The 121,896-nt window shown below is 39.7% G+C and overlaps 1 protein-coding gene, 1 long non-coding RNA gene and 2 pseudogenes across 6 annotated transcripts in view; 2 read left to right on the top strand and 2 right to left on the bottom strand.

Annotated features, from left to right (window-relative positions):
* Nucleotides 1-7,970: 7,970 nt before the first annotated feature.
* Nucleotides 7,971-11,329, bottom strand: LOC109250557 (40S ribosomal protein S2-like; annotated as a pseudogene).
* Nucleotides 11,330-11,920: 591 nt separating this feature from the next.
* LOC128778888 (tigger transposable element-derived protein 1-like) lies at nt 11,921-15,050 on the bottom strand (annotated as a pseudogene).
* Nucleotides 15,051-23,274: 8,224 nt separating this feature from the next.
* LOC128778854 (uncharacterized) lies at nt 23,275-59,381 on the top strand. Its single transcript, XR_008424661.1, has 4 exons — nt 23,275-23,449; nt 51,175-51,318; nt 57,652-57,690; nt 58,876-59,381. It is a non-coding gene; the product is annotated as an uncharacterized LOC128778854 (long non-coding RNA).
* A 50,575-nt stretch (nt 59,382-109,956) lies between these two features.
* RABGAP1L (RAB GTPase activating protein 1 like) overlaps nt 109,957-121,896 on the top strand; it is a 753,664-nt gene continuing 741,724 nt past the window's right edge. For 2 of the 5 annotated variants that reach the window (XM_053909255.1, XM_053909254.1), the window contains exon 1: nt 109,959-110,156. The gene's annotated coding sequence lies outside the window, so the exon portion shown is untranslated. Of the gene's footprint in view, nt 110,157-121,896 lie in introns of all 5 variants that reach the window. The other 3 variants (XM_053909257.1, XM_053909256.1, XM_019425340.2) reach the window with 2 other exon arrangements.

Below are 121,896 nucleotides of genomic sequence, written 5' to 3'. Positions count from 1 at the left end.
TAGTAGGAACCTTTGTTCTAATGTCACAGAAACTACCTTTTGACAGGTAGAAATATGATGTATGATATTAGATGTGTACCCAGAGCCATAGAAGTATAATCAGCTTTCAGCTCAAGGCGGGACGAGGATGAGGAGGACAAGGAATGGGAAACGGTAGGGTGTATGGATAGAGTTTAGATTAACTAAAAACCCTGGTTAAAGTACAGCTAGGACCTGAGACCTCTCCAGTGTAAATCATTTATGTAGGGAGAGGGAATGACATCCTCAAACACAAACGCATGCACAAAATAGAAAGCACTAGAGCTGAGTCACCTGGATTTTCTGAACAGCTTTAGGTAAAGAGTGGGAGTCCGACTGAGTCCTCTTCATCCTCCACACCCTAACCCTCCCTCATATGTGGATTCTCCATAACCTACTCCCTCCCCCAGGTGACACTCCTATTACCACTGTTCATTAAGATTATAATGAAAATAAATAGAAACAGAGGAAGATATTCCAAGCGATTACACTAAGGGAATATTAGGAAACAATAGTGTCTCACCTACCCTTCACCTTTAGAGTCCAGTCCCAAACTGAACCAAATCAGCGTCTGCAAACTAGACCTGAAGGATTGCCTTAGATTCGGGGTAACAATCCAAAGTAATCATGGCAGATGTAGCCCAAGTCATTTCTGGGGTTTCTGGAGCTAGTTTCCTGTAGACTTGATCCCAAAAGCCAAATAAATCAATGTTTCTGAGTCCTCCTGAAATTGCTTCTGAACCTGTTAGCAAGCCCTCTTGCTCAACTATAGTTAGACCAAAACAGTTAAAACCACATACAAAGAAGCTTAACTCATGCTCTAACTAAAACCCAGTATGCTCATTTCTTGAGGCATTAATGAAGGCATTTTGCAATGACCCAGAACATCCCAATCACCTGACCAGAAAAGCCCTGATAGCAGTGGAATGCCCAGAAGACCACACCCTACATAGCCCCTCATATCCCTTCCCTGCCCATGATCCTGGGCTGAACACATACCGATCTCCACCCATGACCACATGCTCTCTGCCTGCTCTCTTGCACGTTACCCCCCCCCCCCCAACCCAAACCTCTCTCTATAAAACTCTAGATGTCCATCTTGCTAGAGGAGAAGTTGGTTGTCAAGATTTGAGCCCGCCACATCTCCAGGCTGCCCACATCCAAAATAAATTTCTTCCTTCCTTTTTTCCAAACTCTCATCTCTTTAGTTACTGGCTTCTCTTGTGATGAGTTTCTCTAAGTTTGCTCAGCACTATTGTTGGCAAACCCAGCCAGGAGCTGTGCTTTCAATTTGTCCAGACCCCTCGGGATTCTCTGGGATGGAACAGTTGGCCCTGAAGTGCACCACGGCTCACCCATTTGTTTCCAGAGTTAGCAGCTATGAAAGATCTTTTAATAACAAACTGGCCTGCCTGCCTTTCATGAAGGCCTCCAGCCCAACACTGAGCATCTCTGAACTTCAGCTGACCTTTTGAGACTTAGTCCAAGGTTACAGTAAACAGAACACCTGTATGAAAGAGACATCAGACATCTTTCAGCCAAGAGGCCCATTCTAGGCACTGCTTTAAACGGTGTTAAGAGAAAGCAGCTCCACTTGGAAAAAATTACTGAAATTTTGGTGGATTTCATTATCATACTAGTTTCCTAAGGCTACTGTAACAAATACCACAGACTGGGTGGCTTAAACAACAGAAATATTCTCATGATTCTGAAGGCTAGAAGTCTAAGATCAAGGTGTTGGCAGTTTTGATCTCCTCCAAGGATTCTCTCCTTGGCTTGCAAAGGGCCGTCTTATCCCACTGTCTTCACATTGTGTTCATTCTGTGTCTATGTGTATCACAATCTCTTCTTATAAGGACACCAGGCATATTTGATTAAGGCCTACCTCAATGCTCTCATTTTTCTTTAATTACCTCTTTTTATAGGCTCTATCCCCAAATATAGTCACATTCTAAGGCTTAGAACTGTATCATATTAATTTTAGGGTAAGGGACACAATTCAGCCCATAACACTAATAAATGCTCACTTTAAGAATATCATATTTATTGGGGCGCCTGGGTGGCTCAGTCAGTTGAGCAACCCACTCTTGATTTCAGCTCAGGTTGTGATCTTATGGCTGTGAGATCGAGCCCTGCGTCGGACTCTGTGCTGGGTGGATCCTGCTTAAGATTCTCTCTCCCTTTGCCCTCACCCTGCTCTCTCAACCTCTCTCTCTCTCTCTCAAAAAAATAAAAAGAAAAAGAAGAATATCATACTTATTAATAAAAGGTACTCTTATGTAGGTACAATTTTAAATTTATTCAGTTAAACCTGAAGCTTTTATTCTTATGTTTATTTATTTTGAGAGAGACAGAGAGATGCAAGTGGGGGAGAGGCAGAGAGAGAGAGAGAGAGACAGAGAGAGAGAATCCCAAGCAGGATCCACACTGTCAGGGCAAAGCCTGATTCAGGGCTCAATCTCACGAACCATGAGACCATGACCTGAGCCAAAATCAAGAGTAAGACATTCAACCAACTGAGCCACCCAGGTGCCCCAAACCTAGCTTTTCTAATTAATCTTTGCATCATAAAATATCAGTGGTTTTGGGTATAAATTAGCAATAACAAATAGGGTACTGAAATTAAAAAAAAAACTGATTACCAAAATTATCTGAGTCACATCACAATAGAAGTTATCAGAAAACAGATACTAGAACTTGAATAGACTCAAGATTAATATGAAAGGATTTGTATAGCTAATGATTCGATCCTCATTTAGAACTCTGTCTAAATAAGCAATTATAGATATATTGAGGTCAAATGCATTTTTTAATCATATGATATCCTCTAGCACAAATGTATGTTCAATGTTCACTATATCTTGGGTAATATTAGGTTTGTCATATCATGACCAACTAGTTAAGAAAAAGTTGGACATTCGTGTGTGAATCATTCTAGAAACCAGAATTTGAACGGTATGGGTTTTTTTTTTTTTTTTTTTTTAGTTTATTTATTTATTTTGAAAGAGAGAGAGAGAGAGAACAGGGAAGGGCAGAGAGAGAGAGAGAGGGAGAGAGAGGATTCCAAGCAGGCTCCAAGCTGTCAGTGCGGAGCCCAACGAGGGGCTCAAACCCACAAACAGTGAGATCATGACTCGAGCTGAAATCAGGAGTTGGATACTGAACCAGCTGAGCCACCCAGTCACCCCTGAGAGATATGTTTTAAACAAGATGGAGAGGACACTTTCTTTTACTCCATGCTTTACTTTCCTTGGGGGAATGTTTAGAGTTCTTCATGATGTTCTAAGAGGTTAGGGATTAAAGATGAGCTTGGGGAGACTGACTGGCTCAGTCAGTGGAGCATGGGACTGTTGATCTCGGGGTTGTGAGTTCAAGCCCCAGGTTGAATATAGAGATTACTTAAAAATAAAATAAGTGGGGCACCTGGGTGGCTCAGTCAGTTAAACTTCTGACTTCATGAGTTTGAGCCCCACGTTCAGCTCTGTGCTAATAGCTCAGAGCCTGGAACCTGCTTCAGATTCTGTGTCTGTCTCTGCCCCTCCCCCGCTTGTGCTCTATCTTTCTCTCAAAAAACAAATAAGCATTAAAAAAAATAAGTAAGAAAGTGCTCTCCCACTTGGGACAGATCATGAGTCAGACAGATCATCTTCCTAGATGTCCCTATGGTAGACTCTTCATTGAAGATGAATATTCAGCTACATGGTACTCCATGAGTTTGTTCCCCTTTTGTTATCCTCTAGGTTTGAATAAAATCTTATGTGAATGTTCTAGTGTTTTCTCAGCTGTGCCACTTTCTATCAATAGGAGAGTTCTCTTGTCATCTGTAGACCAGTCATTCTCATGCAGGCCAATGTAGCATTGGTAATGCGAAATACCTACAGTTCCCCCAGAGGAAAAGCAAATCTCAGGGGATAAGAGTCAGTTTTTCTCCACCTGGGTATTTGTCTTCTGTTGTCAATCTCAGACAGCTAGGAAGACTAGTACAAACCCTTGCTGTACCACTTATTGGCTGTGTGAGTTTATACAAGTTAGGCTTAGAAAGCTTCAATTTCCCTCCCCGTATATACATTAAGGATTGTAAAATGCATCTAACATGGCTTTTATGGTTATTAGAAAGAGGAAATACATATAAAGCCTCTAATACAATGCCTGACATCTACCAGACACTCAATGAGCGAGAGTTACTAAAATTATCATAGGTAGTATGTGTTGCATTAGGCTGGTGATTTTCAGTTTTGTGGTGAACGTTTAAAAACTGTATTATATCTTTAGCTCTGACCCTAGAGATTCTGATTGGAGGTATTAGTTTGGGGCCAGAGATCTTTAATTTTTTTGAATTTTATAGGTGATCCTATCCTATTGCCTGAGGTAAGAACCAGTGATATAGATCAAAGGTCAACAAACTTTTTTGGTAAGTGGCCAGATAATAAATATTTTAGGCTTTGCAGGCCATACAGTCTCTATCACAATTTCTCAACTTTGCTGTTGTAGAAGGAAAGCGGCCACAGAAAAAATGTAAATGAGCATGACTGTCTTCCAATAAAACTTTATGTACAAAAACAGACAAAAAGAGATGGTGGGCTGGATTTGGCCCCCAGATTGTTATTTGCCAACCCTGTCTTATATGAAGAGAGATTTTATTTGCCAAAGTCAGGGAAAGTATTTTATCATTATTATGTTTAACAGTAGCATGAAAAACCTTACATGTAATGACGAATGTTTGGTGTTAAACACAATTAACTAAACAGACAGAGCTCCTGCCATCCAAGGAATTAGTTTCTGAAACAACAACAACACAGACATGATGTTTATAAGTATCCTGTATGACTAATTGTCATATAAACAGATGACTGTACGAGACTAAATGTGAAACTGAGTTCAGAGGTGGGCAGATTTTCCCAATGCTCTTGACTTACAAATATCAGATAAAATAAAAGGAGCATTCAGTAACCAATGGAAAGAGGAGAACAATACCCCAATCTAGCTCTCTAAAGAGGAGAACAATACCCCAATCCTGCCTCTATAAGCAGGAGGCAATAAGGGAGCATCTTTTAGATCTTTAGAGCACCTGGCTGGCTCAGTTGGTAGAGCATACGACTCTTGATCTTGGGGTCCTGAGTTTGAACCCTACGTTGGGCAGAGATATTATTTGGGGAAAAAAGAAAAAAGAAGGGTCCTTTAAATGAAACTTCATGGCTCTCTACATAGCCAAATTTGCCTTTTCGCAATTGTAATTTCTTCATCAAACACATTATTGTCAGATTTATCCTCTGAGGTAAAGGGCTACATTATAGTTGCAGTTTAATGAAACAAGTGACTATTTCATTTATTTAACCTGGAACAACAACAACAAAAAAGTTTCACTTTCTCAATAGGAATGGTAAAATAGAAGAAAAACCAGTGGACCAACTGTGTGTGTGTGTGTGTGTGTGTGTGTGTGTGTGTGTGTGTACGTATATATGGGTATGTTTAAATCGAGTGATGGGTAATTTAGTAACCTTCTGCCTACATTTGTAGAAATGATGCAATCATAGTTGGGGAGGGCAAGATTCTCCTACATCTCCTTGTATTTCTGAAAGATGGACATACATAATGAGTTATTTATAATTTTATGGCTGCCCAGTTCTTACGCTCCCCTCCTTACACTATTTGGGACTTTTCCACTTGGGAATGTTGGTGGGTGGCAGGACCTCTTCTCCAGATACTTGCCTTCTGCCCTTCCACATCCCCACCTGCTCCACCCCTACAGTAATCCTAGGATGAGGGAAAGTGACCTAAGCCTGGTAGACTGGATGGTGTTACTTGGGACTTTGAATCCGGGCTGAGTTATGAAGAATAAGCAGCATTCACCCCGCTCGCATGTGTAATATCCAGAGTCTGGTGGCCCAGTGGCAGCTATCTCTGGAGTGGTATTCAGTATTCACTGGCAATGGCAGTGGGTACCCTAACCAGGCCATTTCAGGACTGACTTTAACTGTGATTCTGGCTATCTAGCTTCCCTCAACTTCCTTCCTTACCATCAAAACTGTGATCCAAAGTTCCTCCAGAAAATTCCTTTTTCTGAGATGGCTTAACATATAAAGGAAAGTTACAGAAATCAAGGGATTGCAGAAATAATCTATTTTCAGGGTGCCTGGGTTAGTCAGTTAAGTGTGTGACTCTGGATTTTGGCTCAGGTCATGATCTCACAGTTTGGGGGTTCAAGCCCCAAATCGGGCTCTGTGCTGACAGCATTGGAGCCTGCTTGGGATTCTCTTTCTCCCTCTCTCTCTGTCCCTCCCCTGCTCACACACATGCTCTCTCTCTCTCTTTCCAAATAAATAAATAAAAATTAAAAAAAAAGAAATAATCCCTTTTCCCATTTGTCATATAGTTTCCCTTTACTCAGTTTAATTGAAGTTATTCATGTTTGGGGTTTTTTGTTTTGGGTTTTTTTTTTTTCTTGCCCTGATTTTTATGACTCTAGTCATTAGAGTTTCAAAACTTAAGAGTACATCTGTACCCATTTCACTTAAACTTAAGTGAAGGTGTCCTAAATTCAATGTTCCTTTCTGTTACTCAGTTCATTGATTATACCCAAATAATAAGCACTCCTCTCAAGATTTTGATTTGTTTTTTTTTTACTCATTCTGCCAAGAATGTTTGCTGCCTGCATTAAAAACTGATATTGTGCACATTTCTCGAGGGGAAACTCTCCATATAAGTCTCTCATGGCTAAAAATTTTTATGAATGCAAACTACTTTTAATTTTTTTCTTGAATTTCTTTTGCTAACAAGAATCTTCCTAATCAAGCATTTCATTTGGGGCAATCAAAGCCCTCTTTGCTAAATTACATGGAAAAAGGATTCTTTTTTTTTTAATTTTTGCAAAAATATTTCAATGAGCACAATTGAAGTGTTCATTTGTGGCTCTTTTCTGCAGAGACTTATAACCTTGTTTCTGCAACATCTAATCAAGCCCCAGATGTTCTCTACTAATGATATAAAAATCACAGAATGAAATTAATTTGCACCCACTTTATCACAATCACAATAAATATCTGATAACTGGTTATGTCCCAGTCACTGTGCTGTGGTAATACAGCAGTGAACATGACAGAATCTATTCCTTCAGAGCTTATAGTTTAGCAGGGAAGATAGAATACTTATAAATAATTAAGCAACCGCAAGTGTGAAGGCCAAAGTACATGGCATGTTTAACGGTGAAAAATTGACTGAGTCTAAGATGAACAGAGGCTTCCTCAATAAAATGACATTGAAGCTGAAAGCTACAAGAGGAGTAGAAATGAGCTAGGCAAAGAGAGAGAGAGCAAAATGTTTCAGGCAGAGGGGCTACCTGGCTGGCTCAGTCAGTGGAGCATGTGACTCTTGATCTTGGGATCATGAGTTCTAGCCCTATGCTGGGCATAGAGTTTACTTTAAAAAAAAAACAAAACAAAACAAAAAACCCAAGACACAGGGTGCCTGGGTAGCTCAGCCGGTTAAGTGTCTGACTTCAGGTCAGGTCGTGATGTCACTATTCGTGAGTTTGAGCCCCGAGTGGGCTCTGTGCTGACAGCTTGAAGCCTGCTTCAGATTCTGTGTCTCCCTTTCTCTCTGCCCCTCCCCTACTTGTGCTCTGTCTTTCCTCTCTCAAAAATAAATAAACATTAAAAACAAAAAACCTTATAGTATTTTAAATTTGAAACTCCAGATAACGACAAAGATATTAGTGTGAGTGCTTTTCCAAAATTTGTTTAAATCACCAAAACTCTTCCTATTAGACCATCCACTAACTTCCTGTCTATTGCTATAGATGAATCGCTAATTCAAAATCACAGGCATATAATTCCGTGAAGAATGTTTACTGGGTCTGCTTTACTCCCCCTGCCTTCTCTCTCTCTCTCTCTCTCTTTCCATACAGGTTTTGATTCACTTTATTTTTCTCATATAAAACTCTGTGGTAGCCACAGTTAGAGCCTGGTGTGGGTCTCTAAGATGTCAGTAAATTCCTGATAGGGAAACTTGGTGAACACAGTCTCTTTCCAAAGGTGAGGGGTGAGACAGCTGAAGGTCTTGGAAATGACATCAACAGTTGCAACAGGTGGCAGTGCAGCCCCTGGCCAAGGTGTAGGAGTCATCAGTACCGGCCGTCATCAGTAGCTTCTTGGGCACAGGGGCTGGGATGATGTCTCTGGGGCAACGATATGGTGCACCTGTGCAGAGATAATAGCAGCCAGTCATCTTGTGAGGGACAGTGTGGGGCTGGCTGATATTGCTTCCCCTCTAGTAGCTTCAGAGCACAGAGATGATGGATAGTTTGGCCAGGATCATGGCCCCACTGGATGGCAGTGGCTACTCCTTGGAGCACTAAACACCCAGACTGACCTGTCCATTGTAATCTCTGATGGCAACAAATGCCTGGAACCTGGTCCACTGGCCAGGATGAGTCTGCTTTTGTACAGGCACAGTCTTCAAAATTTCATCAATGATGAGGGGAAAAAAATGATCTCAGATTCCGTGATGGGCAAGGAGAAGAGATAGACCTACTCCAGGGACTTGATTTTCCTGTACTTGACTAGGCAGTCCAGCATGGTGACAGGGATCTACTTTTCTTTCTTTTTTTCCTTTCTATAATTTATTTATTTTTTATAATTTGCATCCAAGTTAGTTAGCACATGGTGCAACAATGATTTCAGGAGTAGATTCCTTAATGCCCCTTACCCATTTAGCCCACCCCCCCCCCACAACCCCTCCATTAACCCTCTGTTTGTTCTCCATATTTAAGAGTCTCTTATGTTTTGTCCCCATCCTTGTTTTTATATTATGCTTCTCTTCCCTTATGTTCATCTGTTTTGTATCTGAAAGTCCTCATATGAGTGAAGTCATGTGATATTTGTCTTAGTCTCTGACTAACTTCGCTTAGCATAATACCCTCTAGTTCCATCCATGTAGCTGCAAATGGCAAGATTTAATTATTTTTGATTGCTGAGTAATACTCCATTGTATATATACCACATCTTCTTTATCCATTCATCCATTGATGGATATTTGGGCTCTTTCCATACTTTGGCTATTGTTGATAGTGCTGCTATAAACTTTGGGGTGCATGTGTCCCTTCAAAACAGCATACCTGTATCCCTTGGATAAATACCTAGTAGTGCAATTGCTGGGTCATAGGGTAGTTCTATTTTTAACTCTTTGAGGAACCTCCATACTGTTTTCCAGAGTGGCTGCACCAGTTTGCCTTCCCACCAGTAGTGCAAAAGAGATCCTCTTTCTCTGCATCCTTGCCAACATCTGTTGTTGCCTGAGTTGTTAATGTTAGCTATTCTGACAGACGTGAGGTGATATCTCATTGTGGTTTTGATTTGTATTTCCCTGATGCTGAGTGATGTTGAGCATTTTTTTTTATGTGTCATTTGGCCATCTGGATGTCTTCTTTGGAGAAATGTCTATTCATGTCTTTTGCACATTTCTTCACTCAATTATTTGTTTTTGGGTGTTGAGTTTGATAAGTTCTTTATAGATTTTTGGATACTAACCCTTTACCTGATATGTCATTTTTAAATATCTTCTCCCATTCTGTTGGTTGCCTTTTAGTTTTGCTGATTGTTTCCTTCACTGTGCAGAAGCTTTTTATTTTGATGAGGTCCCAATAGTTCATTTTTGCTTTTGTTTCCCTTGCCTCTGGACACGTGTTGAATAAGAAGTTGCTGCAGCCAAGGTCAAAGAGGTTTTTGCCTGCTTTCTCCTCAAGGATTTTGATGGCTTCCTGTCTTACATTTAGGTCTTTCATCCATTTTGATTTTTTTTTTGTGTGTGTATGGTGTAAGAAAGTGGTCCAGGTTCATTTTTCTGCATGTTGCTGTCCAGTTTTCCCAGCACCATTTGCTAAAGAGACCGTCTTTATTCCATCGGATATTCTTTCCTGCTTCATCAAAGATGAGTTGGCCATATGTTTGTGGGTCCATTTCTGTATTCTCTATTCTATTCCATTCCACTCATTCCATGAGTGTCTGTTTTTGTTCCAGTATCATCCTGTCTTAATGATTACAGCTTTGTAATACATTCTTAACCGACTGAGCCACTCAGGTGCCCCTGTAATACATTCTGAAGTCCAGAATTGTGATGCCTCCAGTTTGGGTTTTCTTTTTTAGGATTGCTTTGGCTATTCAGGTTCTTTTGTGGTTCCATACAAATTTCAGGATTGTTTGTTCTAGCTCTGTGAAGAATGCTGGTGTTATTTTGAGAGGTATTGCGTTGAATATATATATTGCTTTGGGTAGTGTTGACATTTTAACAATATTTGTTCTTCCTATCTATGACCATGGAATGTTTTTCCTTTTGTCTTCTTCAATTTCTTTCATAAGCTTTCTAGAGTTTTCAGTGTATAGATTTTTCACCTCTTTGCCTTGACTTATTCCTAGGTATTTTATGGGTTTTGGTACAATTGTAAATGGGATTGATTCCTTGATTTCTCTTTCTGTTGCTTCATTATTGGTGTATAGGAATGCAACTGATTTCTGTGCATTGACTTTATATCCTGTGACTTTGCTGAATTCATGGATCAGTTCTAGCAGTTTTTGGTGGAATCTTTTGGGTTTTCCATATAGAGTATCATGTCATCTGTGAAGAGTGAAAGTTTGACCTCCTCCTGGACAATTTGGATGCCTTTTATTTCTTTGTGTTGTCTGATGGCTGAGGCTAAGACTTCCAATATTATGTTGAATAACAGTGGCAAGAGTGGACATCCGACAGGGATCCACTCCTTGTCTTTGACCTTACTTCCTGGAGCTCCTGGCCTCTGACAAAGCTGCCTGGCCTTCCATTCTAGGGCCCTCCCACAGCACCTCCGTCAGCCGCCATTTGCTGTTTTCTCAGAGAAGTTTCGTACTCTTTCTTAAATGGCTAATATTGTGGTATGATTGTTGCTGTGTACCCAGGCAAGCATTTTATACAGTCATACCTCAGAGATATTGCAGGTTCAGTTCTAGATCACCACAATAAAGCAAATATCATAATAAAGTGAGTCAAATGAATTTTTTGGTTTCCCAATGCATTAACATTGTGCAATGGCATTATGTCTTTTTCTAAAAATGTAAATACCTTAACTAAAAAAAAATAGTACCTTACAAGAAGCAATCTCCAGTACAATTAACACTTTCTTGCTTGTGAGCGGGCAAGTGTGCCTCCCGATGGGGATGAGACCAAGGCTGTCTTATCTCTAGGCTGTCTCAGCTTAATGGCAGAGCCTGGCCAAGGTTGGAGGCCTGGGACCAATCCTTCATCCCACCTCAGGAACGGGGTTGGGGGATTTCCTGCCTGTCATGACCGTCTCTGGATTTTAAGTGTGTTAACAGTGTCCTCAATTGTCTCCCATATTGATGACGTGAATGAAACCTTTTAAAATGATGGGGTGCCTGGGTGGCTCAGTCAGTTAAATGTCTGACATTGGCTCAGGTCATGATCTCATGGTTTGGGAGTTTAAGCCCCCTATCAGGGTCTACACTGACACCTTACAGCCTGGAGCCTGCTTCAGATTCTGTGTCTCCCTCCCTCTCTCCGTCCCTCCCCTGCTTGTGCTCTCTCTCTCTCTCTCTCTCTCTCTCTCAAGAAGTAAATAAATAAACACTGAAAAAAATTTTAAATGTTAATATTGGGGTGCCTGGGTGACTCAGTCAGTTGAGCATCTGACTCTTGATTTTGGATCAAGTCCTGATCCCAAAGTTGTGGGATTGAGCCCCACACTGGGCTTCATGCTGAGTGTGGAAATGCTTATGATTCTCTCTCTCTCTCCTGCCACCCCTCTGCCCCACTCCCCCGCTCACACACACTCTCTCTCATTCTCTCAAAAAAAAAAATGTTAATATTAAGTAAATAAATAAATCTTAGCCTAAAAATACTTTATTGCTTAAAAATGCTAACCATCATCTGAGCTTTCAGAGAGTCATAATCTTTTTACTGGTGGTGGGTCTCACCTCATGCTGATGGCCGCTAACTGATCAGGGTGGTGGCTGCTGAAGGCTGGGGCAGCAGTGGTGATTTCTTCAAATAAGACAACAATAAAGATTGCTGCATTGATTGACTCTTCCTTTCATGAAAAATTTCCCTGTAGCATGTGATGCAGTTTGATAGCATAAAATTTCTTTTAAAATTGGGTCATTCGATCCTGTCAAACCCTGCTGTCGTTTTATCAACTAAGTTTATGTCATTCTAAATCCTTTGTTGTCATTTCAACAATCTTCATGGCATCTTCACCAGGAGTAGATTCCAACTCAAGAAACCACTTTCTTTGTTCATCTGTAAGAAGCAAATTCTCATCAGTTCAAGTTTTATCATGAGATTCCAGCAATTTAGTCCCATCTTCAGACTCCACTTCTCATTCTAGTTCTCTTGCTATTTTCACCACATCTGCAGTTATTTCCTCCACTGAAGTCTTGAATCCTTCAAAGTCATCCATGAGGATTATAATCAGCTACTTCCAAACTTCTATTAACATTGATATTTTGACCTCTTCCCATGAATCACAAATGTTCTTTTTTTTTTCTTTTAAGTTTATTCATTTTGAGCGAGAGATAGAGAGAGACAGAGAGAGAGAGACAGAGCATGTGAGCAGGGGAGGAGCAGAGAGAGAGAGAGAATCCCAAGCAGGCTCCACACTGCCAGTGCAAAGCCTGATTCGGGGCTTGAACCCATGAACCGTGAGATCATGACCTGAGCCAAAATCAAGAGTCAAATGCTTAACTGACCGAGCCACACAGGTGCCCCTGAATCACAAATATTTTTTTTAATTTTTTTTTTTACATTTTCTTATTTTTGAGAAACAGAGTGAGACAAAGCGTGAATGGGGGAGGGACAGAGAGAGAAGGAAACACAGAATATGAAGCAGTCTCCAGGCTCTGAGAAAGCAGTCAGCACAGAGCCTGATGCAGGGCTCAAACCCACAAACTGTGAGATCATGACCTGAGCTGAAGTCGGACACTCAACTGACTGAGCCACCCAGGCGTCCCAAATCACAAATATTCTTAATGGCCTCTAGAATGGTGAATCTTTTCCAGAAGATTTTCAACTGACTTTGCCCAGATTCATCAGAGGAATCACTACCCATGGAAGCTCTAGCTTTGTGAAATGTATTTCTTAAGTAAGAAGATTTGAAAGTTGAAATTATTCTTTGATCCATGAGCTACAGGGTGGATATTGTATTAGAAGTCATGAAAACAACATTAATCTTCATTAAAGCTCAATGGCGTCTTCAAATGAGCAGTAATATTTTGAAAGAAATCTGTTTTACTGAACAGTAGTTCTCAACAGTGGGCTTAAAATATTCAGTAAACCATGCTGTAAGCAGATGTGCGGGCATCCAGGTTTTATTATTCCATTTCTAAAGCACAGGCAAAGTAGATCTCACACAATTCTTAAGGGCTGTAGGATTTTCAGAATGTTAAATGAGCATTGGCTTCAAGTTAAAGTCACCAGCTGCATTAGCACTAACAAGAGTCAGCCTGTCCTTTGAAGTTTGAAGCCAGACATTGACTTGTCCTCCATGGCATTTTCTTAGAATATAAGAATTTCTTTTTTTTTTTTTTTAATGTTTATTTATTTGTGAGAGAGTGCAAGTGGAGGAGGGGCAGACAGAGGGGACAGAAGATCCCAAGCAGGCTCCGTGCTGACAGCAGCATGCCCGATGTGGGGCTCGAACTCACGAACCTTGAGATCATGACCTGAGCCGAAGCTGGATGCTCAACTGACTGAGCCACCCAGGTGTCCCAAGGATTTCTTAGAATATAAGAATATAAATGTATTTTCTTAGAATCATTCTCTTGTGTATTGTGGCACCTTCATTAATCATCATAGGAAGATCTTCTGCAGAACTTGCTGCAGCTTCTACATTAGCACCTGCTGCTTCGCCTGCTGCAATTAGGAGATGGCTTCTTTCCTTAAGCCTCATGAATCTCTGCTGGCTTCAATCTTTTCTTTTCCAGGTTTCTCACTTCTCTCAGCCTTCATAGAACTGGAGAGACGTAGTGCTTTTCTCTGGATTAGGCTTTGACTTAAGGGAATGTTGTGGCTGGTTTCATCTTCTAGCCAGACCCCTAAAACTTTCTCCATATCAGCAATAGGCTGTTTTGCTTTCTTACCGTTTTTGTGTTCACTACAGTAACGCTTTTGATTTCCTTCAAGAACTTTTCCTTTGCATTCACAACTTGGCTAACTGTTTGGCTCATGTGGCCTGGCTTTTAGCCTGTCTGGGCTTTCAACATGCCTTCCTCACTAAACTTAATCATTTCTAGCTTTTGACTTAAAGTGAGAGACATGTGACTCTTTCTTTCACTTGGACACTTGCCGTTGTAGGGTTATTAATTGGACTAATTTCAATATTGTTGTGTCTCAGAGAAGAGGGAGGCCTGAGGGGGTAAAGAGAGATGGGGGTGGGGCAGGTGGCTGGTGAAGTAGTTAGAATACACACAATATTTATTGATTAGGTTGGCAGTCTTAGAGGGGCGTGGTTCATGGCACCCCAAAACAATTATTATAGTAACATCAAAGATCTCAGATCACCTTAACAAATATAACAATAATGAAAAAGTTTGAAATATTTCAAGAATTATCAAAACATGATACAGAGACATGAAGAGAACAAATACTGTTGGGAAAATGTCACCAATAGACTGGTTCGATGTCGAGTGGCCACAATTTGTATAAAACCCCTCAATTTGTATAAAACACAATATGCGTGAAGTTCAATAAAACGAAGCACAAGACAATGAGGTGTATTTATATGTGTGAAGCACCTCATAATTTCTTTGATAAGATGCAGAAACTTCCATGGCATTTTATCCATTCAGACTTTTTGACCTCAGGTAACCTTGATATTGATAAGGTTACTCAGAGGCCCAGTGACGCTTATGTTTTTAAGTAGCTTGGAAAAAAGCTGCTAAGCCAGGCTGTTGGAGATGCAAAAATGAAACCCAGACCGGCAGGGGCAGGGGGCGACAACCACCACCACTATCAATTACTGTAGCAGTAAAACATTCCTCATGTCTAGACATTGTGTTGAAAGTTTTATGTTTGTTATGTCGAGTCTTTACAATCCTAGAAGATTGGTATTATTAGCAGTATCTTGCAAAATAAGGCACTGACGTTTCTAAAGGTGAAGCAACTCACCCCAAATAAAACAGACTAAATAGCAGAGCTAAGATTTGAAACCAGTTCTGTTCATTCCAATGTACTCACTCTACATTATGACAGTGCTGACTCTCTTGGCCATCCCCAAGCGGACTGAAGATTTGTCTCAGTTAATAAGATAAAAAGCTAGTCCTGAGCCTGTTTGCCCTCAGATGCATTTCTTGCCTTCTCTGATCTTCTATTATAGGCAGGACTGGCCTTCTTGTGTCAGCTGGCTTCCTTGTGTGTGTGGCTAATAGGAGGAGTTTAGGGAGCACCAAGAAAACGAAGCCAGGTCATTTCTCACCAAACCCCCTTCCACCTGTTTTGTGTGGCATCTTGGGCATCAGCCATTTCCTTCCTTCTTTCAGCTGCAGCCAAGCAGGCTTTCACCAGTTAGGTCTTTCCTCCCTTTCTCCCTTTAGCCTAGTGGCATCCTACCGTGGGTAATCTAAAGCAAGAGTCTTGGGTATGGAAATAGGTAGATGCGTTTGTTCCTCTTGGCTCTGTCACCGTGGCCACCACTAACTGGACCAGGGGAGTGGCTCTAACTCGAGAACAGCCCACTATCGGCTAGAGGGCTCCCTGTGAAGGAAACAGGAGCAAGAGTTTTGCCATCGGGTCCTTAGCAACAACCTGTCTGGTGTTTCAACTATAGATTTTAGGGGGTCAGTTAGTTGGTAGGAGCAAAGGCAGAAAGCAAAAGTTGTTCTGAGTTGTTCTGAGAGAAGTTGTTCAGCAAAGTTATTCTGAGAGAAACAAAGACAGAGAGAAAATACATTATGTCAATTGCAGAAGACTCAGGAAAGATCAGCAAGCTCTTGTTATCGGGGTGGAGGGATGCTTTATCTGTGCTGGACCCTGAAGAAACTTCTGGAAGAAACTGCCTTCCAGTTTCTATACTGTAGAACCAGGATACCGGTGTACTATCCAGTTCAGCTATACTCAGGTTCCCATCATTCCTGTGTGACCCAGTCGGTGACTATGTCACTTCCTGCTTTCCTGGTTGGCTGAAACTTGTGGCTGAGATTTTTGCTTCTGCTCTCTTTTTAAAAATTTCCCTGGGTATCTTTCCAATAAACCGTTCACTTCCTGACATAACCTGGGTGTGTTTATATTTTTGTACAACCAATTTAACCACCTAAAACAGTTTTATATTTCTTCATGTTTATATTTATAGATCATGTTTATATTTCTTCCATCTTATCTACATTGCAAGTCCATAAGCTAGGCAGGGCAGAGATTTTTATCACTTAAAAAAAAAAATTCAAGCTGCAGATTAGCTAAATAGTTTGCCCAAGATCACTGGGCTAAGTGACAGAACCAGGCATTCTTATCCAAAGATGCCATGTTCCCTGTGAAAACACAAGCACACACCATCACCAATGATTTGTTTAGCAGGAAAATAGATGTTCAGACATACTAGACATCAGACGTTCACTATTGGGTATCCACGTGTCCTTCGACTTACATGGACAACTTACATCACTAGGCATCTTTATGATGATATCTCTCCTATTTGTAGAAGAAAGATCAAGTTGAGTCATAATAGGGAAATATTCTGCAATCAAAAACCAGATGAGCCCATTTATTTTTTCAGAAACATTTACTGGGAACCTACTCTGTGGTAAAAATTTGCTAAATGCAGGGCATACAGAGATGTACAAAACAAAACAAAACAAAACAAAACCACACACACACAAAACAAAAAACAAACAAACAAAAAAACCATCCCTGTGGGAATCTCCAGCCCAAAGGGAAAGAGATACAAATAGCAATAAATAACAATGCAGCACAAAGGCAACAAGCCCAGGCAAAGCACAGTCCAGGTCAGATGAAGGTTTGATGAATTCTGTGGGGTGGGTGACAGAGAAGACTTTCTGAAAAATGTAACAATCTCCCAGAGTTTAGAAAGTTGAACTGGAATATCAGTATTTAATGGTAAAAGGGAAAGGACACTACAAAGGGATTACAAAGGATAGTCAGAATGGAAAAAGAGAATGAGGAGAGGTGATGGCCCAAACGTGAAGGGCGATGGTTTCAAGAAAGGATAGATGAACACCATAAAAGACCCCAGAAGTATCTGTTAAGTCACATATTACCAGTAACAGGCTCAATGGGCCTGGCAAGTAGGAAGTTCTTGGCAACTTTATCCAGGGCAATTTCCCAGGGAGGGTGGGGTGGCAATTAAGCCAGATTTCAGTGGGATCCAGAGTAAAAGGGAGGTAAAATAATAGAGGTATCAAATGTTTCAAGGGTCCCAGAGATGGGGTGCCTGGGTGGCTCAGCGGAGTTAAGCGTCTGACTCTTGATTTCAGCTCAAGTCACGATCTCATAGTTGTGGCACTGAGCCCCGTGTCAGGCTCTGTGCTGACAGCATGCTTGGGATCCCCTTTCTCCCTCCCCCTTTCTCTCTCAATAAACAAACAAACAAACAAACAAACTTAAGGGGGGGGGGAAACGAATCCCAGAGATGAACGAAATCGCGTCAGACTTTTCTAAAGTTAAAGGAGGGTTAGAGAACATAAATGACATGGGGACTGAATGGAATTCGGGAGAAGAATATCTAAAAAAACTAACCTAAATCAGAGAATCTTTGATTACTATAATTTTCTGGTATGCTTTCTGTTTAGTAGATACAGGAATATAATTGGCCTATTTTCTCTTCCCTCTTCCCCATTTTCAAATTAGTACACATGTACTATGTGGACCACTTCCTACGTCCTTCTTAATGCACGCTATGGAGAGTTTAATTCCTACCCACAAGTGTGACCAGTGACCATTTGACACGTGGTTAGGTATAGAAAGAGTGGACTCCGAATTCAGACCGTCTTGATCTGAATCCTGTCTCCACTTTGTATCTACATGGTCTCCTACAAAGTAGTTAATCCTTTGTTTGTAATACCTGCTTTACAGCACAGTGGGGATCTTTGACTGAGTTACAACATGTAAAATGCTTAGAACACTTAGAACAGTGCCTGGCACATACAAAGTCACGTACATGATAGCTGCTATTATTAGTAGTATTAACTGTGGAAATAATAGAACAGAATGTTTGAGATTGGATTTATGCTGGAAAATCCAGGACTTGTGGAGTGTGTGTGTGTGTGTGTGTGTGTGTGTGTGAATGATAGATGCCCCATTCAAACTAGTTTTACTAAAAGGGTAAATGTATTGGCTCATGTTAAGTGTGTTAGATTGTTCATGCAGGGAGAGATTTGTCCTCGCTGCATCTCTAGGGACTATCTGCCCCTCATTGTCTGAAGGAAGCATTCTCTTCTGTAGCAGAAAGGGGAGAGAGGATGAGGCTGCTGTCCCAGGGCTACATTCTTACAATACACAATGCAAAGGAAGAGAGGCTCCCCACTCGCACCTACATCCTCAGCACAACGTTCAGGGAAGTCCAGGAGAGGAAGGGATTGGCCCAATCCATGGCATGTGCCCACACTTGTGGTGGGGAAAATGGGGGCCTTAATTAATAACTCCAAGACCACATGGAACCAGAAGTAGTGGCTAAATAGACTAATCTATGCTATAGTACCTTTTAAAATCACGTGCTCACCACACTTTGCCTTTTAGGTAAGCTGTACTAAAACTCATTTTTATTCATTTATTTTAATTTTTTATCTTTATTTATTTATTTTATTTAAAGTTTTTTTAAAATTTTATTTATTTATTTTGAAAGAGACAGAGACAGTGTGAGTAGGGAAGGGCAGAGAAGGAGAGAATCCCAAGCAGGCTCCGCACTGTCAGTACAGAGTCTGATGCAGGCCTCGAACTCAGGTGAGATGATGGCCTGAGCCGAATTAAGAGTCCTACGCTTAACTGACTGAGCCACTCAGGTGCCCCTAACATTTATTTATTTTTGAGAGGGAGAGAGAAGGGGCGTGAGCAGGGCTAGGGGCAGAGAGAGAGAGGGAAACACAGAATCTGAAGCAGGCTCCAGGTCCCAAGCCACCAGTGCGCCCACAAACTGTAAGAGCGTGACCTGAGCAGAAGTCGGACGCCCAACCGACTGAGCCATCCAGATGCCCCTAAAACTCATTTTTAGACAATTCGATAAATGACAACAATAAAAGTAACACTTGCAACTAATACTAGCTGATTGCTTACTATGCGTCAGGCTTTGTTCTAAATGTACTGACATTTAATTCTTACAAAGGACATACAGATAGTTATTGTCATCATCACCATCACTGTCATTATCTCCACTTTACAAATGAGGAAATGGAGGAAAGGGAAAGGTTACGTTGCTTGTCCTGAGGTCATTCAAGAAAAAGTGCTAGAGCTGGGAACTGAGTCCTGATAGTTGGCTCCAGAACCTGGCTGGCAGGCTGTGCCACCAAAGAGGAGGAGGGAAAAAACAGCCTGGTGTGGTCTGATATGAGAAAACGTATTTCCAAATATACTTAGTGGAGATTTTGGAATCAAACCAAAAGATCCATTTGGTTTTGAACTTTTATAAGATGTTGAAGACTCAGAAATGTTTGTTGAAGGCTGGAGTAGCTTTTTAAAAAATTCCATCAGTGTTTTAAATCATCCAAAGAATATATTGGATACAATGTATTTCAATCTCCTAGGAGAATGTCCACAAAAACAAAAAACAAAAACAAAAACAAAAACACACGTTTTGCACATTCTTGGGTATCAACTGAGAGCCCATTTGTATCACAAACAACTTCATCTACTGAAGGCTTGAAGACAATCTCTTTGTAGAGCTAGCTAAGAGAAAGCATTGAGTAGACTTTTTGTTAAGTTAGAAGCTTTGGTTTGTAAGGAGATCATGGAGCATTTCTGGAGATTCTCTGGCACCTCTGGACACCTTTCTTCCCTCAGGGTTTTGGGATTCTTCCTGTATTCCTTTCTTCTTCACAGTTGCTGCCACCCATGTGTGTTTTTCCTCACAAAGCTATCTTAGAAACTACAGGACGCCTGGGTAGCTCAGTCGGTTAAGTGTCCAGCTTTGGCTCAGGTCATGATCTCACGGTTTGTGGGTTTGAGCCCCGCGTCGGGCTCTGTGCTGACAGCTCAGAGCCTGGAGCCTGCTTGGGATTCTGTGTCTCCCTGTCTCTCTGCCCTTCCCCCACTCATGCTCTGTCTCTGTCTCTGTCTCTGTCTCTCTCTCTCTCTCAAAAATACTAATAATAAAAAAAAGAAAAGAAACTGCCTCTTCAGCTTTCTCTAGCCATCTTTAATGACCTCAGGAATGGAAGGCCGGAGGCCCCCCCCCCCTTTTTTTTTTTAAGGAATTACTGTTAATTGCTAAGAGGAAACAAACTTGTGACTAAAAAAAAACTGACCAAAAAAATGGAGAAGTAACAAATGTTCACAAAATGTCAACAAGTTCTTTAAGTTATTCCTCAGATTTTACCAAAATGAGTCTGTAGACTGGGGTTAAACTCATTTTATCAGAGTCCTACCTGGAACTTGCTTTTTACATAATCATTATTTATTGAGCACTTACATTCTGGGCACTGCTTAAAGTATTTTATGTATATTAGTTCTTCATGACATCCTTATGAGATAACTTATAACTTATCATCTTATTTCATATAAGGAAATGTAGGCACAGACTGGTTGGTTACTTGCTCAAAGTGACTTATTAAATAAGAGTCATTCAAACTGAGGTTGCCTGGCTCTAAAGTCTACTTTTTTTTTTTTTTTTATGTTTTTAATGTTTATTTTTGAGAGACAGAGAGACAGAGCACAAGCAGAGGAGGGGCAGAGAGAGAGGGAGACACAGAATCCAAAGCAGGCTCCAGGTTCTGAGCTGTCAGCCCAGAGCCCAATACGGGGCTCAAACCCATGCACCATGAGATCGTGACCTGAGCCGAAGCTGGACACTTAACCGAATGAGCCACCCAGGTGCCCTTGAAGTCCATTTTCTTGATCATTGCATTGTGTGGGTCCTCTGGTGTAGCACAAATCAGGACAGATAGTTTGATAAGCAGAAGAGTAAAACAGTCCAGGGGACTAAGTAGAAATACAGTTTAGAGTGCTCTGGTAGGCCCTCTTTGTCAGAATACTTGACAGGATCAGAAGTGCCCAGTGACTGGTCCCCTGCTGTCTTTATAAATTGTATTTTCTCAATTATCCAAAGATGATGAATTTCTGTCCTAAAAGACGATTTACACCTACCAAACAAGGACACTAATGTAACAGCCATAATGTCAAGTGATGTATGTTCCTTTCCAGTGGCTGGAAACTCTCACCTCCTGTCTGGGACTCACTTTTCCTGGTATCCGGGAAACTGGCAAACCAGAAAGTTTATTAGTAAGAGTAGAATTGTGGCAAGAGAAGTAAAAAATTGGAGGGATAATATTTCTTTAGGCTCAGGACATAGCCAATTGAAAGATTTTTTTTTGTCTCCCATGTCGGAGGATACAACCTGATGGCTCTTTTTCCCAGATCTGATATCTTCTCCACAGGTCAGGGGTTCAATGGGCATGTCTAATATTTGTCTTGGTAGCTTTTTGGATGTCTGAAAACAAAAATCTTATCCACCGTCATGCATTAGAAGGGGAATTCTCATTCAGTTCTGACTCCGTGCTCTTCTGAGGATCCCACCATCTGGTTTAAAAGGGAGATGACAGCAGACCACAGTCAAGGTCAGCCATCAGACAAACATTTATTGTGCTTCTTGTAAGTGCTTCACTCTCTCTTGCTAAATGTGTATCAAGAACAGTCCTTGCCCTCACTGTGTAGGTAAGAACAACAAACAGGAAAATCCGTGATGCAAACAAAGTCTAGGTGCCCAGATGCCCAAAAGGTCAAAAGAGAGAAAGATGACTCAAAGCTGGTATAGTCAGGGAAGGCTTTAAAATTATTCAAAAAATTTAAGAATGGGTTAAATGTAGGTTGGTTGAGAGAAGGGATAGGACATCTCAGTGGCATAAAGATCATGAAGGTGGGGTAACTTTCAAGGAGAATGATGTCACTGAATAGAGAGTTACTGCAGACTAGGTAGAGGGGAGCCTGATGATCTCAGACCTTCAAAGGCAGCGACAGAGCTTGGGTGTGATGAGTGTGGTATACAGGGTAAGTGTTCAAGGAGGCCAGCCAGGTGGCTACTGTGGTAATCTGCATCTGAGATGCTGAGGGATCAAACCTGAGGCAGGTGGGAATGGACAGGAGGAACTGACCTTAGGAGGTATTATTAGGCCTTTATTTTCAGATGGAGTGAAATAGAAGGATGGGTTAAAAATAACTCTCAGAATTCTCCTGTGTCCACTGATATTTATGTTTAACCAGTTTTTCTTCCCACATTCCCTTCACTTTCTTTGAACTCTCTTCCTCCAACCGCATGTAAAACTATGAGGAGTAACATAAGATCAAATATTTCTGATAAACTCTTTTTGGCCAGTTTGTCAATGTTTATCTCAATGGGAAAAGAATTTCAAGAATCAAGGCTGCCTTCTTTGGAACATTAAGCATGTGCTTTTCCCCCTTTTTTCTTCTGTTTCTTTGTTTCTTTCTTCTTCCCTTTTTGATAGGATGTGTAGGTATCCAAAAGAAAAACGTTTCATTTCCTTAGTCTACAGCAGAATTATTGACTACTACCTTCTTTTGTCAGTTACACGTTTACTTGAAGATCTCTTGAGTTTCATATAGACCTCCGCACACTGTGTGATTCTTCTGCAAACACTAATAAAAATAACCTGAAGTTAATACTCCACCTTTCATTCAGAAGGATCCCAACATTCTTTACAATGTGTACTGATGTTATTATTTTAATGTAGGCACACTACATTTCCTTAGTGCCTTTCATCTGAGGATCATAAGGAGCACAGCACACATTAATTAATTCTTACAACAACCTTCTGAACTATAATTTGTATGTGTCGCTGGTAGATGAATCACCTGAAGGACCAGCAAAACACAGCCTTTGCAGGGAAGCCTTTGTAGGCTTGGCACAACTTATGTGTAAACAACCCAGTCAAATAGTTCAGAACGGGACAGGCAGCACCATTTTTTTCTTTAACTAAAACCACCAATGGAGTTTCACTAAGAGAATAATTATCCAAATAATGACTTATCTAGGTTTCCACAAGCAACACTGGGACCTTTGCAACAAACAGTACCAGAAAAAAGAAGGAAGTATAGTCTATTAATAGCTACCCCCTCAATCTTGTTGTCACTCCCAGGACAAGTGCTTCAGCAACAAAGCAGTTCTTGTCATTAATTGAAGCTTTGATTTAGTATCAACGCAGAGAAAGTGTGCCACCGGCTGACTCATCAACACTTTGCTTCCTACCTAGATTTCCCTAGAGTGTCTTTTCTTCAGGTATGTAGCAGGCCAAGGCCTATTTAACTAAAGAGAGATTAAGTGTTCATTATTGTCATGTGGGATACTTTTTAGAATAAAACAAAAACAAAAATAGAATTTATAGGGGCGCCTGGGTGACTCAGTTGGTTAAGCATCTGACTTCAGCTCAGGTCATGATCTCATGGTTTGTGAGTTCGAGCCCCAAGCCAGGCTCTATGCTGATGGCTCGGAATCTGGAGGCTGCTTCGAATTCTGTGTCTCCCTCTCTCTGCCACCCCCCGCTTGCACTCTGTCTCTCTCTCTCTCAAAAATAAATAGATGTTAAAAAAAATAGAATTTATAATGGAAAATATTCACAAGATAATGGACTCTTTCTTTTCTAGATTGACTTACCAAATAATCGAGGATATATATACCAACAAATGCGTTGCTCAGGGGAACTGATTTTATACCTTTTCCTGTATTGAAATCTCACCTTTATGCTAGATTTTTAGTACAGAAATTTTCAAATATATTCAAAAGTAGACAGAATGATATAAAGACCCCATGTACCATCACTTAACTCTAACTATGATCACCTTGGCTCTTCTTACATATTATGGCCAAGAAGTAAACACTTTGCAGAAAGTCCCAGTACCTTGGTTTGGCAACAGCACAGTTATCTCAAAGAGCCTCATGGAATCCCGAAAGCCTAATTTTAATTCCTTTTAATTGAGTTTATAAAATACATGTACATGTACATGTCATAAGGCAAAGTTATGGGAAGGTGAGAAAACTATGTCACAAAATCAAACAATAGAATTGCTAAACCCTAAGTAACAATATTACCTGCCATTTATTAAGTCAAGTGCCAGATGCTTTAGTAGGCATTTATCCCAAATGCTGACCTCTTCTTTAATTTCATTAACGATACCATATGGTAAGATTAGTATCCCTGTTTTAAAAGTGTGGAAACTGAGGCCTGGAGAAGTTAAGTTAAGTGACTCACAGTCATTGCTAGTAAGCAGCAGGATTAATGAGTGTCATTACCTGATTCCAAAGTGTATGCTTTGTTTAGTGCTGGTGGTATAGTGGTGAGCACGGCTGCCTTCCAAAGCCTATGGTTTGTTTTATAAACTGTAGTCAAAGGATCTACTGGAGCTCAACTCAACAGACATATGTTACTGATGTTAGGAAGGGAAGGAAAATGGTAAACATCCAATGTGATGGGAACATGGAAAAACCCCCACAAGAATTGTTGACATTTTAGCAGCAAAGCTAAGTCAATAGAATTAATCCAGTCTACCTTGCATTTGCTCCATTTAAAAGTAGCCTAGAATTCTCGGGGCATCTGGGTGGCTCAGTTGGTTGAGCATTCAACTTCGGCTCAGGTCATGGGCTCATGGCTTGTGAGTTCAAGCCTCATGTCAGGCTCTGTGCTGACAGCTCCCAGGCTGGAGCCTGCTTTGGATTCTGTCTCCATCTCTATCTACCCCTCCTCTGCTCGCACTCTGTCTCTCTCAAAATTAAATAAACATTAAAAAAATAAGTAAATAAAAGTAGCCTAGAATTCTTAACATGACCAAATAAATAAATACAACATTTGCTCAGCAATACAATAATATGAAAGAGTCATAATTGTATGGTAAGGCATAATTTAACCTTGCCCACTATCATAATGCTAAGTTAAATCAGAAGTCATGCTAAATAAATCAGCACTAATATATTCTCTAAATTCATTATTAGCTCATGCCATTCAAGTGCAGTGCATTAAAACTAGAACTTTATTGGTTCAGTCATCCTGACCTTTTCCAACAAACTGTCAAGGTGACAAAAAGCAAGTGGGATTTTGTTTGGCATATTTTTTTAACCAAGTTAGATTATAATTGTAACTATGTACTAATAAGAATTGCATAGTTATCTGACAATTCCTATAGCAGCGAGACAGAACATCTTCTACCTCATACATCCTCGTAACATTCTTTACTTCATGTTTGACTTTCTAAGCAAAATTACAAGATTGGTTATTTTGCAAAAATTTCTAGTTTTCATTAATTTTGCCAAATAATTCTTTTTTCTTTTTTTTTTTTTAATTCTCAAGTTAGTTAACATACAGTATAGTCTTGGCTTCAAGAGTAGACTTCTGTGGGGTGCCTGGGTGGCTCAGTCGGTTGAGCGTCAGACTTCGGCTCAGGTCATGATCTCATGGTCTGTGGGTTTGAGCCCCACGTCGGGCTCTGTGCTGACACCTCAGAGCCTGGAGCCTGTTTCGGATTCTGTGTCTCCCTTTCTCTGACCCTCCCCTGTTCATGCTCTCTCTGTCTCAAAAATAAATAAACGTTAAAAAAAAATTAAAAAAAAAAAGAGTAGAATTCTGTGATTCATCACTTACATATAATAGCCAGTTCTCATCCCCAACAAGTGCCCTCCTTAATGTCCATCACCCATTTTCCCCACCCCAGTTGGCCCTCAGTCTGTTCTCTGTACTTAAGAGTCTCTTATGGTTTGCCTCCCTCTTTGTTTTTATCTTATTTTTCCTACTCTTCCCCTGTGTTCATCTGTTAAGTTTCTCAAATTCCACATATGAGTGAAATCATGTGATATTTGTCTTTGTCTGACTTATTTCACATAGCATAGTACCCTCCAGTTCCATCCACGTTGTTGCAAATGACAAGATTTCATTCTTTTTCATTGCCAAGTGGTATTCTCTTGGGTGTGTGTGTGTGTGTGTGTGTGTGTGTGTGTATAATTTTTTTTAATGTTAATTTATTTTTGAGAGAGACAGAGCATGAGTGGGGGGGCCAGAGAGAGAGGGAGACACAGAATCCTAAGCAGGCTGTAGGCTCTGAGCTGTCAGCACAGAGACTGACATGGGGCTAGAACCCACCAACCATGAAATCATGACCTGAGCTGAAGCTGGATGCTTAACTGACTGAGCCACCCAGGCGCCCCTATATATAATATATACTATATGTATATATACCCTTGTATATATATATACCCTTGTGTGTATGTATGTGTATGTATATATGAATATATAATATATACCACATCTTCGTAATCTATTCATCAGTTGAAGGACATTTGGGCTTTTCCCATAATTTGGCTATTGTTGATAGCACTGCTATAAACATTGGGGTGCATGTGCCCCTTCAAATCAGCACTCCTGTGGCTTTTTTTTTTTTTTTTTTTGAATAAAGGACCTGGGACCATTTTGTACTCAGTTTCTATTGCTCAGTACCTTTTTTTATTTTTTATTTTTTAAATGTTTATTTATTTATTTTGAGAGAGACAGCATGTGCACATGAGTGGAGGAAAGGCAGAGAGAGAGAGAGAGAGAGAGAGAGAGAATCCCAAATCCCAAGAAGGCTCTGTAGTGTCAGTGCAGAGCCTGACACGGGACTTGATCTCACGAACTGTGAGATCATGACCTGAGCCAAAATCAAGAGTCAGATGCTCAACCGACTGGGCCACCCAGGTGCCCCAGGACTTTGTAAAAATATATATATTTTATTAGAAACAATTGTTTTATTTTAACTTGTATCTATCTTGCTTCATTAAAAAATGCAAAGTATGTATTACATACACACAATTTTTAAAAAAATGAAGGAGCACTAAATAAGTTATAAAGACAAACAGCAGTTTCTTATCTCACCCCTTTAGACTTCCTCCCAAGTGATTGTCTCAGAAAAAAATTCTTTTTAATTTTCTCCTTTAAATAATTTTAGCTGTTTCTTCGTATGTAGCCATGACTTCCTGGCATGGTAGATGATAACAAAGGGACACATATTGGTTGGGTACCTTACTATATGCCAGACTCTGCTCTATGTGTTGGGGATGCCAGAGGTGACAAAACAGACAAATCTCTGACTTCTTGGAATTTACTATAAAGTAGATTAAATCCTTTTTACAATCCCTCCACCCACTCCCCACACTTCCAATATAATTATCATAATTTTTAGTTCCACTGATCTATGTTTATATTACACCTATATACATATTAATCATTTCAGTACTCCAAACTACCATGATTATATTTCTTATTTTTGCACTTCTTGAGTACTTTTTTTTTTCAACATTTATTTATTTCAGAGAGACAGAGAGAGACAGAGCACTAGTAGGGGAGGGGCAGAGAGAGAGAGGGAGACACAGAACCAGAAGCAGGCTCCCGGCTCTGAGCTGTCAGCACAGAGCCCGACACGGGGCTCGAACCCACAGACTGTGAGATCATGACCTGAGCCGAAGTTGGGTGCTTAACTGACTGAGCCACCCAGGCGCCCCTTGAGTACTTTTTTTTTTAAATGTCTATTTACTTTTTAGAGAGAGAGAGAGAGAGAGAGAGAGAGAGTACAAGCAGGGGAGAAGCAGAGAGAGGAGGGCAGAGGATCTGAGGTGGACTCTGCACTGACAGCAGTGAGCCTGACGTGGGACTCATATTCACAAACCGTGAGATCATGATCTGAGCCAAAGTCGGTCATTCAACCGACTGAGCCACCCAGGTGCCCCAAGAGGATCTCAAGCAGGCTCCATGCTGTCAGTGCAGAGCCCAATGAGGGGCTCAACCTCACCAACCATGAAATCTTGACCTCAGGGGAGATCAAGAGTCAGATTCTTAACCGACTAAGACACCCAGGAGCCCCTTGAGTACTTTTAAAATAAAATAAAAATAAAAATAATAGGACTTTAAAATTGCTATAACGCCTCAAACAGATGCACAGTGCACCTATCATCAGTTTTCTCCCAGTGCTCATATATAACAGGAAAGCAACCAGTTCTCTCATTTGAAGCCTCTGTCTTGTTTCAATCTATGTTGATTGTTCTGCAGGCCTACTTCTTTGGCCATTGCATTACACTGTTTCCTGGATTCCATGCCCTCCTCTGTCTCGACCTATGTCCCTTTTCTGTTGTAGTACATCCTTAGTCAAATCTAGAGGACAGACAAGAAATTAACTTCTGGGTCCTTAATACATGAAAATCAGTCAATCAATTAAATAGCACCCAACAACTTGTAAGGACAAATAGTTGTTTCTTGTCCCACCCCTTCAGACTACCTCCCAATGATTGCCTTAGAAAATTACCTTTATCTTTAATCTATCTTCTGGATTGAAAGGAATTTTTCCTTCAGAATTCCGAGAGCATTGCTTCATTATCTTCTACCTTTCAGTGCTGATAACAGAACTATGATGTTCTCTTTACTGTTCCTTTGAATAGGACCCATCTTTTCCTCTCTAGAAGCTTTTAAAATCTTCTCTTTATCTCTGGTGTTTACAGTTTCACAACGACAAAACTTGGTATGAATATTTCTTCATTCCTCAGAGTACCTGGATTTTTTCTACTTGTAGACTCCTGTCATTTGGGTCTGGGGAATTTTCTAGGATTATTCCTGTGATAGTTTACTCCTCTCTACCTACTCCCTGTGGCAGGAATTCTACAACTTGGATTTTGGCCTTTCTGCATCGATCCTTTCATTTCTTTTATTTTCTCTTTTCTATATTTCTCTGCTTTGTGGGAGATTTCCAACTCTTTCTCAGCCCTTCTAAATATGTTACTATTTTGGCTATCATATTTTTAATATATAGGATAACTTTCATGTTCTCTATTTTTTTAAATAAAATTCTGTTTTGTTTTGAGTGGTTGTCATATAACCTCTTCTCTGAAAGTTTTGTAGTTTAAAAAGAGTTTACTTTTCACTACATTGTCTCTGTCTTCTCTGGGTCCCTTTGCTCTATTTACTTAGTTTAGAATGATTAGACAAGAGTCAGTTATTTCATGGGAGGGTCACAGGATCCCCCCTCCCCCCCCCCCACCGGGGGGGCTATTCAGTTTCTGTTCTGCAGAGTCAATTTCTATTACTTTATTTGATTTCAGTTTTTCAAAAACTTGTTAAAACTTTTTTTTTTTAATTTGCTGTTGTTTCTTCTCCCATTCTCTTAATTTTAGGGGGAGTCCTAGAGAGGAGAGGAGCTATATCCATATGATCAATCTGCCTTTTTAGCCAGAATCTACTGGAAAAATGTAAAAGCTCTCAAAAAGACAGTTTTTGGATGACTCTTGATGATTGTCACCAACAGAGATAACAAGATTTCCAGAAGCAATCTTTAAATCTCACTTTCAAGTTTTCTGTGTCAGCCCATTAGCTCAGTTGGGCAGAACATGGCAAAATAATGCCAAGGTCATGAGTCTGATCTTCATGAAGGTCAATCAGCCTTACTTAATTTCATGAGCTCCATCATCTCCCCTAACACAAAGTCAAGAATGTTCTTTTGGATAGCCACAAAATGGGCAAGGAATAATCTAGCTTTCATTTTCTGCTACTGTTAAGACTCTGTGTTCTAGGGTATTTCCGCAACATGCTTCTACAGGAACTTAAAAGGAAAAAAAAAGAGAGAGAGAGAAGAAAAAAAAAATTGGCAAATTAAAGGGAAATGGTGAGAAAAAAGAATACAGACAATATCACTATAAATCAGTTCACTTCTCCTAGGGAGAAATCAACCGATATGTTTTCCAGTGTTTCCCCAGAAGCAGAGTTTAGATGGCAATTTGTGGACAAAGACTAATCGAGGGCTACTCTCTGTGACCACATTGTAAGGGAGTGAGGGCAGCGGTGGGGGGTGGGGGGGTCGATTTTTGATGAAGCCACACCAGAGGCCTCAGCTGATCTCACAAAAAGTTCTGGAGCCGAAAGTCCTTTCAGAGTTGTCCTGCCTTGAGACCAGGGGACCAGATTTTGTAACTTCACATTGACCTGTTATTGGATGAGGACTACCCAGGAAGGGAGCATGAACTTCTGCAGAAGTTCCAGCTATCAGCTGACAGCAATTTCCAGAGAGTTTGGGTTTTGAAGTTGTGAGTCAGCGGTTAGTATCCAGGCAGATGGTAGAATTCACTATACCATACAGAGTACTGTCCTCTTGAAAGTTCAAGAGCTAAAATATTGGTTCTATTTTCCATGTCTCCTAGATCCTTATGGGAAGAGGAGAATGAGCAGTACACAGCAAAGTGCAACTTTGAACTGAGAAGGAACAAAGGATCTGTTTAGTCCATAACCCAGATAATTAGCTTCCAAGAAACAAAATTAGTGGAATAAACTCTCGGGGGCGTTGAGTATTTTATTTCACATTACTTTTGCATTTTGTGCATTTTGAGTATATTTACTATGGTTAGCAATCATCCTGGGGTTTTATTTTATTGTTTATTTTTAAATTTTTTAATGTTTTATTTGTGAGAGAGACACAGTGGGAATGGTGGAGGGGCACAGAGGGGGACACAGAATCCGAACCAGGCTCCAGGCTCTGACCTGTCAGCACAGAGCCCGACATGGGACTCGAACTCACAAGCCACGAGATCATGACCTGAGCCCAAGTCAGATGCTTAACCAACTGAACCACCCAAGAGCCCCTCTTATGTTTTAAACATGAAGCCAACGTTGCTATGTTTAGGTTTATGGGGTTAAATTAGGGCAAATTTCAAAGACAATAGTTCCAGGAAAAAGAAAAACACTCAGAATGTAATTTAACTTCAGTGAACAGAGCACAAAAAAGTAATAGTCAAAAATTCTCATTAGTTTTCACTCTTTATGGAGGAAGAGGAAATTAGTGACTTAATTATATTAAAATAGCCAAGTCTTTAAGCATATATAGAGAAAAACTTTTTTATTAGTACATTGCTTTAATATATATAGCAGGATAGGGGCTTCTGGGTGTCTCAGTGGGTTAAGCATCCCACTCCCGCTCAGGTCATGATCTCTCGGTCAGTGAGTTTGAGCTCTGGGTGGGGCTCTGTGTTAACAGCTCAGAGCCTGGAGCCTGCTTCATGTTCTGTGTCTCCCTCTCTTTCTGTCCCTCCCCTGCTCATGTTCTGTCTCTCTCCCAGAATAAAATTTAAAAAAATTAATATATATGTATATATATACAGTAGGATGTATAGTACTCCCCATACTTTATGCTCTAAAATTGTGTTTTGTTGTCAGTAGAAATATATTTAATGCTTTCAAAAAAAAAAAAAAAACGACTGAGGAAAATAGGATATCTGCTAAAGAACTCTCATCTCCAGCCTTCCTCTTACTCTATCTCTCTCACTCTTGCCCTCTTCCCAGGCTATTGCTTATACATGTTATTTTATCTCTAATAATTGCATTTTACTTCTTGAAAAAGGTAGAGTAATTTGATAACATCTCTTGAAGCATTTTGTCAAAAAGTCAGAAATTCAGTTTTTTCTAAGCAAGCATATGTCAAAACCATTCAAGGCAAATAGCTAAATGAAACAATGGTTTGAAACTTTAATTCTGTTGTCTCAAGCTTCAAGCCTGTGGAAACCAGAAGGTGAAGGAAGAAAGGGCACCCTCACAGCCTAAAAATCTTTTTCTCCTTGTTGTTGGGAAACTGAAGAAAATTAGTCAACTAACCCAAAACTTTAAAAGAGGGAGGGAGCAAATTTTTGTCAAGTGGTGAATTAATGAGTTGGGTATGGCAAGACGCAGAGACCAGTGGTGGCTGAGTCACGTGGAGGAAACAGCTGAGCTTGGAGTCCAACCAGCAGCTGGATTCAGTGTCATGTGGTCATTGGGAACAAAGGCAGTTCATTTCTCTGTGTCATAGTCAAGGCTAGGGAGCTGGTTTTAACATCATCTCAGAGAATCTTCAAGAAACTATGGAGGTTAAGCTCATTTAGTTGGATTCTGTTTCAGATGCTCAATGGTTCCTGCCTTTGTGTCAGCAAGGGCTCTGTCACCCACAAAATCTTAGAGCTATAAAATTCTAAATGCACTCTAGGATGGACAGTGAAAAGTAAGTTGTCCTCCCCGCTCTGTCCTTCAGACTTCTCATTCCCTTCCCAGAGGCATTGTTTCCAGTTTCTGATATATCTGCCTCTGAGGTATTCTAAAGTGTCCATTTAAAAAATCTACACTTTGCTTTCTATTTTTCCTGCCACCACTACTTATCACTTAGAATCGCTATAATAACCTTGAAAATGAATTTAGTCTTATGAGTTTATAGTACACCTTAACGGCTCTTGATGATTAATCACTATTTCTTAAAAAAATATTTTAACATTTATTTATTTTTGAGAGACAGAGAGTGAATGGAGGAGGGGCAGAGAGAGAGGGAGACACAGAATTTGAGGCAGGCTGTAGGCACTGAGCTGTCAGCACAGAGCCTGACCCAGGGCTCAAACCCATGAACCATGAAATCATGACCTGAGCGGAAGGTGTAACTGACTGAGCCACCCAGGTGCCCCAATTTCGACTTGTTTTTAAAGTGATCCTAAACAGGGGTGCCTGGGTGGTTCAGTCAGTTAAGCATCTGATGTCGGCTCAGGCCATGATCCCACGATTCATGGGTTTGAGCCCTGAGTCACCCCTGGAGCCTGCTTCAGATTCTGTGTCTCCTTCTCTCCCTCTGCTGCTTGCTCTCTCTCTCTCTCTCTCAAAAATAAATAAACATTAAAGAAAATAAAAGTGAATCACAACAAATGTATATGTCCTTAAATTTCCCCTGGGACAGATTTCTATAGTTTTCAGGGGTTATATGTTGAAATTTCTTTGGGGGCTAGGCAGGAAATCAAAATATGTAACAAGACTGGGAGAAGCCAGCAGGGAGTTATAGGTAGTGTACGACCTGAAATGCCTAGTCTAGAGGTATTTCAATGACCAAGAATGTTATGTTATGTAGCTAGTACAACTGAACTATATAGCTCTGTGATCCTTCATTATACACTCTACTCTTCTTAAAAATCATGAATATACTTACCCATCAGCAGCCTTCTATACTTAGCCCATTTTCCTAATTCCTTAATAATTATAGAGAGCAGCTCAATAATTTCAGAATCCTGATAGATAATTTGGTTGGGTCCCAAGTATGGAAATGTTATTTTTATTTCATAAGGCAGAATCACAGAATGCTTAAGGACACAGACTCTGAAGCTGAGAGACCTGGGTTTGAGCTTTGGCTTGTACATTAGCCAGATACGGCAAGTTCCCTACCCCTTTGGGAACTTAGGTTCTAATTTATCTATAAAATGGGAATAATAATAGTTGTTTTGAAGATTCTATTAGATAAGGTGGATTAAGTGCCTAGCACAGTGCTTCAAGGCACACCTACTTGGCACTCAAAAATAATCTCAATTATCATTACTTCAAAGACCTTGATACAAACTTTAGACTTCTTTGGGCTGAAATTCCCTCTTAACGAACTTTTTCAGACTTGTTTTAATCCAAAGGCCATTTCGGATAAAAGGTAGAAGCAAGATATTAATTGATTCATTCAATGGTAAATATTTATTGAGTAATTTCACACGACAGGTACAATTCTCAACAGAATATTGAAGATGAATTTCCTCTTCTCGGGGAGTTTGCCTTGGAGTGAGGGAGATGGACAGCAAACAAACAAATTAATTAGTATAGAATACAATTTCAGGTACTGACAGGTGCTCGGATATAAAGGGAAGCAGAGCAAGAGCCTAGGGTGTGAAGATGGTGGCATTAGAATGTTGGTAGAATATTGATAAATCACAACTGATGGACACTTGGTTGACACAAAGGCAGAAACAGTGAATTGCATTGCCACTGGACTCAAGAAGTAGGGTGGTTCCTTTTCTTTCACACCCTTCTTAGCATTTTCTCACAAGGCTTAGTTTATTTTGGTTCCACCCTTTCTGATAATTTCATGTTGGATCCAATCTCTCACATTTGCTCTCTACTATAGACCCTACTTTTTGTCTTTTGTATTTTTTTGTTAGGAATTGAGATTACAATATGTTGTACACCTGAAACTAATAACGTTATATGTCAATTACGTCTCAAAAAAAAAAAAAAAAACCCACAAAAAAACAGCCATAATGGAGGAACAGAAGAACACCACCACCACCACCAACAATAACAAAAAAAATTAAAAAAAAAATCGAGATCTTCAGAGCACTTCCTGAGTAACCACAGTGACTTCTTTGGGCTCTGCTTGGTGTTAGTCATCACCAGAGACGTGTGCAAATGCTTCCCCTAATACTTTGCTGATGATTATTATAAACATGTAGCCAATCCATGGACCATATCTGGCTTCTCCCTGTACAAACCTTGAGATACAAATCATTTTTTGGTCACATTCCCAAAAAATAAATCTCCACAAAATACTGAGAAGGGAAGTCAGTTTTTACTAAAGATTTCATGAAAGGAAAACCGAAGAGTTACAGGCATACCACACAACAGATAACTTTAACTTCCTGGTTGAACATTTTCCCCTTCCCCAAATGCTACCATCAGCCACAGGGTCTCTCACTCTTTCCTATTCCTTCATATACCTTCTTCTTAGACAGAGTTAACTTAGCACTTTTCAACTTCTCCAAGTTGTAATTGTCAACCTTCCCATAGGAAGCGTCACCTCTCTGAATGGATTTAGCAAAGCAAGTCTGTCCCTAGGAAGGAATTCTCCTGCTCTCTTCCCGTAGTCATCTTATTTATATGTTACATTCCCAACTATCTTTCTCGAGGCCAAATCTTTCTTATGAACTCTTGTTCTCTAGATCTAGTTGCCATTCTTCTTCTCTGCTTGGATGTCCCTTAGGTACTTTATTCAACCATGCCTCAAAGCAAACTTAAATTCTTTCCTGCCTTTCCAAGTCTATTCCTTTTCTATGTCTGCTATAGAAAGCAGAAAATGGCACCAGCAGCCACCCAGGTACTCCAAGGCAGAAACCTGGGAACCATCCCTGACTCGTCCTTTCTCACACCTTCTGTGTTGTGTTATCACTGCCCCCATCCATCCAGCAGTTAATCACCAAGTTCTTTTGAGTCTATTTCCTGAGATATTTTCAATTTCTTTTCATCACCACTTGCCATAACAAATGGGTTCCCTTCTGCTCAGAAATTTACCACAATGCTCTATTGTTCGATGAATGGACACTAACATGAGGACACTTTATTATGATGAAAGCGTTGTCAGTTTTCCTCTTAAGAAAGCCATTTACACCTGATTAATTTGTAGAGATACCTTTCACTACACCCTCCCTCTCCTTCTCCTTCTCCTTCTCCTTCTCCTCCTCCTCTTCCTCCTCCTTCTTTTTTTTTATTCTTCTTTTTCTTCTTCTTTCTGGCGTTTATTTTACTGAAGATACACATGCCTCTAAGGAGAAAAATAGTTTCATAAGATTTAAAACTAAAACAAGCAGTCCCTATCCCATCTCACCTATTTCTCTGTAGAGGCAGCATTTTTCAGTTCTTTAATTAATTCATTTGGTATTCTAGATCTATATACATGCTGTCTTTCTAATTTTCACTTTTGAGCTTTGGGTCTTATTGGCATCTCACTGTGATAAAATGTTCTATTATGATTATATAAAAACTATTAACAGCTAAATCAAGTAGTAAACTATGATAACCATTCTTGTACTACTTTTTATTTCCCTTAAAATTAATCACTGCCTTAAAAAAAAGTTTTTTTTTAACATTTCTTTATTATTGAGAGACAGAGCATGAGCATGGGAGGGGCAGAGAGATAAGGAGACACAGAATCGGAAGCAGGCTCCAGGCTCTGAGCTGTTAGCACAGAGCCCGATGCAGGGCTCGAACTCACAAGCCAGGAGATCATGACCTGAGCCAAAGTCAGATGTTTAACCGACTGAGCCACCCAGGGGCCCCAATCACTACCTTTTTGAAGCTTATGCAGTTAGTTTTCTATATACTAATTAGTATTTCAACCCTCAACTCTTTGCCAGTCACCCAAATCTCTTCTCCATTCCTTCAACTATAACATTACATATCCTTTCAACTTAATCTTCATGGTAAAATGTCCCCAGAGTGTTTTAACCTGCTCTGGTGTGGACCAGTTGTCCACAACATGCCATCCTTGGATGACCTTTCCCCAGTATCATGGGAGTTCTCCTCACACCTCTTCTTGTGTGCCACATATTCCTCTTCCTTGTTTTATTTTTTCCCCTAATTTTGGTGAAACACACATATCAGTAGCTTCCTAAGAAAGAGTACATGGTAGGTTAGTTTTTGAGAATTTGCATGTGTGAAGATATCCTTAATTTACTCTCATAGCTAATTGGTAGTTATGTATGTAATTCTGGGTTTGAAATTTCTTCTTTTCAGAATTTTGAAGGGTGGGGTTCTCCATTGTTGAATAGCTGTCACTGTTGCTGAGAAGCTGTATTAGTTTTCTATTTTTTTTGTTAACAAATCACCACAAACCTATCAGCTTAAAAGAATATCCATTTATTGGATCACAATTCTGTAGGTCAGAAATCTGAGCACAGTTCTCTGCTCGGGATACACAAGGCTGAAATCAAGGTATTAGATGGACAGATTTCTTTGGGGAGTCTGGGGAAAAATTCACTTTTAAGCTTCTTCAGGAGGCTGGCAGAATTTAGTTCTTTGTAGTCATAAGACTGAGATCCCCATTTCCTTGCTGGCTGGAAGGTGGGGAGAGACCTTTCTCAGCTTCTACAGGTGCCTGCATTTCTTGCCATGTAACCTCCTTGTCTTCAAAGCCAGTTATGGAGACCCTCCTTTGTGAGGAAGAGCCCCATCACTTTTAGAGGCCCTTTTAATGCTGATTAGGTCAAGCCTTTCTTTTTAAATTTTTTAAAAATGTTTATTTGTTTTTGAGAGGTGGGGAGGAGCAGAGAGAGAGGGAGACACAGAATCCAAAGCAGACCCCAGGCTCCAAGCTGTCAGCACATGCCTGAGGCAGGGCTCCAACCCACAAACTGTGAGATCATGACCTGAACTGAAGTCAGGCGCTTAACCGACTGAGCCACCCAGGTGCCCCAGGTCAAGCCTTTCTTAAAGTCAATCTGTGCCATATAACATAACCTAATTATGGGGTGAAATGCATCATATTCATGGTACACATATTCATAGTACACATGTACACACAGGATGGGAAATCTTGCAGTTAGATTTCTACCACAGAAGTCCAAAATTATTCTAACTCATGATCTGTAGTTTATGTCCTATTTTTACCTCTGGAAGCCTGGAGAATTTTTCCTTGTCTTCAGGTTTCTGAAATTTCATGATGTGCCTTCCAATGGGTCTATTTTTAATGATTGAACTGCATGCTATATAAGGTTTTTCAGTCTAGAAATTCACATCTTTCAATTCAATTTGAACATGTTCATTGATTATTTCCTCCCTTTCATTTTCTCTGTTCTTGTTTTCTGGAACTTTAATTATTTAAATTCTGGTCCATCTGGATTAGGCCTTTAATTCTTCTCCCTCCTCCACGTTTTCTATCTATGTTTTTTGCTCTACTTATTTTTTCACAGCATCATCTTCCAGATACTAAAATTTTCATTTAGGTTCTCAAAGGTTAATTTACAAGAGCTGATTTTTTGGTTTGGTTTCATTTGTTTGTAACATGAATGCTTTTTCTATATGGCATCATGTTCTGGCTTTATGGATGCAATGTTTTCTCCTATTTTTTTGAGGATATTAATGAGGACTTTTTTTTTTTTTTTTTTTTTGTTAAGTAACCTTCTGTCCCTATAGTCTTTTTTCCCTTTAGGTTACTTCTGCATATTTGTTAGAGGCTTTCCTCAGAAAGCCTGATAACTGATCCTTGCTTATCTGTCTTAAACCACAAAAAGCTGATTGTAAGCTCTGAGCCCAAGATAAAGTCTTGTCAACTGGGAAATTTACTGTACAGAGACCTGCTTTTGACCATCATGTTAAGGAACTCCCAATGCTGGTATTTTTAGGCCTTTCCTTTTGGACATCTCAGACAGTCCTGGAAAGACATCTCAAAGTCTTTCAAATCTTCTGTCTAGAGGCTGTTGGCCAAGTTTTCAACTTCTTGGAGCTGAATGGGGGGAAAGAACTGAGGGTGTATATTCTTGGAGGCGTGTCAGGAATTCAAAATCTTCCATGTTTTGGCACCAACAATGTATGTCATGGTTTTCTTTTCTGTTTTTTAAAGGTTTATTTATTTTTGAGACAGAGAGTGTGAGTGGGAGAGACCCAGAAAGAGAGGGGCCCAGAGGATACGAAGCCAGCTCTGTGTTGACAGCATCAAGCCTGATGCGGGGCTCAAACTCACGAAAGGTGGGATCATGACCTGGGCTGAAGTTAGACACTCAACTGACTGAGCCACCCAGGTGCCTCTATGCCATGGTTTTCTATGTTTACACCCAGTAGAGTGCTTAGAATGTTCTCCTTCCCCCTCATCTTTGTTAATTGAATTTCTACCATTCTTCAGATCTAAGCTCAATTGACCTGTCTAGAAGTAATTCTCCCCACTTGTGTAATGGGTTAAACTATGGTTCATACCACTCATAGTACTTTAATCACACCTGCCTTGAAGTATATATAATTGTTTACTTATCTCTTTACTAGGGACAAACGCATTGAGGGCCATGACTATGTCAATACAATGGAGTCTCCCATCAGGGTATCCTGCCTTTACAGGCTTTTAACAAATGCCTGTTGAATGAGTGTCAGACCAGAGAGTGATTACAAAATTACATCAGTATTTTCCAAGATGTGTCTCTACTGATTCTTTAATTTAGGACTTTCTGGAGAAACATTTTTGATCTTATTCATTTGGTTTTAGAGACATCATTCAGAAAAGTGCACTGTGTGATTGGAAATGTGACAGGAATACAGAAGTGTAATGGCCCACCATCTTCTTGTGTCAGTCAGGTAACTCCCACACAGAACTGTAAAAGTGTCAAATATATAGATATTAAGATAAAGGTTTTTTTTTCCATTTCCTTTTCTGAACCACTGCCAAATTATTGTCAGAGACTTCCATAACAGCAGGCACTACCAATTCTAAAATAGTTTGAAACCAACCAGTAGCATTAGCTATTTTATGGGTAGTTGACAATGCATATAAGATGTCCAGTCAAAAAAAATTTTTTTAATGTTTATTTATTTTTGAGAGAGAGCGAGAGACAGAGTGCGAGTGGGAGAGGGGCAGAGAGAGAGACAGAGAGAGGAAGACAGAGAATCTGAAACAGGCTCCAGGCTCTGAGCTGTCAGCACAGAGCCTGATGCAGGGCTCGAACCCACAAACTGTGAGATCATGACCTGAGCCGAAGTTGGATACTCAACCCACTGAGCCACACAGGCACCCCTCTAGTTGTTTTCATTCATTCTGCATTTGTTCAAATACAATTCGATCTGAGCATCCTAATCCTGTTCTCCAGGAGAGACGCTCCCAAAAAACCTCCTTTTTCATCCTAGAAAACCCTTTTCTCAATATTAGTCATGTAGACAAGTGCCTGGTATATCAGAACTTTTTCCTTCTATCATTAATTTTTGTGGAGATGTAACCTTCCTTCTCTTTACCTCAATTTTGTTTTGTAAAGATGATAAAGAAAATGCTGTAAATGTTAATCCTTAAAAGTATTTTTTTTTTTAAATATCTTGGAAGAAGTAACATCTAGAAATTAGGTTTTACCCTGCTTTCTGATGCGTTGCAGGAATCATGGTAAGAAACCTAAAACCTTCTCGCATTTACTTTCCTGCCAGTTCTTAGTTTCTCCTTATCCTTCAAGCCTCAGCAAAAATTTCATCCCCTTTTCTACTAAGTAATCTAAGTTAAGTGCAAAACAGTTTTGGAAATATAAAAAAGATGAATAAGTAAAACTTGTAATCCTATCATTCGGAGAAAACAATTTATTACCATTGTGGAATATCTTCTAATTCTTTTTGAGGGCACAAATATATACATATTTGAACTTAAAAATTATTTGTGAAGTTAGATCAATATCTTGAATTTTTAACTTAAAAATTATAGTATGCGTATTTTCTCATGTTATAATTTTTTCAGGAGACAGTATAGTTAAGAGGTTAGCTCCTAGAGTCAAACTTTTCTCTGGGTTCAAATCTTACCTCCCCCACATATTAGCTATATGATTTTGCATTCCACAGTCTGTTTATGCCATAGTCTCCTTATGCATAAAATGGAGATGATAATGAAATATCTATTTCAGAATTTCTTTTTATTAAATAAATTACTATATGTTAAACACTAGAACAATACCTTGCACATAGTAAATAAATGTTTTTGAATTGGAACATAGTACTTTACTATTTGGATATACTATCATTTATATAATTGATCCCTTTTTGAACATTTAGGTTGTTTCCAATTCTTCGATATTGTAAATAGCACTGTAATGTATCAATATCCTTATGCTTACATCTGTGTACATTTACACAGATGATTATTTGTTAAATTCCTAGAAATTATGGGCTATAGAGTAATTAATTTACTATTTATTATTTCTCTCTCTACTTTTTCTCCCCCAAGAGAAAGCTCTATGAAAGTAGGAAATTTGCCTTTCTTGTTTAGTACTTCATTTCCAGTATCTAGAAGAGTCCCTGACACATAATAAGGACTTGATAAGTCCTGTTTGTTGAAAAGAGTATATCCATTTTAAGAATCTTGCCAAATTAATTTCCAGAAATTAACACTTCTTCAGAGTGTGTGAGTACCAGACTCATGACTCCCTTTTCCTTTTGACAATGTCATTTAAATTCTTCACCTAAAGAATCATTGAAGGGCACCTGGTGGCTCAGGTGGTTAACCATCTGACTCTTGCTTTTAGCTCAGGTCATGATCTCATGGTTGTGAGTTTGAGCCCTGGGTCAGGCTCTGTGCTGACAACTCAGAGCCTGGACCCTACTTCTGATTCTGTGTTTCCCTCTTTCTGCCTCTCCCCCGCTCATTCTCTCTCTCTCTCAAAAAATAAATAAATAAACATTAAAAAAATCTTTTGATATCAGCATCCATGGGGGGTCATTAGTCTTCTGATGTGATATTTATCATCTGTCGCTAATTGTAAGCTTGTTAAAGAAGGTGCCTAGCCTTGTACTTTTTCTTTCCTCCTCAATGTTTTGTGTATAGAATGTTCTTTTGCTGTAATTAGTCCTGTTTTCATTGTGATCATACCTATTTTCATGACTACTAGGGTAGGACAGGACATATTGGTTCTAAGTAATAGCAACTAACAAATTTTAAGGATATGGAGTTTTTTTCACAAAACTCAAGGACAAGAATGTAGTGAGAGACTCTGGAAGGGTGCAGTAGGCTCTAGAATGAAGAAATCAAAATGTTTCTCTTCCTCATTCTCTCTGCAGATCAGCTTTTCCCACTTCTCCTGCCTCTTGGGTTTTACATGTTACAGTTCCAGCCATGTTTAGAGACTAACCTCCCTATTTTGAATCCTAATTCAGACTTTCTGGGGCACCAGGATTTCTGAGATAGAGAATTTTATTGGCCTGACTTGGTTTGGGTCAAACTTCCAGTCTAATTAATCTTGCCATGAGAATAGGAATTATGTAATACAACATGGTTACCAGGTGCCCATTTCTGTGAAGGGAGGATCAGTTCTGAGAGAAGGGGGAGAATTAGTTTGAGCTAAGCAGAAACTCCTAAAAGCACTTGCCATAATAATCTAACTCAAATCCGTTCCTCATCTGAATTTGTTGGTTTACATAAACTTTGTGCATCTTTAGATCCCAGAAAGAATCTCCAATTTTAGAACTATAAAGATACTTGATAGTCCCAATTATTTTTTTTATCTCTGTCTTTCTTGAGAACTTATTTTCTACACTTAGTATTTGGTATTATATTAAGCAATAGGTTATTTTCTAATGGTTTTATTCAGGGAGCTTTTGATTTCCAAACTGAGTATGCAATCAGAAGTGGAGTAGCATCTCTCAAAATTCATTTCTATATACTTAGAAGGTGTTCAGTTAATATTTGGTCAATAGAGGACAGTATGGTACTAGCACAAAAACAGACACTAAAATCAATGGAACAGAATAGAGAACCCAGAAATGGACCCACAAACACATGGCCAACTAATCTTTGACGAAGCAGGAAAGAATATCCAATGGAATAAAGACAGTCTCTTCAGCAAATGGTGCTGGGAAAACTGGACAGCAACATGCAGAAAAATGAACCTGGACCACTTTCTTACACCATACACAAAAATAAACTCAAAATGGATGAAAGACCTAAATGTAAGACAGGAAGCCATCAAAATCCTTGAGGAGAAAGCAGGCAAAAACCTCTTTAATCCTGACCACAGCAACTTCTTACTCAACACGTCTCTGAAGGCAAGGGAAACAAAAGCAAAAACGAACTACTGGGACCTCATCAAAATAAAAAGCTTCTGCACAGTGAAGGAAACAATCAGCAAAACTAAAAGGCAACCAACAGAATGGGAGAAGATATTTGCAAATGACATATCAGGTAAAGGGTTAGTATCCAAAAATCTATAAAGAACTTATCAAACTCAACACCCAAAAAACAAATAATCCAGTGAAGATATGGGCAAAAGACATGAATAGACACTTCTCCAAAGAAGACATCCAGATGGCCAACTGACACATGAAAAAATGCTCCACATCACTCAGTATCAGGGAAATACAAATCAAAACCACAATGAGATACCACCTTACACCTGTCAGAATGGCTAAAATGGACAACTCAGGAAACAACAGATGTTGGCAAGAATGTGGAGAAAGAGGATCTCTTTTGCACTGCTGGTGGGAATGAAAACTGGTGCAGCCACTCTGGAAAACAGTATGGAGGTTCCTCCAAAAGTTAAAAATAGAAGTACCCTACAACCCAGCAATTGCACTACTAGGTATTTATCCAAGGGATACAGGTATGCTGTTTTGAAGGGACACATGCACCCAATGTTTATAGCAGCACTATCAACAATAGTCAAAATATGGAAAGAGCCCAAATGTCCATCAACAGATGATGAATGGATAAAGAAGATATGGTATATATGCAATGGAGTATTACTCAGCAATCAAAAAGAACGAAATCTTGCCATTTGCAACTACATGGATGGAACTAGAGGGTATTATGCTAAGCAAAATTAGGCAGTCAGATAACAAATATCACATGACTTCACTCATATGAGGACTTTAAGATACAAAACAGATTAACATAAAGAAAGCAAAAATAATATAAAAACAGGGAGGGGGTCAAAACATAAGAGACTCTTAAATATGGAGAACAGAGGGTTACTGGAGGGGGGATTGGAGGGGGGATGGGCTAAATGGTAAGGGGCATTAAGGAATCTACTCCTGAAACCATTGTTGCACTATATGCTAACTAACTTGGATGTAAATTTAAAAAAAGGGGGCGCCTGGGTGGCTCAGTCGGTTAAGTGTCCGACTTCAGCTCAGGTCATGATCTCACAGTCCGTGAGTTCGAGCCCCGCTTGGGCTCTGTGCTGACAGCTCAGAGCCTGGAGCCTGTTTCGGATTCTGTGTCTCCCTCTCTCTCTGACCCTCCCCCATTCATGCTCTGTCTCTCTCTGTCTCAAAACTAAATAAATGTTAAAAAAAAAAATTTAAAAAAAATAATAAATTAAATAAAGTGGTAAAAAAAAAGTTTTGGTCAATAGACTGAAGTGCTTGATAAGTGCTTTGAATTCTTTGGAAGAGCTAAAAGAACCCATCCTGTCAAGTGAAAAGATTACATCTTGAGTTCTTTCCCCCTAATGTGTACTAGGCATAAAGACACTACAAATAACTAGTAGAACCAGGAATGTCTCTAAAACACATTCCAATTTCATGAGCAACTTTTCATCTCCATCACCACCTTTGTTGAGTTCATCACCATCTATCTGAGAGACTTATTGCATTAGACTCCTGTGCCATCTCCGTGTTGCCTCTCTTGCTCCTTTCCAACCCATTCTTCTCATAATAGGAAAAAGACTCTTCTTAAAATACAAATCTAATCATGTCATTCCTCTGCTTGAAATGCTTCAGTGACTTCATATTTTCCTTAGAGTAAAATCCAACCTACTACCCTGGTCTACAAAACTCAGTGTGACCTGACCTCAACTGATCTCTTCAATCTCATTTTTCAAGTCATTCTCCCCTTGCTGGCTGTGCTCTGAGTGTCCAGTCTTCTTTCAGTTCCTCAGGTACATCAAGATCTTTCTCTCCTCGGGACCTTTGCACATGCGATTTATTACCTCTGTCAGGAGGACTGCAACCCCTACAACATTGCTTCTCCTTACAGGTCTCAGCTTGAATGTCACCATCTTTTTTTGACCTGATTCTTCCTGAATACCCTAAGATCATTTTCCTCTGCTCTTTTCTATTTTAGCCTTATGTTTATTTCCTTCAAAGAACGTTTACAACTCACAACTGTTTTATATTTCTCCTTACAGTTTTTGGGGTCTGTCTTCCTCTTTATATTATAAACTGCATGAGTATTTAGGAACTGTGTTGGGTTTCCCCCCTTCTCTATTGTATCTTCAACATCTTCCACAGTGCGTGGCATATAGTAACTGCTCGAAATGTATTTGTTGATTTTTATAAACAAATGAGAAATAAGATAAAATAGAAATTAAGATGCTAATTTTCCAGTAGTTTCACGTGGTTCCAGTACTTTCCAGTTGTTCTATGATGGATTAGAAGGAAAACTTCCATGGTTGATACTATGTCATTTTAAGCAAATCATTTCATCTTTCTGCTCTTTAGTCTTCCCATACATAAATAAAATATAATCATACCCTATATGTTTATGGAAACATCAAGGCAATTTGGGAGTGATGGTGAGTGACCATACTACTAATTACGCATGCAAATTATGTATGTATGTGTGTGTCTAAGAAAATTAAAAGTGTTATCACCTGAATTTCTTTTCCCTGAAAACCTGGACATTTGTCTATACAAACTAATAGAAGTTTATCTGGCAATAGGTATGATTACATTAGAAAAAGATCTTTTAGTAAATCCCCATGAATCAATTTGTATTTCTTCTTCAATGAGGGTGGGCGTGGAAAAGGGGCTTGCAAAATATGAAGGAGCTGGGAGGAAGTGTTTTGAAATTGTGACTGTAGAATTCTGTTTTTAACTCTGTCTGGACGATTAAGATGTACAGTACTGTTAGAAGTTTCCAAAGCTAATCTTCATAGGCCTGGGATCACAGTTTCTGGAACTTCTTTTTCTAATAGTTTGATTTTTTTATACTTTTATACTTTCTTTTATATTTTTTTACTTTATTAGTATCTTACAAACTTTATTATATTTATGACACTTTGCAACGCATTTTCACATTCATAATCATGGGAGAAATTATCACTATTTTAGAGGTATGGAAACAGAGATTAAGTAATTTGCCCCCAGGCCACTTACTTGGTGGAAGGCATTGGGTGGGAGATGGAGGTAAGGTGGGGAGGTGGACAGGTGCTCTCAAAGCCTTTGGACTTCTTATGCCCTATGCCATTTCTCTCAGAAGTGCTAGGTCTGCTAAACTGACATTTCCTGGTGGCCCTAATAGAGATTTGCAAGTAAGTAATGGAGGTGAGTTTATAAATGGTACCACTCAAAAAAAATCTATAATTGGGCAAGCATCTGGAGTATTGATCTTAGTGATCTTGCCAATATTCATATATAAAACCTCTTTTCTTTGGTTTATGACTTATTCCGTTTTTGGAACACTTGATACGCTTTTTAAAATCATGACTACACAGTTCTGAAAGATCGGTCTATTAACTATTTTGCCACCTAACTTCAAAACGATCTTGATGTCCTAGTGCCCTCTACTGAAATAGCCATAGTATAACAACTAATTTCTTCTAAGATACAGTATTAAAAGTTCCAAGGATACCAAAACGCCTCTAATTTGGTAGTGACTCTTCAACAAATTCCTAATTTCTAAGTAAATTATATTATATTATATTATATTATATTATATTATATTATATTATATTAATTATATTATTATACAAAGAAATTATACTGCCAGTACCTAGCTCAGTGAAACTCAGAGGTTACGATAAGTGTTTGATGAATTAATTTATGTGTACTTTGGTTTATTCTAGCAGCTTTCATGTGACCATCTACTGTGGGATTTTTCTACAAAGTAATACCATTCTTTTGCGGTTTCAATAGGTCCTCATAATTTTCTCTTCTGTTCCTATAGCATTGCCTTGAGACTTGGCAGCCAGAGTGATAGCTAATCTTTTCCCCTCGCACCCCAAAGATTGCCATTTTTGGTTTTGCCAAAAATACAGTAGAAGTTTACAAGAACGTGGGCTCTTGAGTAAGACAGATCTGAGTTTAAATCCAGACTGCCACTTCCTCAAGCAAGTTTCTCACCCTTTTAAAGGTCTTCCCATATGTAGAATGGGGAAATAGTCAGACCCAACTCTGAGGATGATTGTGAGGATGCAAATCATATGATGCAAATAAAGGGCTTGGTACAATGCTTGTCACTTGGCAACTGCTCAGTTATTTTTAGCTTTTATTATTTATTATTTTTGTTTTTAGCTTAGGCAGGTTTGGTCTTGAATACTGAATTCACTGGCAGAGTGAATGCATGGGGAAGACCCTCTGATTGTTGCTATACTTGACAGCCTTTGCAGAATGTATCTGTTCAATAAAAATCTATCTACAGCAAGAAAATTTCTGAAGACCCCTGCCTTCTAGAATTCTTTTTCGTATCTCATGTTCTAAAAATTTTCAGCCAAAAAGACTTGTCGTAGATTCCTATCCTTTGGGGCTTGTTTATACATATCAATCATTTTTATTAGCTCTTCCTCATTCTTTGTGAATTATCTTCATTTAATAACATGTGAGGGACCTGGAACACAGAGAGGAGGAAACATGGAAATCATGGAACTGGAAGAAGATAGAAGCAAAGTTTTATTTCTTTCACCATACTAATGTAAAGGAGTTGGTTATATTTTAATTTTGTTTTATTTTAATGAAGGAAAAATCTTTAGTTTGTTGAGATTTTTAATTTAAATTTTTTTTTTCAACGTTTTTATTATTTATTTTTGGGACAGAGAGAGACAGAGCATGAACGGGGGAGGGACAGAGAGAGAGGGAGACACAGAATCGGAAACAGGCTCCAGGCTCTGAGCCATCAGCCCAGAGCCTGACGCGGGGCTCGAACTCACGGACCGTGAGATCGTGACCTGGCTGAAGTCGGACGCTTAACCGACTGCGCCACCCAGGCGCCCCTAATTTAAATTTTTATCACATTCATGCATGTACATTGTTTAAAAGGCCAAATAGTATTATAAGGTTTATAACGAAAAATGCAGGGGCATCTGGGTGGTTCAATCGGTTAAGCATCTGGCTCTTGATTTCCGCTCAGGTCATGATCTCACCATTCATGAGTTCAGTCCCCACATCAGGCTCTGTATTGACAGCATGGAGCTTGCTTGGGATTCTCTGTCTCTCTGTCTCTGTCTCTGTCTCTCTCTCTGCCCCTTCTTGCACAAATGCACACACCCACACTTTCTCTCTCAAAGTAAATAAATAAACTTTAAAAAAAAGAAAAAAGAAGAATGCAATCCTTGGTCCCATCTCTCCCCCCAAACGGCCCCCTCCCTCCATCTCCTAGCAGTCACTGCTTTCAAGCCTTGCAGCTGGCTGCTCTGGGATTAAGCTCATATTTCTAAGTAACATGCCTGTAGAGCATTTCTTAATATTTCCACCCCCACATTCATAGGCACATATACACTTCTACTTCCCTTCTCTCCATCCCCCCTCATCTAGTCATGTTGTTAGATGAATACTTAGTATTTGTTATTATGACTTTTATATACACACTACTCACAGTTCAACTAAGTATGAGGACTCTTCTTTTTCTTTCTTTCTTTTTTTTTTTTTTTAATTTATTTATTTTGAGAGAGACAGAGAGAGCACAAGCCGGGGAGGAACAGAGAGAGGGCGAGAGGGAAAGAGAGAGAGAGAGAATCCCAAGCAGGCTCCACACTGTTGGTGCAGAGCCTGATGGGGGGCTCGAACTCACGAAGCCTGAGATCATGACCTGAGCCGAAATCAAGAGTTGGATGCTTAACTGACTGAGCCACCCAGGCGCCCCTTATTTTTCCTTTTTGGTGCTAGTTTTTATTTTCCCTCAGTTAATAGTTGCCTGGTGCCTTCACTTAGTTTGCTACATGATTATGACAAGTTTTCCTCCCAACTCTTGGGAAGAATTTAAATATCCTCTCAGAGCATTATATGTATCAGGAAAGCCACTGGTTTCTTTAAATCTTAAGATAATCATCCTGTAATTCTCCAAGGTCTTGTTCCAATCTGGGTTCTGCCTTATAGTAGTCATCCAAGGTGACTGTTTGCTCCATCTAGTTGAGAAATCTCTTTGCCTGGGTGCTTTACTGGACTCTGTTTCCTGGGTCCTCTATCTCCCTCTGTCCTGGATATAGTTCTGTTGCCCCTTTTTCATCCTTAACTCCTGTACTCTTTTCTCCACTCTGCTGTGTGCCTTCCCTAAGATGCTGACATGATTCTTTTTGGCCTTTGATCGGGTTTGGTCAGTGGGAGACACAACATTAAGTCTGAGGGAGGGAAGAAAGTGAAAACGAGGTATTTATTCTCCTGACTCCTGCCCTATGTTTAGAGCCACAGCTCCTGACAGGTGGCCCTCTTCATAGGCATTGTCTCCAGATTCCAGTAACCCCGCTCTCATTTTGCCCCTTTAGGCCTAACGGTGTTAATAGGCTCAGAGTGCTGCACTACCCCTTATTGCTTTCCCAAAACCCTGTCCACACCCTCTAAAATGGTCCCTTTATTAAACTCTCTTCAGTTTGAGTGTGCCATTTAGTTCATCCTTTCTTTTTGGTGACACATCCTCTAGCATCTTCTTGAGAAAGGGTGCATCAGAAGTGATTTTTTTTTAATTTTTTTTTAACGTTTATTTATTTTTGAGACAGAGAGAGACAGAGCATGAACAGGGGAGGGGCAGAGAGAGAGGGAGACACAGAACCTGGAACAGGCTCCAGGCTCTGAGCTGTCAGCACAGAGCCCGACGCGGGGCTCGAACTCACAAACCGTGAGATCATGACCTGAGCCGAAGTTGGACGCTTAACCGACCAAGCCACCCAGGCGCCCCCAGAAGTGATTTTTTTTCAATACCTCATCTAAAAATGTCTTAATTTTACCCTTACACATGACTGATTATTTGGTGGGGATTGAATTCTAGGTTATAAATCATATTCTCTCATATTGTTGCTTTTGCTTTATGTTTTCTTTGATTATTGCTGTTGAAAAGTCTGAAAATTTTCACCCTTTGCATGTGAGTCTTTCTTTCTTTCTTTCTTTCTTTCTTTCTTTCTTTCTTTCTTTCTTCCTTTTATTTTAGGGAGAGAGAGTGCAAGCAGGGGACAGGGGCAGCAGGAGAAAGAGAGAGAGAGAGAGAGAGAGAGAGAGAGAGAGAGAGAATCTAAAGCAGGCTCCATGCTCAACTCAGAGCCCAATGTAAGGCTCAATCTCATGACCATGAGATAATGACCTGAGCCAAAATCTAGAGTTGGATACTCAACCAACTGAGCCACCCAGGTGCCCCATTATTATTTTCTTTCTAAGAACTCTCACAATCTTTTTGTTTTTTTTAAAGATTTTTTTTTTAACGTTTATTTATTTTTGAGACAGAGAGAGACAGAGCATGAACGGGGGAGGGTCAGAGAGAGGGAGACACAGAATCTGAAACAGGCTCCAGGCTCTGAGCTGTCAGCACAGAGCCCGACGCGGGGCTGGAACTCACGGAGTGCGAGATCATGACCTGAGCCGAAGTCGGATGCTCAACCGACTGAGCCACCCAGGCGCCCCAGAACTCTCACAATCTTTTTAAAAAAATTTTTTTAAATTTTTTAAAGTTTATTTATTTTTTTTTGGGGGGGGAGGGGCAGAGAGAGAGGAGATAGAGAGTCCCAAGCAGGCTCTGAGCTGTCAGCACAGAGCCTGAAGAGGGAATAAAAATATTTTTAAGTCACTATATTCAGAACAGAGCACCCCGAAAATTGTAACAATGGGTGTCTGGGTGGCTCAGTCACTTGAGTGTCCAACTTTGGCTCAGGTCATGATCTCAATGGTTCATGGGTTCGAGCCCCACTTTGGGCTCTGTGCTGACAGCTCAGAGCCTGGAGCCTGCTTCAGATTCTGTGTCTCCCTCTCTCTCTGCCCCTATCTGACTCATGTTCTGTCTCTCTCTGTCTTTCAAAAATGAATAAACGTTAACAAAAATTAAAAATAAAAAAAATAAATAAAACAATCTTCTGTATATATGTCCAGATTAAAAAAACAAAAAGACTGTAAAAGAGCAGAGAGTCAGCTGTGAGACAATATTAAACAGTCTAGGATATCTGTAATTGGAATACCTGAAGGAGATTTCACTTCAAATATAAATAAGCAGCTGAGAATCATCAGACACTTGAGAAAAGTTTTTAACATGGAAGAGACCAATAGAAATAGTCAAAAGGAACTTGGAGAAAACTGAGACAAATAGGTAACAGAAAAAAAAAAAATCCTACTAAAAATGTAATTTAACATAAGTGTATAGGAAATGACTGAAGAAGTAATACACGAAATTTCCTATAGCTGAAAGACAAGTTTTAGGACTGAATGAAACTCATTTTGTACTCAGCACAACAAATTTTAAAAACCCACATCAAGGCACATCATTGTTGAATTTCAGACCTGAGATTAAGAAAAGATTATGAGAGTGGCACCGGGGTGGCCCTGTCAGTTGAGCGTCCAGCTCTTGATTCAGCTCAGGTCATGATCCCTGGGTAGTGGGACCGAGCCCCACATTTGGCTCTGTGCTGTCAGCCAAAAGCCTGCTTGGGATTCTCTGTCTCCACTCTCTCTGTCCCTCTCCCCCTTCTCAAAATAAACTTAAAAAAATATTTGTATCCTTTTAAAGCTTGCTTTTAACTTTGTTAAGTGAGACCAGAGTAATCTTTAATACAGAGCTAATTTTTATCCCACTGCTGGGGCAATGAGCCATGAATTATAATTTTTCCCCTTTGTGAAGATGGCGGAACAGCATGGAAGTTTTTTGTGTGTCTCGCGTCCATGAAATACAGCCAGACCAACACTAAACCATCCTGCACACCTAGAAAACTGGTCTGAGGATTAACACAACAATCTGCACAACCTGAACCACAGAACTCAGCAGGTACGTGGCACGGAGAGGTGAATTTGGGGAGCGAGAAGCCGCGGAAGCTAGGGAACTGCTTTTGCAGGTGGAGAGAGGACAGAGACTGGGGAGGGAGGGAGAATACGGGAAAAGCACCCCTCCCCAAAAGCAGCTGGAGAGAAAGTGGAAAACTGGAAACAGCTGCAGGGACTAAATTAAGAAGGGAGAAAGGAGAAAGGAAAGGATTTAAATTCCATTAAGACTGTAAACAAGGGGAGCGCAAAGGCTGCAACTCCGCAGCTCCCTACCTGGCGGTGCTCTGGTGGGAAGGGCGAATCCCCAGGAACAGAGTGGGGTCCGGGAGGTTCTCGGGCCACACGGGGAAAAGAGGTTCCACTGCTGGAAGGACATTTGGTAGAGACTGTTGAAGCCACCTGGTCCCAGCAGACCCCGGAAGGCGGCCACATTCGCTGGTGCTGGGGCAAGGTCCTTAAGGGTGAAGCCTGGTGCCAGATGTGTGTTGTGATTTTCCATAATCCCTAAAACGCTGCTGCTCACTGTCTTGCAAACTTTCTCTGGGGGGGGGGTGGGGGGGGAGCTGGCACGTGGCCGCAGTCTCAGGGCACCGGCAGCAGCAGGGTCCAGCAAGCGTTCCTGGGTGCAGCCGGCATTCGGGGTTGCTTGGTGAGACCCTCCCACAGAGGGGCAGAATGGGTCAAAGCCGCAGTCCTTCAGAAGTAAGGGGCTGGGGAAAACAGCCGCACCTGAGACAAAACTCGGGAGAGAGGTACTGCCTGGGGCCTGGTCACAGACAGTGAAAAAGCAGGGAGTGGGCGAGAGCTGAAATCAGAGGATGGGTGCATGATTGCTGATCTGGGAGAACAGAGTTCCGATACTAGAGACTGGGTAGCTGGGTGACGCCATTTTCACCGCTCCCGCGCATGTGCATACGCACCTACGAGAGCCACAATGTTCCACCCCAGTAGGCTAGCAGCGCCATCTAGTGGAGAACAGAGCCATTACACTGACCCCACCCAACTGGGCCAACCTTGCTCTTCAAGAACCCATGTCTCACCGCTGGCTTAGTTTATGGACTATAAAGCACTTCATAGTCTGACTTGTAGGGGAAAACAAAGTAATTTCAGTCCTATTTCAATCTGTTAGCAGGCCCATCTATTCAATTTTCTTTCTTTTTTTTCTCTTTTTCACTTCTTTTCTTTTTCTTGAATACAGGAAGAGAAAAACATTTTTATTTTCAATTTCTATTAAAATATTTTTATTTAATTTTCTTACTATATTTTTTACTTTTGTTTAAATTTTTTCAAATTCTATTTTACTTCCATCATTTTATTTTAGTCTACTTCAGTGTATTCACTTTTTCAAATTTTCAGATGATTTCCTTTTTCTTTTTCTTCTTTCTCTTTTTTGTTTCTTTTCTTTTTCTTGCTATATACTTTCCTCTTATGACCACCTCTGCTGTGTCCCAGAGGTTTTGGGTTGTGGTGCTATCATTTTCATGGACTTCCATATACTTTTTAATTTCCTCTTTAACTGCTTGGTTAGCCCATTCATTCTTTAGTAGGATGTTAGGTGGGAGGGTAAATCAGGTCTCTTTGCTCCATCTTGGCTGAAAACAGAAGTCCTTTTAAGTCTTAAAAAAAAATAACACATTCACACACACACGTGTGTGTGTGTGTGTGTGTGTGTGTGTGTGTGTGTGTGTAGATTTAATAGGATCTGAATAATATTGTGCATACCATTTTGTGCCCTGCCTTTTTCAGTAATTGTGTATAGTGATCATCTTTGAATACTTTAAACTATTTTAGAAGTATAAATTCAAAATTCAAAATGTAAAATCCTTAAAACTCTTAATACTGCATGTATTAATACATCACATTTTAGTGAAATGTTTATAAATGTATACTTTTAAATGATGGCATAAATGCCACTCTGAAGATCTACAATTTTTGTCAAGCAAAGCTTTGAGTAATTGCCCATGTATTTTATTCTCAGGAATCTCGTAATTATTAATTACTACCACAAATGTCTTGTGTTAAAAAGAATTAACACTACCTCTCTGCAGCTTAATGTGGTGATTGTATCTATCTGGTCTCCAATGGTTAAATGCTGCCATTTGAGCTCCTCCATTCACCTCCCCTGCTATCTTACTATTCTATGGAAATCAAAAATTCCCAAGTTCATGGCAACATTTCCTACAATCAACATTGCCTGCCAATGCAACAATACAGGGTTTTTCAAGGATAATGAAGATCCTATCACCAAGGCATTTATTGACTGATTAAATCTTTCATATTTAATAATTTACTAATGCTTTGGTGAAAGGAATGCTACCTAGGTGCCCAGGAGGTTAGTGTGTGACTGAGAATCTCTGCCTTAATATATCCATTTCCCTAAACCTTAGGTTTAATTTTTATGATATACCAATTCAGTCTTGCATTTCAGTTTCACTTACTATGGGCCACCATTGAAGCCAGGCCCACTACCAACCAAGCAAAACGTTAGAGTCGCACCCAGGGACTGAACAAACATATTAAATCTCCAATCCTATATTAATCCTATATAGCACCTGTATTAATGACTTTGGCCAGACCCAACCTTATTGTTTTTCCTTTGGATGACCTCTAGAATATACTCTAAATATGCTTCACAGATTTTTGACAAAACAAGTTGTCCTTTAACTGTTAGCTTTACTGTGTATTTCCTCACCTTCAATAGATACTGCAATTTTTCTTCTGAGCTATATGGGAAATTAGTTATGGTCGTGGCTGAAGCTTTGGTAGGATACTTGATGTGGATCTTGAGGAGGTAGGTGTGTTCAAATTTTGGGTATTGTCCACATATAAATTATATTTAAGCCATAAGATTGGATGTGGCCACTTACCAAAAAAGTGAGTACAGATAGGGAAGAAAAGAGGTGTAAGGGCTAAACCCAACTTTTAGAGATCTGGTTGAGAAAGATGAACCAGCAAAGAAGGAATGACCAAGAGGTAAGGGGAAACCTGATTCCTACATGCAAGCGAAGAGTGTGTTTCAAGGAGAAAAGAGAGATCAATGAACTGAGAATTAACCATTGGCTTTGGCCACATAAAGTTTATTGCTGATCTTGACAGGCAGTTTGAATTAAATGATGGCGGAATACTGTGATTGGAGTAAGTTTAAGAAAAGACGTGGAAAGAACTTGTAAACAGAATGTAGGCAATGCTTCTGAAGAGCTTTGTTATAACAAGAGGAGAAGAATGAAGTGGGAGCCAAAGGAAGATTCTCTCTGTCACTCAGGATAGGATGTTTCACAGCATGTTTCTGTGCTCATGTGAATGATCCAGTTGAGATGGAAGAATTGATGTGCAAGAGGGTGAGGGGACAATTACTAATGTCCTTGATGAAGTATGATGAGCTACAATGGCATCCAGCGCTCAAATGGAGGGGTTGGCTTTAGGAGCCCAGACAGTTCATTTTTAGGAACAGGAGGAAAGACAGTCTCTGGGCACAGATGTAGGGTGGGCAGATATGGTAATGTTAGGAACTTGTAGAAATTCTCTTCTGAGTGTTTTCATTTTCTCAGCAAATTAGAAATGTCAATTTGAAAAGAATTACTTTTGAAAATTTCACTAAAATTTTATGGAGATTTTACACAACTTATTTTTCAAATTAATTTTATTGAGGCATAATTTACATACAGTAAGATGTACAGATCATATGTTTGTAACTTGATCAGTTAAGACAAATGTACATTTCCATGTAAAAAACACTCCAGTTAAGACAAACACAAGATGATTCTATCAACGCAGCAAGTTCACTCCAGCCACTTTCTGTTTAAGCCCCTCATCCCTCTCCCCTACTCCCCTTGCTGTCCAGAAATCCCAGGCAATGATTGTTCTGATTTTTATCACTATAGATTAGTTTTACATATTCTTTTTTTTTTTAATTTTTTTAATGTTTATTTATTTTTGAGACAGCGAGAGACAGAGCACGAGCTGGGGGGTGGGCAGAGAGAGAGGGAGACACAGAATCTGAAGAAGGCTCCAGGCTCTGAGCCATCAGCACAGAGCCCAACGTGGCACTCAAACTCAAGAGTTGTGAGATCATGATCTGAGCCGAAGTTGGACACCCAACCAACTGAGCCACCCAGGCACCCCAGTTTTACATATTCTTAATCTTCGTATGGATGGAATAACAAAGTATGTAGTGTTTTGTGTCTGGCTTCATTTGAAATAATCCATTTTATTATGTATATCAGCAGTTCATTATTTGTTAATGCTGCATCGTATTCCATGTAGGAACACACTACAATGAGTGCATTCATTCTCCTCGGGATGAACATTTGGGTTGTTTCAAGTTTGGGGCTATTATGGATAAAGCTACAATAAACATTCTTGTGCTAATCTTTTTGCCAACTGTTTTTCAACTCCAAAATGTGAACATTGGGACAGACCTTTTCCCTTAGCTACAGGTTCATGCATCCTGTTCCCTACATGAAACACCACTTGAACGATTCCCAGATTCCTTAAACTTAAAGTGTCCCAAACTGAACTTTCCCCCAAAACTAATCCTCCAGTATCTCCACTCTCAGAAACAGAATCACTCAGTAGCCCCTGCTAGAAACTAGTAATCACTCTTAACTCTCCTCTCCCTCACCTGCAGTGTCCAATCATTCTGTTGATTCTTTCTCCTAAATATCTGTCAAACCCCTTCATTTATCTACACTACAGTCCAATCCTTTATCTACACAGAAAAAAAAAAATGTCTGACCCTCAAAGCTGATCATCTTTTTCCTGTTAAACTCTTCCATAATATCCCTTGACTTACCTTTAGGATAAAAACCAAACCCTTTAGCAAAGCTTATAGTCATGATCTAGCCCCTGACCACCTCTGTAGCCTGATCTCTAATCTCCAGCCACAGTGAACATGTTTGTATTCTGTAAATGTCCCTTATTGCTTCTTATAAGAGCTCTTCACTTTGTCTAAAACATTCCCTCCCCTCTTTTTGTTTGCCTGGCTAATTCCCAGCAACCTTTTAGGTTTCAGCTAAAATTTCACTTCCCTTGGTCTGTCATCTCTGATCCCTAAAATTAAGGCCAATTCCCCTTACTTTCATGCCTTATAGCACACATTTGATTATAGTTACTTGTTGAGTTTCTTTATTTCCCCGTAGGTCCAAGACAAGTCTTGTTGTTCACTGCTGCATTCCCAATGCTTAGCAAATAAATAGCAAGTCAATAAATATCTGTGAATTGAATGAATGAATAAATAATGTTTAATGGGCTTTAATGTCCATTGCCCATATTTTACAGCACAACTTCCTCATCTGGAACTTTTATTTTGATTTCATTATTAGTTGAATATATACTCAAGATTTCTTTAAGGGAGAGAATATGAACGTTGTTCTATTCTGAAGCCTCTCATGTTTTTCTCTTGCCATCACTCCTAAACACGTTGCTTCACACTTGGTTCACACTTAAACAATAGCTTGGATTTCAAATTTTATCCCTCCAAACTCTGTTACAAACTCTGTTACGGTGGAAGCTCTAAATGAAGACTACCTGATGTTTGGTCGTTTATAAATGATCTGTCTTAGTCTGTCTGAATGCTTATAAAATTATTTTCATCTCATTCCCGTCTCCCATCAGATATGTCTAGAAGTGGTAGCTTTCCCCATTTATTTTGTAATGTTTCTATTTTATTTTACTAATATTTATTATTTTTTTAATGTTTATTTATTTTCGAGAAAGAGAGAGACAGAGTGTCAGTGGGGAAGGGGGGCACAGAGAGAGGGAGACACAGAATCTGAAGCAGGCTCCGGGGTCTGAGCTGTCAGCACAGAGCCTGACCTGGGGCTCGGGCTCACGAACTATGAGATCATGACCTGAGCCCAAGTTGGATGCTTAACCAACTGAGCCACCCAGGTGCCACTGTTTTTCTCTATTTTAAAATCTTCTTTTAGGTCCAAACATTTTTTTATCAGTTTGTCTTTGATTTACTATTACTTTGTCCAAATTCTTTTGGGTTACTCCTCAGACATACTTGTAATACTCAGTTTGGGTTTTTTTTTAAAACTTTTAATGTTTTATTTATTTTTGAGAGAGAGAGAGACAGAGTGTGAGCAGGGGAGGGGCAGAGAGAGAGGGAGAGGCAGAATCCGAAACAGGATCCAGGCTCTGAGCTGCCAGCACAGAGCCTGAAGCGGAGCTCGAACCCATGAACCGTGAGATCATGACCTGAGCCGAAGTCGGACACTTAACCGACTGAGCCACCCAGGCACCCCTTTCAGTTTGGGTTTTATCTCATCTTCTCTTCTTTTGTTCCTTCTGATTCTCTTTTGTACAGGCCATAACTTCTCGCTTTCTTATTTAGGATGTCAAACAGATTTCTAAATGAAAATCACTTTCAGAGGTAGGTAAATCTTCTGGATTATATTACTTCTCCCTTATCTATATTATTTTACATATCTTTCTTGGGCAAGAAGAGGGTTTGGGTGCCCAATGTGGATCAGGATTGGGGGCAGGTTGTGTCCCTATAGGCAGAGCTGGCCAACAGTTGTGGGGAGGGAGCAAAGGGGAGCCCTGTCTACGAGCCTTGTTAGGGAGCCTTGAGAAACAAACAATAATCTGAAACATGAAATCTGTGGGGGAAAATGAACTCAAGAACTGGATCTTTTTCAAGTATTTTCAGGCAAGACTGACCTTAGCTAGTAGGTTCTGGAGACAGAGCCAGGGATGTTAACAGGAAGAAATTAAACACACAAGCATGTGATAGCTTTTCATAGTGCTAGATTTGGAGGGAATTAAGACCTTAGGTTAGTTTGGGTAGTTTTCCCACTTTATATTCCCACCTATATCCAACATATCTGTCATACACCCAGGCAGGAAATATGGATTTCCTTTCGTTCCACTCTCAGATCTCTAACTAGAGGCCAGATGAATACACCCATGTCCACAGTAATTCCCAGTGACTTTTGTCTTCCATGGCCTTGCTATACTGTGATAGGACATTGTGGTCCAAATGTCACTACCTGAGATACAGGAACTAGCTGGTTCTTTGACAAACCAAACCAATGGAATTCCTGATCTATCATCAGCCCTGCGAGCATGTGACCAACACTCTGCCTATAGATTTTGTTAGGCAAAAATTTGTATAGGGACAAATCTGCCAGGACAGATGAACTAGCACCTGCTCTCCATCCCCACCCCATCCTTCCCTACAAACTTTTGGAAGTTGCAGTCTCCAGATGCATGCAGGAAGATGATAGCCTCCAACATTACCATAACCAAAAAGATATGGCTCCACAGAAGGACCAGCTGCTCAGTCAATCTGCAGCTCTGCATGGACCCTGACTTTCTGAGTCAGCAAGCTGACAGCAGGGGAAGGATGCTCAGACTCCCTGTCTTCTTTCAGGTGGGTAGATCTGCTCTGTGTAATGATGCAGAGCATGAATGGGCCACCGATTGTTTTTCTGAATCCAACTTCATCAGCCTTATAAGATGGAGTCTTCCTCCTGGCAGCAAGAGGCTTGTCATTTTTTGTGATCTGCATTGGTATGACTTTTATAATTTCTCTTTGTCTTTTTATGTGTTTCAGGCAGCAGTCGGGAGAGGCTGAATCAGGGGCTGCTAGCCAAGTACGATTTAAAGCTAGAAATGCTTCATTGATTTTTATCGATACCGCATCAGCCTGTTCTCCACTCCTCCAGCCTCCGACTGCAGGATTTCCCAAGGCACAGGTTTTGGTTGGCTGCTCAGTCTTCAGTCTAGATTAATGTACTCTTACACCTTCACATCCGGTACCTGATGAGTCTCAAACTGCTGTCTCCAGTCCTGTTTTCTCATCTGAATTGTGATCCTGCTTAAAAGGCATTTCTACCTGTCTACTCCACAAAGTTATTGTGTCCTTGATGGATGTACTTTTACCTTATTTATTCAAATTGCTAAACTAATAGAGCCCCAAGTCATCAGGACAGGAAATAAAACACTTTGTGCATGGGCCATTTGGTTAATCTGTGGGAGGCATAACCCCATTTTCATTCCTTTGTTTCTTGGAGAGGAGAAAGTGTACCATATATTTGCCAAGGGTATAGAGCATTTACTTCATCGGGCAGGACCACACCCCCGCTTCCCATCTCAATATAGCATGATCCCCTAGCTGGCAGTGTAACTGAGTTTTCAATAGCCATGTCACTGTTCTTTAGGGTTTGCACCAACTGCTGCTGGGTGGGAGGGTGCAAGACAAGATCTGTAAATTGAATGAGTGTCAAACTGTTGACTCACAGAATTCATTAGCCTAAAATAATGTTGTATGGAAAATTCATATCATGTAGGATATTTTCAGTTGCAAGAAACAGAATACCCACTGACTTATAGTTCTTGAAATTTTTCCCACGAGGATATCTCTTTTGCACTGTCCTTCAGCATTCGCCTAAATGGAGTTGAATGTCACAGAAGTTCATTTAGAGTGAGAGCTACCATACTGTGCAGAGCTTTCTATAAATTTGGTTGGATTTTTTTTTTCTCCTGAGGCAAGTGATCTTAAGGAAGTATCCATGAGGTCACAGAAGTAGGATGTGGGAGGTCTGATAGCGAAGTCAGAAAAAAGGCATGCGGAGTGTAAGCCACTGCATGTATAACTTCTTTGTGACTTTGGCACCTGTTTGGGTGTAGTCTTGTTTACATTGTTTCCACCTGATGATGGTGTGCTGATGCTTGGCTTTACGTCTGGCTAGATGATACTAAGTTCATGATGAAAACGAGGTATCTCAGGGGCATGCATTGAGTGTCTCTCAGGGATCAATAGTAAGCCACAGGCTGTTAACAAATATTTATTTGTTAAATAAAAATTTTTTAGGGGTATTATATACATGTAATATATACATGTAAATATATATACATGTAATGTAATATATACATGTAAATTTTTACTATATTTTATATAATATATTATGTAATTTTATTTTATTTTTTGAGAGAGACACAGACAGAGACAGAGGGAGAGAGAATTCCAAGCAGGCTCCACACCCAGCATGGAGCTCGAATTGGGGCTCAGTCCCACGACTTTGAGGTCATGACCTGAGCCAAAACCAACAGTTGGATGCTTAAACAACTGAGCCACTCAGGTGCCAGTATATTACATAATTTTACATAAGGGGTCGTAGCTTTGTTTTGCATCAAAGTCCTGTTGTGGTTCTTCTAACATACTTTATTCTTTCAAAAACATTATAATTTAGCACACTTTGGGCAAAACTGGCTCAGAGCTACTTGCACTTCAGCCTGGATAAGTTGGGATTTTCTCTCTAGAATGAAGATCACGTTGCCACTTGCTCTACCACTAAGAAAGAGACACAAGACGTTGACCCTTGAACAACATGAGTTTGAACTGCCTTGGTCCACTTATAAATGGATTGTTTTCAGTTAATATAGTCCAGTATTGTTAATGTATTTTCTCTTCCTTTTAATTTTCTTTAAAATTTTTTTTGAATTTTTTTTAAGCATTTATTCATTTTTTGAAAGACAGAGAGAGACAGAGTGCAAATGGGGGAGGGGCAGAGAGAGAGGGTGACACAGAATTGGAAGCAGGCTCCAGGCTCTGAGCCGTCAGCCCAGAGCCCAATGCAGGGCTTGAACTCATGAACCATGAGATCGTGACCTAAGTTATAGTCAGATGCCCAACCGACTGAGCCACCCATGCACCCCTAAAAAATTTTTTTTAACATTTATTTATTTTTGAGAGACAGAGCGCTAGCGGGGTTGGGACAGAGAGAGAAGGAAACGCAGAATCTGAAGCAGGCTCCAGGCTCTGACCTGCCAGCACAGAGCCCAATGTGGGGCTCGAATCCACAAACCGCGAGACCATGACCTGAGCCGAAGTCGGACGCTTAACTGGCTGAGCCACCCAGGAGACCTTCTTCCTTATAATTTTCTTAATTTTTTCTCTTCTCTAGCTTACCTTATTATAAGACTACCATATATAACACAAAATATGTGTCAATAGACTGTTTATGTTATTGGTAAGGCTTCCAGTCAACAGTAGGGTAATAATTAAGTTTGGGGGGAGTCAAAAGTCATACAAAGATTTTTGACTCTGTGGGGGCTTGGCACCTCTAAGTCCCCTGTTGTTCAAGAAACAACTGTCCTTGGTGAACCCCCTTGGATTTGGGAGGTAATGTGTATCACATGGATATGCTGCTCTGACCTATTTTCAGGTTAACACAAAAGGTTCTCAGCTTTAAGAGGGACCCAGAAAAAAGAAGTTTCTCTAGCTGAACAGTTAAGGTTACTGGCAATGTTTAAAGTGTTAAAAGCCAGTGTGAAAGGCTCCATACTGTATAATGTGAACAACATGACACTGTACAAAAGGCAAAACTATTGACACAGTAAAAAACTCAGTGGGTGCCAGTGATTTGGGGAGAGGGAAAGAGGATTGAATAGGTAGAGCAAAGGGGATTTTTATGGTGGTGAAACTATTCTGTATTATACTGCAATGTTGGATACATGATAATGTTGGATACATGCAGTTTTCAAAACCCAAAACATTGTTTAACACAAAGAAGACGCCTTAAAGGAAACCATGGACTTTAATAGTATATCAATATTGGTTTGTAAATTGTAACAATGTATCCTACTAATGCAAGATGTTAATAATAGGGGAAACTATGTGGGGGAAAATAAGGGATATTTGGAACTCTCTGTACTTTTTGTACAATTTTTCTATAAACTTAAAACTGCTCTAAAAATAAGTATATTAGAGTTGGAGGGAAGATGGCGGCATAGGAGGATGCTGGGCTCACCGCGTCCTGCTGATCACTTAGATTCCACCTACACCTGCCTAAATAACCCAGAAAACCGCCAGAGGATTAGCAGAACGGAGTCTCCGGAGCCAAGCGCAGACGAGAGGCCCACGGAAGAGGGTAGGAAGGGCGGCGAGGCGGTGCGCGCTCCACGGACTGGCGGGAGGGAGCCGGGGCGGAGGGGCAGCCTGCCGAGCCCCCGAGTCTGGCTGGCAAAAGCGGAGGGGCCGGACGGAGTGTGTTCCGACAGCAAGCTCCACTTAGCATCTGGGAGGTCATAAGTTAACAGCTCTGCTCAGAAAGCGGGAAGGCTGGAGGACAAAGGGAGGGAGAACTGCTGAGCCACCAGACGGCAGAGCTCAGCTTGGCGGGGAACAAAGGCGCTCGCCAGCGCCATCTCCCCCGCCCATCCCCCAGCCAAAATCCCAAAGGGAACCAGTTCCTGCCAGGGAACTTGCTCCCTCCGCGCAAACACCCAACTCTGTGCTTCTGCGGAGCCAAACCTCCGGCAGCGGATCTGACTCCCTCCCGCTGCCACACGGCCCCTCCTGAAGTGGATCACCTAAGGAGAAGCGAGCTAAGCCTGCCCCTCCTGCCCCCGTGCACCTTGCCTACCCACCCCAGCTAATACGCCAGATCCCCAGCACCACAAGCCCGGCAGTGTGCAAGTAGCCCAGACGGGCCACGCCACCCCACAGTGAATCCCGCCCCTAGGAGAGGGGAAGAGAAGGCACACACCAGTCTGACTGTGGCCCCAGCGGTGGGCTGGGGGCAGACATCAGGTCGGACTGCGGCCCCGCCCACCAACTCCAGTTATACACCACAGCACAGGGGAAGTGCCCTGCAGGTCCTCACCACTCCAGGGACTCTCCAAAATGACCAAACGGAAGAATTTCCCTCAGAAGAATCTCCAGGAAATAACAACAGCTAATGAACTGATCAAAAAGGATTTAAATAACATAACAGAAAGTGAATTTAGAATAATAGTCATAAAATTAATCGCTGGGCTTGAAAACAGTATAGAGGACAGCAGAGAATCTCTTGCCACAGAGATCAAGGGACTAAGGAACAGTCACGAGGAGCTGAAAAGCGCTTTAAACGAAATGCAAAACAAAATGGAAACGACGACAGCTCGGATTGAAGAGGCAGAGGAGAGAATAGGTGAACTAGAAGATAAAGTTATGGAAAAAGAGGAAGCTGAGAGAAAGAGAGATAAAAAAATCCAGGAGTATGAGGGAAAAATTAGAGAACTAAGTGATACACTAAAAAGAAATAATATACGCATAATTGGTATCCCAGAGGAGGAAGAGAGAGGAAAAGGTGCTAAAGGGGTACTTGAAGAAATTATAGCTGAGAACTTCCCTGAACTGGGGAAGGAAAAAGGCATTGAAATCCAAGAGGCACAGAGAACTCCCTTCAGACGTAACTTGAATCGATCTTCTGCATGACATATCATAGTGAAACTGGCAAAATACAAGGATAAAGAGAAAATTCTGAAAGCAGCAAGGGATAAACGTGCCCTCACATATAAAGGGAGACCTATAAGACTCGTGACTGATCTCTCCTTTGAAACTTGGCAGGCCAGAAAGGCTTGGCACGATATCTTCAGTGTGCTAAACAGAAAAAATATGCAGCCGAGAATCCTTTATCCAGCAAGTCTGTCATTCAGAATAGAAGGAGAGATAAAGGTCTTCCCAAACAAACAAAAACTGAAGGAATTCATCACCACTAAACCAGCCCTACAAGAGATCCTAAGGGGGATCCTGTGAGACAAAGTACCAGAGACATCGCTACAAGCATGAAACCTACGGACATCACAATGACTCTAAACCCGTATCTTTCTATAATAACACTGAATGTAAATGGATTAAATGTGCCAACCAAAAGGCATAGGCTATCAGAATGGATAAAAAAACAAGACCCATCTATTTGCTGTCTACAAGAGACTCATTTTAGATCTGAGGACACCTTTAGATTGAGAGTGAGGGGATGGAGAACTATTTATCATGCTACTGGAAGCCAAAAGAAAGCTGGAGTAGCCATACTTATATCAGACAAACTAGACTTTAAATTAAAGGCTGTAACAAGAGATGAAGAAGGGCATTATATAATAATTACAGGGTCTATCCATCAGGAAGAGCTAACAATTATAAATGTCTATGCGCCGAATACCGGAGCCCCCAGATATATAAAACAATTACTCACAAACATAAGCAACCTTATTGATAAGAATGTGGTCATTGCAGGGGACTTTAACACCCCACTTACAGAAATGGATAGATCATCTAGACACACAGTCAATAAAGAAACAAGGGCCCTGAATGATACATTGGATCAGATGGACTTGACAGATATATTTAGAACTCTGCATCCCAAAGCAACAGAATATACTTTCTTCTTGAGTGCACATGGAACATTCTCCAAGATAGATCATATACTGGGTCACAAAACAGCCCTTCATAAGTTTACAAGAATTGAAATTATACCATGCATACTTTCAGACCACAATGCTATGAAGCTTGAAATCAACCACAGGAAAAAGTCTGGAAAACCTCCAAAAGCATGGAGGTTAAAGGACACCCTACTAAAGAATGAATGGGTCAACGAGGCAATTAGAGAAGAAATTAAAAAATATATGGAAACAAACGAAAATGAAAATACAACAATCCAAACGCTTTGGGACGCAGCGAAGGCAGTCCTGAGAGGAAAATACGTTGCAATCCAGGCCTATCTCCAGAAACAAGAAAAATCCCAAATACAAAATCTAACAGCACACCTAAAGGAAATAGAAGCAGAACAGCAAAGGCAGCCTAAACCCAGCAGAAGAAGAGAAATAATAAAGATCAGAGCAGAAATAAACAATATAGAATCTAAAAAAACTGTAGAGCAGATCAACGAAACCAAGAGTTGGGTTTTTGAAAAAATTAACAAAATTGACAAACCTCTAGCCAGGCTTCTCAAAAAGAAAAGGGAGATGACCCAAATAGATAAAATCATGAATGAAAATGGAATGATTACAACCAATCCCTCAGAGATACAAACAATTATCAGGGAATACTATGAAAAATTATATGCCAACAAATTGGACAACCTGGAAGAAATGGACAAATTTCTAAACACCCACACTCTTCCAAAACTCAATCAGGAGGAAATAGAAAGCTTGAACAGACCCATAACCAGTGAAGAAATTGGATCGGTTATCAAAAATCTGCCAACAAATAAGAGTCCAGGACCAGATGGCTTCCCAGGGGAGTTCTACCAGACGTTTAAAGCAGAGATAATACCTATCCTTCTCAAGCTATTCCAAGAAATAGAAAGGGAAGGAAAACTTCCAGACTCATTCTATGAAGCCAGTATTACTTTGATTCCTAAACCAGACAGAGACCCAGTAAAAAAAGAGAACTACAGGCCAATATCCCTGATGAATATGGATGCAAAAACTCTCAATAAGATACTAGCAAATCGAATTCAACAGCATATAAAAAGAATTATTCACCATGATCAAGTGGGATTCATTCCTGGGATGCAGGGCTGGTTCAACATTCGCAAATCGATCAACGTGATACATCACATTAACAAAAAAAAAAGAGAAGAACCATATGATCCTGTCAATCGGTGCAGAAAAGGCCTTTGACAAAATCCAGCACGCTTTCTTAATAAAAACCCTTGAGAAAGTCGGGATAGAAGGAACATACTTAAAGATCATAAAAAGCATTTATGAAAAGCCCACAGCTAACATCATCCTCAACGGGGAAAAACTGAGAGCTTTTTCCCTGAGATCAGGAACACGACAGGGATGCCCACTCTCACCGCTGTTGTTTAACATAGTGCTGGAAGTTCTAGCATCAGCAATCAGACAACAAAAGGAAATCAAAGGCATCAAAATTGGCAAAGATGAAGTCAAGCTTTCGCTTTTTGCAGATGACATGATATTATACATGGAAAATCCGATAGACTCCATCAAAAGTCTGCTAGAACTGATGCATGAATTCAGCAAAGTTGCAGGATACAAAATCAATGTACAGAAATAAGTTGCATTCTTATACACTAACAATGAAGCAACAGAAAGACAAATAAAGAAACTGATCCCATTCACAATTGCACCAAGAAGCATAAAATACCTAGGAATAAATCTCACCAAAGATGTAAAAGATCTGTATGCTGAAAACTATAGAAAGCTTATGAAGGAAATTGAAGAAGATATAAAGAAATGGAAAGACATTCCCTGCTCATGGATTGGAAGAATAAATATTGTCAAAATGTCAATACTACCCAAAGCTATCTACACATTCAATGCAATCCCAATCAAAATTGCACCAGCATTCTTCTCGAAACTAGAACAAGCAATCCTAAAATTCATATGGAACCACAAAAAGCCCCGAATAGCCAAAGTAATTTTGAAGAAGAAGACCAAAGCAGGAGGCATCACAATCCCAGACTTTAGCCTCTACTACAAAGCTGTCATCATCAAGACAGCATGGTATTGGCACAAAAACAGACACATAGACCAATGGAATAGAATAGAAACCCCAGAACTAGACCCACAAACGTATGGCCAACTCATCTTTGACAAAGCAGGAAAGAACATCCAATGGAAAAAAGACAGTCTCTTTAACAAATGGTGCTGGGAGAACTGGACAGCAACATGCAGAAGGTTGAAACTAGACCACTTTCGCACACCATTCACAAAAATAAACTCAAAATGGATAAAGGACCTGAATTTGAGACAGGAAACCATCAAAACCCTAGAGGAGAAAGCAGGAAAAGACCTCTCTGACCTCAGCCGTAGCAATCTCTTACTCGGCACATCCCCAAAGGCAAGGGAATTAAAAGCAAAAGTGAATTACTGGGACCTTATGAAGATAAAAAGCTTCTGCACAGCAAAGGAAACAACCAACAAAACTAAAAGGCAACCAACGGAATGGGAAAAGATATTTGCAAATGACATATCGGACAAAGGTATCCAAAATCTATATCTAGTATCCAAAATCTATAAAGAGCTCATCAAACTCCACACCCGAAAAACAAATAACCCAGTGAAGAAATGGGCAGAAAACATGAATAGACACTTCTCTAAAGAAGACATCCGGATGGCAGATGTTCAACGTCGCTCCTTATCAGGGAAATACAAATCAAAACCACACTCAGATATCACCTCACGCCAGTCAGAGTGGCCAAAATGAACAAATCAGGAGACTATAGATGCTGGAGAGGATGTGGAGAAACGGGAACCCTCTTGCACTGTTGGTGGGAATGCAAATTGGTGCAGCCGCTCTGGAAAGCAGTGTGGAGGTTCCTCAGAAAATTAAAAATAGACCTACCCTATGACCCAGCAATAGCACTGCTAGGAATTTATCCAAGGGATACAGGAGTACTGATGCATAGGGGCACTTGTACCCCAATGTTTATAGCAGCACTCTCAACAATAGCCAAATTATGGAAAGAGCCTAAATGTCCATCAACTGATGAATGGATAAAGAAATTGTGGTTTATATACACAATGGAATACTACGTGGAAATGAGAAAAATGAAATATGGCCTTTTGTAGCAACGTGGATGGAACTGGAGAGTGTGATGCTAAGGGAAATAAGCCATACAGAGAAAGACAGATACCATATGGTTTCACTCTTATGTGGATCCTGAGAAACGTAACAGAAACCCATGGGGGAGGGGAAGGAAAAAAAAAAAAAAAGAGGTTAGAGTGGGAGAGAGCCAAAGCATAAGAGACTGTTAAAAACTGAGAACAAACTGAGGGTTGATGGGGGGTGGGAGGGAGGGCAGGGTGAGTGATGGGTATTGAGGAGGGCACCTTCTGGGATGAGCACTGGGTGTTGTATGGAAACCAATTTGACAGTAAATTTCATATATTTAAAAAAAAAAGATAAAAATAAGTATATTAATAAAAAAGCAGGTACAAATTTTTACTAAGAGTGCAGTCTAAATTAATATTGCGGAAGAAAAGATTTCATTGATTAGTAGTATGCTTTAGCCTACTCATATTTTAATAGGCCTCCATTTTTGTACTCCATTTTTGGAGTAACATGCCATTTTTTTCCTTTTCATTGGGGCCTGCTGGAACAAGAGGAGAGCTATGTTAGTTTTTGATAGCTTCTCTATGATGGCTCTGGTTTTGATTAAATTCCTTTGATTCACTAGTCTCTCAGTAAAAAAATAAATTGGTGGTTCTCAGTAAAAGGAAACACATGCATCTAATTTTCCTTCCTTCAGAAATTCCACTAAAACTTAGTTAAAAAAAAATTTAAGGCCATAAACTGACAAGCTAGTAAACATGAGAATAAACAACATCAAAGACATTTCATAGGCTATGAAGCAGACAGGTTGGTGGTTACTCAGAGGAGTCCAGAGAAAGTCGGCTCTTAACCTACTAGGGGAAATAAACTGATTTCCATCGCAGAAATGCTTAAAATGCCAGGGGTTATCAGGACCAGGCACATCTGGAAATGGAAATAAAAGTTGGAGAATGTTAAAAACGGAAGATTAGTTGAAAGCTGATGATGGAACAGATAGCTAAATCTTGTTTCTTACTCCACACTGCTGGTTACCTATTCCCAGCCCCCACCATAGACTAGAGACTCCTTCTTTGGGGAGGGTAAAACTGAGAGTGTCTGGTCTGAGGGTCATCATTCATAGTGGAACGTGGGGTAACACACCAGACATGTGGGAATGAGAGTGTATCTGAATGCTGAGTTCTCTTACCTTGTCTGACGCCGACATTGGGAGTCAGATTGGAAGATCCTTCTCTGAGGATCAGACCAGCCCATGAAGAAAGCTAAAGATATCAGTTTGGGGGTTCCTCAACAAACAGCCCAGCCCTAAAGCTCCGAACTGACATATACTTAAAGGTTTCTATTTAAAAAGTTTTTAATTTAATTTTAAGTGTTACATTAGTTTCAGGTGTACAATACAGTGATTCAACACTTCCATACATCACCATTGACACAATGGTGTCATTGACACCATTGGTGTCATGACATGTGCATTCCTTAATCCCCATCACCTACTTCACCCATCCCTGCACCCACCTTCCCTCCAGTAACCACCAGTTTCTTCTCCATAGTTAAGAGTCTATTTTTTTAAATTTAATTTTTAATGTTTATTTATTTTTGAGAGAGGGAGAGAGAGAGCATGAGAGGGGGAGGGGCAGAGAGAGGGGGTGGGAGACACAGAATCTAAAGCAGGCTCCAGGCTCTGAGGTGTCAGCACAGAGCCCGATGTGGGGCTCAAACCCACGAACCATGAGATCATGACCTGAGCTGAAGTCTGACACTTACCCTACTGAGCCACCCAGGTGCCCTGTTAACAGTTGATTTCTTTTTTTGCCTTTCTCTCTCCCCTTTTTGCCCCTTTTCTTTCTTAAATTCCGCATATGAGTCAAGTCATATGGTATTTGTCTTTCTCTGACTGACTTATGTCCCTTAGCATGATACTCTCTAGTTCCATCCAGATACTTAAAGCTTTCAACTAGTTTTTAGTGTCATACTCTTAAATATGAGCAAACAATTAACAAAAAGTTGAAGAAAACTTATAAAGAAAGATACAATCCCAAATAAATAAATACAAAGAAGAATGTTTGAGGAAATAGCAATGAGGCAAGGAGAGAAAAAACTTAAATACGAGATATTACATTCATGAAACAAGATGCTACGTAAAAACAATATTCAGATTGCAAAAATTATTATTTGGAATTAAAGTTATGGTAGCATAGATGAAAATCTCGACGGAAGAGTTGGAAGATCCAGTTGAGGAATCATCCAGAGGGTAGAACAAAAACACCAAGGGCTAGGAAATAAGAGAAGAAAAAAATCCAGAGAACAAGGTCAAGAGGTCCAACATCTGAATAATAGGAGTTTCAGACAGAGAGAAATAAGAAAACAATTGGGGAGGCATTAAGAAGATAATTTACAAAAATTTCCCGGAACTGAACCTCATGAGTTTTTAGATTGAAAGATCTCACTCAGTGTATATGCGCCACCAGGGATGAAAAAAGACCCACACCCAGACACATTACTATGAAATTTAAGAACACAAGAGATGAAGAGAAGAGACTACAAACTTCCAAAAAGGAAAAAAGAGGTCTCCTACAAAGGATCAAGAATCAGAACGTCTTTTGAGTCCTCAGTAGTAATACCGGAAAGCAGAAAGCAATGGTGAAATTGTCTCAAAATTCCCAGGGAAAATTACTTCTATATTCTATATCTCTGTATATTTATGTATTAGTTCTATATCCAGTATGCATGTAGAGGGAAAGAAGACATTTTCAGACATGCAAGATCTCAAAAAATTTACTTCCCAGGTGTCCTTTCTCATGAACTTACTGAAGGTTGGGTTCCATCAAAACAAAAGACCTACCCTAGGAGAAAAGAGAAAGGAACCTCCAAGATGTTTGCAAAGGGAGATCCTAGGACAACAGCTATGCCACAAGTCAAAGTTGGAGTAGGTCAGAGGCCCTGGGATGGAAATATTTAGCAAGATAAAACTGATAGAATATTTATCAACCAGAAGAGAGACTGACTGAATTAGTGGTTAGAAAATTAAGCAAACATACACATGAAAGTTATTAACTCCAGGGAAAGCAAAACATTTGCAGGAAAAAAAAATGACGATAGTTGACTCTGTTCTGAAATCACCATTGAAATGCCTTAAAAGCATAAAGTTGAACAAAAATCAAAATGGCTGCACTAATGCTTCGAGAAGCATTATTTTAAACTAAGTAACCTTTTCCTTCTCTTCTGCAAACCTTGCCTTCTCCCTTCTTAGCCTTTTGTTTTAGGAACCCAGTCCTACCCTGAAGACACGACTAAGGAGGCTGGCAGTACACAATTCCTATCAAGACCAGCTAGATCCTGTATTTCCCTATAAAGCCCCCTCCCCACTTCCTCCAGTGGGCTTGCAGTTTTGAAGGCTTTAGCCTGCTGCAACCTCCTTTGCCTGGCAAAGCAATAAAGCTACTTTTCCTCTTCATCCCAAACTCTGTCTTTGCATTATATTTTGGTTCCAAAGCATGGAGGTCAGTTTTTGTCAACATATATACATCTAATAATATAAACACCATCTATTTATCTAATCACTATACTATGATGATGAGGAATGGGACACTGACTGTATATGTATGTGTTTAATTGTGGTGGGGTGAGGAAAACCAATAGAGAATGCCTACTAAAAGAACGTAGTGTAGCAATAGAAGCGTGGTATTTAGAGTATAGAGGTGCGTGGGAGGAACGTCATCTAGAGTTGAAAGTAATTGTCTTTGATATGAGAGGAATGATGGGTAGGACTGAGGACTCTTCTTTGTTTTAATATATCTTGTTAAATTTGTTCACTTTTTAAAAAAATGAAGATAAGGGGTGCCTGGTGGCTCAAGTCATGATCTCGTGGTTCCTAAGTTCGAACCCCACATCTGCCAGCAGAGAGCCTGCTTCGGATCATCTGTCCCCCCTCTCTGTCTGCCCCTCCCCTGCTCATGCTTTCTCTCTCAACAATAAATAAATCATTAAAAACTTTAAAAAATGAAGACAAGGGTTCATTGGTAATCACAATATTTAAGAGACATTATTTAGGACACTGCAATAATTATTATTTTTCTACCATGTCTTGTACACGGTGAGTACTCTCAGTTGTTTTCTCAATTGAACCCTTTAAAATGTGTCAGCAGTTGTAGCAAGTCATTACTGGCCTGTAAGATCCTTGAGATCAAGGATAATTTCTTCCACATCTTTATAGTTTCTTTGGGGCATAGTGTGGCATCATTTGCATTTTACTTGTATTAATGTGTAGGAGTTTTCATGGTTAAGTCCCACGAAGACCCGAGTCAAATTCCTTTATATTCTTAGTTAACGTATTAAGTGATACTGAGTTGAACATTTAACTTCACAAATAAGTCCTGCCTCTCAGTGAAGAAGTCAGCCGACAAAATTGTTTTGAGTGGGCAAGACAGATCACATAGTTCTTTATTAACTATATTACATTCCCTAGGAAAAGAATCTGAGAGATTTTCCCAAGGTCACCCAGAGAAGCAGGCAGCACCTCCTCTTCTAAATCAGATCATTCGCCAAATTTTTGTGATAAATACATTTAGAGTAGGTGTGAGGAAAAAGTCAGAAGGGTTTATCCCACTTGAGATTAACAGGCAGTGTAATTGGTCTTTGACCAGAGTGCTGATGGATAAAAGACAAAAACTGGTGTACAGATTCAGCTTTCACTTTGTTGAAAGGGTATTAAAAATAGAAAGGAATTCTATTTAGGTTTAGACATGAAGGTTGAGATATAATAAGAACTTTTGTAAAGGAGTGGGCTTGAGCTCTTTTTTTCTTACTAAAGAGTCCAAATTATGAAGCTGCCAGAATAATCATCCTGCCTGCTTGCTTGTATTTCTGGTGCCCTGATTAATCACACGGCTGTCCTAAATCAGCAGTTTTTAATCTATAAATTCACAGCTCCAGAGAGTTCATGTGAGATTATCCAGACACTATTTAAAGGACCAGAGAGCAAGGAAACAAAGGAGGCTCTTCATAGGGGGTGTGCAAGTACTTTCCTATGGCACTTGGTAATTTTACAAAGTAGATATGGCATCTTTGTCAAGCAAACCTCTTCTAACAGATTCTTCTCTCCATTTGTTCCCTCTCATTATAAACAAAATTTATGTTTTATACCTCCAATACGGGGCAGTTATTTAAGTTGAACAATTCTACTATCTTCTCTTTGCTGCAGTAATAGCTGTCTCCTGTATGGAATCTTATCTTGGACATCTTAGATTTTAAAAAAACAAAAAACAAAATACAAAAAACCTCAGAAGAGCATCCCAGGACTTCAGGGAATACAAATACAATTCAGAAAACTTTTGAGAGATTGGAGTCTAGGAAACAGCAAGTGAAAGGAAACTGCATTAATAATTACTATTTAAAAATCTGCCACAGAGAAGGTAACCACAAACTTAAAAGGGCTTGTCTATTAGCTTCTATAATTTTGGATTGATTTTCAGAGACATATTTTCTAGGTAAAATCAAAGGAAGCACTCTGCATTTTTGGCATTAATTCAATACTAATACTTTGCATTCACTGTTCCATACTTTCGAAAATGCTGTTCCATCTGTATTTTGAAGTAGATAATGCAGGCATTATTATCATTTATACATTGAGGAAACTGAGACGTGAGAACTTTAGTGACATGGCCAAGACCTCACAACTACAACATGAAAAGCAGGACCAGAATTCTTGTTCTATTGTTTTATTCGTTACCATCTGTCAGTAAATGTTGAATCTTTGATTAATTACAGGCGTTCCCACTTTATAGTTTGGTATATAGAGACAAAACCAAAAAATTTAAGGGGTTTGTTCAAGGTCATTCTGTAAGAGAAATGAATAGCTAAGAAAAATACATGAGCGCTGACTTGAAATCCTTTGCTCAAATCACTTGACCACAACAAATGTAAGAGTGAAAGCTAAATAGCTATGTAGAACACACTGTCCATTACTGTTCTTAAGGTTTGTCCTAGATAAAAGGTTTCCATTAAAGTCCATCTCTTCTTGGCAAACACTGTAGCCTTCGGGTAACTATTTGTCTCCTCTAGATGTATTAGAAATGATAGAGAAGCAACAATTTTTTTCCCCTGGGTAAATAATGGAAACAAACCAATCCTTTGTGATGCACAAAAGTCAGAAAGATTAAATTGTTTACAACTCAAATACAGAATTATGTTCATCATACAGATTAAGGTTTATAACAGGCATTGTGTGGCCAAATAATTAAGATAATATTACAGTAACATTCTGTTAATCTGACTTTTAAAACTCAATTTTAAGTCAAAGAAACCACTATACACCAGATGAATGATTGCTTTTGCGTTCTTAGATTTTTAAAAAAAATGGATACTGTAGTGGAAATTGGTCGTTATTTGGGCCACCCGACCTGCTTCCCTATATTTAGAGAATTCTTCACCTTGTAAATCTTGGTGACATGCAAAGATTTCTCCCATAATGGAAATAGAAGATCTGAGATACTTTCTTTGCCTCTCTTGCTGCTAAGGTGCAAACATGTATTTAATCACACATCTATGCTCGACCTTTGATTCCAAGTTAAAGATACAAGTTGTTTCTTTCTCTCTTTCTCCTTGTCACTGTCTTTCCTAGTGTCAGTACAGTTACTATAAAGCAACAGTTTCTAACAGCCAAAGTGCATCAAGTACTCCATGTCTGTGGCACCAGCTCTAGGGTGACCACCTTGTCACAATTTGCCTAGCACTTTTTCAGTTTTTGCTTGGAAAGCTCTGAATCCCTGAAAACCTTTCAGTCCCAGGAAAACCACAACGGGAAGTTCATCTTTGCTGTTTAGCTTGAAGCCTGGTTGTCTAGCCCTTCCAGCAATTCTGTGAGCCACCCAATATCCTTTCTTTTAAAAAAAAATTATGGAGGTGTAGCCCTATATTATTTTAATTAACGATTGTTCGTTCTGCTTAAATCAGTGATAGTTTGTCTCTGTTACTGCTGCGGTGAACCTTCACTGAAACAGACACCTTTGTGTGGAGGCAGTTTGGAAACCAACGTTTCACCATGACCCGATGGTTAATTCAGCTGCTTGGGTTACTACAAACCCTATGTGATGTTAGTGAAGTCTTTTAATGTTTTAAAGGTGTAGCAAAAGCATCGATAATGATTATTCTTACCATATTGTTAAATCCTGAGATATTTCTCATGGTTGAGACTGTTGTGAATCATTTTCCCCTGGTGGTGAGATAAACAAACATTGACAGAATGTACAATCACTTAGAAGTAAAGCTGATGGCAGGAAGTCTTTGAATTTCCCCATCCCATCCCATCCCATCCCATACCCTGCCTTCCCCCAAATTTATGAACGCTTGTTTTTCCAAGAAAAAAAAATTTTAAGTAAAAAAAATAGAAGGAAGTGGTGACTTAAAAAAAGCCACTCAACTATTCATCTTTGGAGCATATGTAAAGTTCTTCGTCATTTCTCCTGATAGTTAGACCATCCCTCTCTCATTCAGTTTCTCCTTCATGACATCCTCACACTCCTGTGCTTGGATTGTTTTGTCCTTTGGAGATAAAACCTTCAGTGAGGATACTCACTGTTCCTCAAATGATTATTAAAATGTTATTACAGGGGTGTCTGGGTGGCTCAGTTGGTTAAGTGTCTGACTTCGGCTCAGGTCATGATTTCATGGTTCATGAGTTCAAGCTCCATGTGGGGCTTTCTGCTGTCAGCATGGAGCCCACTTTGGATCCACTGTCCTTTTCCCTCTCTGCCTCTCCCCTGCTTATGCATGCTCTCTCTCTCAAAAACAGACATTTAAGAAAATGTTATTGCATAAATAGTACCTCTCTATTAAAGAAAAATAGAAAGCAGAAGAAGATGACTAGAAATAAGCATCCATAATTCCGCCACTGCCATTTTGGTATTCTTTTTATGTAATTTTTAAAATTTGGGGTCAAGAGTGCCTGGGTGGCTCAGCTGGTTGAGTGTCTGACACTTGATTTCAGCTCAGGTCATGATCTTACTGTTGGTGGGATAGAGCCCCACATTAGGCTCTGTGTTGACAACACGGAGCCTGCTTGGGATTCTCTCTCCCTCTCTCTCTGCCCCTTCCCCGACTTTTGCACACGTGCACATGAGTACTCTCTCTTTCTCTCTCAAAATAAATAAATAAACATTAAAACAATTGGGGGCCAAACTGTTTACACTATTTCAAAGCCTGCTTTATTATCAGTACTGTGAATTTTTTTCCGTGTATATGTACACCGATATTTTATTTATTTATTTTTTTAAAATTTTTTTTTCAACGTTTTTTATTTATTTTTGGGACAGAGAGAGACAGAGCATGAACGGGGGAGGGGCAGAGAGAGAGGGAGACACAGAATCGGAAACAGGCTCCAGGCTCCGAGCCATCAGCCCAGAGCCTGACGCAGGGCTTGAACTCACGGACCGCGAGATCGTGACCTGGCTGAAGTCGGACGCTTAACCGACTGCGCCACCCAGGCGCCCCTGTAACACCGATATTTTAAATGATTGCATACTTTACGATGTATGGAAGTATCATAACATGTCATCAATGAACTCTTGGACACTTTTAGTTTTTATCAACAAGACTATTAAAAATTATATAATCTTGGGGTGCCTGGGTGGCTCAGTTGGTTAAGCATCCAAATCTTGATTTTGGCTCAGGTCATGATCTCACGTTTTGTTGAGTTCAAACCCCATGTGGGGCTCCACACTGTCAGAGGTTTTTTTTAAAATAAACTTTAAAAACACAACACTATTCTTTAAAAAAAGTTATATAATCTGGGGCGCCTGGGTGGCTCAATAGGTTAAGTGTCCAGCTCTTGATCTCAGCTCAGGTCTTGATCTCAGGGTTCAAGCCCTATGTTGGGCTGCACAATGAGTGCGAAACCCACTTTAAAAAATAAAATTAAATAATCTATCCCTGAAGGTTTATTTTCCCAAAATAAATATTGGAATTTTTACATCAGAATTTTTGTGCTCAATTTTGAGAACAAAATTTTTGAGAATTTTTGAGAATTTTCTCAATTTTTGAGAATTTTCTTATATTTCGCCAAAGTACTTGCCAGAAAATTTACCTTTTTATGCTCCCATTATTCATCTCTGGGATGTCTACCCTCAATAGCACTGATATTATTGTTCTTTTTAACCTTTGTAGTTTGATAAACGGATATCTCGTTGTTTTACTGGTTAGTAGGGAGGCTAAACATTTTAATATATTTTTTGGCCTTGCATTCCCTCTTTTTTGAATTATTTGCTCCTATAAAGTGCCCATTTTCTTCAAGGTGGATGTTTGAGATTAACCACTTAGTTCTGAAATGCAAAAAAGTATGCTCAAGTTCTGAAAATAATTATCAACCCCTCCAAAAAATTGTCATTGTCTGCTTTGTCATCACCACCTAGTTATTTAATTTTTACAAATTTCTTCCTCCCTGAAATAGGTTTCTGGTTGATTTTCATTCTTATTCCCTTCTCAAGAAGTCCTCAGATTTTCAAAATTTATTTTCTCTTATCCCATGAAGTGCCATATTAATATTATGCTAAGTATATTAAATTTTAATTTCACTTATTTATTTTGAGAAAGAGAGAGAGTGAGAGAGGGGTTTAAAAATATTGTCTCACTTGAAAATAAAAGTACATCTTGAGTCTTATATTTGAGGAGTATATTAAATAAGCTTGAGGAACATATTAAACTATTGAATAAAATAGTTGCAATGCTGGTATTTGTCTCAAGGTGGGAGTTCAGAGGAAGTGGAGTCAGTATCTCTATAGCAGTATTTGCTGCCTGTTTCCCAACTATTTTGCTGCTTTTTGCTGGCCCTCATGTATGTTATTACCTTAAAATCCATCATTACCCAGTTCTAAAGCCCACCTGCTGGACATTGGTGGAGGCTGTTAGAATCAGTCACACCAGAGAGAGAAGAGTGGGCAGGAAACTCATCAGGGGATCTTGGTTGGCCTCTATATCTTAGCTCTATTTTTAACTCTCTGCAATCAACGTTGATGACATTAGACATTTGCTTAATCTCAGTGCCTTCGGTCACTCTTTCTTTGGCTCATTCCTCTCACACCTTAGACCCTTCTCCCAAGCTACACCCTATGCTTAGAGTGACCATATGCTCTCTTTTTCTCGAGTCCCAATTTCAAATATTCTGTCCTATTGCCAAATCAGATGTCAGACCATATGCTTCATATTTTCTTTGGGGAAATACATTCACTTACCTGTGCTTCAGTTCCCTAAATTCTGCTCATCAAGATTTCTATTGGTTTTGCAAAACAGTTTATGAAAAATGTCATTAATCCAAAATACAGCTCAGATATTCTCTCTTACGGGAAGCATTCCTGCATAGCCTGCCTTCCTTCAGTGCGGCTCATAAGTGCTCCCAGAGCTCTCTATGCCTCCTTCCGCAGGGCACAACCCAAGCCTTAGATTTCCCTCACCCACGCATTAGAATCGCCATCCTTGGCATATCTGGAAAAAGTGAAAGCTGAGGAGGGTTGCTCTACATCTATTATGGATTCACCCACCTGCATTTTGCTGCTCAGGAAGGTATTCTCTGTCCAGTTAGAGAATACCCTTCATTTTTCTACTGCTAGTGGTTTGGATCATACACTCTAGTCCACATTCTCTTTCTCCTGCCTGGTAGCCTATTGATCTGAGTATTCCCCAGCAGTACATGTCCCCATCTTGGTTGTTTCAGTCTAGAATAATACCATGGGTGAGGGGTGGGCTTTCCCCTCTAAATCTAGTTGTACAGTCTAGAATCCAGAAAGAGATTCAGTATTCTAAGGATCTAGGAGACAATTATCAGATCATGCACATATACACACATTGATTTCTCAAGGACAAACGTCAATTTTCAGAGCAGTACCAATAAAGAGGAAAAGAACCCTTGTCCTAATTTTTTTTATATAACACAGCCCTGGTACACAATGGAGATAGGAATTTGCATTATAATGCAGAATAGCATTAATTTTTGTATTCATCTTTCCTTTCTCTTCTGCTTTTAAACAGGGAGCTCCAGGCTAACAAGAAATAAGAAAGTAGGGGCGCCTGGGTGGCGCAGTCGGTTAAGCGTCCGACTTCAGCCAGGTCACGATCTCGCGGTCCGTGAGTTCGAGCCCCGCGTCAGGCTCTGGGCTGATGGCTCGGAGCCTGGAGCCTGTTTCCGATTCTGTGTCTCCCTCTCTCTCTGCCCCTCCCCCGTTCATGCTCTGTCTCTCTCTGTCCCAAAAATAAATAAAAAAAAAAAAACGTTGAAAAAAAAAATTAAAAAAAAAAAAAAAAAGAAATAAGAAAGTGGACCAACTGCTGAGTCTAATTTCCTCCTAGTGGATGAGAATATGTTATAAGCTGTGGCCCATGTCTTCAGAAAAACATACAGCTAGCCAATGCATGAAGAATTTTACATAGTTTCAGGGCGCCCATGGATCTGTCTAAAAGATTTCTGCATCTCAGGATAAGAATTCCTGTCATATTTATATGTGTGTTAGGCACTGGAGAAGCAGATATTAATCAAAGAATCATATAGACAAATGTAAATTACCACTGTAATTTTAGGTGCATAACAGGTTGGTTGTCCTAGGCAGAGAGGTCCCAAAAGGCTTTTCTGGCAAAGTGATGATTGCGGTAAAGTCAAACAGAAGGGTAGAGAGAGTCCAGATAGAGGAAATAGCCTGAAAAAAAGTTCTGTGGCCAGGAGGCATAGGCATATTTAGGGAATGGAAAGGCTAGTGTGGCTGATGGACAGAGAATGAGGGAGAGGAAAGCTTCAGAAAGAGGCCAGTTATGAAGGGCCTCATAGACCAGTTAGGGAACTTAGTCTTTATTCTAGGAGCATTGGGAACTGTTCGTGGTAGAAGGGTGATACCTGGTTTTGGTTATGAATCAAAACTCTGGCTATTATGCGGGAATGAATTAGAGGGAAGCAGGAGTGGATGGGGAGAGATCAGTTTGGACACTATGACTCTAGTCCAAGGGAAGATGGTAATCTCAAGTACAGAGCTGACTGTGGAAGAAAAGAGAAATGGCTGGGTTCAAGGACTAGCCAGAAGTGAAATGATAGAACTGAGAGATGAGTTGGAAAACAGGAGAACAGGTGAGAGAGAGGGAAATGTTAAGAAGAGCATCCGGGTTTTGGGTTCCATGATAGATTAAATGGTGGTTCGGGGCGCCTGGGTGGCTCAGTTGCTTGAGCGACCGACTTCGGCTCAGGTCATGATCTTACGGTTTGTGAGTTCGAACCCTGCGTCGGGCTCTATGCTGACAGCTCAGAGCCTGAAGCCTGCTTCGGATTCTGTGTCTCCCTCTCTCTCTGCCCCTCTCCCGGTCATGCTCTGTCTCTCTCTGTCTCAGAAATAAATAAACATTAAAAAAAATGGTGGTGCCATTCAGAGAGAGCATACAATGCTAATAGAGGACCAAATTTTGGTGAGGGAAGATACTGGGTTCATTTTGCACCAGTTGGAACCGAGAAGTCATTAATCTTTTCACTTGAAGCATGTATTAGTCTGCTTAGGTTGCCATAGCAAAATACCACAGACAGGGTAGCCTAAACAACAGACATTTTCTCACAGTTCTGGAAGTTGGGAGTCCAATATCAAAGTGCTAGGAGGGCTAGTCTCTGGTGAGACCTCTTTTTCTGGCTTGCAGTGGTCATCTTCTCACTGTATCTTCACATGGCCTTTCTTCCTGTGCAGAGAGAGAGAGAGAGAGGAAATGCTGGTGTCTCTTCCTCTTCTTCTTTTTTTTAAAGTAGGCTTCATGTCTAGCATGGAGCCCAATGCCGAGCTTGTACTCATGACCTTGAGGTCAAGACTTCAGCTGAGATCAAGAGTCAGACGCTTAACCGACTGATCCACCAAGGTGCCCCTCTTCCTTTTCTTATTAGGACATCAATTCTATTGGATTAAGGCCCCACATTTACGATCTCATTTAATCCTAGTTACCTCCTTAAAGGCCCTATCTCCAATATAGTCACATCGAAGGTTAGAATTTCAACATAAGCATTGGGGTGGGGGGGCACAATTCGTCCATAACAAAGCATACTTAGCTACATTGTAGATAAAATCACAGACTTTCAAGTAAAACAAAACTGAGTTTAAAAATCTGACTCCTATAGTCCAAAAAGACCATCACTAGGTGCATGGATAAATAAATTGTGATATACCCATACAATGGATTATTACTGGGCAAAAAAAAAAAAAAAAAAAAAAAAAAAAAATATATATATATATATATATATATATATATAATATTGATACACACAACATAGATGAATCTCAAAATAAGTATACCAAGTGAAAGAAGCCAGACAAAAAAAGGATGTGTGATTTATTTAAATAAAATTCTAGAAAATGCAAACTAGTCTATAGTGACTGAAAGCAAATCAGTGGTTGCCTGGGTCAGAGAGAGACAGCAGGGAGTGACTACAAAGGAGCATGAGAAAACTTGGACAATGGACAAGTTCATTATTTTGATTGTGGAAGTAGTTTCACAGGTATATACATACAAGAGGTGTCAAATTATATAAATGCAATATGTACAATTAATTCCACATCATTTAAATCTTTTATTTTATTTTTATTTTTTTTAATTTACACCCAAATTAGTTAGCATATAGTGCAACAATGATTTCAGGAGTAGATTCCTTAATGCCCCTTACCCATTTAGCCCATCTCCCCTCCCACAACCCCTCTAGTAAACCTCAGTTTGTTCTCCATATTTATGAGTCTCTTCTGTTTTGTCTCCCTCCCTGTTTTTATTTTTGTTTCCCTTCCCTTATGTTCATCTGTTTTTTCTCTTAAAGTCCTCATATGAGTGAAGTCATATGATTTTTGTCTTTCTCTGACTGACTAATTTCACTTAACATAATACCTTCCAGTTCCATCCATGTAGTTGCAAATGGCAAGATTTCATTCTTTTTTTTTTTTTAATGTTTATTTATTTTTGACAGAGAGAGAGAGAGAGACAGAGTATGAGCTGGGGAGGGGCAGAGAGAGAGGGAGACACAGAATCCAAAGCAGGCTCCAGGCTCTGAGCTGTCAGCACAGAGCCCGACATGGGGCTCGAACTTAAAGACTGGGAGATCATGACCTGAGCCAAAGTCGGACCCTCAACCGACTGAGCCACCCAGGTGCCCCAAGATTTCATTATTTTTGATTGCCAAGTAATACTCCATTGTATATATATACCACATTTTCTTTATCCATTCATCCATCGATGGACATTTGGGCTCTTTCCATACTTTGGCTATTGTTGATAGTGCTGCTATAAACATTGGGTGCATGTGTCCCTTCAAAATAGCATAACTGTATCCCTTGGATAAATACCTAGTAGTGCAATTCCTGGGTCATAGGGTAGTTCTATCTTTAATTTTTTGAGGAACCTCCATACTGTTTTCCAGAGTGGCTGCACCAGCTTGCCTTCCCACCAACAATGCAAAAGAGATCCTCTTTCTCCACATCCTCGCCAACATCTGTTGTTCCTTGAGTTGTTAATGTTAGCCATTCTGACAGGTGTGAGGTGGTATCTCATTGTGGTTTTGATTTATTTCCCTGATGATGAGTGATGTGGAGCATTTTTTCATGTGTCAGTTGGCCATCTGGATGTCTTCTTTGGAGAAGTGTCTATTCATGTCTTTTGCCCATTTCTTCACTGGATTATTTGTTTTGTGGGTGTTGAGTTTGATAAGTTCTTTATAGATTTTGGATACTAACCCTTTATCTGATTTGTCATTTGCAAATGTCTTCTCCCATTCCGTTGGTTGCCTTTTAGTTTTGCTGATTGTTCCCTTCACTGTGCAGAAGCTTTTTATTTTGATGAGGTCCTAGTAGTTCATTTTTGCTTTTGTTTCCCTTGACTCTGGAGACGTGTTGAGTAAGAAGTTGCTGTAGCCAAGATCAAACAGGTTTTTGCCTGCTTTCTCCTTGAGGATTTTGATGGTTTCCTGTCTTACATTTAGGTTTTTCATCCATTTTGAGTTTATTTTTGTGTGTGGTGTAAGAAAGTGGTCCAGGTTCATCCTTCTGCGTGTCACTGCCCAGTTTTCCCAGCACCACTTGCTGAAGAGACTGTCTTTATTCCATTGGATATTCTTTCCTGCTTTGTCAAAGATTAGGTGGCCATACGTTTGTCCATTTCTGGGGTCTCTATTCTGTTCCACTGATCTGAGTGTCTGTTCTTGTGCCAATACCATACTGTCTTGGTGATTACAGCTTTGTAGTATAGCTTGAAGTCTGGGATTGTGATGCCTCCTGCTTTGGTTTTCTTTTTCAAGATCGCTTTGGCTATTTGGGGTCTTTTCTGGTTCCATACAAATTTTAGGATTATTTGTTCTAGCTCTGTGAAGAATGCTGGTGTTACTTTGTATAGGGATTGCATTGAATATATAGATTGCTTTGGGTAGTATCGACATTTTAACAGTATTTGTTCTTTCTATCCAGGAGCATGGAATCTTTTTCCACTTTTTTGTGTCTTCTTCAATTTCATTCATAAGCTTTCTATAGTTTTCAGTGTATAAATTTTTCATCTCTTTGGTTAGATTTATTCTTATGTATTTTATGTTTTTTTGTGCAACTGTAAATGGGATCGATTCCTTGATTTCTCTTTCTGTCGCTTCATTGTTGGTGGACAGGAATGCAACAGATTTCTTTGCATTGATTTTATATCCTGCAACTTTGCTGAATTCATGAATCAATTCTAGCAGTTTTTTGGTGGAATCTTTTGAGTTTTCCATATAGAGTATCATGTCATCTGTGAAGGGTGAAAGTTTGACCTCCTTCTAGCCAATTTGGATGCCTTTTATTTCTTTGTGTTGTCTAATTGCAGAGGCTAAGACTTCTACTACTATGTTGAATAACAGTGGCTAGAGTGGACATCCCTGTCTTGTTCCTGACCTTAGGGGGAAGCTCTCAGTTTTTCCCCATTGAGGATGATATTAGCATTGGGTTGTTCATATATGGCTTTTATGATCTCAAGGTATGCTCCTTCTATCCCTACTTTCTTGAGGGTTTTTATCAAGAAAGGATGCTGTATTTTGTCAAATGCTTTCTCTGCATCTATTGAGAGGATCATATGGTTCTTGTCCTTTCTTTTATTGATGTAGTGAATCACATGTTTTGTGGATATTGAACCAGCTCTGCATCCCAGGTAGAAATCCCACTTGGTCGTGGGGAATAATTTTTTTAATGTATTGTTGGATCCGGTTGGCTAATATCTTGTTGAGGATTTTTTGCATCCATGTTCATCAGGGAAATTGGTCTATAGTTCTCCTTTTTAGTGAGGTCTCTGTCTGGTTTTGGAATCAAGGTAATGCTGGCTTCATAGAAAGTGTTTGGAAGTTTTCCTTCCATTTCTATTTTTTGGAACAGTTTCAAGAGAATAGGTGTTTGGTAGAATTCTCCTGGAAAGCCATCTGGATCTGGACTCTTGTTTATTGGGAGATTTTGATTACTAATTCGATTTCCTTACTGGTTATGGGTCTGTTCAAATTTTCTATTTCTTCCTGTTTCAGTTTTGGTAGTGTATATGTTTGGTAGAATTCCCCTGGAAAACCATCTGGCTCTGGACTCTTGTTTTTTGGGAGATTTTTGATTACTAATTCGATTTCCTTACTGGTTATGTGTCTGTTCAAATTTTCTACTTCTTCCTGTTTCAGTTTTGGTAGTGTATATGTTTCTAGGAATTTGTCCATTTCTTCCAGGTTACCCATTTTATTGGCATATAATTGCTCATAATATTCTCTTATTATTGTTTTTATTTCTGCTGTGTTGGTTGTGATCTCTCCTTTTTCATTCTTGATTTTATTTATTTGGCTCCTTTCCTTTTTCTTTTTGATCAAGCTGGCTAGTGGTTTATCGATTTTGTTGATTCTTTCAAAGAACCAGCTTCTGGTTTCATTGATCTGTTCTACTGGTTTTTTTTTTGTTGTTGTTGTTGTTTCAATAGCATTAATTTCTGCTCTAATCTTTATTATTTCCTGTCTTCTGCTGGTTTTGGGTTTTATTTGCTGTTCTTTTTCCAGCTCCTTAAGGCATAAAGTTAGGTTGTGTATCTGAGATCTTCCTTCTTTAGGAAGGCCTGTATTGCTATATACTTTCCTCTTATGACCACCTTTGCTGCATCCCAGAGGTTTTGGGTTGTGGTGTTATCATTTTCATTGACTTCAATATACTTTTTAATTTCGTCTTTAACTGCTTGGTTAGCCCATTCATTCTTTAGTAGGATGTTCTTCAGTCTCCAAGTATTTGTTACCTTTCCAAATTTTTTCTTGTGGTTGATTTCGAGTTTCATAGCGTTGTGGTCTGAAAATATGCACGGTATGATCTCGATCTTTTTGTACTTACTTAGGGCTGATTTGTGTCCCAGTATATGGTCTTTTCTGGAGAACGTTCCATGTGCACTGGAGAAGAATGTATATTCTGCTGCTTTAGGATGAAATGTTCTGAATATATCTGTTAAGTCCATCTGGTCCAGTGCGTCATTCAAAGCCATTGTTTCCTTGTTGATTTTTTGATTAGATGATCTGTCCATTGCCGTGAGTGGGGTGTTGAAGTCTCCTACTATTATGGTATTACTATCGATGAGTTTCTTTATGTTTGTGATTAATTGATTTATATATTTGTGTTCTCCCACATTTGGTGCATAAGTGTTTACAATTGTTAGGTCTTCTTGGTGGATAGACCCCTTATGATATAATGCCCCCTGCATCTCTTGATAAAGTCTTTATTTTAAAGTCTAGATTGTCTGATATAAGTATGGCTAGTCTGGCTTTCGTTTTTTGACCATTAGCATGATAGATGGTTCTCCATCCCCTTATTTTTAATCTGAAGGTGTCTTTAGGTCTAAAGTGGGTCTCATGTAAAAAGCATATAGATGAATCTTGTTTTCTTATCCATTCTGTTACCCTATGTCTTTTGATTGGAGCATTGAGTCCATTGACATTTAGAGTGAGTACTGAAAGATACGAATTTATTGCCATTATGATGCTTGTAGAGTTGGAGTTTCTGGTGGTGTTCTCTGGTCCTTTCTAATCTTTGTTGCTTTTGGTATTTCTATCTATCTATCTATCTATCTATCTATCTATCTGTCTTCATCTTTCCTCCCCTCAGAAAGTCCCCCTTAAAATTTCTTGCAGGGCTGGTTTAGTGGTCACAAACTCCTTTAATTTTTGTTTGGCTGGGAAACTTTTGATTTCTCCTTCTATTTTGAATGACAGCCTTGGTGGATAAAGAATTCTTGGCTGCATATTTTTCTGATTCAGCACATTGAATATATCCTGCCACTCCTTTCTGGCCTGCCAAGTTTCTATGGATAGGTCTGCTGCAAACCTGATCTGTCTTTCTTGTAGGTTATGGACTTTTTTTCCCTTGCCGCTTTCATGATTCTCTCCTTGCCTGAGTATTTTTGAATTTGACTATGAGATGCCTTGTTGATGGTTGGTTTTTGTTGAATCTACTGGGGGTCCTCTGTGCTTCCTGGATTTTGATGTCTGTGTCTTTCCCCAGGTTAGGAAAGTTTTCTGCTATGATTTGTTCACATAACCCTTCTACCCCTATTTCTTTCTCTTCTTCTTCTGGGACCCCTATGATTCTGATGTTGTTCCTTTTTAATGAGTCACTGATTTCTTTAATTCTTAAATCGTGCTCTTTTGCCTTAATCTCTCTCTTTTTTTCTGCTTCATTATTCTCTACAAGTTTGTCCTCTATATCACTGATTCTCTGTTCTGCTTCATCCATCTTTGGTGCTGCTGCATCCATCCATGATTGCAGCTCAATTATAGCATTTTTAATATCATTCTGGCTATTTTTTACTTCTTTTATCTCTGCACAAAGGAATTCTAATCTATTTTCAACTCCAGCTAGCATTCTTATTATCGTGATTCTAAATTCTGGTTCAGACATCTTGCTTGTATCTGTGTTGGTTAAATCCCTGGCTGTTGTTCCTTCGTGCTCTTTCTTTTGGGGTGAATTCCTTCGTTTTGTCATCTTGAAGGGAGAAAAGGGATTAATGAGGTAGAAAATTTGAAATTAAAAAAATTAAAATTAAAAAATATTAAAATTAAAAATTAAAAACACACCCACACACAAAAATCGAATAGATGATGCTAGATCCTAGGTGTGTTTTGGTATGGGTGTTGAAAGTGGTTTGACAGATTAGAGGAAAAAAAAGGGGGGGAAGAAAAAAAAAAGGAAATCGTTTGAGAATTTGAAAAAATGAATACACTGAAGTAGACTAAAATGAGATGATGGGGGTAAAATAGAATTTGAAAAAATATACAGAAAAGTAATGGATATAGTAGAAAAAAATTAAAGAAAATATTTTTAATAAAAAAATAAGTATGAAGTTTTTATTTTTATATATTTAAGAATAAAGAAAAGAAATGAAAAAAATAAAAGAGATAAAAAAGAAAAGATAAAAGAAATCATTTGAAAATTTGAAAAAGTGAGTACACTGTAGTAGATTAAAATAAAATGATGGAAGTAAAATAGAATTTGAAAAAATTTACATAAAACAAAAAATATGGTAAAAAATTAAAAATATTTTTAGTATAAATTGAAAGTAAAAATGAAGTGTTTATCTTTCTGCATTCAAGAAAAAGAAAAGAAGAAAAAAAGAGAAAAAAAAGAAAGAAAAAAAGGAAATTGTTCGAAAATTTGAAAAGGTGAATACACTGAAGTAGACTAAAATAAAATGATGGAAGTAAAATAGAGTTTGAAAAAATTTACATAAAAACAAAAAATATAGTAAAAAATTAAATAAAAATATTTTTAATATAAATTGAAAGTAAAAATGAAGTGTTTATCTTTCTGCATTCAAGAAAAAGAAAAGAAGAAAAAAAGAGAAAAAAAAGAAATGAAAAAAGGAAATTGTTCGAAAATTTGAAAAGGTGAATACACTGAAGTAGACTAAAATAAAATGATGGAAGTAAAAGAGAATTTGAAAAAATTTACACAAAAGTAAAAAATATAGTAATAAAAATTAAAGAAAAATATTAAAAAAAATTGAAAATAAAAATGAATTTTTTTATCTTTCTGTATTCAAGAAAAAGAAGTGTAAAAGAGAAAAAGAAAAAAAAAAGAAAAAAGAAAATTGAATAGATGAACCCGCTAACAGACTGAAGTAGGACTGAAATTGCTTCATTTTCCCCCTAGAAGTCAGTCTATGTAGTGCTTTATGGTCCATAAACTAAGCCAGCGGTGAGACTTGTGTTCTTGAAGAGTGAAGTTGGCCCAGTTGGGTGGGGCTCAGTGTAACAGCTCTGCTCTCCACTAGATGGCGCTGCTAGCCTACTGGGGTGGAGCACTGTGGCGCTCGTAGGTGTGTATGCACATGTGCGGGAGCGGTGAAAATGGCGTCACCCAGCTACCCAGTCTCTAATATTGGAACTCTGTTCTCCCGGATCAGGAATCATGCACCCATCCTCTGATTTCAGCTCTCGCCCACTCCCTGCTTTTTCACTGTCTGTGGCCAGGTCCCAGCAGTACCTCTCTCCCGAGTTTTGTCTCAGGTGCGCCTGTTTTCCCCAGCCCCTTACTTCTGAAGGACTGCGACTTTGACCCATTCTGCCCCTCTGTGGGAGGGTCTCACCGAGCAAACCCGAATGCTGGCTGTACCCAGGAACGCTTGCTGGACCCTGCTGCTGCCGGTGCTCCGAGACTGCGGCCAGGTGCCAGCCTGCCCCAGAAAAAGTTTGCGAGACAGTGAGCAGCAGCATTTTAGGGATTATGGAAAATCACAACACACATCTGGCACCAGGCTTCGCCCTTAATGACCTTGCCCCAGCACCAGCGAATGTGGCCGCCTTCCGGGGTCTGCTGGGACCAGGTGGCTTCAACAGTCTCTACCAAATGTCCTTCCAGCAGTGGAACCTCTTTTCCCCGTGTGGCCCGAGAACCTCCCGGACCCCACTCTGTTCCTGGGGATTCGCCCTTCCCACCAGAGCACCACCAGGTAGGGAGCTGCGGAGTTGCAGCCTTTGCGCTCCCCTTGTTTACAGTCTTAATGGGATTTAAACCATCTCCTTTCTCCTTTCTCCCTTTTAGTTTAGTCCCTGCGGCTGTTTCCAGTTTTCCACTTTCTCTCCAGCTGCTTTTGGGGAGGGGTGCTTTTCCCGTATTCTCCCTCCCTCCCCAGTCTCTGTCCTCTCTCCACCTGCAAAAGCAGTTCCCTAGCTTCCGCGGCTTCTCGCTCCCCAAATTCACCTCTCCATGCCACGTACCTGCTGAGTTCTGTGGTTCAGGTTGTGCAGATTGTTGTGTTAATCCTCAGACCAGTTTTCTAGGTGTGCAGGATGGTTTAGTGTTGGTCTGGCTGTATTTCATGGACGCGAGACACACAAAAAACTTCCATGCTGTTCTGCCATCGCGGCTCCTCCACCACATCATTTAAATCTTAATAAAACTGTTAAATTTGGGGAGAAAGAGTCAAAGGAGACTGTTTTCATGCCCTCACAAAGGCTTAAAAGTCTCTTCACCCATAAGTGAGGAACACGTGGCTTTCAATTCAGGTGACTGTGTGTCTGGCCTGGCCTCTGCTGATGCTCTGGATCTCTCTGGAGGAGCTTTTTTGGGGCCAGCTGAGCTTCTCCACTGTGACCCTCAGTGGGACTGCTGTTGGCCCCACCTTCCTGGTCCCTCAGTTGCTATTCTGAAGCCATAGTTGAGAAAGGATGGTTTACGTTTCTTGGCCCCCAGCAGGTGAGAAATAACATGTACCAGTTGATTGCATTGAATGGAGTCTGTATACTTTCAGACTGAAGGTTTTCTTGGGGCACCTGGGTGGCTCAGTTGGTTGAGTGTCCAACTCTTGAGCTCGGCTCAGGTCATGATCTCACAGTTTGTGAGTCTGAGTGCCACATCGGGCTCTGTGCTGATGGCATGGAAACTGCCTGGGATTCTGTCTCTCCCTTTCTCTGCTCCTCCCCAGTTTGTGCTCTCTCTCTCTTTCAAAATGAATAGACTTTTTTTTAAAAGAAAATTTTTCTTTTCATTTGTTTGATAAGTATTTACTGAGCACCAGCTAAATGCAAGATGTTGTGGACATATTTCTGAGCAATTTCCCCACACCTTGAATATGGGCCTTGTGACTTACTTTGGCCAACACAATGTGGTAGGAATGACATTGTGTGACAGCTCTTAGCCCAGACGTTGCATGCTTTCACTTTTACTCTTACAACCCTGACTCCATGAGGCTAAGCTCAGGCTGGTGTGCTGGACGATGAGAGACATGTGGGTTGTTCACCCCCATTTCCCCAGCTGACTATTGACTGCAAACATATGAATGAGTCCAACTGGACCAAAGGAGCTTCTCATGTAAGCGCAAACCCAACTGTTGACCCATAAAACAATGAGTTAAATAAATAGCTGTTTTAAGTCACACAAACATGCACATATATACACACACCTGGTTCCTATGCTTACTACTAGTGCCTAAGTGACTTGGTCAAATTATTTAAACTGTGCCTCAGTTTCCTCATTAAAAAAAAAAGATTCTAAAAATACCTGGCACATGCGTCTGTTAGTACTAAATGAGGTAGTATGTATAAAGTGATTTACACAGTGCTGGACACCTAGTTATGTATTCAGAATATAGTAGCAATGGTTATTTTTCAAGTCAGGACCCATATCTTATTCATTTTTGTTCCCCAACAATTAGCACAGGGTCTTTCTTCTTCATAAAAGGCCCTCAATAAATGCGACTATTTTGAAACGTAGCAAACTCAATGAATGGTCTGATTATGATCTCCTTGAAGATAGTGCCATATATTCATCTAGAAACCATCATCTCGATTGTTGTGACTTTAAAAGTCAACAAGTCTTTGTTACCTTCATTTTCTTGAAACTTGGGACCGGTATTGGAATACTTACTGTTTATCTTCTTGACCCTATCAGCAGCATTCAATACCAGCTGATAATTCCTTTCTTCTTGAAACACTGCCTTGCTTTGGCTCCCTGTACACCACACTTAACCTGATTTCCCTTCTATTTCACAAACCACTTGTCTGAGTTTCCTTTGAGAGTTCATCCTCTTCTCCTCAGCCTCCAATTGTTGAACTGCTCTGGGGCTTTAGGCTTGTTCCTTTTCTTTTGTCTCCCTTCCCTGCCTTGGTGATCTCATTCTCATGTTTTTGTTGTTGTTTTGTTTTTTTTAAGTTTATTTATTAATTTATTTTTAGTAATTTCTACACCCACTGTGGGGCTTGAACTCATGAACCCAAGGTCAAGAATTGCATGCTCTTCCAACTGAGCCAGCCAGGTGCCCCTCATTCTCATAGTTGTAAATATCATCCCTATATACTGGCAATCCCAAATTTCCATCTCTGGCTCAGACTTCTCACCCGATTGAACTCTAATCTCATAAATATAACTTCATATATATATACATATATATATATATATATATACATATATACACACACGTATATGTGTGTGTATATATGTATATATATATATATATATGTATATATATATGGTTATATATTTGGTTATTTAATAAGCATCTAAAATGATGCATCCAAAACTTAATTCCTGATTCCTCAAACCTCATTCCTTTGACCTCAAACCTAGTCCTGAAATTTTCCCTATCTTAGTACATAACAACTCCATCTTTCTAATTCCCTGTACTGGTAAAAGAACCTAAAATTCAAGGTGCAATCCTCTTGGAATATTTCCCAATGTTCTGCTTCAGATGACACACAGCAGCCAGGGGTGAAGGGTGGGAGATGAGTCATGACAGTACAACAATTCTCGGGAGTTGTCCATCTCAGCTTGAAGCCATTTGTGATCTCTTGCCTCTGCAGCAAAACTATCCTGTCCACGTTGCTTTCCCTTCTCGTCATTCTAGTGATAGGACAGATAGTCTGATGAATTGATTAGTTTTAAAGTGATATTTTTTTTCGACAAGGTTTGTGTCCCTAAAAATCTCCCTGCCTATCAGCAGGTTCCTCTGCTTCTATCTTATAACAAGCTACTTATTCCAAGATAATATATGTATTTAATGGAAACCTTCAGCGTCTTTAATTCAAAAGAGTAAACATTAGCCACCATAGCATGACCAGTGGAATATATTGTGGGCCAAGATCATCTTTTGGTACCCATCAAAATGATCATACTTGGCCATCTACTTACACTTCTCATGAACAAATTCCCCCATCCCCAGAGGCTAATTCTGGCTCAGAAGTATTATTTTAACATTTTTTAAAAGTCTTCTTTTCTTCAGATGAGTTTCCTATGCAAGGAGCTCAATTCTCTTTCCAGAAGTGTATTTCTGAATGAAATGTAGTCTCTTTCCTTTTTCATAAACTTTATCCAGAGTCTGAAGGAGTTAATTTGCATGGGATGGCTCATATTGCATAAAATTTCAAAATTACTTTCACATCCACTTACTTAATTCCATTACTGTCTTAATTCTAATACTATTCTATCCTAATTCTATTACTATGATTACTATTGTACAGTTACCTCTGCTGCCTTTCATCCCTGCAATGAACTGGTACCACACCCTTACAAACTGATTATTTGTAGAGCTTCCTACCAGATTCTCTGACTCCATATTCTTTGCTCAAGTTCAGCATGTATTCCACTATTAAAAAACAACCTTGATTTATCAAATCTGGACTACTTGTTTTTTCTTTAATCCTTTTGCCCTTTGGTTTTGTATAGGGCTTTACAATTTCCAGGGTGTTTTCGTATTTATTTTATTTATTAAATTGCTTAATTCTTGTAAAGCATGATTAATCCTCCTTTAACAGATGAGGCAGCAGCATGTACGGGGAGGAACTATTAGCTATGAAAATCACATAGTTAATAGTTTTAGATTTGTGATTCAAACCCAGATCTTTGTATTTCCACTTGAGTATTTTTGAAGACAGAGATGCCTCTATCCCTCTGCCTAGCCTCCTTCTTAACAAACTGCACATTATCCTCGGCCCCTTATGTAAAATAGGTCTAGTTTCCATGTTAGTACCATATAACCTCATACTCCCGAACAGTAGCTGGGTGGATATTGATCCAAATGGTGCTATTCAAATTATCCATTCCAGGAAACTGGAAATGAATCACAGAGATTTGGATATGTTGTTGGGAACTAGTGCTAGGGTTTGTTTTTTTTTTTTAATTCTACATGCATATCTTGGCATTTACTTCTTGGAGGCCCCAAACTGATGAGAGAGAGAGAGAGAGAGAGAGAGAGAGAGAGAGAAGTAGAGGACAATGAAATTTCTATAAATAGAAATGAAGGAAAGCTTAATCTTGGCTCTTAACTTTCCAGGTTCTGTGTACACACATTTGTGGGGCCCAGATAAACTTCCTGCTCATTCTTAAATCTGTGAGAAATTCTTTTTAAATAGATCCTACTTTATCTAAACTCTACCAAGTAGATTTTTGGTCTTTCCATCAAATGTTATTCTTTCAACTCATTTTTTCCTCCTTACTGGACACAGTTGTGCTTATGCCTCTCCTTATGCCTAGAATGCTTTCTTGTTCTATTCTCTCCCTTTCAAAATTCTGCCTTGCTTCAAGTCCCCTTCAAACACCATGTCTTCCTTAATGCCTTCTTTGTTCTGAACAATCACTCTGTATAACTATAGCATTTGATTGGTATCAACAATATAACACTCATCACAAACTGCTTTATAGAATTCTTTGTGTGCGTGTCTCATCTGGCCTAGTGTTGAGAAAACTTCTTGAGGGTAGAAAGCATAGCATATTAATTTTTATATCCCCCCCCCCAATCCCGCAACACAAGACAGTTGTTCAGTTAATAGTGAGGGAGTGAATGAACATACATACAGAGACCTTGACTCACCCAGTTCTGAAAGGGACTGAGGCCTGAGGCACATCTGGATATCAGAAGTGGAGCCATGTGTCATATACATGTAACTATTCTCCCATAGTACCAATGGATTTCCTTATTGGCTTAGTTACGCTATCTTTGGAATGAGATAATAAAACTACCGAGCTAATAGCTATTTGAACTCTTGGCGCTTCAGGACAGAACAGAGGTGAAGTGGACCAAAACATTTAAGTTAATTGCCTCCTGGATCCAAAGGGAAAAGTTTGGCTCAGTACTTCTTAAACTGCGTTCAGTTCTGAGATAAGGGCCAATAGCCATTTATTATAGAGCCATAGTTATATAGTGACAATATTGATGATGACAATGATATCGATTTCTGAATTTATTACTTGTAATTCCTGTACACATGAATGATATTGTCTCCAAATGTGATTGGCAGTTATAGTTAAGAAGATAATATTTTAGGGGCACCTTGGTGGCTCAGTCAGTTAGGCGTCCAACTTCAGCTCAGGTCACGATCTCATGGTCTGTGAGTTCAGGTCCTGCCTTGGACTCTGCGCTGACAGCTTGAGCCTGGAGCCTGCTTCAGATTCTGTGTGTCTCCCTCTCTCTCTGCCTCTTCCCCACTCTCTATCTCTCTCTCCTTCAAAAATAAACAAAAAAAGATAATATTTTATTTATATTTTTATATGTTATATATATATACACACACACATTACTATGGTGAAATTACTTTATAATTATTTTAATTTTTTATTAAAATGCATTTTAAACATTATGTGGATACTATTTTATAAACTCTTTCATGAGATGATTTGTATTGTGAGCAGTCATAGCTCATGCCCTCAACACCCTCACCCTTCTCTCCATTAGTACTTGCTTGGCAAAACTCCTGGTGTAATACAACTTCCCACCTACTCAATCTTTTTTTTTTTTTTTTTTTTTGCAGTTTATTTATTTTGAGAGAGAGAGAAAGAGAGAACCAGTAGGGGATGGGCAGAGGGAGCCAGGGACAGAGGATTGGAAGCGGGCTCTGTGTTGACTGACCGCAGAGAGCCTGATGCGGATCATGACCCTGAGATCATGATCTGAGCTGAAGTTGGATGCTTCACCAACTGAGCCACCCAGGGTCCCCTCCCACCTAGTCAATCGAATCAACTAGAGAGAAAAAAATATCATGCTGACTGGACTCACTTTAAAATTGTGACCTCAAGTTTCAAGTGGGTTCTCAATGTTGTCCAGCCATTCTATTTCCCTAGTCATTTGACTCTCCCACTCTTCCCGATGATGCCATTCCAGTCCAGTCTCTTCCTCTCTTTTCCATCTTAACTGATGACTTTGCTTTTTATTTCACTGAGGTAAAATAGGCAGTCAGAAGAGAACTTTCATAACTTCTCACCACTAATTATAACCACTCCCTGTATCTTACCTTTCCTTCTGTTAGGAAGGCTGAACTATTTCTGTTGCCATCTGAATCCAACCCCTTTTTCTGTGCTCTGAGACCTATTCCCTGTTGTCCATTCAAGAACTTCACTTCTAGAGGCACCTAGGTGGCTTAGTTGGGTAAGTGTCAGACTCTGGATTTTGGTTCAAGGCATGATCTCATGGTTTGTGAAACTGAGCCCTGAGGGCTCTGCTCTGACAGTTTGGAGCTTGCTTGGGATTCTCTCTTCCTCTCTCTCATCCTCTCCTGGGCTTGCACACGCTCTCTCTCAAAATAAATAAACATTAAAAAAAACACTTCACTTCTAAAATTATCCTCTTCCCTGTATCAATTTTCCTCTTTCTGTGGGATCATTAATACTAACACAGACATATTATTTAATATCTCTAATTTAATAAAAGGAACCCTCTCTTGATCTCTCATCCCTCTTTAGTCACTGCCTCATTTCTTTAATCTTCTTTACAGGATTACACTCAAAAGAAAATTTTGTAAATGTGCTCTTCCCATGTAATCATCTTTCATTCTGTCTTGAATTCACTGCAATAAGGCTTTTTGCCCTCCTCATTCCACTGCTAATACTCTCATCAAGTCTACCATTGCCCTTCATATCATTAAATTCAGTGCTGAGTTATCAGTCTTCAAAGGCTTCCAAGAAACTTCCCTCTTCTGGTTTTCCCCTATCTCTTTGGCTCCTTCTTCACAGTCTACTTTGTTGGTTCCTCTTCATTTCTTTGACAAATAAATGCCAAAGTTGGGGTTCCCCAAGGCTCAGTTCTCCTTTATTTGTCCTTATTCCCTAAGAGATCCAAGCCAGTTTCATGGCTTTGCAAACCCACATATATGACTTTCTCTTTCCCTTTCCTTTCATTCAGTTCCTTTCCCTTCCCTGTAATCTTGAAGAGTAGCAAGGTCATGAAAATCAAGGTAAGACTAAGAAATTGTTCCAGCATGAAAAAGACTAAAGAAATGATTCCGAACTGAATCCTTTTGATATAAAGGTCATTAGGATTAGATGGTGGTAATACGGTCACCTTAATTTATGGATTTCAATGGTTTTATTGTGGTTATGTAGGAAAATACCCTTGTTTTTAGGAAGAACACACTAAAGTATTTGGGAGTGATGGGGTATTGGGGCAGCATTTTCACTGGGTCAGTATTAAGTCAACATTGACTCAAATGACTAAGGAAAGAGATTGTGCTGTACTTGCAAGTTTTCTGTAAGTTTGAGATTGTTTGTTTTAAAGAAAACCTTATGTTGATGAGTCTCAAATGTCTGTCTCTTGATTGTACCCAAGATCATATAGCTAATTTTAAGGTTGAAATCTTCACCTAGGTGGCTAATTGTTGTCAGACTTAAAATGTAAAACTGAACTTTAGATTATGTACAGCCTTTCAATCCCATTTGTCCCTTCCTCAATGTTCTCACCATTTATCTATTTGCTTGAATCAAACTCTTAAAATCAGTCCTAACTGCTTTTTAACTCTCAGGGCATCAGCAAATCCTGTTAGTTCTATCTCCAAAATATATCCAGAATCTAGTCGCCTCTTCCCACCTCTCCCAATACCTCTCTATTTCAAGCTACTGGCAACTTTATCTGGTCTTCTAAACTACTTTTCCTTTTTTTCTTTTTTAAAGTTTACTTAAAGAGAGAGAGGGAGAGAGAGAATCCCGGGCAGGCTCCATGCTCAATGTGGAACCTGATGCAGGACTCAATCTCACTACCCTAAGATAATGCCCTGAGCAGAAATGTTTTTAGCCTACTGAGCCACCCCGGTGCCCCCAGATTGATATTTTTAAAGCATGAACTGATCTTGTCACTCCTCTACTCAAAATGGCTTTCCACCAACATAGAAAGAAATCTAAGTTGTACATACTAAAAGTGGGCCATGGTCTACAAAGGTCTTCTATCATCTTGGCCACTAGCTTACCCCTCCCACTCCCCCAATCTCATCTCCTATCACTTTCCTTTTAATCACTGGCTCCAGTCATACTGGCTTCTCTTCTGTTCTTAGAGCACACCAAGGACTCTGCCACCTCAGGCCATTTGTATCAACTGACCCTAACATTATAGATTTTCTAACACTTCCTCACAAAGGCCTTTCTTGACTGCCTTATCTAAAATGGCACTTCCTGTTCCTTTACAATGTTTTACTTAAAATTTTTTTATTTTTGGGGCGCCTGGGTGGCTCAGTCGGTTGAGTGTCTGACTTTGGCTCAGGTCATGATCTCACTGTTGGTGAGTTCGAGCCTCGCATCGGGCTCTGTGCTGACAGCTCAGAGCCTGCAGCCTGCTTTGGATTCTGTGTCTCCCTCTCTCTCTGCTCCTCCCCTGCTTGCACTCTGTCTCTCTCTCTCTCTCTCTCTCTCTCAAAAAAAAAAAAAATTAAAAAAAATTTAAAAATATAAATTTTTTTTTATTTTTTAAGTTTTTATTTTGATCTCAATTGCTTAACATACAATGTTATATTAGTTTCAAGTGTACAATATAGTGACTTAACACAATTTTATTTTTCTTAATTTCATTTATCAGCACATTATATTATACTACCATTATATTATACTATTTTTTTTTAAACTGGGGGTGTGTTCTACAAGTACCTACAAGTTATCCTGGACTTCTGTCTCATGTTTACTGTTATATCTAAGCACCTAGAATCGTGCCTTCTACTTAAGAAGTACTCAATAAATATTTGTTTAATGAATGAATGGACATATTTACTATTAAAGTGACCAAATGAAAATGATATAGACATCTTTGACCAATAGGGTGCCTGGGTGGCTCAGTCCCTTAAGCCTTGGGCTCTTGATTTTAGCTCAGGTCATGATTCATTGGTCATGAGATTGAGTCCCACATTGGGCTGTGCACTAACAGCGTGGAGCCTGCTTGGAATTCTCTCTCTCTCTCTCTCTCTCTCTCAAAAATAACTAAATAAACATTAAAAAAAAAAAGAAAAGAAAAGGAAAGCTTTGGCCGAGAGGGAAGTAGAAGGTTTTGAAGTAATATCCCTCTAAAGGCAGAGTTTTGGGAGTAAGGAAATGTCATATATTATTCTGATTAGGAAAAAAGGTAATCAAGGAATCATGCCAGGGACACAAATCTACTATGTGCCTACATATTCCCTTTTCTTCTTTCTGTTTATCCATCCAGAAGGAGAGTTTTTGGGGGTGCCTGGGTGGCTCAGTTGATTAAGTGTCCAACTTCAGCTCAGGTCATGATCTCACGGTTTATGAGTTTGAGCCCTGCACCAGGCTCTGTGCTGACAGCTCAGAGCCTGGAGACTGCTTTGGATTCTGTGTCTCCCTCTCTCTCTGCCCCTCCCCCATTCACACTCTGTCTCTTGCTCCTTCAAAAATAAATAAACATTTAAAAAAAAAAAGGAAGGAAAATTTTTGGATAAGAGAAAGTTAAAATATGTAGAAATGTAATTCAGTACCAAGCTGTGTAATATAGTCAGTCATTGGAATTATCCTACAAACTGAAGTAGGTACACATATATCTCGGAGGGCTTTTGATTTTTAAAGATGTGTTTGACTTTTTGAAAGTGTTTATTTGTTTTAGTGTTTTTTATGTTTATTTATTTTTGAGAGAGAGAGAGAGACAGAGACAGAGACAGACAGAACACAAGCAGGGTAGGGCCACAGAGGGAGGAGACACAGAATCCAAAGCAGGTTCCAGGCTCTGAGCTGTCAGCACAGAGCCTGGTACGGGGCTTAAACCCATGAGTGGTGTCATCATGACCTGAGCAGAAGTCAGGCGCTCAACGACTGAGCCACCCAGGTGCCCCAAGATGTGTTTGGCTTTAAAGAGAGCAGCCAAATATGTATTCCAAAGGATTTTTTTTAACTCTGAGATGAAGAATTCAGGGTTTGTTAAAGGAAGGTTTCTTAGGTCTGAAAGTATTCGTGGTGGAGTGGGGAAGAGGATGTAGGCATTCAAATAAACTATCGATAAAAGTTACTCAGAAAAATACCAACTTTTACTTTGCATATAAGTGACTACTTTGTGATTATTTTTTAAAATCATTTTTTATTCCTGTTATTCTAATAAAGATTTTATTTTTTAAAGCATAATTTATTGGACAACTGCTGGGTCTCTCAGTTAAACATGTCCCGGAAAAGACTGGCTATTTGCATCCTGAAGCTGTAAGAAAGGTAACAGGAAGTTGCATAGAAAATTTGAAAGAAGCATTCCAATACGACAGGTGGGATTTTTCACAGTGAAGTACCAGACCACCTAGCAGAAAATTTCAAAACAAATTTCCACTGGTTAGATGGCTCTTAAAAACCACAAGAGTCACGCAGTGGAAAGTGAGATTGCATTTGTTAAGTGATATTCTTCAGAGAAAGCAATGTTGTACATCCTATACCCCTCTCACTAAAGTAGAGAAGAGGAGAATGCCTTCTCTTTTACCTCTGGCCTACTGAGTGAGGATTCTTATAGGATTATTCAGAGAACTATAGTGGGAAGGATGGGGACTAAAGGACTGATACCTGACTCCCCACCCTAGGAAAATCTAGGGGGTCGGAAAGTGATGGCTTGGCAGGTTCTTTGTTATTGGAGAGGATATGCCCAATTGCATTGGGACCAGTGAGCTCTCTCAGTATTTCTCAGGACAAATGATGCATAAAGCTTCTCACAGACTAGATGTGGGCCACACAGGAGAGAAAGAGCCAGTCCAGAGATCTTTTTTTTAAATTAAAGTTTGTTTATTTATTTATTTTGAGAGACAGAGCATGAGCAGGAGAAGGGCAGAGAGAAAGGGAGAGAGAGAATCCCAAGCAGGCTCCGCACTGTCAGTGCAGAGCCTGATTCGGGGCGTGTGAACTCACGATCCGTGAGATCATGAGCTGAGCTGAAATCAAGAGTCAGATGCTTAACCGACTGAACCACCCAGGCGTCCCCAGAGATCTTTTTTGACTCTTACCCAAGAGAATTGCCTGATATGTCAATTGGGCTCTAACAGAATGAACAGTATGTTGTGGATATCCAAAAAAACCTGCGACTAAGGAAGGAGCAGCCCCAAGAGTAATAGAATATGTGCCCAGATGTTGTTGCAGGAGTTAGAGCTTGACTGATCAAGCATAAGTCTCTGAGGAACTCACAGAGGTTCCCACAAGACAAAGAATCAGTTTTAAACATCTGCCAATCCCAGCAAGTACAAAGTCATCTCACTGTAGTTCTAGCCAAATAAGACCTTTCTGCTCTCTTTTCCCTGTTCCCTCTCTGCACAATAACTCAGGGATTCCATCACAGTAACTACTGCATAGGGAAGAAAGTAAATAGGAAAAGGAGAAAGGGCTGACCACATTCCTTTTCTCTAAGACTTTCCTTTATAAATGTCAAACTGAGGCTCAATTTTGTGATTTAAAGTGATTATAAGTTAAGGGAGCAGAAAAGTCATGAGACTTGCTGCAATTTTCACCTTGGTGGCAGGGGGGAAGACTTCCCCCCTGAATTTATTTCAAGAGAACAGTTATGTTTTGACTAGATCTCACAAGTCACATTAGCCCAAGGTAACACATACACAGATTTTCCACTGTACAGTTAGTGGAAATATTTCAGAACATGCAGGAACAAGTGTTAGGAGGAAGTACACATCACAAGCCCAAATTTATAAAATAAAAATTTCATAATTTTGGTATTAGTTTCGTTCACCAATTACTACAGTAGAATCCTGAAATAAAGGAATGTAGGAAAAAGCTCTATGGAAGAAATAAATGTAAAATTTGAATGAAAAGAATTCAGTTTTCCTAAAGTAGGGAAAAAAATGCAGTGTACTTTCAGTGAAATTACCAAACCAAAATGTATTCAAAATACACCTTTTAGGGGTGCCTGGCTGGCTCAGTTGGTAGCGCATGAAGACTGCTGACCTTGGGGTTATAAGTTCAAGCCTCATATTGGGTGTAGAGATTACTTAAAAAACAAGTATAAAGTATACCTTTTAGCCATGGTTATTAAGAAAATAATTGTTGGGGCACCTGGCTGGCTCAGCTGGTTGAGCATCTGACTTTGGCTCAGGTCATGATCTCATGGCTTGTGGGTTCAAGTCCTGCTTCGGGCTCTGTGCTGATGCTCGGAGCCTGGAGCCTGCTTTGGATTCTGTGTCTCCCTTGCTCTCTGCCCCTCTCCCGCTCACACTCCATCTCTCTCTGTCAAAAATAAATAAACATTTAAAAAAATAAAAAAAGAAAAGAGAACAATTGCTAAAATTCTCATCCAAGCTCTCTGTATCAGCCATCCTTTTAGATATGATAGATCCAAATAAACAACATCAATTTTAAAGGAATTACATTATTATGAAACTACTTTGACTCTGTATTCTAAAATCATTCTCTATAAGTTTTGGAAGTTGGCATTTCAGAGGGTTGGACCTTCTACAAAGTCATAAGGGACCTAAATCCTTTTAGTTCATCACCCCTCCATTCCTATGGTATGCTCTTGTATTCTGGTTCAAGATGGTTGCTAGATTTAACCATCGTATCTATGTTCCAGGTAGCAGGAGGGAGGAAAGAAGAGCCCATTTCTCGTCTTTGAAGAAAATGTCTCAGCTCTCTTTGTCAGACAGAATACGTGGCTGCAAGGGAAGTCAGGAATTGTAGTCTTTTAACTATGCACATTCTAGTCTTGAATAAATTTGGGGTTTTGTTACTAAGGTGGAATGAGAAAATGGATGTTACAGCAAGCATTCAGGAATCACCAGCATAGAGACTCAAAATATATTTCTTCTAAGAAAAGTGCTAGGTCAAACCTTGGTTACTAACAAGTAGAATTACTGATAAAGATCCTTACATGTACTATACGTATGACTTCCTTTAAATGCTTGCTTTCCCTATGAAGAATGAAAAACCCAAGAAAACCTACAACTAAAGAAAAACTACAATTAGTAGGAAACTCAGTAACTTGTTATATTATTTAAGCTCTCTGTTTTACTGAGAAGAGAAACATCTCAATAATTTCTGAAACAAATTTGGGAATGTGTTCATTCATGCTATTACTCATACAATAAACACTGAATGTCTAGGGACCAGGGGAAGAAAAAGACATGATTTTAGTCTTCAAAGATCTAAAATCTAGTGGAGATAGTCATGAAAAAATTTAAATGTATGGAAGTGTTATAGGTGCTGTAAGAAAGTATGTACCAGCTGTTGTGGGAGCACAGAAAACAAAGATATTAATTCCATAAAAGAGATAGAAGGTTATATATCCAAAGTAAGGCAGAAAGTGATGTGAAATTAAATGAAAAATTATTATGCAATTTATAATATACCAAAAAGCATAGAAAATAACATAATTTACATCCATTTATAAGCTATCCTGAACTCAGATATTAGGAATATAATTACAGGACATACTTTTTGTTACAAATAATCCCCAAACCTGGATTTTGGTATAAAGTTTGAACTTACTAGCATTGATGTATAGAGGTAAAAACATTATAAACCAATGATCTTCCACAAGGGGTTGTGATTGTAATTAAATCAAAGAGTTAAAGAGTAGTAAGAATGTTTCTGAAATTCGAGAAATGCTAGAGAAAGTGGTAGGGATCTTTCAATACATTCTAAAGCAATAGTGTTTATCATTTAATAATTCTCCATTAGTTTTAGGTTAGGTAGACTCTAATAGAACTTAGACATAATTTTTTCTTCTTTCAAATTTGAAGCTTATTTTGTATGTAGCAATGGGAAAAGGGACTAAAAACTGTCTTGGGGGGAGGGGTGGGAGGTGGTAGAGAGGGTGTGGGTTTCTCTTGACTCAGAAGAGGAAAGTGGTAATTTTCCTCCCTTTACCATGAAAGTATTTGTAATTTTTGAAGTTGCTTTTCTGCAAAACATATGTATTTAAGGAATATTTCTGATATGGCCAAAGTCTAAATTCTAGGCCTGTGGCAAGTACTTCAAGGGAACTTGGGGTCATTGCCAGAGCTATGTTTGTGTGCCTCTTGTAGGGAATGCATCAGGGAACAAGAAGTCTGCTAAAATGGCTGACACAACATCAACACAGAGGCAGGCTCCCTCTTTGACTATGTAGTTTCTTTCCGTTATTAAAACATAGAGTTCCTTTTCAATTTTCTTCACATTGTTAAAAAAGAAGTTACTTTTTAACCATTTTTCTACATTGTTAAGAAAAAGTAATCCAATCTAGAATGCTAGATAATAACCTAAAAATTTGAGGAAAATATATATTGCCAATTTCAATATTTTAAAAGCTGGGGGTTGCCTGGGTGGCTCAGTTGGTTGCCGACTTTGGCTCAGGTCATAATCATGGTTCATGAGTTCGAGCCCCACGTCAGGCTCTGTGCTAACAGCTCAGAGCTTGGAGCTTGCTTTGGATTCTGTCTCCCTCTCTCTCTGCCCCTCCCCCACTCACACTCTGTCTCTCTCTCTCTCTCAAAAATAACCATTAAAAAAAAATTTTAAAGCAAGACAGGAAATTCCCAGGTTCTAGAAAAAGGAAAACAGAAAACCAGAGCATTAGGGGGAGCTGAAGCCAAGTACATGCTGAAGCCCAATTGGAATAGGGAACATGCTATGAGACTGGAAGACTAAAAGACAATGACCGCTGATACATGCAGCAACGTGGATGAATCTCAGAATAAGTACGCCAGGTGAAAGAAGCAACACAAAACAGAATGCATATTGTACAATTCCATTTATAGAAAAGTCTAAAAAATGCAAACTTATCTATAGTGACAGCAGATCAGTGGTTACATGAGGATGGGAGAGAGAGTGGGAGAGAGAAATTACAAAGAGGCCCAAGGAAAGTGTTTTGGGTAATGGATATGTTCACTATTTTGACTGTGGTGATGATTTCATAGGTGCATACGTATCTCAAAACTTGTCAAATTGAATACTCTAAATATGTGTAGAAATATGTGTAGACACATTCAAAAGAATGAAACTGGACCACTTTTTCACACCATACACAAAAATAAACTCAGCATGGATTAAAGACATAACTGTGAGACTTGAAACCATAAAAATCCTAGAAGAGAGCACAGGCATTAATGTCTCTGACATCAGTCACAGCAATACTTTTCTAGATATGTCTCTTGAGGCAAGGGAAATAAAAGCAAAAATAAACTATTGGGACTACATCAGAATAAAAAGTCTCTGCACAGTGAAGGAAATGATGAACAAACCAAAGGGCAACCTACTGAATGGGAGAAGATATTTGCAAATAACATATCCAATAAAGGGTTAGTATCCAAAATATATAAAGAACTTATACAACTCAAGACACCAAAATCAAGTAATCCAATTTAACAATGGGGAGAAGACATGAGCAGACATTTCTTCAAAGAAGACACACAGATGGCCAAGAGCACATGAAAGGATGCTCAACGACACTCATCATCAGGGAAATGCAAATCAAAACTACAGTGAGATATCACCTCACAACTGTTAGAATGGCCAAAATTAACAACACAGGAAACAACAGTTATTGGTGAGGATGCAGAGAAAGGGAAGCCCTCTTACACTGTTGGTGGGAATGCAAATTAGAGCAGCCACTGGGGAAAAAAGTATGGAGGTTCTTCCAAACATTTAATGTAGAATTACCCTATGATCCAAGAATTGCACTACTGGGTATTTATTGCCAAAATACAAAAACACTAATTCAAAGGGATACATGTACCCCTATGTTTATAATGGCATTATTTACAATAGCCAAATTATGGGGGCAGCCCAATAGATGAATGAAAAAAGAAGGTGTGGTATACACATACATTGAAATATTACTCAGCCATAAAAAATAAAATGCTCCTATTTGCAATGACATGGATAGAGCCAGAGAGTATAATGCTAAGCTAAATAGTCAGAGAAAGACAAATACCACATGATTTCACTCAGATGCGGAATTTAAGAAACAAAACAAATGAACAAAGGAAAAAAAGAGAGGCAAACCAAGAGACAGACTCTTAACTATAGAGAACAAACTGATGGTTACCATAGGGAAGGTGTGAAGGGGTATGGGTTAAATATGTGATGGGGATTAAGGAGTGCACTTGTGATCAGCAATGGTGATGTATGGAATTGTTAAATCACTATATTGTGTACCTGAAACTAATATAACACTGTATGTAAACTATATTGGAAGGAAATAAATAAATAAATACATACATACATACATACATACATAAATAAATTGCAGTCTATCACATGTCATTTATATGTGTCATTTATGTCACATAAAGCTGTTAAAAACAAAATCAACAAGCAAGTTCAAGACATCCTTCTTTCTGTTTTTGTTTATGTAATTTATTTGTTGAAGGAATTTCAACATTCTGTTGAGTTTCCCACATTCTGGATTTTCTTGATTGCAAAAAAAAAAATTCTTATCTTTTAGAACTATGTAATGAAGAATTTATGGGTGAAATCCACATGAGGGGTGGGGAAGAGGAGATTGGGCATATATTGATCATTTTCCAAGCTGAGTAGCACCTGAAGACTGATACTGTTCTCTCTACTTTTTATGTGCTTAAACATTTTTGTAATAAAGAGTTAAAATAAAAGAAGTCCTGGGTCCCCTAAATCTCTTAGAGGTTGAACATAGAGGTCTACATTTTCTAATAATAAACTCCCAGAGTGATTTTGTTATATGTTAAAGAGAATCACTGGCCTAGATCAAAGTAGAGGACTCTGATGGTGAGATGGATGTTGGATACTTGCCACAAAGTATGGGAAAAACAGTTTCTGGTATGTGTACTTTCTATTTCTTATCAAATTACAAAAATTGACATTTATTCTTTTTCAGAGAGATTTATGGCTCTGCCTACTTCCTCCACTGCTGAGAAAATTTTCTGATCCCTACATATATACTGATTTTGTTCTTTTTAAAAATGTTTATTTCTGAGAGAGCGAGCAAGCAGGGGAAAGGCAGAGAGAGAGAGAGAGAGAGAGAGAGAGAGAGAGAGAGAGAGAGAATCCTAGGCAGTTGCTGTGCCACGAGCACAGAGCCTGATGCGGAGCTCAAACCCATGACACATACTCATGACTTGAGCCAAAATCAAAAGTCGAACACTTAACCGACTGAGCTACCCAGGTGCCCCTAATTTTGTTCCTATTTAATTTTAAAAGTGTGATTTTAATATAGGTTTGCTTTATCATTTGGGCTTAGTATGATTTGCCTGAATTACTCTGAGTTTCAGCCCTACATAAAACTGAAACATAAAAGTTTGTTTTCTGTATCTATAGTCTCCTCTATGACACCTTTGATCTCTCAGATTCTTAGTGTCTCTTTTTTAATCTTCCCACTAGTAAAAAACCACTCAAAAACCATATGATAAACTCATTTATACAAGATTACTGATTAGAGTCATGAAGTCCTCTTCTCAGGGAAAGTAGATTTAAAGAGGGCACAGGATTTAAGTTGTTAAAAAGAAAGTATAGTGATGAATTCTCGGGCATCAAGTAACCTAGTCAGAGAGTTTTGGGGGGTGGTTACCTTCAAGACCCTTTACACTTTTACCAAGCAGGTTGTTACCTATTGATCCATTGAAAATGTATCCTTAGAAGAACTGGATAATGCCTTTTCTTTTGTAACTTGCATGGAAAACTTAACTTTGGTTGCAAGCAATAAAATGCCAGGTTTGAAAATTTTTTAATGTTTATTTATTGTGAGAGAGAGAGAGAGAGAGAGCGTGTGAGAAGTGGAAGGGCAGAGAGAGAGGAGAGAGAGAATCCTAAGCAGGCTCTGAGCTATTAACAGGGAGCCCTGATGCCTGGCTTGATTTCATGAACCATGAGATCATGACCCGAGCCAAAATCAACAGTCAGATGCTTAACTGAGCCACCCAGGTGCCCCAGATTTGAACTTTTTAAACAGTCCAGAAAGTTTATTGGCCCAGGAAACTTAGTAAATCTGGAAAGGGGTAGGCTTCAAGCTGGGTTTGAGCTTTTCTATTATATGTCAGCTTTATCCTCAGGCTGGCTTCCCTCATGGTAGCAAAGTGGCCACAGTAATTATAGGACTTAGATTCATCTATCACACTACCCAGAGTAGGAAACAGGGCACTTTCCTTCCCCCAATAAACATGAGATCTGGCCTTCCTTATGATTGGACCACTTTAGATCTGCATTAGTGTCTATCCTTGACAGAGTTAGGTGGAGACCAGATTAGGCTAGTTATGGAATCAATTAGGGCCCACACCTGGAGCTGGAGCCGGAGCTTTTCCCATTCAAATCATTAGCTGCCTCACAATTGCAGAGGGGTAGAAATGCATGCTGGGGAGTCAACCAACACTGCCCAATATAAAAGATATACATTTCCCGCCATTAAATACCATGATTTAAATTCTTCCAGGGGTGCCTGGGTGGCTCAGTCAGTTGAGCGTCTGACTTTGGCTCAGGTCATGATCTCAAGGCTCCTGAGTTGGAGCCCTACGTTGAGCTCTATTGACAGCTCGGAGCCTGGAGCCTGCTTCAGATTCTGTATCTCCCTCTCTCTCTCAGAAATAAACATTAAAAAATTAAAAATAAATAAATTCTTCCATTTTGTTCAATATGTAACTTATTTCTTGTTTTTGATATTATAAAATTTTATAAGTTTTAAAAGTTTTTTCTTAATGTTTATTTATTTTTGAGAGAGCACAAGTGAAGTTGGGGCAGAGAGAGGGAGATACAGAATCTGAAGCAGGCTCCAGGCTCTGAGCTGTCAGCTCAGCCCGACATGGGGCTTGAACCTGCGAACCATGAGATCATGACCTGAGCCAAAGTCAGGCACTTAACCAACTGAGCCACCCAGGCACCCCTAAATTTTATAATTTTTTAAAAAGTTTATTTATTTATTTATTTATTTTGAGAGAGAACATGAGTGAGGGAGGAGCAGAGAGACAAAGAGAATCCCAAGCAGGCTCTGTGCTGTCATGCTCTAACTCACGAAACTTGAGATCGTGACCTGAGCTGAAATCAAGAGTCAGATGCTTGACTGAGCCACCCAGGTGCCCAATATTATCAAATTGGGAATTGCAGGCCCACCTGAAAGAAACAGGGTAAGATAAGGTACACTAGGGAATACAGAGACTTTGAGGAGAGAACACATGTCCTGTAGCCAGCCGATTGTCACTATGTAGGTCCGCTGTTTCCAAATCTTTGTTTTTTTAAAAGAGAATGCCTGTGAAATCTTCTGGCTTTTAACATTAACTTTGGCTAGTTTAAGTACTGTGTAGGCCAAACAAAACAAAACAAAACAAAACCCAACATGTTTGTGCCTTAGATCTGGACCTAGGCTACTAGTTTCTGTCATATTATGAGCCATGCTCATAATACCCTCCTCCAAAGTGAGAGCTTTAGCCCTTTCAAGGACTAGGGCTGCTAGCATTTGCTAATGGCAAAGGAAGCCATAGCGGGGAGAGAAGTGAACAGCACACATTATATGAAGGATGCTGTTATTAATTCTTTGGCATGTACTTAAAATTGTTTTCTTGGTGGTGAGGATGAGTTTACACCGAATCACCCTCACTGTCTCTTATTTAGGTTCTGTTGTGACTTGTCTCTTATCTAGGTTCTCTTATGGCATCTCTTATCTAAGTTCTATTGTGAAGAACAGTTCAGTTTTGCACAATGACCCCTGGTGATCAGAGGTGTAACATGTGGCCATAGGTCAGAGTTTGCCCTTTTTGTCAAAAAGCTTCTGTCCAGTGAGAGGCTGTCAGAAGGTAGAAACTATGTCTTTCATCTGTTGACTTCCTCATGGTCCCCAGTGTAACTTTACGTGTACTTTATTTAGTAGAGGTTTGGTACTTATCAGGTTATTTACTAATAGGTACTTGTTTATTAATAGATACAGATGATTTGAGTTGTTCTAAACCTAATTTTATTTAATATCAAACTTCTAGCATTTACTGAGTCAGGGCCAGAGCTAGGTAGACTCTTGGAATACAGAGGTTAAAGGACCTTCTGGGAAGGAGCCCAGAAGGTAGGGGAAACAGAGAATAGTTGCAATACTCTTGATATGTCCTAGTATCTCTAGACATTTAAATCAGGAAAAGTTAAAAAAAAAAAAAGAGAGAGAGAGAGGGACCTTTGGACAAATGTCATACGTCTCAGAGCAGTTTTCGGATCTAATTGGGGAAATGAGAGCAGGGGAATTGAAGGGGGACGGGGGGAGTATTTTAAACAATTCATTCTAGAGCTCAAATCATTGGACATACACCGAAGGCTGGCTGCACCAAAGGCACTTATTCATACAATTGCATTTATGGAGTACTTCCCGTGAGTCAGGCACTCTGGTAGGCATTGTGTAAGATAGAAAAATGAATGAAGCAGGTCCTCAAGGATTCTCTAGAGGGATAAAATATTGCACAGATTTACCTAGATAAGGTTGAATATATGCGGTGCCACAAACCGATAGAAACAAAGTGCTATGGAAATTAGGAAAGTTTACAGTTCATTTCTGGCTGCAGGATCTAGGAAGGAGGATACCTACACTTGAAGGCTCAGTACACAATACTTGTAGAAGAGAAAGAGTTGGCTTCTTTTCTCTCTACTATGTCTATCTACTCCCAAGAATAAAATGAGGGCCAGTTTTCTACATATAAGTACACAGCAGGTATTTTCCCTCTTCTATCTCCCGAGTCCCACACGACGAACCAGGAAGGGAGTGCTTCGCAAGCACACAAGACACCTTGAGAAAGGCACAGAAGAGAAACTGGCGAGAAAAAGTTATTGTTTAAGGTGACTTCCCTGAGGATTACTGTGCATTAAGAGTGAAGACACGTAAACCAGGTTCCTGAGCAGGAACACAATCGCCCCAAACTTAGAATTATCTAAGAACTGGCTAAGCACTGGGCAGGGCCGTCACCTACCCTGACCCGGGCCCGGGGACGCCCCTCAACGCGCTCGAACCGGCTGGCCCCAAGGGCGCGGTTACCTCCCCGGAGGGTTCTAACGCCAGGCGAGGGCCTCCCGCCCTTTTCCGGGTCCCTATTCTTACTACCCAGGTTCTATCAGGTCTTCGCTCCCCCGCCCCCAGCCCAACCTCCGCCAGGCAGGGACGTGTACGCGCGTGCGCGCCGCCCCCGAGGGCAGAGAAGGCGCCTCCGCCCTCAGGAGCGCGCACGCCGCGCCGAGGGGCCCTGACGCGCGCGCTCCCGGCCCGCCTCCTCCTCGGCCCGCCCCCTCCCTCGCCTCTTCCTGCCGGGCGGTCCCCCTCTCCCCCCCTCTTCGCTCCCTCCGCCTTGCTCCCTCCGCCCTCCCAGGGCTCTGGCGGCCGCGGAGTGAACGGGACGGGCCCGGCCGCAGAGCGCGGAGCGGCGGGTGGGACGTGGGCGCCTGGCAGAGTTGTTCCGGCCCTGCCCGCGGAGACGTGAGGAGGTGAGGCGAGGGCGGCCTCCTAGGGGCGGGTTGGCGGCCGGGCGGCAAGGAGCCGCGGGCCGGGCCGGGGGTGTTGGCGCCGGGGCTGAGCCGTGGGAGGGTCGGTGTGGGGGCCGGGCCGAGCACGGGATGCGAGAGGACTGCGGGGAGGAGGGCACCGGGGCTCCGGGACTGTCGGTCGCTTCCTGGACCCCACAGCTCTGCCTGCTGGTCGCTTCTCCCGGCCCGGGCGGAGTCGGGGCGCCCCTCACCTGGGGGCGGGGTGGGGACTTGGGCGCTCGCCCCCAGCTGTGCCCTCCTGACAGTGCCGCCGCCTCCGCCGCTGCGCCTTGCCTGCCGCCTGGCTCGAGGTCCCTGCAGCCCCGCGTCCGGGGGGCGTGTGGTTGGGGTATTTGCTTACCCACACAGGCTTCTGTTCGTGACCGCTTTCGCCCTCGCGCTCCCCCTGCCTCCTCCCGGCACTTTGCTCCGCTCTTGCTGTTGATGCTTGTGGTTTTGCAGTCTGGGAGGGGCTGCGTCCTGGGCAGATCTCTACCTGCAAGGAATGCCCCGCTTCAGAGTTGACCTCCTGGCCGCGAAAGTCCTCCGTCCAGGTGTGGGTGCTTAGTGTCCTGATAACTGAGTCAAAGTTTCTGAGACTGGTCTAGTACTTTGCACGGGTCGCCAACGGTGCAGGGCTGGGCAGTGCGTCAGCATGTGGAAAGGGGCTACCAGCCAGCAGAAGGTGGCCGAGTGCTAGAGGACTGGACTGACAGGGTTTGTTTCTGACCCTGGGGCAGTGCGTCCAGGTGCTTGTGTATTCTCCTTGTAGCTCTCACGATTATCTTAGAAAATGTACCAAAACGTAGGTGGTCACTTGCAGAGTTGAGGGTTTCCTGCAAGTGAGGAGAAGAGCCAACCTCATTATGCTAATTAGTGGTAAGGAGAACTTTTGCTTGCTGGAGAGATTTCAGCGGTGACTGGAAACTGATTTCAAGGCCTGCATTTTAGTACTGGAAGGTTTAGGGATTTTTAATACACTTAAATTTTTTTGTACTTGGTGGGAGGTAGGTGGTTGCTTGTTACAGTTCTGAAAACACAATTTCAAGAAAACATTCTGACTTTTCTTATAGCAGTGTTTACATATGGCTTCTGTACTGTAGAATAGCCAATACTATGATGTCAGAAAATACAAAAATGAAGTTTGCTTGTGGTCAAATTGGAAGTGGATTTTGTCCATGGAAAATATTGGTCCACCAGCTGCTAGCACTGGAAAACTGGCCTATGATTCATTATCTCAAGAAAGAGCCCCATGTGAAACACAATGAAATTGCAAAGGAGCAAGACCAGATGAATTTCATCCGTTTGTATTTAAATGCTCACCTGTTTGGTGAGTTAGTTGAGACTGTGAGTTAGACTGGTGTGTATATTAATTCAAAATGTGCTCTGATATTATGTATTAATAAGTCATCTTGGGAGAAGTGGATGTAGTTGGGCAATGCTGATATGAGAACATGTTATGTAGCCTACATTATATTCTAGAAAGCTGGAAACAAGGTAGTAGATCCCAGTACTATTGGGACACGTGGTGAATAAACCACCCAGCATAAAAAGGTGTGACAATACATGTGTGAAGTTGTTGTTGTTGTTTTTTGGCCTGAGTTATTTGATAGGAACTTTAATATACAGTATTATGGTTTTGCTATTCTGAGAGTTTTTGTTCCTTTTGTTACTGTTTCATGATTTAGTTTTCTTTTCACTCTAGTAGTTATTATACTATTTTTTGAATGAAACAATTTTATAAGGCATATGAAAAAAGTTTTCATGTTTATCAGCTTACCAGCGTAAAATTTGTGACTTGTAAAAAGTTGTAATTAAAAAATTTTTCTTTGCTTTAACCCAGATTTCAACTCAATTCTATATTTATTTGAACTCAGATGATACAGAATTAAAGCCGAAAGTCCTTTTATCCATTCTTAATGGAATAGTTAAAGAAGGAATTCTGTTGTGCCAAGGAAAAATATTATGAGTGGGAGACAGCCAAGCTTCAAGAGATTAACTTTGAAGACAGTAGTAGCTAACTAGCAAAAATTTCTTGTGTTGAGGGTATAGAACTGGATCTGTGTTCCATCCTACCATTGTCTTGAAGAGGTGTGGGGATGATTATGGCTAGAAAGAGGGTGTTTAGAGAATAAAGTAGAAACTGTAGTCTGTGGGATTCCCAGGCACAGAGTGTTTTTTGTTTTGTTTTTGTTTTTGCTATGTCTCACAAGTTTTAATGAGTTAGTGCACATATATAGCTCTTGCCTTGTAGGAATAGGTCAGCCACCGGGTCTGAGTCTGACCAGCAGAAAAAGCTGTTCCAGCCTCTGGTACTGCAAAAGTAGCTCAGGAACTTCTTATGAAGATAGTCTTATGAGCATTTGCCATGACTAACAGTGGAGGCAGAGAAAGTACTGACTTGAGCCTGAGTTATGGTAAAACATACTCACATTTTGGAGGAGAGATTTAATACTGTGAACATGGAAGAAGGCCTTTCTTGACTTGTGCCTTTTCAGAGTGGTGAATAATTTTCACTTTGGTCAGTATTTGAGATTGGGTATAAATACATGAACGTCAGTGAACCCCTAATAAGGAAGAGTTCATGGAATTTAGCAGAACTTGTATCTCAACATTCAACTTTTCATATTTCATTTACTTTCCATATTCACTCATTCAACAGGTAGGATGCCATAATTGTTTGAGGATAGCACGTTTGTGCTCATGCTGACTCCTTTTTGTCACATTTTGGTACTTTTTGGTGTAATTTTTGGGGATTTTCCATGGAAGCTTCTAGGCATATAGTTGATGTGGAGTTAGATTTGGGCTACGATTATTTGAAATTCTGAGCCTTCTTGTTTTCTAAATAGCTTTAAAAATAGAAAACACAATTCTTTATAAACACTCATGAAAAATCTGGTTACAGACTGTGTTGTCTAGAACAGCCAAGAATATATTCAAGAAACTTCCCCTCTCCTTACCTAGTTTAGTAAGCTTAAATAAGAAATAAAGTTTTTTTTTTTCAATAAAAGCCTATTTTCCCAGAGTATCAAGTCTAACAACTGTTGGATGTTCTGTTTTTTTTTTTTTTTTTTCCCCCTCCTTGCCTGTTCTAAATTCAACAAGTACATGTCTTTAGTCCATGGCAAAAACTTAATTCTAGTAGGGAATTCTCAGAAATGGGAGGTCTTGTTTGGGGATGCAAGCTTGTGCTGGAGAATTTGGCTGGAAAACATCAGATATAGAAATTAACTTTTTTATAGCACTGTTTTTTTCTGTACCTAGGGTTTTTTTCTGTACCTAGTGGAGTGGGGGCATGGGCACAAATGTCACAATTACTTGGATTTTTTTTTTCATATTATGTATTTTCTCTTCCTCTCCTCCTCTCTCCCCTAACCCTTTGCTAAATGAACCACTGTTACTAGTAGGAGTGTGTTTCGTCCCTAAGGTGTGTGGGGCTGAACAAAGGCTGAGAACCTTGGCCCTTTGCTGATACTTCCTAAGCCAAATTTCCACTCCCTGTAAGTTGCCTTCTGTTGATATCAATAGGGATCTCTGTAACTCTCATTTCTGAGGAGAAATACATTTTGTTGGTAAAGAGATTATGTATATAACCAAACTCAGAGTAAGATTTATTGCATTGTGGAGGACACATGGAAGACACTAGGAGATTGTTCAGCTGCACATTTATGAAACTGTTTTGACTGGGACTTACAATAAGAAACACGTTTTATACCTTAACACTCCCCCACCCACCCCATGTGCGTGTGTACAAAGTTGAAAATTTGGCAAAACTATACTTATCTTTTCAGGACCTTGCTGGAACTGGCTCATTGTACTGGCTTGTAGAAGCAGTGTGCCTTTGTCTTCCTCCCTTGCTCCATGTTCAGTGACATGAGCTTGAAATTGGCCGTGATGTGAGAGCATGTAGAAGTATATAGTTCAGGGCCTTTTTCTCCGCTTCGTATAGCCAGTTGTTAAACATTTTCTGCGCACTACTGCCTACAACACACTTTGATATTTTCTATTACACTTCATTTATTTAAAAAAATGCTGGGTTTGGACTCCCAAATTGATTTTATAGCCAGCTAATGATAGATAACAGTCTATATTTAAAAACTGGTTTGGTCTACCCTCTCCTCTTTGCAGGTGAACATACCAAAATGTTGAAGTTCAAGGTCAGATGGCTAGTTACTAGTAAAGCTGGGTCTCCAGAATCCTAGTAATCTGGCCTTGTTTCTAGTGGACTTCTCTACTTACCCAAGCCATATATGTAGCTCAGTTGAAGTGCTTACTATGTGCAACACATTGGTTAAGCAGTTGGAATAGAGTTTGAATAAGGCATGGACTTTGACCCTAAGGCCTTTATGTTTATGTAGGGATTAGATATGGAAACAAAGCTACTATAAGGCAGAAAGTAATGTGTGGTAAAGAAATAAAGATAAGGCACTCTAAGAATTTAGAGACAGGAGGGGGAGATTACTTTTGGTTGTAAGGATAAGGGAAGAGGTGACATTTTAACCGTGCTTTGAAGAATAGGTAGGATTTGGACATGTGGAAATAGGACAAATAGTATGTAAAGAAAGGCCTTTCTATACCAGGGGCCAAGGGTGATCAAAGATCAAGAGGGAAAGGACTAAGCAAGAAAGAGCATCAGATGGTGAAGAGCCTTGAATGCCAGTTTTCCTTTCTGCTTTTCAGTTTATCTTTCCTTTTTGACTCTGGAGTCATCTAGTAGTACTTCTTAACATTAGGCTTTATATATATGCCTTGCTCCTGATTAGAATATGACCCAGAGAACACTTGAGTATTCTTACAGTAAAAGCTGAAGGGAAAAATTATTAGTGTTAAGGAAGCAACCTTGTGTTTTCCAACCCTAAAACTATTGGAAAGTAAGGGAAAATATTTTCTTTGTGAGGAGATACTATTATTTTTTGCTTTGCCAGATAGCATCAAATTGGCTGTAGTAGAGGAGGGAGCAGTTTTGAAAGTATTTTCAAAGTGCCTTTAAAATGTGATTTCAGAATGGATGGATCTTAGTTTTCGGAGGCAGATCTGGTTCAGGGAGAAAGGTAGTCTTTACAGATCCATGACTGGGCTGACTAGCTTTCAGAATTTAGGGCATCAAGGCAAAGTATTTTATATGACATCCAGATGTGAGGGATTGATAGATTTTTATTTTTATTTATTTATTTTTTTACTCAAAGAATTTCAGCATTTATGCTATTTGACAGGCTGTATGACTGAGGATGTTTTGAAGTCCTGGATGGACCTTGCCTTGTTCCACAGGTGAATTAGATGGCTAGAAATGAACATAAGTGACAGTAAGGTATGTCTGTTAATCAGATTGACTGGTGATAGCTCTCAAGCTTTTCTGTCTTCAGATGATTTCACACTTTACTGCTTCTAAGTAAGATGATGCACAGTCAATTTGAAGAAGCTTTAGTTCTTTTTGACCTCCCAGTTCTGTAAAGGTAAAAGCCCTTTTAGAGTGTTGCCCAGGTAACAACAAATACACAGACTGGTAGAAGCATGTGGAAAATTTTGGTAATCTTGGTGATAAAGTTGCTACAGTAAATAACTGCTTAGTTGGTAGAAGCTGGGCTACTTCTGGATGGTTGACGAAGAATTTTTAGGATGAGCTTTTGTTCCAAAATAAATATGAATTGTGTCTTTGCCATTCTGTTTTCCTCATTTATTTAAGCTTCTGATACGTAAAGTTTGTCCTGTCATTTCAGAAGGTTTCAGCAGTTTCATATGAACTGCTTCACAGGATAGCACACCCCAAATAGCGTGATAAGAGTTCAGATGCAGCATGCCTCAGATACCTCACACCAGTTGAATGGAGTAGCTAATCGTGTCAGCACAGGGTTTTTTTTTTTTTTTTTTTTTTAATTAATTTTTTTTGAGATGTGTTAGGCTTCACAAATAGAGTTTATATGATATTGATGTCTTTAAGCTGTGTGTTTTCTACAGATATTCACATATGCAAAAATGTGTATTATGTATGTATACAGACATGCACACCACCCACTAATTGTTGGTATTTGTAGTGAGAGTATGGTCTACCTGGCAAATGCCTAAGAACAAGTGGTCATACTCTTTGAAGGCTATCATGTGAAACAGTGACAAATATGACTGTAATGCAAACCCAAAGAGACTTTTTGCATGCCAAATTTCCAGGAAAGGAGCACATTTAAAAAGGCAAGTGTAGGACATATTCATGTATCAGTGAAGGATTTCTCAACTTTTCCTCTACCCCACATATACACCCATATTCTGTCCTATTTTTTAGTAGTAAGCAAAATCGCAAGACTTCAAAATCAGACTTCCACCACAGGGGATGCAAAGAACAAACACTATTTTTAGAAAAACTACAGACCTGTGGTTTTCACTTTTGCAGATTTAAGAGATATATAATACTAGTTTTTGATAAACCATACAGAATATTTATTCTGTACTTCAAGATGTATTCATTTTGAGGTCCTATGCTAACAGCATTGAACAAATGCAAATCGCTAGTGGTTAATCAGGAATTTCCTTGAGTAGTTTCTCTGTGTAGTAAATTTATCTTGGTATGACATTTTAAATAGATATATTTTAATTTAGTGAAAAGTCAACCACTGAAGGGAACCTATATATATACTGGCAGACAATATGGTTTCTTAGGTTTTTGTTTTTTTCCTTAGGGTGTTTTATAGTAATTTTGTTACTTTGGCTTCTGAGGCCATCAGACCTCATTCATTTATTATTTCCACCAAGCTCTTCCCTCATGAACTGTATTCTTTCATGTTATTTAAAAAAAAATTTTTTTTTAAACGTTTATTTATTTTTGAGACAGAGAGAGACAGAGCATGAACAGGGGAGGGGCAGAGAGGGAGGGAGACACAGGATCTGAAACAGGCTCCAGGCTCTGAGCTGTCAGCACAGAGCCTGACGCGGGGCTCGAACTCACAGACTGGTGAGATCATGACCTGAGCCGAAGTCGGAAGCTTAACCGACTGAGCCACCCAGGCGCCCCTTAAAAAATTTTTAAGTTTATTTACTTATTTATTTTGAGAGAGAGAGGGCAAGTGGGAGTTGCAGACACAGACGGGAAGAGAGAATCCCAAGCAGGCTCTGCACTGTCAGCTCAGTGGGGCTTGAATTCGTGAGCTGTGAGATCATGACCTGAGCCGTTGGACGCTTAACCGACTGAGCCACCCAGGTGCCCCAAGTTGGTACTGAATTGCAATTGTCTTGTTTCCTCTATCCATTTTTTCCCTCAGTATTCTAGAATATTATTATTCTTCTTCAAATCCTAGGACTGTTTACCTATACTAGCAAACTATAACATTTTTATGCATGAGTTATGTTACTTAATTTTTTGTGAATGAGTCTAGGCCTCAAGTTTTTTTTTTCTTTTTAATTCTGAAATGCATTTTATATTGTCTACATTGTGAGTAGTTTTGATGGATGAAACAGGTTTCTACAGTTGGTTTCACAAACAATAAAATAGCAATCTCTACCATTTGAAGATACCAGATACAGTTTTTAAAAGGTAATTTAACAATAGGTTAGAGAAACCAGTTTGTTTAGCAATTAATGTGATACTTGCCATTTTGCATAAAAATTTCATTGCATGCTAATCATAGTGAAACTTTATTATATTACACAGAGGAGAATTTACTTTTTTTTTTTTTACTTTTTCTTTTTTTTAACGTTTTATTTATTTTTGAGACAGAGAGAGACAGAGCATGAACGGGGGAGGGGCAGAGAGAGAGGGAGACACAGAATCGGAAGCAGGCTCCAGGCTCTGAGCCATCAGCCCAGAGCCTGACACGGGGCTCGAACTCACGGACCGCGAGATCGTGACCTGAGCTGAAGTTGGACGCTTAACCGACTGAGCCACCCAGGCGGCCCGAGAATTTACTTTTTAAAATAGAGGGCTTTAGTGATTTTTGCATTTTGGAGGATTTCATTTGGAAAAGGATAATAATAGATTTTAAAAATTTTGGTTGGGCTGGGGTATGAATATGGGCAAAAATAATCATTAAACTGCAAATAGCTAAAATCATTTTTTGATTTTATGGAAGACAAGGTATGTAGAACACATGACCTTAATTCTTGATCTACTGCTATTGTGAAATTCAGAGAAAAAAAGTTATTTACCAAAAAAGTGATTTCTTTATTGAGTAATAATGAACTAACATTGAGGGTTTAATGGATTACTTATATAAGATACTGTGCATTCTCTAGTTAATCTTGACAATAACAGTGTGGGGTAGGAGTTAGTATAATATTATTCCCAGTTTGTGGATGAGGAAATGGTGAAGGTCAGTAACTTGCTTAAAATCATCCTTCTCACAAGTGGATGATTGCTCCTAAATCTGCCTCATTGTGACGCTCAACTAGTATCGATGATTCTTTAAATGGGGTGATGATACTTATCTTGCCTATTTCATAGGGTGGTTATGAGAATAAAAATAAGGTTTACAAAAGAACACCTGTAAATATGTCTGGTGTTTTCATCTTACTGGATAATTAGTAAAAAATGCTTGCTAATTTTGAGAGAGAGGGGTGCAGAGAGAGCAGTGAGAGAATCCCAAGCAGGCTCTGCACTGTCAGCATAGAGCCTGATGTGCGGCTCGAACTCATGAGCGCATGAGGTAATGACTTGAGCTGAAATGAAGAGTCAGATGCTTAACTGACCGAGCCACCCAGGTGCCCCATTTACTTTTGAGGAGCCAAAGAAATCTTGGAAATAGATAAACACTTAAATTACTTTCTGATTACTAAAATGAGTTGAACCATAAAATAAGTTGAACACATGAATATTTGAAAGGCTGTTTGCACAGAAGACCTATTTTGTGTGGGTCCACAGGATCAGTGAATGAAAGATGAAGGAAAAAATATAGGGGTTTATTGAATAACAAGTGGATTGGATGATCTTTAGCAAATTGAATTTTTTCTGCAATGAGGAGGAGTGTATTAAATAACATGAGGTAACTTCTAAGACCCTTCCAACATTAAGAATATATGAGTCCTGTAATGGGTGACTTTTATTCTTTATTCTTCTAACAACTTGAAGTAGCTAGATACAGCCAAGATAACTTTTAGCTTGGATCATCAACAGTCACCATTCTTTAATGTCAATTTTTTGCACTTAGGTTGAGCAGAAGTATGTAGTTGCCTGGGAAAAATGTAGTTATGTATTTTTGTCTTTTTCCCTCTAAGATAAAAAGGTATTTTTCATGGTGAGGTGGGTAAAAGAGTTTAATAGTATATTGTCACATGCTTGTATTTAATACTTTTAATATTACTTTCCCTTAAATTTAGATTTCCCGAATGTGTATTTGGGAGAAGAAAGGTAATGTCATCATAGGTATGAAAGGTCATTTTTATTATATGGAATGTTATGGCTTTATGGCCATAAATTCAGTTTCATTCTCTGACATTGTTTTATTCAACAGCATTTATAAGGCAGAGTATGAATTCTGTGCATAAAAAGCACAGGTAAGAGACTGTTAGTTAAGCTGACAGTCATATTGGAGAAACATCAGAACAGTGGCGTTTAACGAGGACGGGGCAGCATAGGATGTGTCTTACAGGAAAGCTTCAGAGTGTTATGTACCCTGGCCTAGGATTTCAGGTAAGGCTGCCTGAAATATCTGAGTTGAGCTTGAAAGAAGGCATGACTTATTTTATTTATTTATTCATTCATTCATTCATTCATTTTTTTAAATGAGAGAGATCTTTTATTTTTTTAAAGTTTATTTATTTAAAGAAAGAGCATGTGCGGTGGAGGGGCAGAGAGAGAGGGAGAGAGAGAATCCCAAGCAGGCTCTTTTCTGTCAGTGTGGAGCCTGATGCAGGGCTTGAACTCACAAATTGTGAGATCATGACCTGAGCCAAAACCAAGAGTCAGTTGCTTAACTGACTGAGCCATCCAGGCGCACTGAGAGAGACATTTTAGATAGAGGTATGAAGATTTGAAATCGTAACTCTTTACCTATGTAGACCCTGTGTAGGCAGCTCCTCATTTCTCTGAATTTTGCAAAAACCCCAGAGTAGATGTCATTTTTATAATTAATTCTTTATAAATCTTTTTATTTATCACTGATAACTTATTTTTTATGTTAAATATGCTTGTTTCTAAGGTAGCAGATTAGAAGGAGGAATAATTTAGAAGAGGTGAGATGTTGTCGTAAGCATACATACTGATAACAGGACAGTGAGATTGCTGACATGATAGCAGTGCAGAATAGAAAAACTATATACAAAAAAAACGAATCTAAAAACTGTAGATAGTTGCGCTCTCTTTCTCTCTCTTAAAAATAAACATTAAAAAAATTAAACAAAAATAAAGGGGTGCCTGAGTGGCTCAGTCAGTTAAGTGTTCGACTTCGGCTCAGGTCATGATCTCACTGCTTGTGAGTTCAAGCCCCGCATTGGGCTGTGTGCTGACAGCTCAGAGCCTGGAGCTTCCTTCAGATTCTGTGTCTCCCTCTCTTTCTGCCCGTCCCCTGCTTGTGCTCTTTCTCTCTTTCTCTCTTTCAAAAATAAACAAACATTAAAAAAATTTTTTAAAAACTATAGATAGTATAAGGAAAACAGCCTTGCACAACCTAATTAGCTTTAAGGTATCCATTGTATTTCTAATAGTAGAGTAATAATCAAAATTTGTCAGGTTCTCACTTACCAAGAGATGGTTAACTATATGGTCTGTATAGCACATTTATGAAGGCATTAAGGTATTTATCATAGGAAGTTGTTTTATATGGAATATAGTTGAGTGTTGAACAATGTGGTTTTGAGTTGCACAGGTCTACTTATAGCAGATTTTTTACTGTAAGTGTAAATGTATTTTCTCTTACGATTTTCCTTCTTTTTTAATATTTATTTTATTTTTGAGAGAGAAAGAGTGCAAGTCGGGGAGGGGCAGAGAGAGGAAAGACAGAGGATCCGAAGCTCTGTGCTCTGTGCTAAGTAGTGAGCCTGATGTGGAGCTTGAACTCACGAACCCTGAGATCATGACCTGAGCTGAAGTTGGACTGAGCCACCCAGGCGCGCCCTCCCCACCTCCGCCTTATGATTTTCTTAATAACATTTTCTTTTCTCTAGCTTACTTTATTGTAAAAATACAGTATATAATACATATGACATGTCAAATATGTGTTGATTACATTATCAGTAAGGCTTCTAGTCAACAATAGGCTATTTGTTTTTCATTTTAAACAACTTTTATTTAAAGTTGTCAATTGTTGGGGCACCTGGGTGGCTCAGTCGGTTAAGCGTCCGACTTCGGCTCAGGTCATGATCTCACGGTCCGTGAGTTCGAGCCCTGCGTTGGGCTCTGTGCTAACAGCTCAGATCCTGGAGCCTGCTTCGGATTCTGTGTCTCTCTCTCTCTGACCCTCCCCCATTCATGCTCTGTCTCTCTCTGTCTCAAAAATAAATAAACACTTAAAGAAAAATTAAAAAAAAATAAAGTTGTCAATTGTTTTTTCCTTCTTTTTTTATTTTTAACAATAGGCTATTAAAGTTTTGGTGGGAGTCAAAAGTCATATGTGAATTTTTGACTGCAAGGGGGTCAGTACCCTTAACCCTTCCCTTGTTCAAAGGTCAACTGTAGTGTGAAAACCAGAGGGTTGGGGCACCTGGGTGGCTCAGTAGGTTAAGTGTTGGACTTGGGCTCAGGTCATGATCTCACACTTTGTGAGTTCAAGCCCTGCACTGGGCT

Source organism: Panthera pardus, unplaced genomic scaffold, assembly GCF_024362965.1.
Source record: "Panthera pardus isolate Hobbes unplaced genomic scaffold, ASM2436296v1 HiC_scaffold_21, whole genome shotgun sequence".
NCBI classification, from domain to species: Eukaryota; Metazoa; Chordata; class Mammalia; order Carnivora; family Felidae; genus Panthera; species Panthera pardus.
Note: the sequence above shows the minus strand (reverse complement) of the source record. Positions and strands in the feature narration are given on the sequence as shown.